This window comes from Diplotaxodon limnothrissa, linkage group LG16 (genome assembly GCF_057381915.1).
Source record: "Diplotaxodon limnothrissa isolate DT_005_m linkage group LG16, D_limnothrissa_male_GT1.1, whole genome shotgun sequence".
Classification (NCBI taxonomy): Eukaryota; Metazoa; Chordata; class Actinopteri; order Cichliformes; family Cichlidae; genus Diplotaxodon; species Diplotaxodon limnothrissa.
The window spans coordinates 39,904,409-40,046,970 of record NC_140611.1 but is presented as its reverse complement, the minus strand read 5'-3'; the positions used below and the strand labels follow the sequence as shown (position 1 = coordinate 40,046,970).

At 45.5% G+C, this 142,562-nt stretch overlaps 8 protein-coding genes, 1 long non-coding RNA gene and 2 pseudogenes across 11 annotated transcripts in view; 1 reads left to right on the top strand and 10 right to left on the bottom strand.

Moving 5' to 3' along the window:
- Positions 1-4,343: 4,343 nt before the first annotated feature.
- On the bottom strand, positions 4,344-5,752 carry LOC146616704 (uncharacterized). Its single transcript, XM_085375071.1, has 5 exons — positions 5,698-5,752; positions 5,439-5,480; positions 5,081-5,368; positions 4,726-4,983; positions 4,344-4,630 (listed from the first exon to the last, which is right to left on the bottom strand). Exons 1-5 carry the CDS (start codon positions 5,750-5,752, stop codon positions 4,344-4,346), a joined length of 930 nt encoding a protein of 309 aa, XP_085231197.1.
- Positions 5,753-6,239: 487 nt separating this feature from the next.
- On the top strand, positions 6,240-15,165 carry LOC146616703 (protein CFDP2-like; annotated as a pseudogene).
- Positions 15,166-19,420: 4,255 nt separating this feature from the next.
- LOC146616702 (uncharacterized) lies at positions 19,421-30,581 on the bottom strand (annotated as a pseudogene). Its single transcript, XR_014906949.1, has 8 exons — positions 30,542-30,581; positions 29,643-29,748; positions 22,682-22,866; positions 22,406-22,554; positions 21,662-21,803; positions 21,393-21,519; positions 20,005-20,148; positions 19,421-19,490 (listed from the first exon to the last, which is right to left on the bottom strand). The product of XR_014906949.1 is annotated as an uncharacterized LOC146616702 (transcript).
- A 10,231-nt stretch (positions 30,582-40,812) lies between these two features.
- LOC146616701 (interferon alpha/beta receptor 1b-like) lies at positions 40,813-57,347 on the bottom strand. The gene is made up of 8 exons (XM_085374697.1): positions 57,168-57,347; positions 47,157-47,295; positions 46,440-46,630; positions 44,096-44,256; positions 43,102-43,246; positions 42,200-42,357; positions 41,873-42,045; positions 40,813-41,790 (listed from the first exon to the last, which is right to left on the bottom strand). The coding sequence occupies exons 1-8, from the start codon at positions 57,232-57,234 to the stop codon at positions 41,547-41,549; spliced, it is 1,278 nt and encodes a 425-aa protein (XP_085230823.1). The 5' UTR covers positions 57,235-57,347; the 3' UTR covers positions 40,813-41,546.
- Positions 57,348-68,272: 10,925 nt separating this feature from the next.
- Positions 68,273-97,423, bottom strand: LOC146616698 (interferon alpha/beta receptor 1a-like). Its single transcript, XM_085374698.1, has 6 exons — positions 97,334-97,423; positions 83,588-83,726; positions 74,030-74,214; positions 72,296-72,450; positions 68,649-68,799; positions 68,273-68,565 (listed from the first exon to the last, which is right to left on the bottom strand). Exons 1-6 carry the CDS (start codon positions 97,392-97,394, stop codon positions 68,273-68,275), a joined length of 984 nt encoding a protein of 327 aa, XP_085230824.1. The 5' UTR covers positions 97,395-97,423.
- On the bottom strand, positions 78,318-79,383 carry LOC146616700 (uncharacterized). The gene is made up of 3 exons (XR_014906957.1): positions 79,302-79,383; positions 78,575-78,714; positions 78,318-78,366 (listed from the first exon to the last, which is right to left on the bottom strand). It is a non-coding gene; the product is annotated as an uncharacterized LOC146616700 (long non-coding RNA).
- LOC146616699 (uncharacterized) lies at positions 89,767-97,134 on the bottom strand. 2 transcript variants are annotated; one of them, XR_014906956.1, is made up of 2 exons: positions 90,366-97,007; positions 89,767-89,954 (listed from the first exon to the last, which is right to left on the bottom strand). XR_014906956.1 is itself a non-coding variant. In XM_085374696.1 (2 exons), the coding sequence occupies exon 2, from the start codon at positions 96,374-96,376 to the stop codon at positions 90,551-90,553; it is 5,826 nt and encodes a 1,941-aa protein (XP_085230822.1). In that variant the 5' UTR covers positions 96,377-96,612; positions 97,024-97,134; the 3' UTR covers positions 89,767-90,550. The 2 variants fall into 2 exon arrangements, 1 of the variants encoding a protein (XP_085230822.1); XM_085374696.1 differs by adding an exon at positions 97,024-97,134 and having other exon boundaries at positions 89,767-96,612.
- A 2,290-nt stretch (positions 97,424-99,713) lies between the features above and the next one.
- On the bottom strand, positions 99,714-107,286 carry LOC146616697 (interleukin-10 receptor subunit beta-like). The gene is made up of 7 exons (XM_085374699.1): positions 107,065-107,286; positions 106,689-106,812; positions 102,884-103,056; positions 101,699-101,853; positions 100,834-100,984; positions 100,605-100,750; positions 99,714-100,476 (listed from the first exon to the last, which is right to left on the bottom strand). The coding sequence occupies exons 1-7, from the start codon at positions 107,120-107,122 to the stop codon at positions 100,330-100,332; spliced, it is 954 nt and encodes a 317-aa protein (XP_085230825.1). The 5' UTR covers positions 107,123-107,286; the 3' UTR covers positions 99,714-100,329.
- Positions 107,287-111,705: 4,419 nt separating this feature from the next.
- Positions 111,706-125,121, bottom strand: LOC146616696 (interferon alpha/beta receptor 2-like). The gene is made up of 7 exons (XM_085374067.1): positions 125,061-125,121; positions 119,953-120,085; positions 118,228-118,403; positions 117,552-117,703; positions 113,130-113,286; positions 112,212-112,333; positions 111,706-111,979 (listed from the first exon to the last, which is right to left on the bottom strand). Exons 1-7 carry the CDS (start codon positions 125,119-125,121, stop codon positions 111,863-111,865), a joined length of 918 nt encoding a protein of 305 aa, XP_085230193.1. The 3' UTR covers positions 111,706-111,862.
- Positions 125,122-126,735: 1,614 nt separating this feature from the next.
- Positions 126,736-140,571, bottom strand: LOC146616695 (interferon alpha/beta receptor 2-like). The gene is made up of 8 exons (XM_085374066.1): positions 140,341-140,571; positions 140,030-140,147; positions 139,039-139,168; positions 138,684-138,859; positions 138,439-138,584; positions 137,591-137,747; positions 136,838-136,953; positions 126,736-127,450 (listed from the first exon to the last, which is right to left on the bottom strand). The coding sequence occupies exons 2-8, from the start codon at positions 140,076-140,078 to the stop codon at positions 126,902-126,904; spliced, it is 1,323 nt and encodes a 440-aa protein (XP_085230192.1). The 5' UTR covers positions 140,079-140,147; positions 140,341-140,571; the 3' UTR covers positions 126,736-126,901.
- Positions 140,572-142,344: 1,773 nt separating this feature from the next.
- Positions 142,345-142,562, bottom strand: part of LOC146616694 (uncharacterized) — an 11,467-nt gene continuing 11,249 nt past the window's right edge. Inside the window, exon 8 of the mRNA XM_085374768.1 lies at positions 142,345-142,562. This exon is cut by the window's right edge and continues 732 nt beyond it. The gene's annotated coding sequence lies outside the window, so the exon portion shown is untranslated.

Sequence of the window (142,562 nt, the reverse complement as noted above, 5' to 3'; positions counted from 1 at the left end):
ACCAGGTCAGTAACCCACGTCCGTCAGTACAGACCCTCCCCTAGCCCCACTGCACGCAGCCACGAGGAAACCGTCACCTAAGAGCCAACAGAGCCCTTAATAGGCCATGACCGCTACCCCGGGTTGAGCCCCCCAAGGAAGATGCTCCTGGGGAACCCCCTGACGCCCTAAGCCTGTCCCTACCCCCACACTAATCACAACAGTGAAGGCGGGACAAAACTATGACCACCCACCCCCACTAGGTGATGGAGGTAATCAAAGGAGCCCAGAGCAATTGATCTGATGTGGTGGCAGAGGCTGTATCAAGACTAATGTAATCTAATAGATAATTTCTATATTGGTTAGAATTAAGATTATTTTTCTTTTTCCAGTTCATGAGGACTGTTTTCTTGGCTATGCATAGGGCAGTGAAAACCATATGGGCTATATTCTTTTCTGAAGTGACATTATCTAAGCTACCCAACAAACACACTAAGGGGGAAGTTGGAATGTTACATTTCAGACACTTCGATAAGTCTTCACATATCTCGCGCCAAAACTTCTGCACTGGTGGACAGTACCAAAGAGCGTGGATATAATTGTCCGGTGAATTGGTTTGGCAGTGTGAGCAGTTGTTGGTAGACGTAAAGCCCATCTTGAACATCCGATGACCTGTATAGTGCACTCTATGTAATATTTTGTATTGAATTAATTGAAGACTGGGATTTCTAATTAGATGAAAGGTTTTTAAGCAAATCTGAGACCAGAAGTTTTGGTCTAAGTTAACTGATAAATCCGCTTCCCATTTTGCAATAGGAAGTGATATTGATTCATCTGTTTTAGAAAGCATTCTGTATATTTTGGATAGTAATTTGGGGGTTTTAAGAGTAAGAAATTGAACCACACTTGGTGGTGTTTGTAGTTCAACTTGACCCGGTTTAAATTTCTTTTTTACTTTTTACTTTTTTACTGTTGATATTCTAAAAATCTTTTCTTGTTGATCCCATATTGTGTAACTAGTCCGTCAAATGAAATAAATTCTGTTCCTTCTAGTATATGTTCTAAATATTTGATTCCTTTACCACTCCAATCTGGAAAGTTTATCATATTATTGTTTTGTAATATGTCAGGGTGTTCCAGATAGGTGTACGTTTGCATGGGATTAATGAAGACTCCGTCAATTTTAGAAACTCCCACCATGCTGTCAGAGAAGAGCTGATGCTGATGCGTTTGAGGCCTTAGTTTTCACCGGAGCTACAGTATCCAGAGTCGTACGTAGTGTGGAGGTGAAATTATTAACAAGATGATCGACCTCTGTTGGGGTAGCGTTCAGATAGCTGCTCTGCTCTGTGTTGGTACAGGGCATTGGAGATGATAACAGTGGGTGGATTATATTCTTAAACTTAGTTACAGCGCTTTCAGAAAGACATCTACTGTGATAAAGTCTACTCTCCACTGCTGTGTAATCAATTATTGTAAATGTAAATGTTATCAGGAAATGATCAGACAGGAGAGGGTTTTCAGGAAACACTGTTAAATGTTCAGTTTCTATGCCATATGTTAAAACAAGATCTAGAGTGTGATTAAAGTGGTGGGTGGGTTCTTTTACATTTTGAGAGAAGCCAATTGAGTCTAATAACAGACTAAATGCCATGTTGAGGCTGTCATTTTTAGCATCTACATGGATGTTAAAATCACCCACAATAATTATTTTATCTGAGCTCAGGACTAAACCAGATAAAAAGTCTGAGCAATCAGACAGAAACTCTGTGTAAGGCCCAGGTGGACGATAGATGATAACAAGTAAGACTGGTTTCTGAGTTTCACAGCTGGGGTGGACAATGTTAAGCATCAGGCTTTCAAATGAATTAAAAGTCTGTCTTGGTCTTTCATTAATTAATAGGCTGGTGTGAAAAATTGCTGCCACACCTCCCCCTTGGCCTGTGCTTCGAGATTTCTGGTAGTTAGAATGATTCGGGGGTGTTGATTCATTTAAACTAACATAATCATCCTGCTGCAACCAGGTTTCTGTAAGGCAGAGTAAATCAATTTGTTGATCAATTATTAAGTCATGTACTGACAGGGACTTGGAGGAGAGAGACCTAATATTTAATAATCCACATTTCACTGTTTTACTCTTTGGATCAGATGTGGATACTGTATTGTTCTTTCTTTGTGATTTTTTATGTTTAAAAAATGATGGTCTTTAGTTTTAGTTTGTGTTTTGTCTGTTTGGGAGCTGACACAGTCGCTAAGCAGGGCTCTAACTAACTTTTTGCCACGGTTTGCACTGGTGTGCCTAATGTTTTCTTCTTAGGTGCACCAGTTCAAAAGTTAGGTGAACCCAAATTTTTCAACCACATTGCTTAACACCGCAGCTTTACACGTTCACTTTTTTTATTGCTGTCCATACAGACAATATTGATTTGTAAATGATTAACTAACAATCTTGTCAACACAAAGTTCTTTATTTGGAGCACATTTCTACAAGAAAGATAAGTTACCGTAAGCAAAACCAAACAGTCAAATAAGTCAGACTTTACTCAACTCATTCTTCTTGCTTCCTCCACTTCCGTACCATTGATTCAGTAATGTTGAATTCTTTGGCAGCTGCTCCATTCCCATGTTCTACTGAGTGACTGATAAATGTGCTTCGTAAGCATGTCTCTTAACTGGAGCCATTTTCGGGTCCTTATACACACACAATACGTTAATATTACGTTGAAGCACGGTATGTATTACTCCGTGAGGCTCCTGACTACAGCAGCCGTAATGCTCCAACAATCCATCAAGCGGTGCAGCTTCATAGCTTAGCAAAGTCATACTAAAACATTTTTGACAGATTTTAGAGCGCCGTGTAGCACATAAAACCGGTTCGAGGTCAGTAAGCACAACCAGAATTCATACATAAGACACACTTTTGAGGAAATGAAAGGATTTTAAGTGCATCTTATAGGCCTAAAAATACGGTACTGAAAAAGTTCTTGTGCTTAAAGTGCTTCACTGAACTCAAATTTACATTTAAAATATCTCAAGATATATAAAATAAAAAGAAAGTGTAAATTAAAAATGGCTCAAAGGCTTCGAACTGAACATCTCAATATCTGAACATCTTACCTTGGGCGTCTCAGAGGTCCCGCCCTCTCTGCTGTTGGCCACACAGAGACTTTCAGAGTTGCTGAGACCTTTTTTTGTCTACTCGAATAGCTGGTCGCACCTATGCGGTATGTTTTTTAGTTGCACTATTGAGAAATTGGTCACACTCTAGAGCCCTGCTCTAAGCGGATGGGTTTTTGGGGGGTAGCAGGAGGAGAGAAGCTGCAGAGAGGCGTGTAAGACTGCAACTCTGCTTCCTGGTCCCAACTCTGGATAATCATATTTTGGGGGGTTTAATAAATTTGTCCATATTTCTAGAAATGAGAGCTGCTCCATCCAAAGTGGGATGGATGCCATCTCTCCTAACAAGACCAGGTTTCCTCCAGAAGGTTTGCCAATTATCTATGAAGCCCACATCGTTTCTGGGACACCACTCAGACAGCCAGCAATTTAAGGAGAACATGTGGCTAAACATGTTACTCCTGGTCTGATTGGGGAGGGGACCAGAGAAAACTACAGAGTCCGACATTGTTTTAGCAAAGTTGCACACCAATTCAATATTGATTTTAGTGACCTCCGATTGGCGTAACCGGGTGTCATTTCTGCCGACGTGAATTATGATCTTACTGAATTTACGTTTACCCTTAGCCAGCAGTTTTAAATTTCCTTCAATGTCGCCTGCTCTGGCCCCTGGAAGACAATTGACTATGGTTGCCGGTGTCTCTAGCTTCACATGTCTGAGAACAGAATCGCCAATTACCAGAGTTTGACCCCCGGCGGGTGTGTCGCCGAGTGGGGAAAAATGGTTAGACACATAAACGGGTTGGTGGTGTACCTGGGGCTTCTGTTTAGGACTATGCTTCCTCCTCACCGTCACCCAGCCATCCTGTTTCCGTGGCTGCTTGGGACCTACGCCTGAGTAGGAACGTGCAGGAGGGACAGGTGAAAAGGCCATGCTGCTAGCTAGTTGGCTACAATCTAAGCTAGCAAATCCCTAAAGACACAGTGAGTGAATACTGTGAATATAAATTAGCGAGTACACAGATACACAGAGCATGTGCTTTGGACAAAGAACATGAAGATTACATTATAAGTTGTTATGTAAAGTTTGTAATTAACTGGCTACACTGATAAGCTACACAAAACACCGCTATGCGTGTTACATTACTGCACTAAGATCCAACACCAAGTGAAAGCCCCACTTCTACAACCCTGAAGAACACATGAATCCATGAACACTCAGGATCATCCACTATTCAAACAAAAGCTCAGACATAACGCTCGGTGGTGACATCATCACTGATGACCTCCCACTCTTCATCCAGTTTGTCACCGCCTCCATTGTTCTGGGTCATCTCCATGGTGATGGCTGGCTTGTTTTCCAACTTCCTGCTGCAGCAGATGTACATCAGCAGACCAGCAGAGATACAGTATGGACAGAAGGCCAGTAGATAACACAAGAATTTGAACTGAGTATGACTGAGAGAAAGTGGAGGAGGAGGAGTGGAAGAGGCAGTCGGAGGAGGAGAAGGGAGAGCTGTACTGGGATCAGACTCTGCAGGAGAGAGAATTGTGGTTTAGTTAGTGATTAGTCTTTTATCAGGTCTGTAGTTCATGTCTTTAAATAGGAAGTGCTGTCAGTGTGCTGACCTCTGACCCTCAAAAAGCTCTGAGGAGATCTCCAATGTTGATCAACCAAACATGAGTAGAAACCTTCATCAGATTTCTGGACATTAGTGATGAGGAGCTCTGATTGATGTTCAGAAACAACACGACTTCCTTTAAAGTAGAATTCAGCTGAATATCTGTGATTATATTCACGACTCAGGAATTTATGTCTGCATCGAAGAGTGACATTACTTCCTGCCCTCACAGGAAGTGCAGGGATCTCCAGGATTGTACCAAACCCTGATCAACAGAGACACACACAGAGTGATGTAGAGACAAAGGTACACCAACAGATCAGAGTCATACAGACATATAGAGACAGGTGGGAGCAGCTTACAGCTTGTTACTGTTACATTGATGGAGACTTCATCGCTCTGCTGTCCAGATGAGTTTTCACAGAAGAAAATCCCATTAAAGGAATCAGACATGTCGAGAACACAGAAAGAATCAAGCTTCCTCCAAAAGGCTGAAGCATCTGCTCTGCAGTCCACAGTGTATCCTCTTCCAGTCCTCTTCACCAGCCATCCATCAGCTGTCTCTCCTTCATCATCAACACAACTCAGAGACACAGAAGAAGCGTAATTTTTGAAGATCTGCTGGAGGTTTGGACTGACCTGCAGAGAGACTGAGCACAGACACACAGTAAATGTATTTGTGATCTTTTGGAGTCTCTGATTGTTTTCACTTCAACTCACCTGCAGAAACAGCCAGTGCAGACAGCAGCAGCACACACACACCTGCAACAGGACACAGGTCAGTAAAGGTCAGAGGTCACTGAAGGTCAGGTGGATCAGCTGCTTCACGCTCATTTAAAGAAACCAAAAACTCCCAGCATTCATTCATCAACTGTCCTTCAACTGGACCTGGACTCACTCTGGTTCCTCAGTCAGTGGATGGATGGATGATGGGTGGATGATGATGGATGGGTGGATGTAGGAGCTGTGTTTGACTCACCGAGGAGCAGAGAGACAGCTGGAGTCTTCATGTCGTCCGGATGCTGACTGAACATCAGTTTGAGCAGTGAGACACCTTCAGCTTCACCACTTCCTGTTAGCAAGGAAGTAAAATACCATATGTGGCACAAGTCCTTGCATTCTGCATTTAAGTAGAATTACAGATACTTTTGTTAGAAAATACTCCTTAAAGTACTTATGATTCTTCTTTACTCAAGTACAGGGTCAGAAATGTACTCAAGGTATAGAATAGAATAGAATAGAATAGAATAGAATAGAATAAACCTTTATTATCCCACAGATGAGAAATTTCGGTGTTCCAGAGCTCTTACAGCACAGGAAAATAAAATATAAAAGGAAGACACAAGGTCCTATAAATATAGGCAGCCAAAGTTCATATATACAGGTACAGAATATGTATAGAAAAATTGAGAAAATCTACAGAGCTATCTATAAAATGTACAGTAAACAAACAGGCTGGTGAGTAAGATGACCAAAAGAATTTTTTAAACTGCATTATAGAGTCTGACAGCTGCTGTAAGAATGACCTGCGGTAGCACTCCTTCCTACACTGTGGGTGTAAAAGTCCACTGCTGAACGAGCTGCTCAGGACTCAGGACAAACAAGTTTGAGTCTGAAAAACTGAATATGAAACAAGCAAAGCTCAATACTAAACAATATATAACTTATATAAACGTATATATAACTTAATATTGCACATATGCAAATCGAAATTCCAATTAAAAAACACATCAGTGGAATTCATTTCTTAAATAAAAATTGTATTTGCAGCCTTCTGAATTAAATTTTATCATTTTATCATTTATCAAATTTTCATCATATTCTCCCACCTGTCCAGAAAGCTCCTGTTTTCTGCCTTTCTTTCTGCCATTTTGGGATAGGTAGCATGGCAATATTTGCATGGTTGCTATGACTATGGTCAACAGAGGAGAGGGTGCTAATGGGTCCTGTCGTGACTGACGTGCCAAAACACCAACAGAACATTCTGGGAATTGTAGTATTAGCAGTACATGAACTGTATAATACCAGCAGACCAGCTCTAATAGTAATTTTGTATGGCTTCGCGGGCCAAATGTAATTAGGCTACGGGCCAAATTTGGCCCGCGGGCCAGAGTTTGACACCTATGCACTAGCAGATCCATAACTATGAGAGCAAAACTAATCAGTGTGCACATTTCACACAGTTTGCATAATTTTTCTTGCACTCTTTCTCTTTGTGCAGAGTGAGACTATTTCTGGGCACATACACATTAGTAAATGAAGTGAATGAGCGAGTGAGTGTAGGAGCTCGGTTTGACTCAGAGACCGATGGAAACATCAGTCTGAGCCGCCGACAGGACTGCATAGTGAAGTAGTTCTGTCCCCCACCCCGAACACGACAGGGCAATAGATGCTGCAGCTCCTCCTGGTGGATGGTAGAGGAGCTGTCTGTCCCCAAAATTAAAGGTTTCATTTACTTTTAGTCTTTCACTCAGTTGTCATTTTTTACTACATGATTTATTTTCCAGCAGAAAAACAGCAGATCTTAGTTTCCTCAGGTTCAGTCACATCTATCATCACACTGATAAGCACTAAACTGTCTCTGTGTGACTCTGTCTGTCTCTGTTGGTCTCTTACCCTTCCTGTGAAGGTGGGAGTGCTGTCCTCAGCTGCAACTGATTTCTTCTGATTTCTTCATTAATAGAAGTCTTCTTCTATCTGCTTTTTTAATCCAAATCAGAGCTTATCATCACTAATGTGGTGAATGTCTGTACTCGCGTTCTTCAAATTTTCTTTGAAGTTTCGAGGGCCAGAGGCGAGGACACTGACATCACTTCCTGTTTACATCCATGAATTAACCTGTTGACCTGATAATAAACTGATCATTGACTGAGCTATCTTCCTCATCTCTCCTGCAGAGCTGCCTCATACCTCCTCTTCCTCCCCTCCTATCATCCCCGTGTCTGTCTATTCTGCCATCTAGTGGCCTTCTATGTGTACTGAACACAGACTGTTCTGCTAGTGCCCATCTGCTGCAGCAAGAAGACAGAAAACAATGGGCAACTTTAAACCCTTTTAGAGGATGCTTATCAGAGGATTTTTAAAAATTACTCTAGTAAGAGTAACAATAATCATGTATTTTAGTATTATTTTCCTAAGTTTTCTTCTAATGTGCACCTGCAGCAACTCTGAAAATGGATTAGAGGAAAAGGATGGATGATGGATAGATGGATGGATGGAGGGATGTGTAACGGAGTTACAAATACATCTGGAAAAACATGCACTTACCTGTTCTTAATTATTATTTTAAGTGTAAATTTTATCTTTTTTTAAATTGTATTTTATTTTGAAAACCAAGAAACCGGATCTCACCCTAGTGTTTAGAAGCTGCTAAGGCTTCCGCTCCTCACAGCGCGCGTTTGCACTGTGAGGGTAAGTTCTGTAATGAAAGGCTCTGGCATTTTATGGTTTCTGGTGTGAATGTTGGTACATAAGTTGTACATGTCGATGTATATAGGTTCATATTGATGTTAGAAAGTTTCTGTGTAACCGAAACAAAGGCTGGTTGCTGTTAAACAGTGTTTCTGCCGTATTTATGCTCTTTGGCAGTAAGCTTTTGTCAGCCCCCTAGTGGTTGCTGCGCATAGCAGGAAATGTGTTTGGATTTACTGTTTTTCTGTGCTTTTTGTGATGTTGTTTTACATTGTATGAGATACAATTGCTGGTACCATCAGAAGACACCTGTTGAGTGTGTTTTATGTCTTCTGCAGGTACGTGAGCTTATTAACAGTCATTTTGTCTGTAAAGCACAAGCAAGTGAAGATGTAATGCGCTATTGTTAATTTGTCCACTAGAGGGCAATGATTAGCCGGTGATACTGTTTACTGAGACTTCTGTAACCTGTTATTTTGTTTTATACGGTTGTGAAATGGATTTTTATTAGTCATAAGATTTTTTTTTGTATACAAGTTCAGTGTGACAGACTGTAAAATGGGAGAAATTATTATTTTCCAATTTTTCTTTATTAAAAAGTTAATTGTAAGTCTGTCAAGACAGCGCGCGTTTGCACTGTGAGGGAGATACAATTGCTGGTACCATCAGAAGACACCTGTTGAGTGGGGTCAGCGGGGGAGCTGGCCCCAGGGAGGGGTCACTTGCCCCTCCCTTCCTTCCCTCCCCATCTCCAGCTGCCTCCCTCTTCCCGCTCCACCACAACCACCCACACATGCAGGGCCTTGGAGTAGGGGTATGTCACCAGGGTGCAGAGGAGGCTACCCCCCCCCCCCCCCCCCTCTGTCCCCTTCTGGCTGCCTCTGCCTCAATTTTATCCCACAACTTAGACATTCACATTACTCACACTCTCATTACACATACATATAGGATCTTGGGGGTGGGCACGATACACGGAGTCCAAAGTACCATCAGGGTGTACACCCCACCCCTGGCATCGTTGCCCACCTCTCAATTTTAAATACACGTAGACATTGAGGGCTAGCAGGAGGGACCATGCGTTTACCTGCTGCTCTCTGGCAGGTAGCTCCATGCCCTCCTGGGTTTTAATTGCACCTTAGAACACACATGCATCAACACTACAATGAGCGGGTGGAGGGAGGTTTGGAGTCTTCTCTCACCCCCATTCTCTGCGACCTGCTGGAGCAGGGGGGCTAGGACTAGGAGGAGGAGTTGGCCGTCCGACTGCGGTCTGGAGTGTGGAGCCTTCCTGCTGCTGCGGAGTCGGGGCGGTCTGCCTCCCCCCACCGCAGGGAAAAGGGAAACACCACCTGGGTCTGGGTGCAGTTCCCCCCTCCAGGGGCGGGGGCACCTAGACCCGGTTTGTAGAGTACGCTTGGCGAGTGTGATCGTGTGTACAACGTCTCTTTATGTCTGTCTCCACGTTGGTTGAGTGTGGAGTAAGTGCATATGAGAGCATGAGGGTGGGAATGGATGTTTGTGTCTGTGTGTGCCTGTATGTCTGTGTCTATATGTCAGGTTGGGTGTCAGGCGCCACCTCTCTGGGGACATCTCAGGCCCTCCAAGGTTTGGAGGCCTATCTCCCACCACCACTTCCCCTGCCAGTGGCGGACTCCCTCAGACATCGGTGCGTTGGTGGTTCTTTGTGTCCGGGGATGGGCGTCCAGGTACACACCGGCTCACTCCTTGGTGGCCGCTTATCGGGGCCTGGAGCCTGGGGCTCGCTCGGGCCACTTCGGAGGTGGGGTGCCCCCGGCCTCTCGGCCTGGGGCTCGGTCACTCAGGCGCAGCTGGCTGCCGGCGGAGCTCACGGGCGCGTCACTGCAACTCCCCCTGGCTTCTGCTCCGCGGCTGCTGAGTGAGCCCTCATCTGGGACTCTCCTCAGCTCTTTCCGGGACAGTGGCGCAGCTGCCCCTCTGTTGGTCTTCCTTGGTCTCTTGTGTTCTGGGGGCCTCTGGATGTCTGGAGTTTTGATCTCCTCCACACCTGCTTCACGCCCTGGAGGACGGGGCTGTGGCCCCCCCACACCCTCTAGCAGATTATTACATGAAGGAACCTTTTAAAAAACAAAAAACAAGCGCGTCCATGCTCACAGGTAGGGCTGCTCGATTATGGCAAAAATGATAATCACGATTATTTTCACTGAAATTGAGATCTCGATTATTTGACGATATTTATTTAACCCTTTAAGACCTCTTTGCTTAGGCTGCTGCCCCCGCGACCCGGCACCGGACAAAGCGGATGAAGATGGATGGATGGATGGATGGACCTACTATAGAACCAAGTCCGCCAGAGCTTATATTAATTTTTTACATGTTGTAGTGCCATTTATGGGAGCATTTCAAGTTGCTATACAACTGTTATAGCCCATATTTTAATAATATGTATGCATTAAGTCCATAGTAACTACATTAATTGCAAAAAAGTGCAATAAACTACAAAAAACAAATTGAAAATCGTTTTTGGTTTTTTTACATATATTTCTACTTGGAGAAATTTAAGAGGTTTGTCCCTCAAAACTTTAAATACAAAAAAGTTGCAAAAAATAGTTTACAACAGGAAATTTATTTTGAGTGTCTTCATAGTTTTATTTTGGAGATACAGCAATTTTTATATACACTGCAGGAAAAACGAAAAAACAATCCTATGATGCAAATTTGCAAAGAAAACAGCAGGTGCATCAAAATAAACTATTTCCAGCAGTGCAATTCGAGTTCTAAGCATCCCAGCAACTATTCAGAAAAGTCAAACATGACCAGTATAGGCTTTTAAGGCCTACAAGTAAAAAACTACATTTCCGCGAAAATTACGTCACTTCCGGTTTCGGCCAGGAAATGGCGGACATGTGATAGTTCGCGCTGACGTCTGTTTCACGGTGGGAAGTGTTAAGAACAGCTGATCGGCGAAGCGTGTTTCTGGAATATTATGCTTTTGTTCCTGCAAGCGCTTTTTATGCAATTTTTGCAAAGCTTTTTGTGGAAGGAAACCGTGACCGAGGACAAGCTGATGGCATCAGATGTAAGTACAACTCCTCTGGTTTCTTATGGTAAATGGCCTGTATTTATATAGCGCTTTACTAGTCCCTAAGGACCCCAAAGCGCTTTACACATCCAGTCATCCACACATTCACACACTGGTGATGGCAGCTACATTGTAGCCACAGCCACCCTGGGGCGCACTGACAGAGGCGAGGCTGCCGGACACTGGCGCCACCGGGCCCTCTGACCACCACCAGTAGGCAACGGGTGAAGTGTCTTGCCCAAGGACACAACGACCGAGACTGTCCGAGCCGGGGCTCGAACCGGCAACCTTCCGATTACAAGGCGAACTCCCAACTCTTGAGCCACGATCGCCCATATGCAAAACAAATTATTGTGCTAGCTTACGCGGTTCCGGTTCTACAGGGATTTAAAAATAGTTACACAAAACGGAGCGTGCTGCTCTGACCGGCTTTAAAGGGTTAACAATGACTTTAAAAAATAATATAACATAGTGTGCAACACCACTGAAGTTTTTTTTTACCTGTCTTTTCAACCAACGGCAGTCACTCTCCTCTCCAAATAACTCCTGCTTAGCTTTCCGAGCTTCCCTCGGGTCCTCTTAATCAGCGGTCTCCAACCTTTTTTGCGCCACGACCGGTTTATGCCCGACAATATTTTTACGGACCGGCCTTTAAGGTGTCGCGGATAAACGAGGGAGGGGCTAATAATCGGCTCACTCATTTTTAATGATCGTTGAAAGCCCAGATCGTAATCGTGATTAAAATTCGATTAATTGAGCAGCCCTACTCACAGGTGTACACACGGGTGATCACACCCACAAACTACACCCTTTTTCGCTCCTACCTCAAAGCACACTGTGTTCTGTTGATCTTATGTGCTGCACAATAATGTTTAACATTTAGTATTTACTGTCATATTCCCATATATCATTGTGATGTTGTTTATTCTATTACTCTTGTTCTCTTCTGCTTGCTTTCTTTTTTCTTTCTCAGCAGGTGATCCAGGTGATTGATATATGCATTTTTTTTTCTCTGCCCGTTCTGTTGGTTTTTGTCTTTTGCCCTTCTCCCCCGTCCCTCTTCTCAGCTGTTTCTCTTTCCCTCTTTCTTTCTCCCCTTCTTTCCCCCAGTCAAGTCTGTCCCGTATTCAGTAAGTGAAAATAAAATAAACAATAAAAGGTGAATCAAATGGACCATTACGGCAAGGCTGGGATGGTCAGTTTGGTAAAGTAAATCCGTTGGGCATCTTTCTTTGCCTTTAGACAACAATTCTGATGGCAAAAGAGCCAAACGGGACAGGCCAAAAAAAAACCAAAAAAAAACCAAAAAAAAAAAACAGTCATTTTGTCTGTAAAGCACAAGCAAGTGAAGATGTAATGCGCTATTGTTAATTTGTCCACTAGAGGGCAATGATTAGCCGGTGATACTGTTTACTGAGACTTCTGTAACCTGTTATTTTGTTTTATACGGTTGTGAAATGGATTTTTATTAGTCATAAGATTTTTTTTTTGTATACAAGTTCAGTGTGACAGACTGTAAAATGGGAGAAATTATTATTTTCCAATTTTTCTTTATTAAAAAGTTAATTGTAAGTCTGTCAAGACAGCGCGCGTTTGCACTGTGAGGGAGATACAATTGCTGGTACCATCAGAAGACACCTGTTGAGTGTGTTTTATGTCTTCTGCAGGAATAAACTGTGAAAAGCCAACCTTTCTGAGCGTCTGTGATTTTTGAAGAGCTGGAAGTGTTACAGATGGACGATGGATAATGGATGGATGGATGATGGATGGATTTTGCCAACGCAGGTTTAAATGTCCAGTGTTGTTGATATCACGATGTTACGGTACAGAGCAATGTTGCTGCCTCACACACATGTTTGTCATTAATAATTAAGACGTGTGTTGCAGCAGATAAAGAGATGTTTCATGATGCTAATCATAACAGATTTAAACACTCTTTACCTGCAACACAGCAAGTTGGAAATTGTTCTGATAATGAGGGATAATTTCAGTGTCTGTTAATTTATATTTTATTCTCTAAAGCTTATCAAAGCCATTAGTTAGTGTAGTTTAATCACCAGAAATTATGAGCTGAAGTTAACTCTCTGAGTAAGTGAGAGAGAATTCCTAACAAACACAATGTGATGAAAGTGGAGCAGAGAAGAAGAAATAGAAAGGTTCGCCTTGTTTTCACTGTGGACAGTCTCGGTCGTTAGAGGAAGATTTGAGAAGTTTTGTTTCTCCTCAGAAAGGATTTCATCCAGCGTGGCTAAGGCCAGAACTCATTTACAGCTGAGGTGTTCTCTCTCTCCTGACTAAAAACTCATCAAAGCTGGCAGTAGATATTTAGCAACAGTTTAGATTACATTACTTTAATTTTTTAGTTTTACTTTTTTTATTTTAAATTGTAAAACGATCTGACTGATTTGTGATTATGATCGTCTCTTCTGATTCCATACAGGGCAGCTGTGGCTACAACTGTAGCCTTCACCAGTGTGTGAATGTGAGAGTGAATGAATAGTGGTATTGTAAAGCGCTTTGAGGGGTCCCGAAAAGCGCTATATAAATGCAATCTATTATTATTATTATTATTATTATTATTATTATTATTAACTGTTTGAGCTCTTTGCTTAAATAAAATATTGTATCTGCCATTAAAGTCAGTTTTGAGGAGGTTCTTATTGAACTCTGCTATTGCCGGTCCCAAGCCCGGATGAGAAAGGAGGAGGGTTGGGCGTGGGGCTAGCAACCCCACCCTGTAAAAACTCCAACTGCTACGGAAACAGCAAGTGAATTTCATTATCGACTATGGAATATGGAATGTACGGACTCTGTACCAAACAGGTAAATTGGCCCAGCTTCTATATGAATTTGACTCGTACCATATGGACATCTTGGGCATCTCAGAAATGCGATGGGCAGGAAGCGGGAAGATGGTTAGTGATGGAAAGATGGTGCTCTACTCTGGCCATGCCCAAGACCATGCACGTGGCGTGGGCTTCATCCTCTCGCAACGTGCAACAACATTATTGCTGGCCTGGAAGCCCATTTCAGACCGCCTAATCTTGGCTCGTTTCCAAGCTAGGCATGTGAAAGTCACAATTCTTCAAGTATACGCTCCAACAGAAGAGGCTGACGATACTGACAAGATGGGTTCTATGCGATGCTCCAGGATCCATGATTTGCTGATCGTGGGCGGAGATTTCAACGCGTAAATAAGCAGTAACCGGGACGGCCTGGAATCAGCTATCGGCCCGTTTGGAATTGCAGCAATGACAAATGAAAACGGTGGGCGGCTGATCTCGTTCTGTGTGGCAAACCGGCTGACCATCAAGAACACCTTCTTCGGCCACAATCGGATACACAAGGCGACGTGGAAGGCCCCCGGTGGCGGATATACAAGCGAGATCGACTACATCTGCATATCATCCCGCTGGGCATCCACCATTAGTGATGTTAGAGTGTGGCGTGGAGCCGACATTGACTCTGATCACTACCTGCTAATTGCCAAATGTAAACTTCACCTGAAGAGCCTCCAACCACGACTGCAGCGGCAAAGTCCTTTTAACGTTCAACGCCTAAAAGACGCAAATACGGCAGCGGAATTTCAACTCGAATTGAGAAACCGCTTCCAGCTCCTTGCTGCGGAAGGAAATAACAACAAAAATCCAGATACACTCTGGGATGAGCTAAAAGAGGCTGTGGTCGGTGCAGCAGAATTGAAGATTGGTCACCGACGGGGAGGCTTTAAGGAGCGCTGGATCTCCGACCGTTCATGGGAACTTACAGATCAACGTCGCTTGGCAAAGTCAGTTCGGGACCAGGTGGCCTTTGACTCACCAGCGTGAGAGGGCCATGGCCACCTACCAAGACCTTGCCCGACAGGTCAAACGCAGCTGCCGGCGTGAAAAGCGTGAATGGATCGAAGCTAAAGGCATCGAAGCCCAAGAAGCAGCCGATCGGAACGATACCCGAACCTTATATCGCATTGTATGAGATCTAACTGGGGCTCGTGGTGGCCGCGGTGTTCCAATCCAAGACAAAAATGGACATGTCCTCCTTACTGCAGCTGAACAAGACCAACGATGGGTCGAACACTTCCGCGATACTCTGAACCAACCTGAGCCACCCCAACGGTTCGAGGCCGAAGACCTGGCACCTTCCATGGATCTTCTTCCTGTCGATATTGGACAAATCACCATCACCATCACATCCGACTCCTCAAGAGTGGAAAGGCCGCAGGCCTGGACGAAATCCTCGCCGAAATGCTGAAGCATGATGGACCCCATCTTGAAGCCGCCCTTACAAGACTCCTAAACGCCTGCTGGTCAACATCACATGTACCCGATGATTGGACAAAAGGCACCATCATCAAACTTCCAAAAAAAGGTGATTTGGGTGACTGTAACAACTGGCGGGGCATCACGTTGCTGTCAGTACCCGGGAAAGTGTTTTGCCTCGCTCTTTTGAATCGGCTACGACACGCAGTGAACGAACGATTGCGAGAAGAGCAGGCTGGGTTTCAGAGTGGCCGGTCATGCGTCGAGCAAATCTTCACCCTCCGCATGATCATTGAACAAACATTGGAATACCAAAGGAAGATTTCTATTAATTTCATTGACTTCGAGAAGGCTTTTGACAGCGTCCACCGGCCGACTCTATGGGCAATCCTACGCCACTATGGAGTCCCTCAGCAGTTTGTAGATGCCTTTCGTTGTCTCTACTCCAACTCCCGTTGCTGCGTCCGGACAGATGACGGCTGCACATATTTCTTCAAGACAAGTCCGACAAGGATGCATGCTATCCCCTTTCCTCTTCCTGTTGGTAATTGACTTCATCATGCGACGATCAGTTGACCAAGCTGGCATCGGTGTGCCCTGGCACGAAGCACGTAATCTCACTGACTTGGACTTCGCAGATGACATCGCCCTGCTGGGCTCGACTCAGGAAGACCTCCAAAAGTTGACCGCGGCCCTGCAGAGGGAGGCGACGAAAGTTGGATTATGACTCACCGCCAAAAAAACCAAGGTACTCCGAGTTGGCTATGCACATGCCCGCATTCCTGTCATGATCAGCCAACAACGTGCTGAAGAGGTGGAGAATTTTACATATCTTGGCAGCATCATCTCGAATGACGGGGTCTCTGATCGGGATGTCGACGCCAGAGTAGGGAAGGCAGTTGGTGTCCTGCGACATCTCCAACCTATTTGGAACTCGACCTCCCTGAATGTAAGGGTCAAGATCAGACTACTAAACTCTATCGTCTTCCCTACTGCACTTTACGCTAGTGAAACCTGGCGCTCAACAAGTGCAATTATTCAACACCTGAACGTGCTTCAACAACGTGGCCTGTGGCGAATCCTGAGAATTTCCTACCAGGACCGAATAACAAATGAGGAGGTCCTACGAAGAGCAGGCACCCGCCCATTAGCCGATGTTGTTGCAGAAAGGCGCTTCCGCTTTGCGGGCCATATTTTACGCCTACCCCCTCATCGCCCAGCTAAGATTGCCATGACATGGCGTCCACGCACTGGCAAGCGAAAGCAAGGCCGACCAAAGACCACATGGCGTCGAACATTCATGGACGATCTGAGAACTGTCGACATTGCCTGGGACGAAGCTGAAGCAGTTGCTGCTGACCGACATCGATGGAGATCACTAGCTGCCCGATGCGCTGCCCGGCGTAGGAGGAACTAAGTCTAAGTCTTATTGAGTATTCTAGTCTTTAAAAATGAACAGATCCCTGGCGCCTACTTTTCAGGTCATCCATCCATCCGTGTTCTTCCACTTATCCTAGGCCGGGTCGCAGGGGCAGCAGCCTAAGCAGAGAAGCTCAGACCTCCCTGTCCATGGCCTTCTCTTCCAGCATGTGGGACATGCCCAGAAAGATCGACCGGTAAATTGAGAGCTTTGGTTTTAGACTCAGCTCTCTCTTCACCACGACAGACTGGTATCCACATCACTGCAGCTGCAGCACCAGTCGATCTCCTGCTCCCCTCTCGCCTCACTCCTGAAGGTCTGGAGACACTTAAACTCCTCCATTTAAGGCTGGAACTCTTCCCAACTCCCAAGGAGTTTTTTAACTGCCTCAGTGACTTCGCCCCCAGTGATGGACGAGTCCAGAGACTCTGCTTCCTCTACAGGAGACATGTCACTAAACTTAAGGCGGTCCTCGAAGAATTTCTTCCACCACCCAACAATATCCTCAGTTGAAACCAGCAGTGCTTCACCTGTACTACACACAGTGAGGGAAAGCACCCTCCTGAGTTCCCTGAAAGTTGGCCAGAAAGCTTCGAGGGAGTCTTTTTCCATGGCCTTCTCCGGCCACTGACGTGAATCCTAGCAAAGTTCCACGTGCCATAGATCATTAGAGGAGCGCTACCGTTAATAACTGTGGCTGTTGATTGAACTTTACTGAGGGTTGCTAGTGGGGTGCATCATCTAGCAGACAGCATGGGCATGAAGATGGAGGTAGTCAGTTCCTGCATGAATCCCCCCACCACCTGCTTAACTTAGTTTCTTTTGACCTATTACAGTAACGAGTCTGGCGAGCAGAGCCTTCACAGTAACATGTTCCAGCCTGAACAGTGAAAAAGCCAGATACTGTGGCACTGAGGTCCGGCCATGTCTCTGTGAAGCACAACACAGTGAACTTCCAATCCTCCCTCTGATGTCTGACCAGCGCCCACAGCTTGTCCATCTCATTAGCCAGAGACCCTCAAGTTCCCTGTGATGGCCGAAGGAAGGCAGGGTTTATATTTCCTGCTCCTCACTTTCCTCACACTGAGACACTCTGCTCAGTGTCCCCCCGCAGGGCTGGACTGGGACAAAAAATCAGCCTGGGCATTTTGACTAGAGACCGGCCCACCAGGTATTACAGGAAAAACCAAATAGCCTTTGAATGAAAACAAATGTCGTTGTCACAGTGATGTACACTGTCTTGTTGGTACATATGTATCAGTCTAATAAACTTAAACCTCCACCATCCCCCCTATTCTGGTATTCTAAACAGTACTTAGCCGAAACCCAAAGACTGCTTGGTCGAGTTAACCTCCTGAACTATCTACAACACATGGTGGAAACCTGAAATTAAGACAGAGAAGACTAGAGGTGAGACATGACCATTACTGAATATTAAAAATAATAAATGACAGTTTATAATTTTCATAAACTATTTATTTACCACATCAATAAACAGCATGCCAGGGCAAAATATTTTTTCTAACATGGCAACCTTTTATAAGTGAAAGGAGACAGAAAGACAGGTGATAAAGAATAAAACTTAACTGAGTTTTTGATGGCATTTTACACAAAGTACTTGTACAGTATCTGGAAAATGTGGGAAAATACTGGCATCATGTACAGTACTTTTTTCTGAAGAAATTATGTTGGGACCCTGAAAAAAACGTACTACGTACAATAATGGATTTCTATAAATTTGACATCAGATGAAAACTTTGGTTGTAAGATTCGGATAATTATTTGTTAAAAGCGAGACATTTTAAATGAGAATAAGAAAGAAAAGTATATCTTTGTGCCCCCCCTTCCCTGTTAATGCCCTGCCTGGGCCCCTGGCAACACTTTTCTAGATCCGCCCCTGCACAGTTACCAGCTGTCAGCTACTTAGAAAAGGATCCTGGTGTTATTAGTCTCTCAGAAACAGTTCAATCTGACAGCGTAAAGACAGAATAACTCCAGCTTTTTGTCTTTTTTTTTATTGTAGCTGAAGACAAATCACGTTTATTTTCAGCTCAATACGAAACGGTAATATTAATTCTGAATACCAGAGGATTCCGTTTTTTAGGGGACGGTTGGCAACTCTACTAAGTAACCATATGAATAAAATAAAGTTCACCAGTAACATCATAGCACCCACCCAACTGTATAGAAACTCCGTCATGCTAGCTAGTACACAGTACAAGTTACTGTAAGAGTCAGAATCCTCTAAACTGCTTCTCAGGAGACGTCCTCCTCCTGCAGTTGAGCAGACTCCAGTATCAGCTTTTTTAACCTATCCTATTACGTCACTTCAGAAATCTTGTTTTCCCCTCATCACGGTCCAAACGCATACATCCCAGCAGCCCACGAAAATAATCCGAAAACTCATTCATCTGATAGTCCAGTTTGTAGGAAACACACAAGCTCTGCCATAATAAAGTCCTCCATCAGACTCTGTTTTGAGAAGTTTGTGTGTTTAGGTTTAAGAAGTAAGACGTCGTCTTGGACAGCAGCACAGCTTCTTGAATGTCCTCTACCTGCTGCCTGCTGAAGGCTTCTGGATGTCACCATTAGCAGCCTGGGAAACACGACTCTCACTGCATCTGTAATCACACAAGCAGAAAACATCAGTTTATAGTGTTAATGTGACCAGCAGCCTTTAGTGTGTCTGGTGTACGCTGCTCAGAAAATGTTACAAAATAGAGGAGCAGTTCAACATCAAGTCAGTGAAACTTTGGGATATTGATCTGATTAGTTCAGTATCAGAGGTGTTAATCAGGTTCAGCTGCTTTGGTGTTAATGAAACTAACAACAGGTGCAACAAGGACACATCCCCCAAAACAGTTTCACAGGCGGAGGACGCTCACGTCTCCCGCCTCTTATGTCTTAGTCTTACAATATCAGAGCCTTGAGACGAGCGCTGTTGTCACAAATAACTGAACTGAACACTGTGTGTCTATCACAGCCATTTCCATAGAACAAGATTTAATGTGATGTTAATTTATTTTGTTTAGGTTTTTACCTTTTTTTACTCATTTTCACTTTTAGCTGTGATTGTTTTTTTGTTCAGTCATTTGTGTGTTTCTTGTCTTATTTCCCAGTGGTAAAGCACCTTACCTTCTTTCGGTTCCCAATTTTGAATTGTTCCATATCTGAGGCATGATCCCAGGTTTTCTGGTTTTCTTTTCCTCTTGACCATCTTCAGCGCTGACAAACTCATGGGCTTTAAAACCTTTAATGGTCAGCTTGTAAAAACTGCTCCTTCTTTAAGGAGGAACACATAAACTACTATGTGAAACACAATTTCTTGTGAATGTCAAACTGAGAAGCAGAGAACCAATCAGAGTGTTTTTAGCTGTGATGTTGGTGCTGCACTGCTGGTTAGCTCAGCTTGATAGTGCCTTTGAACCCAGAGGATGCTGAAAGGTTCCCGGTTCAGTATGCTCTCTGTTTTAGTTTCATGTTAGAATTTTAGCCTGTTATTAACTTTTCCACACTTTTAGAATTGACAGAGTTTGTGGCTCAGTGTTTTCCTTTCTTTGTTTTTCTTTGTTGTGGGGTTTTGTGGATTTGGGGGAAGGCATGTTAGCAGGCAGTGAGAGAGAAGGAAAGACAGAAGTGTGGACATGAGAGCAGGAAGTTAAAGCATGTAGGGACTATGAGTTGTACAGATAGAGGGGAAGTAAGAGCAGGATCATTGGAGGTGGATTCAAACTGTTGTGCCGCGGTGTCAACAGGAAGACCAGTGGAGGATGGGCAATCGTTTGTGTTTGTGAGCAGTGGAGGTGAAGAGAGGGTCAGACGGGATCATGAGTTTGAAATCAAATAGTTGATGCTGAATGTTGTCAGTGGCCCACAGGTTGGGTGTCAGTTAGAAGACAAAGAGGAAGTGATAGAGAGAGTTCCCAGGAGGCAAGAGTGATGACTGGAGCCGATTTACCAGAAGTTAACTAGTGTTGTAAATATGGTTCTGTTTGTGTGTTTCACTTCACTCTGTGTCAGTTTCAGTGTGAGTGAAACACCGATCTTATGTCTAAGTGTCACTCTGGGAGATTTCAGCCGCTCACGTTCTGTTGGTTAAATGTGAAATGTCACGTGTTTGTTGGTAAATACAAAGATGTGAGACTCGCTGTCTGATAGGAAGACAAACCAAAAGCCGAGCAAACTGGCGTGACGACCAGAGCTGGTTGTAACACTCCCACCAGTTATGTGGCAGGAAATTCAAGGTCAAACAAGTTTTTCTACCACAGAAAATGACTTTTCTTTCTCGAGTAAACTCTGGTACTCTCCAGTGTTTAACACCATTGGACATTTCATTGACTCACCAGTCACCAAGAAGAATCACATCAGTCTTACACACTGAGTAATCGTGAGTAGAAGGCTTTCAAACTGTCGAATCAGCTCTTTTACGTGCCCCGCTGACACGCTCGGAGTGGATACAGCACCCACTGGTGTCTGTGTGGTGAGTGTGTGCAGCAGTGTTGCTTCTTACCGGTGAGGCATACCATGGTTAGTGTAGGCAGCGTTTGATTTTCTCAGTTTGGAAAAACCCGAGGTATCCCAATGCAAGAATGGCGAGGACCACGATGCCGACGAGCAGCCCCACGATCATCGGCGTCCTGTTCACGTGTTCTGAGAAAACAGACGCAGTGAGTTTACTGCTGCAGCTTTAAAACCTTCAGCTGATTCAAAAGCAGCGGAGTCGTTTACATCTGTGTCTCTGGTTGGAGTCGGAGCGCGTTAAAGGAACGTTACACCAAGAAGAGCAGCTTACCTGATGCAGGGATGACCTCACACTGGATGCAGCTGCGTGGTTCCACGAGGTCCCCGTGGACCGTATAGGCCACCTGAACACAGTACCGCTGCCCCTCCTCCAGGTCTTCAATGGTCATGGAGGCTATGGTGTCTTCATACTCCTGACAATATGAAATTAGAAGATATTTACTTGATATTTACTTTGCTTGGGCTCCTGTTGTAATTTTAAAATGTTGACTCTCTGAGCGATTCCAGTTGTTAAACATGCAGGTTTAGTTTTTGCTGCTGATGTCTGAAATAATAATTTAACCAAAACAATTAAAAGTAAGTGGACAAACTAACTGAATTATATATATATATATATATATATATATATATATATAGTTTTTAATGTGGCTGAAAATCTCTTGCAGTCAGTAACAGCCTGAAGTGGCGGACACATGACTCTCTGGCTTCAGTTTAGTTCTAAAAATGAAGGCGCAGGATTCATCTGGACACGAAACTGCTTCTCAGTCACTTTGAGTCTCTGAAAATGGGAACTGTGTAAAAATAGCTGTAATTCTGAAACAGTTTGTGCAGACTGTCTGTTGGTGCAGAGGCAAACTGTCCAAATATGCTTGGACCTGCCTGCACACACTGACAGACACATGTGCACATCTTTCTTTAAAAAAATAATAAAAATATCAGATATATTCTGAGCAGTGACACGTGCTGTAACATCAGGTGAGCATAAACACCTGGAGGAATCACTCCGTGGTCTCACCTGCAGAGGACTCTCTCCCTCTCTGCCAAAGTAAATCATGTGCTTGGCATTGCTGTCGTGTTCCTTCGCCAGCTCGTGGTCATCGTTAAGGAATACGGTGAGTGATCCAGGCCGGGTCAAAATGCTTAACGGAGGCGTGCAGACGTCACCTGGAAGAGCAGAGCGAGCGTCAGCACAGCAGCAGCTCGTGGTTCACACTGTGGTCAGGATGGTTAACACCTCGAGTCTCACAGCTTCACCCACAGACAGCGCTGACACATATCTGAGGGTTCTCACCGTATCTGCTGCAGGCGTTAACACCCTCAGATCTCAGCCCCCGTCTCTCGGCCCGCACACGCAGCGTCACGCAGCTGTTCTCGGGCGAGTCGTTAGTGTCGCGCGGCCCAACCGCTGATATGTTGCAGGAATGGAAAGGCGTCTGGATGCAGGCTGGAAGAGCTTCCCATTTATCAGAGTTAAATCTGAGGATGAGGAACAGAAACGAGTCAGAGAAAACATCTGCTCAGCGTTCTCTCCATGAAATCCCTGCAGCGGGTGGAGAACTGCAGCACAGCAGACAACTGTCCATCAGCAACATATTTAATAATAAGAACAGTGCAGTAAAGTTGCTGCTGGTACATGTGCTAGTAATTTATCAATATATTAATTTGCTCTGTGTTACAGAAACATGGTTACAGCGGGATGAACACAATGCACCTCAAAGGTCTTGACAACACTTCACTTGTTCTACAATTTTTCATGTTACAGCTTTATTCCAAAATTCATTTTTCATCCTTGCGACAGGAATGACAGATCACATAGTTCGCTCACTCGGTCGCAGCTTTCCAGCTGCAGCCCCACACACAACCACAACCTCAGGTGCCGGCACGCTCTTATTCATGGGAGGCGTTATGAGCTAATGGAGGTCCGGTGTGTCTCAGCCTCCCCTGCAGCCGTGCCCAGGCCACACCCAACCTAGGTCGGGCAGCCATCCAGCCTAGCCCAATCGGCCATGGCCATGTGCATCCGTGGCCCATGGACTAGCGGCAGGGATGAGTTGTGTCCGGGGCCGACCGAGTGTGTCCAGCGACGGCGCAGCAGTCGAGGAGGTAAGCCGCGTCTCACATGCAGCTTGGCAGGCCGCCGGCAGGCTAGACCACAAACGCTGACCTCTGGTGTAAACAATCCAGGTTCAGACGGTGCTGGCCTCTGCCGAGGACGCCGCTTGGACCAGACAGCACGGTGACCTCTGACATGAATGTGGCAGGTTCAGATGGCGCGCAGACCTCCAACTCAGCCTGGGCAGGTCCCTGTTCTGGGCGACCTCTGGCTCGGCATGAGCTGGTCCAGATAGCACGCAGACCGCTGGCTTGCAAAACAGGTCCCTCTCGTGCATGGACATCTGCAACACCATGGGGGTCGTCTCCCTCCCCAATGCGGTCTAGGAACGCCGGTCAGGCTGGCGGCGGTGTCCGTCAGGAACCAACCAAGCTTCCAGACTCAATATCAGTTGCATCTGGAGCTCGGAACGGTCCTGCAGCCGTTCCAACTGGCGGCGAGACACCACCACCTGCTCCCTTCACGTAGCTGCAAGCTCAACCACCATTCGGGCCAGCGTGTCCATTGGCTGGCCCAGTCGAGGTTCCGCCATGCCACCTCCCGGGTTTCAGCACCACTGTGACGGACCCGACCATGTAGTTCGCTCTTTACACACTTTTCTTTATTCAGGTGCTCCTTCTTACACACAACCACAACCTCAGGTCCCAGCACACTCTTTTACTCACGGGAGGCGTGACGAGCTAATGGAGTTCCGGTGTGTCTTAGCCTCCCCTGCAGCCGCGCCCAAGCCACACCCCTCCACAATCCTACGACAACTTTGGATCTTTTACGGAAGAGTGACTTCTGTCTGATCACTCCACCATGCAGATTGGTGGGATGCTGCACAAATTGTAGTCCTTTCTCCACAAAGCAACACTGGAGCGATATCAGAGTGACCAACATTCTTGGTCATCTACCTAAATAAGGCTCTTCTACCCCAATTGCTCAGATTGACTGGGGACAGACCTACATGGAACTCCAGTCACCCCAGTGTGTGAAGAGGATTCCCCAGTAACGAATCGATTCAACTCAATTCAATTTTGTTTATATAGCAACAAATGACAACAACATTTGCCTCAAGGTGCTTTATATTGTAAAGTAAAGACCCTACAATAATACCCTGCGCTTTGGCATCAGTGGGAAGGAAAAACTCCCCTTTAACAGGAAGAAACCTCCAGCAGAGCCAGGGTCATTGTCAGGACTTCCTGATAATAATGACTTACAGTCGTCCAGCCTGGAAGTAATAAATGCATGAACTAGTTTTTCAGCGTCACTCTGAGACAGGATATTTCTAATTTTAGAGATCGTGAATGACCACGGCAGACCCGGTGACATTAACATGCTTTGCAGCATGCTTTATTAGTACACACACGATGCCGTTCACAATACACACAGAGATGCAGCTCTCCCGCTGCCAGCCCAACAACAACCCACCACAGGACCCAGTACAATATTTAAGTCAGCAGGGCGTGAAGTGCTTCGAGAAACTGGTCCGACATCACATCATGTCCTGCATGCCACCCACACTCAACCTGCTCCAGTTTGCACACAGAACTAACAGATCTACTGAAGATGCCATTGTTACAACGCTCCACACCACCATCTCTCACCTGGAACAACAGCGATGTGACACCAGGCTGCTCTTTGTTGACTTTGGCTCTGGTTTTAATACCATACTCCCGGTGAGACTAACAGTAAAACTGCTGGATATCGGACTTCCTTCTACCACCTCCTGCTAGATCAGAGACTTCCTGTCAGACCGTGTACAGAGTTAGAGTGGGGCCTCATCTTCCCTCAGCCCTCAGCCTTAACATCGGCTCTCCACAAGACTGTGTACTGAGCCCCCTACTGTAAACTCTGTACACACATGACTGTGTTAGTTCCCACCCAGACAACGCAGTCATCAAGTTTGCAGATGATACCACCGTGGTGGGGCTCATCTCTGGGGAGACAGCGTACAGAGCTGAGGTTCAGAGGCTGTCAGATTGGTGTGCCGACAACAACCTGGACCTCAAAACCACCAAGACAACAGAGCTGGTAGTCGACTTCAGAAGGAGGAAGTCTGAGCTGCAGCCTGTCAGCATCAATGGGGAGTGCGTGGAAAGGGTGTCCAGTTTCAAGTTCCTGGGTGTGCACATAGACACAGACCTCCAATGGTGCTCAAACACCTCGGCTGTTGTAAAGAAGACCCAACAGTGTCTCCACTTTCTGACAATCCTCAGAAAAATGGACCTGAAGAAGGAGCTTCTACTGCTGCTCCATTGAAAGTGTGCTGACATCCTGCATCTGTACAGTAGTGACACCTGAGAATGCTGTTTGTTTCAGCTCCGCCTTCAATACAGTCCAACCCCACAAACTGGTTAATAAACTAAGCAACTTAGGACTCAGCAGCTCACTGTGCAGCTGGATATTGGACTTCCTGAGCGTTAGACCCCATAACGTCAGGATGGGAGAGCACACCTCCTCCACCCTCATTCTGAACGTAGGCGTCCCACAGGGGTGTGTCCTCAGCCCCCTCTTATACACACTTTTCTATCTGTGTGTGGTTCTCCAGCTGCACCATAGCACACAGAAAGACAAAAAAAAATCACTGGACTTCCTCCCTGACCTGTACAGCACTCGCTGTCTCAAGAGGGCATGCAGCATCCTACGGGACTGCACACACCCAGGACACCGGGCGTTCAAGCTGCTGCCATCTGGCAGGAGAGTCAGGCTGCTGAGGGTCCAGACAAACTGACTCAAGGACAGCTTTTACAACAGGGCACCAGCTTTTTCGTCATCATCAGGTGACGTCTTCAGTCTCAGCTGACTGCAGGTTTCAATCTTATAAACAGGACATTTGCATAATGACTGAAACCAGCCCACTGAAGGAACAATGGGCTGGGAGGTCAGTTCCTTAATCTTAATTATGCAAATTCTCAAGATTATTGATCAACAAACACTGATCAATGGCCATGAGTCCCATTCACAGAGAGTTGGGGAATGGCTGCAATCACAGCATTGTAAGATGGTGACAGATGTACCCTTGTCCCCTTTTCGAGGTTGTGCTCAGCCGGGCCCCATGGACTAAGGTTCGGTCACCAGATGCTTGCCCTCGGGCACCCTCCCCTGGCCTGGCTCCAGGGCGGGGCCCCGGTAACCCTATCCTGGGCAGGGTAAACTGTTCCCTTGGTGATATTCTCATACGGGTCTTCTGAATCGCTCTTTGGCCCTTTCTCAACTCTCAAGTAAGCAAGTCCACGCTCCCGTGCGTTCCCGGCGAGTCTGGACTTGTCGAGAACGCACTGGAGAATGGACTCACGATTTGTACAATTGTACAATTTATTTTTTGAAGATGCAACACTCAGGAACAAATAAAACACTGAAATAAACCAAACATTAACATTTCGAAGTGATCTAAGTGACTTATATATCATGTTTAACCTCAATAGCGAAATCTCTATTTATAAAAATAAGGTACATGTATGCCTTAATAAAAACAAACAGGTGAGATTTTAGAACGCGTTTATTTTTGTTTTTGTTTTAGTGGACACTCAAAAGTTGCAATAGACAGCTGCTGGGGTTTGAAAGAGAACTGAACAAATATTTCTGGAGCTTCATCAGGTGATGGCCTCCAGCTCGCACTGCAACAGTTTGCAGCAGAGTGCGAAACGCTGGGAATGAGAATCAGCACCTTTAAATCTGAGGCCATGGTTCTCAGCCGGAAAAGGGTGGAGTGCTCACTCCGGGTCAGGGATAAGTTCCTGCCCCAAGCGGAGGAGTTTAAGTATCTCGGGGTCTTGTTCACGAGTGATGGGAGAAGGGAGCGGGAGATCGACAGACGGATTGGTGCTGTGGGAGAGCTGAGTGTAAAAGCGAAGTTCTCAATTTACCAGTCGATCTAGGCCCCTGCCCTTGCCTACGGCCACGAGCTGTGGGTAGTGACTGAAAGAACAAGATCGCTGATACAAGCGGCGGAAATGAGCTTCCTCCGAAGGGTGGCTGGCCTCTCCCTTAGAGATAGGGTGAGGAGTTCGGCCATTCGGGAGGGGCTCAGAGTAGAGCCGCTGCTGCTCCACATCGAAAGGAGCCAGTTGAGGTGGTTCGGGCAGCTGACAAGGATGCCCCCTGGGCGCCTCCTGGGTGAAGTGTTCTGGGCATGTCCCACCGGAGGAGGCCCCGGAGCAGACCCAGGACACGCTGGAGAGATTATATCTCTCGGCTGGACAGCATTGAATTCATACAGTAAACGTGCTTCCTGTAGGCCGGGGATTTCCAACTCAGTTTACACTTCGATCCTTGCAGGCCTGACAAGTGAAACAACCCTTTCAGTCAGTGTGAAGTGCAGTTTCAAAGTACATCTCAATTGTTCCACATGATAAAGAATTGCTGCTGTATCTAATGAAAGAAATCTATCAGCACGACTACACAGTGGAACCCCGAGTTACGAATACCCCGTTTCACGAAAAATTTAAGTTACGAAGGCACTGAACGGCAATATTTCTGCCCGTGTTACGGCAAAATGCCCAAGTAACAAAATGCCATCCGAATCATGTGACAACCCCTTGGCTTCCGTACTTGCGCTTCGCTGTTCCACTTGAATGACGTATTGTTGTTCTAGTTAGCAATTAGCCTGTAGCCTATATCGTTCAGCATCGCCTCACTCAAAACGCGCAATGGGTGCTTTGACTTACGAAAGCTTTCGACTTACGAAAGACCCTCGGGAACGGATTAATTTCCTAAGTCGGGGTTCCACTGTATTGGTTTAAATAGTAAGAAAGAAATGTGTCAGGCTAAAGTACAAGTTGTGGTAGCTGGTCTGCTAGATTAGATTAGATTAGATAGAACTTTATTAATCCCTCGGGTGGGTTCCTCTGGGAAATTCGATTTCCAAAAAAGCACAGCACCGACAGAAGTTACAGAGTTACAGAATATTATATATATATATACACACACACACACACACACACACATATATATAAATACAGAGACAATATAAATCAGAATCAGAATCAGAATCAGAAAGGGTTTTATTGCCAAATGTTGAGCAGGTTTACAACATTAGGAAATTGCTGCGGTGCTTCAGTGCAAACATACTGTCATAAAAATATAAAAATAAGAATAAGAATTAAAAGTGCTAAGTGGATAGATAAATAAAATATACGAAGGGGATAAATAGAATAAATAGGAATAAAAAATAAAAATACAAGTGAATTGCACATTTCAAGTATTGAGTCTATTGCTAGTAATCAGACCTGGTTACTGGCCTTGTTTGAACCTGAATCTGACTGAGATGCTGTGGCATCAAAGAGGCAGTTCATTCTCGAAAACCCTCGAATGTGGCTGAATGACATCAACTGTCCAAAGATGAGTGGGTCAGCGCTGCTTGATTGCAGCAGTTGCTGCAAAGGGTGGCCCAACCAGTTACTAGGTTTTAGCAACAATCCCTTTTTCACACAGGGCCATGTAGGGTTGGAGTTTTTCCCTTAATAATAAACACCTTCATTTAGAAACTGCATTTTGTCTTATCTTTGCCTGATATTTAAATTTGTTTAATGATCTGAAAAACACAGCTGTATGCCCTCCTTCACATTTCCAAAGCTGCCTGCTGGGCAGGATCGTACTTTTTCTGTTCTAATTTGAAGCTATATAAATAAAACCGCATTGAATAACAGCTGCAGACTCATTCTCAGTCAATGATCTGATTTATCGATAAACCGACGAACCTCTGAAACTGTTCAAAAACAGAAGTGGTTATGTGGCACAGTCGGCCTTCCACTTTCTGTTTGAATGGATTTTATTCTCAGTTTTACTTTTATTTCTTGTTATTAGCTTTCTTTTTCTTTTTCTTTTTTTAACCTATGTTTATCTTTACTGTAGTTTATTTAATTCAAATTATTATTCAAATGGTACGTTCTGGGCTCCTTTTATTTTAAAAATATTTCTATTTAATTTCTTTCTGTAGTTTTTAGCTTATTAAAATGTTTTATTTAACCCATCCAGTTTGTTTGTTTGTTTGTTGTTTTGTCTTCTGTAAAAGTGATGACCTAAATCCAGAAAATGATATCTTCAGTATAGTTTGGAGCATGAGATGAAATTCTTTCGTTCATTTTAATTATCACTAAAGGAAAAGGAAGCTCCACCTTAAAACAGAGCACCTTCCCTGGCTGTGAGGGCTCACCTGCGGTAATTCACAGTGTAGGTAACGTCCGGCTCCCCTGGAGTCCACGTCAGCTGACCCTTCTCCACCTGGACGTTCTGTGGAGGCGGCGGCGCCTGAGACGCGACTGCAAAGGTGAAGAAAGCAAACCAGAGAAATCCCTGCATAATCCAGATTATTGTTATTCATGTGATCACGGCCTCAGATGATTTATTAAAGAGACAGCAGGAACCATCGACGCCACGACGCCTGAGCTCAGAGGGACAAAGATTCAAAAACGAGGAATAACATCTGTCTGCTGCACACGGCACGTTTTTAAAAACTGAACAGATGTGAACCTGATGTTTGTGGTGACGTCATTTATTCACTTTCATGTCTGTTTTCTGATTGGACAGATCAGTTATTTATTGCCTGAGAGTGTCAGAGTCAAAAGTGTTTACAGTGAACAGATGAATGAACATTTATTGCATCAGTAATAATGAAGGTTAAACATGTTTACAGGCTGATTTAAACAAACACAGAAGTGATGATTATAACCTGAAATAAACTCTTTGAAAGCCTCACAGATCCTTTCCTGTCATGTCAGGAGCTTTGGACATTTATAGCCCACTTCCATGTTTCACAGGAACCTTTAACCCTCCAGCAGCTGCGACTGTTTCACCTTTTTAACCTGAAACAGTCGCAGCAAACAGAAAAAGGACATTTTCTCATGTTAGACGCGCTGAACTGACCTATCAGGAATAACCTACTGCTGACTCTGTTATACCATTAAATGAGTCACCGTCAGCTGAAGAAATGAAAGTAAGCTTTAAAGTGTGACTCAGGAGCAAAAATAATCGATTTACATAATTAAAGGACAAAATCACACACAGGATGTTGCTTCATCTGTGGTTAGTGTGCCGTTGGCGGCGGCTCCTTACCCCAGGTGAAGGTGTGGAAGCAGAGCAGGATCAGCAGCATGGTGACGGCGAGAATGAGAAGCTGAGCACTGTTTCAGCTGTGTGTGTGTGTGTGTGTGTGCGCGCTCAGGAAGCACAGACAGCTCAGATGTCATGTGACCCGACTGAGGTTTTGGGATGTTTGACCACAGTTTCCACAGGAGGTGGAGCTTGCTAAGCTAGAAATTACAAAAAGAAAGAACTTAAATTAAAAATTTTAAAATATTAAATGACAGAGCTTAAAAAGTACAGATCTAAGTTAAATAAAATAATTAGTTAAAGCATTTAAATAAACATTCCTAAGCATTCACAGACATTACTGCAGTTTAACTAATTAGTGTTTGTTATGAGGCTTCAGGGATCGAAAGACTGCATCTGCATGGCAATGAATATATCTAAGCTGCCTTCTGAACAGTCTCACAGATGTAATATTATCTACAGCTACTCTTAGTACCATTGATGTTAAGTTAGACTCTTTTTCTCCAATTGATCTTTCTGAGTTAACTTCAATAATTACTTCCTCCAAACCATCAACGTGTCTTTTAGACCCCATTCCTACAAAACTGCTCAAAGAAGTCCTGCCATTAATTAATTCTTCGATCTTAAATATGATCAACCTATCTCTAATGATCGGCTATGTACCACAGGCCTTCAAGCTGGCTGTAGTTAAACCTTTACTCAAAAAGCATCTCTAGACCCAGCAGTCTTAGCTAATTATAGGCCAATCTCCAACCTTCCTTTCATATCAAACATCCTTGAAAGAGTAGTTGTCAAACAGCTAACAGATCATCTGCAGAGGTTTATTTGAAGAGTTTCAGTCAGGTTTCAGAGCTCATCACAGCACAGAAACAGCTTTAGTGAAGGTTACAAATGATCTTCTTATGGCCTCTGACAGTGGACTCATCTCTGTGCTTGTCCTGCTAGACCTCAGTGCAGCATTCGATACTGTCGACCATAATATCCTATTAGAGCGATTAGAACATGCTGTAGGTATTACAGGTACTGCACTGCAGTGGTTTGTATCATATCTATCTAATAGACTCCAGTTTGTGCATGTAAATGGAGAGTCCTCTTCACACACTGAGGTTAATTATGGAGTTCCACAGGGTGAACATGATTTATTGATGTACAGAGTCATGTTTGACCCCCTGGAGTCTAGACTCTGCTGGTGGAGATAGAGACGGAGGCTTGAATGGAGCCTGAGTGAGCAGGGAGAGGCCATGATGGGAGGAGGTGGGTTGCACAAAGGAGTCTGTGAGACAGAGTGAACGTTGACTGGCCTGAATAAGGCCGGCAGATAATTGGACTAAAAAAAAAAAGCGCAAAGGCCACGAGATGAAGGATGTATTTGGTCATACATGATGAGCACAGCAGGAGACGGAGCTTTCTGGAGCATTTTGATAACAGAGCCGATCCATATCCCAGATCCAGAAGGCTGGGAATGAATCCTGGGAAAGCTCACTAACATTTGTGCTTCCTTCATCGTTGTGATCGCCTCACTCTTCCCAGGGTTAACCCAGGGCATTTGTGCTGTGTGCATCTATTTGAGCAGTGTATGGATCAGCATGTTACAGACCCCAGAGAGAAGCCTCCTTTACCATCAGCACCTTAAATGTTGACGGGACCTTAATTCCCACAGGAGCATCAGGACAATCACACTTAATCTGAGGCATCCCAGCACATCTGAGGGCCTTTTTGCATTTGCTTCTTTCACTGAGCAGCTCATCATGTAAAGCTCCATAACTGCGGTACCATTAGCTGGACAGGGAGGATCACGAAAGACATAAAGAAGAACCAATAATCAAACTGGAACAAGGCGGTGGATCCCGCTGACGTGATGGAAACCTTCTTCCTTGAGTTAAAGTCAGGATTCTCAGTGCCATGACTCATATTTAATCAAATCTCTGCTTAAAGTTTAACTCTGATACAGACTTTATAAATCAGGTTATTTTTTGCATCAATAAATCATTGGGCTGAAACATTTTCACTGCAAGATGGCACTAAGAGACAAACAGTCTGCCCAGCTCCCTCCATCAGAGGGCGCCATTGATCTGTACACTTCCCTCCGACTGGTAGTTGTTACATGCGCTGTGTTCAGAGCCATGGTGGCTTAAGTATTCTTCATAACAGCACCGAGCAGTTACACATCAATCAATCAACTAATCAAAGCTTTATTTGTCACAAGCAGGTTGCCCTGCCGTGAAATGGGACCACCCCCGACCTTACACACATAACACAGACATCACATGGGGTTACAAGTCGGAGATCGGTAGCGTTGCACTGAAAACACTGAAATGTACATAACAACGGGAAGGTACAAGAGGAAAAAAAGAGACCTCCACTCATGCTGTGCTTCCATGGTAGGACAGCACGAGAGCAGGAAACAAAAAAAGTCCTCTGCACAAAAAAGCACATGAATGTCCACAGCACAACATCGTGAAGACATGACAAGCCACAGGGTTGGGTGGGGGATGAGGAGTAATCCCAGGCAACACAGCAGCCATCCTGCAACGGCGCCGTCTCTAGCGCGGGCCCAGACCCGCCTCGTGTTCCCAGGAGGCAACAAGCATCGAAGGCGTTGGAAAGGGAGGGGGGATGAGTGAGTGCTTATCAGTGTAAGTGTATGTGTGTGCGTGTCCATAGTTCAGCTGAGACAGTGTCCTTCACCCTATCAGGCTAAGTAAACAGTCCTCCAGCCAACCCAGGTGGCCTTGCATGGGATGGGAAGAATAGTCATCACACAGTCGTTATCAGCGAGTGATTGTTCGGCTGGCGCCGTGGTGGTGTCTGCATTACGATGTTGATTTTGTTGATTTTTCATGCGAGCAGCCCAGGAGAACGTCAAGCTGCTCTTTAACACTCTGATGCTGGCCTCTCAATCTCCCGTCGGAGAGCCGCGAGCCTCCCCATGATGGTATCAAACTTCTGTTCCATGGTGTTGTCATTCTTTTGATTCTGAGACCTCACAACTGCAGTGATCCGTTCCGCGATGTTTTCCAACTGTCGCTCAAGGGTCTCATTCTGAGCAGGCCTCTCTCTGATGTATCCCCCCATACGCTCAATGTTGTTGTTTTGAGTCTTCACGGCAGCTGTAAGCATCTCCAAGGTGTTACCCATGCTGCGTTCGTTGTGAGAGGTCGCACCTCGTCCCATCACTTCGATTCCATCGGGCAGCCTTGGGGGGGTTTGAACAGCCGGTTCCGCTGTCTTAATTCTCCGATAAGCCAGGGCCAAGCCAGCTCCGATCAGCAAGAACCCTGTTATCATGGTTCCAAATAGGTAGATATCTTCAGCGTCCTCGATCGACAGTCCCGCCAGGCACACAACCCTCCATTCCTGCCACCTGTCCATCGTGTATCTGGCAGGGAAAGTCCCTCCAGGGCACTCAGGCTCTCCTGAGCCCAGACTTCTCATTGAGAAAAGGGTGTCAATAACATTCAGAGACCAGTTGATCAAATCCATAATTCTCTTTTAGGTTTTAGAGAACGACAGTGAGAGACTGTTCGAGGGAAAGTAACACACACAAGACAAGACAAGGACACAAGAGGCTAAGCAGGGAAGATAAGGGTGAGGAGGAGAGGAGAAAAAGTGCGACCGCCTTTGCTGAGAGCCAAAACGAGATGTCCAACATGACCAACGACCTGTGTGAACCTCTGAGCTGCTCACTCTGAAAGACCAGAGGAAGCTTAGACGTTCTGCTTCACAAACTCAAGGCTGAGAGAGAAGCTACCTCAACAAGACCCAACAAAGAGATGCATGAATCCCTGTAATAATTCACAGTCACATCCCTTAAACCACATGAGTCATACGCTAGAAACAAAATGGTATTCTAAGGTCTAAGACTTTCCAAAAAAGAAGCAAAGTTAGGACAACTTACTGTCCTCTGAGGAAAACAGGAACAAACCCAGGTTTCCTTTCAGCTCTGAAGCCAGACAGGCAAGCAGAGTCCTTACCACTGTCCTCCCAACCTGTCCATGAATAACAGTTTTCCACAATAACTGGGCATTGTGATGTGATCGTACAGTCACACATTCAGGTGGCTTAAACACATGGAGAGGAGATTCAAAAATCCCTCCTTCAGTCATATCTGAGTTTTTACTTCTATGTTCTAAAACCGTGCCAGCCTGTGCAGAAAGTATAATCCACAATGTAGATGCTTCCCTTTGGTACTATTACTAGAAAACCTGATACTGATTGCTACGCAGAGGATACTCAATTACAGTTATGTGTGAAATCACATGACACATAGATGGCTACCCCTCCCTGAGCAGGACAGAGTTTTCTTGTTGGAGGTCAGGTTTAGGGTTCCTGCCAATTATGTACCTGGTATTTAAGAAGCAAACTCAGTCTGATGGAGAAGTCTGGGTTCAATAGTCAACAGTACTTGTCTGACCGCACTGTGCCATGGTGTGGGGGTGTTTTGCAGTAGCTGGGCTCAGCCTCTCAGATCCAGTGAAAGGAACTCTCAATGCTTCAGCATAAGAAGACTTTATGGACAATTTCATGCTCCCAAATTTGTGGGAACAGTTTGGGGATGTCCTCTTCCTGTTCCAACATGACTGCACACCAGCACAGAGTCCTGACAGAACGGATGGATGGATGATGGGTATATGGGATGATGAATGGATGGATGGATGCCTAGGTTGATGGATGGACCTTTGGAATGAATTAGCCAGGCCTTCTCGTCCAACATCAGGGTGACCAATCCTGTACCTGTGGAAAGACTTCCTAGAAGATTTGCAGCTGTTATCGCTGCAAGAGGGGGGCTGACATCATATTAAACCTATGGATGGATTAAGAATGGGAATGCCACTCAAGCTGATATCCGTGTGAAGCCAGCTGAGCCAATCCTTTTGTCAATATACTGAACAAAAGCACAGAAGCTAAACTAGTGATATCAGGTAACGTTGCTAAGCAGGAGAGGACGGCAAAACAAACAGAGGCGTTGACTGACTCAAGCCCAGAAGCCCTAAACAAACACCAAAAGCATCAAAGCCTGAGACCATAAGCACGCAAACAAAGGAGCTAAATCCATACTTCAAAGAATGACCGGAGAACTACAGGCACAGGTTCATAATCAGAAAGACTGGAGGTGACAGCAAGGCACACAGGAAAACCAGAAAATGAAGAAAAACAGGATAAAACTACAAAAATCTGACAAAAAGTCAAAAACATCAAAGACAATTAAAACCTGAACCACATTTAAATCTGGTTCTTTCAATGACTACCGCCCAGTAGCACTCACCCCCATCATCACTAAGTGCTTAGAGCGACTGGTCCTAGCACACTTCAAATCCTGTCTCCCCCCCACCCTGGACCCCCACCAATTCGCATACCGCCAGAACAGGAGCACAGAGGATGCAGTCTCCATCGCACTGCACTCTGTCCTCTCACACCTGGACAACAACAACACCTACGTCAGAATGCTGTTTATAGACTTCAGTTCAGCATTCAATACAATCCACCCCTCACAACTCATCAGGAAACTGACAGACCTGGGCATCAGCTCCCTCATCTGCAAATGGTTACTGGACTTCCTGACCAACCGCCCCCAACATGTCCGGCTGGATAACCACTGCTCATCTACCATCACAATGAACACCGGTGTACCACAAGGCTGTGTGATGAGCCCTTTCCTCTACTCCCTCTTCACCCACGACTGCAGACCTGCTGATGGTTCCAACACCATCATTAAGTTTGCAGATGACACCACGGTGATTGGCCTCATCAGTGACAACGATGAGGCCGCCTACAGGGAGGAGGTGGATCGTCTGGCTGAGTGGTGCGACACAAACAACCTGCTGCTTAACACCGAGAAGACCAAGGAGCTCATCGTGGACTACAGGAGGAATGCTGACCCACATCCACCCATCCACATTAAGGGGACGGCTGTGGAGCGTGTGAGCAGCTTCAAGTTCCTGGGAGTCCACATCTCCGAGGATCTCACCTGGACGACCAACTGCTCCAAGCTGGTCAAGAAGGCTCATCAGCGCCTCTTCTTCTTGAGGACTCTGAGGAAGAACCACCTGTCCTCAGACATCCTGGTGAACCTCTATCGCTGCACCATCGAGAGCATCCTGACCAACTGTATAACAGTCTGGTACGGGAACTGCTCTGCCTCGGACCGGAAGGCGTTGCAGAGGGTCGTGAAAACTGCCCAGCGCATCGCCGGAGCACCACTTCCTGCCATAAAAGACATCTACAGGAAGCGGTGTCTGAAAAGGGCTGGGAAAATCATCAGAGACCCCAGTCACCCATCACATGGACTCTTCACCCTCCTGCCCTCTGGGAGGCGCCACAGGAGCCTCCGGACTAAGACCACCAGGTACCGGAACAGCTTCTTCCCCACAGCTGTCAGACTCCTGAACTCTGCCTCCTGACATCTGACCCACGTTAAACTCATGGACTGAACATACACACACCCACAATGGACAACTGTACCCTCAAACACAATAATAACATGGACTGAACCACCACTCACAACCACTAGCACTTTATATAGCCTCTGTAGAAACTATCTACACCCTCACTTATCTTAACTGCACTACTGTATAGCTCTGTGTAAATAATCATTCTGTACATTTGATAATTTTTAACCCTACAACTGTTTACAACTTGCATAGTTCCCATTTCTGTATAGCTGTATATCCCAGATTCTGTAAAGTTATTTATTTCATATTCTGTATAGTTTTTCATATTTATATCCTGTTCATATCCTGTACATAGCTTGTACTCACTACAGCCTGTACATACTTATAGAATATTCACAACATACTTCATACCGTGTACATTATAACATACCATAATAGACCTATTTCTGCAATATACTCACATATCTATATTATTGCTAATATATATTGTAATATATCTATATCACTAAAGCACTTCTGGATGGATGCAAACTGCATTTCGTTGCCCTGTACCTGTGCATGTGCAATGACAATAAAGTTGAATTCTATTCTATTCTATTCTAAAATCAGCAGGTTTTCAACCCAATCACTTCCTGTATGAGGAGTAACAGGACCCCAGGTCAAAAAGATATCTGGAATATTTGGAAATGAGAAACAGGGAGAAGAAAGCTTCAGGCGGGAGAACAGAGGACTGATTAAGAGAATAAACAGAAATCAAATATCAGCTGTTTATCAGCTCCCACCACATGTTTGGAACGGTTTTGGTTCTTGGCCCCGCTGCGACCCTTTGTTGGTCGTGCTCGGAGCGATTTCATTTTCTGTCTGACTCGGGGAAGTGACGGGGAATACCAGCTGAGAGCAGGGAGAGGGAGCAGCTGTGAATCACGAGGCTCGACCGCCGCTCTCCGCTGGGCGCCACGGAGCGCACTCACAGCACAGTGACTGTCTCACCTGTCTGTGCACGGCAACATCACAGAACATCTCTCAGCTTATATGGAAGTACGACAGATTATTGAAACCTCAGTCTCTCTCCACCACCATCACAAGTACATAAAAGATGGCCCTCGCTCCCGTCTCATCTCCCATTAGCTTGTTTTATTTGGATGAAAGCTCAGAGCTGAGGAGGCATCAGCCAATGCTAGTGCTGGTCACGGGCACGCCTCTAATATTTGGTAAACGTTCCTCAGAAAGGCACGCCTCAGCGTCGTCAGCAGGCTTCTGGCATAATTCTGGTTCAATTCACCTCAGGCTGCACGGACTACTTTTTCAGGTCTGTCCCATGTACTCCATACATTCCTGACAGAACAAGAGCAGTTCAAACACATATCACATCAAACACAGAGAAAGACTCAGCTCAGACTTGTTGGACGGTCTGTTAACCAAACGTATAGTGATGGGTCGTTCGCGAACGAAATGGCTCTTAGAGCCGGCTCTTTGACGTGAACGACGCGAGCCGGTTCCTTATCGCGAGCCGTCACGTGGGGTTTTTTTTTTTTTTTTTTCTTTCTCTCAGCCTCTCTCGCGCACTTTTTTTCCGCTTCACTCTGCACGCCAGCCTTGTGCTTTACGCTGGGCAGAGGGGGGAGGGGCGGTAGTTACACTCAGTAGCACAGGAACAGAGCCAGAGAGAGAGAAAGAGAGGCAGGGACAACAACATTAGAAAGGTATAGTAATCATCCACAACTATTTTCAGTTGCAGATGATAAAGGATTGAGAAAGTTTATTCATGCAGGTCCATATGACAGAGAATATGCATGTTCTTTTAGTTTTCATATTATAATTTATATTTAATTGTGTTGTGGTTTGCAGTGTTTTGTGTTCTTTTCACTTTAAATTTGTGAAAGGAAAAAGCTGAAAATTTAAATAGTTAAAACTTGAAATGTGAATAGTTGATTTTTGTATTATATGATTTATTTATTACATTTTATGTGGAGTGAATAAATAAAAGTATATTTACGGTGGCCCCTAGAGACAAAGCACGTACAAACTTCAAATCACGTACGAACTCTGAAGCATGTACAAACTCCAAAACACGTAAAAACACGTACAAACTCCAAAACACGTAAAAACTCCAAAACACGTAAAAACACGTACAAACTCCGAAGCACATAAAAACTCAGAAGCATATAAAAACTCAGAAGCATATAAAAACTCAGAAGCATATAAAAACTCAAAACACGTACAAAAGACAACAGAAGTGCTCCAGGATGCTGGGCGCAGTGTTGAGCCTTTGTTATCTTGTGGCTACACAAGCCAGCAAGTACCAACGACCGGATTTGGTGTGTGGTAATAACAGGTAAATGAACTTTTTTTTAAATTATTTGAATATATATATATGAGTGCCTGTGTATAAATACACAAACAATACACACATGCTTTCAATTGTGTAATTTAAGTGATCTAGTAGCTCTGCTTTGGAAGTTCAGTTCATGCTAGAAATGTGTTTTGGAGTTTGTACGTGTTTTGTCTCTAGGGGCCACCGCATATATTTATATATAAACATATATAAATAAAACCACTTGTTTTTATGTTAGTAATTCCTTTTGTGCATAATTTTATATTATTGTTAATAATAAATTAATTAAAGCAACAAAACAACCTGAAGAGCCGGTTCGGAGCCGAAAGAGCCGGCTCTTTTTAGTGAGCCGAACCGAAAGAGCCGGATCTCTAAAAAGAGCCGGAAATCCCATCACTACAAACGTAGAGTCTGTGGGGACTGACACACTGCTGGAGCCTCTGCTGGACGTCAGAGGAACTGCAGGTTGCAGCTCCATGTTCGCCGAAAGTGTCGTCCAGTCTCCTTCAGGCAACCTTTGGCACTGACTCAGGGAGAATAGGAAACTCAGGCGCACAGCAGCATTTGCCAGTAACTGAGAGAAAATTAGCCCAGATTATTCCCAGATATGTCTGCTGTCTGAAATCATCACAGTCAACTTTCAGCCGTTAAATCTGTAGAGCACGCCACCATTTCTGCAGATGTAGACCTCTCTGCATTGAATCATATCTGTTATTAACCTCTGTCTCTCTTCCACAGCATGTCTTTAGCCTGTCTTCCTTCTCTCAAACAATCACAGCAGATGGCCCCGTCCCTGCCTGGTCCTGCTGGAGGTTTCTTCCTGTTAAAAGGGAGTTTTTCTTTCCCACTGTCGCCAAAGTGCTCATAGGGGGTCATATGATTGTTGGGTTTTTGTCTGTATGTATTATTGTACGATCTACTGTATGATATAAAGCACCTTGAGACGACTGTTGTTGCAATTTGGCGCTGTATAAAACTAATTGAACTCCCCAAGGTCATTGTTGGGAAAGCTACAAGATCAACCATCCTTTTTCCATGTGACAGTGTGAGCAAATAAACACAGAATTAGAAGTGGTTCATCTTGGAGGGATTTAGTAGCTGAACTTTACATGAATCATGTTTCCTGTTCTCAGGTCATTTCACCCGAGGAAAGTGCAGCTTTGGTCGAGCTTTCACGTACCTGTCCAACATTTCTGCCACGGGAACAGAACTGGCTGCAGTTTATCAGCGACACTCAAGCTTTTCTTCATGACGTGGAAAAAACCAAAGAAAAGCTCTGCAGCAGAGCAAACGCCTGTCACGTGAAAAATCACTCGTTTCATGTTTTTGCACTGTTGGGCAACAGTGTACCATAGAAACGCAGGGGCGTGAGTTTGAGTCCGCACAGAGGCTCTTTGCTGCTGTAAACATGGGAGTTTATGGGGACTGACTCACTGCTGCCTCTGCTGGACGTCACAGGAACTGCGTCATCAAACATGTGAAACGAGGGTTTGGAACGAGAAGATGTTGCGCACAGTAACATGAAGCGAGTTTGGTTTTTTCAGGAGTTTATTTAGTTTCTGATTGTAAACACAGCTGCACAACAAGCTTATATACAAAGGTTAACAGAGGTCAGCAGATGGGCGGGGCGATTCAGAGCAGGAAGTCAAACCACACGACTGATGCTTCTTTGATTACAATTACTGTTTGATTTGTCCTGCTGATACATGCCACAGATTCGGTTTCTACATCACCATGTGGGCGGAGCATAAGCTGCAGATGGAGGTGAGACAGACCCATAAAGAAAGCAAGAGTTACCAGAACAGAGATTCTATAAGAACCATAAATGGAAGAATAAAACGTGCTGTTACGGTAAAACGGAGATTAAATGAAAGCGACACAGAGGCCGCCGCCCGCAGAGATGTCATGCTTGTAGCCAGGTGCGCTCACGTAATGAACTGCTTCCTCTTTGATTAATGCTAGCACCTGCAAGCTACCTGTGAAAGTTAAAGTGATGCATGATGGCGCGCAGAGTCGAGCTGTGTGGCGAGGGTTAAGACGACAGTAGCGGCTGAAGGAGGAATGTTTCTGTCAGCACCAGCAGGACTTCCTGTCTGCCTGAACCAGGATCAGCAGCTGCAAACGGCGACGCTCCAGCACGACTCATTCCTTCTGCGTGAGGGGCGTGGCTCAGCAGTTCAGTCTTTTTCAGTGTTTGTGTTTAAAAAGAGACGCTCGTTTCACAGTGACTGGCGGAAAAAAGGCACGCCACACATTTCCCACGGAGCCGTCTCCTCTTCGCTCAGACGCACACGTCCACGACGCCCTCGTCTGCGACCTCGGGCTGGCTCTTGAGGTGGGCCGTCATCTCCCGCAGGTTCACCCGCTCAGGGTCCAACAAACCCTTAAAGATGTCATCGCTCCCCATGTGGTTGTGGCGAACGGCGCTGAGATGCTTCAGGGCAGAGCTGCTTGAGGAGCCGCCGCCAGAGGAGTAGACGCCGGAGTCGCCGCTGCTGCTGCTGTCCTGCCGGCTGTGCCTGACACTGCAAACACAGAGACACGGTTTAGCTGGCGTTGCCGGATCTGCCATCATGAACGCTCTCTAATGAACACGCCAACACTAACCTGCTGTTCGGCTCCAGGCCCGAGGGGGGTGCTGCCAGCTCCTCGGCAGGAGGGATGTGGATTTCCAGGACGGTGGGCGGTGGACAGATGGTCACACCTTCACACAGCAGCTCAGACTCAGAGTCCGGGGTGAGGAGGCGAGGGATGTCGGAGCCCGGAGAGCTGCAGAGGTACTGCAGGAGGACAGAGGAGAGAAGAAGAGCTGCTGATGATGCGCACATCACAGAGAAACGCCCCGATCACACCTCATCATAAGTGTTCCAGTTCATGGTTTAAATAAAACAGATCAATCAGGTGAACACCACCCGCTCATCAACTGCAAGCTACCTTCTTCAGGTGGGAGGGCATCTGGTCGGACGGGTTCAGAACATCCTTCATGGTCTTGCAGCACCTGAATAAACCGTAAATGGTTCCCAGCACGATCAGGAAGAAGAACAGCAGCGAGCCCAGGAAGTACAGGAAGATGTTCCACCAGGGGATCGAACCTGGAAACAAACCGACGCCGTTAGATGGAGGCGCTCCGCCTTCAGAGTCACAGCTGTCACCATGAAGATGGTGGCAGACCATGTGACCACCCTCTCAGACCCTCAGAGAACTTCACTTATCTCCTCTGCAGGCTATGATTGGACGAGTTTACATTCTGACACCTGATTGGTTCTCCTCTGATGTGTCCCTGCGTGGAGGCTGTGCTGGTATCGGTTTTAATTTCTACAATCAATTCGATTCAATTTTGACTCAGAAAGAAGCTGGTCTCTGAGAGAGAGAGGGCGAGAGAGAGAGAGAGGGCGGGCGAGAGAGAGAGGGCGGGCGAGAGAGAGAGAGGGCGAGAGAGGGAGAGGGGGGGCGAGAGAGAGAGGGGGGGCGGGCGAGAGAGAGAGGGGGGGCGGGCGAGAGAGAGAGGGGGGGCGGGCGAGAGAGAGAGGGGGGGCGAGAGGGCGAGAGAGAGCGAGGGCGAGAGGGCGAGAGAGAGCGAGGGCGAGAGAGGGCGAGAGGGCGGGCGAGAGAGAGAGAGAGGGAGGGCGAGAGCGGGGGGGAGAGCGGGGGCGAGAGAGAGAGGGCGAGGGCGAGAGAGCGGGGGGCGAGAGAGAGAGAGGGGGGCGAGAGAGAGAGTGGGGCGAGAGAGAGAGAGAGGGGGCGAGAGAGAGAGAGAGGGGGCGAGAGAGAGAGAGGCTGTGCTGTCACAGCTGCAGGAAGCAGAGCGCCAAGCTTAGTGAGAGTGACGGCGTTACCTTCGGTCTGCATGCAGTGCGGCACCGTGAAGTCGCTGGTCTTCGAGTAGAAGTCGTCGCGAGACTGCACCCTCACACAGTACCAGGTCCACGCCTTCAAGCCCGGCAGCGTCACCATGGTGGTGTTGATCCTCAGCCGCTTTGCCTGAGGGGGAGGGGCAAAGGTCAGAGGGGTAACGGCAGAGAGCATCACTCTGAGCGGACCGCCACGCACCAGCATCAACATGCAGTCAGACATCATCATCATCAGTCCTGTAATAGTCAGCCTGACTGCAGCCAATCAGGACAGACTGCAAACAGGACTGTGTGCGTGTCTGTGTGTGATTGTGTGTCTGTGTGTGATTGTGTGTCTGTGTGTGATTGTGTGTCTCATCCTAACTTAAACTCCACCACGAGTGTAAACGTGACGTCTGTGTGGTTTCCTGTGCGTTTGGGGGTTTGGTGCTGAACACGTTTGTGCTCCCACCGTCACCGACATGATCACTGAGGCTGCACCTCTGCAGCTGGACCACGTCTTCATCATCACCTTTATCACACACACAGGCCTGAGACGCTCACGTGTCCCGTCTACTCACTCGACCACCTTTGTACAGTCTGAGTCAGTCAGCTGACCCGAGGGGGCGGGTCCTTCTGCAGATGTGGTGGGCTCTGATAGGTTCCCGTGTTTCTGTGTGAGGCTCTGAGCTGTCCGATTCCTCCGTGCATGTCGTGTTTGTGTGGCGTTAACCCTCATCATCGACTCGCTCGTCACGCGCTCGGCTTATTTTGGGACGTGCTGCAGTGACCTGTTTCTTCCTCATCAAACCAGTTTTCAGCTCGCTGCTCAACTGCAGCCAGCTGGCAGGAAGTACGGCAGGAAGTACGGCGAGATTCACACAGGAAATACATCTGTTCTCCACCGAAACGTCTTGGGGAGGCGAGAACAAACACACACACACACACACACACACACACGAGGAGAAAAGGTAATACTGAAGTGGGTGGGGCTTCCTACCTGCCCATCAGCCTGGCGCTCCCAGTACTGGACGTGGTAGTACAGGTTGGGGACGTGCTCCCTCATGGAGGTGTTGTTGCTGGTCAGCGGGTCGGTGACGACCACGTCCAGGTCGCTTCCAGCAGGAGCGAGGGTCACGTTGCTGGGAGGCCCCAGAGCCGCTAGACGGGACAGAGAGGAGATCACATTTATTCACCTGATGAGCAGGTGTTTCACCTGCTCTGACACCTGTGAGGCGGTCCTTAAACACCATGTGACCGTCTACTGAAGGAGCCCAGGCAGACTGCTGTCTCACTGCACAGGGCCTGAAACCTCTGCAGCTGGACTTTAGCTCAGGCCGCCAACGCTGAAATAACAAGCACAGAGGACGTGACAGCTGTCCTGGTTTCTCCCCGTCGGCTGCTTCCTTCCTCTTTCTTTCTGCTTGTCTGACGCCAGCAGCAGATTTAAGCAACACCTGACTGCAATCTTACAAAAACAACTGAAATCGTCTACAGAGATGAAGACACGAGGAAAAGAACAGAAAATATTAATAGTAACATTCAAAGGCTGAACAGAGAAGAACAAGAGCAGGAACATTTTCTACTATCACACACTCAGCAGGCGTTACATAAACCTCTCCTCCTCCTCCTGACCCGTCATCTTCATCAGCACAGGTACAAACCAGCAGGTGAGTCTGGAGACGCCCACACCGACCTGAGACCTGCGCCTCGCTCTGATCAGTGATATCAGGCTGCACTGAATAATAACTCACAGCGTGCTTCGATGTTATCACTGCACCAAACAACAAATAAACCGCTGCAGTGCAGACGTGTGTGAAAGCGGCGTGCCCACGCAGCCTGCAGTCTGATGTCATAGTTTAAGATAGAGTCTGTCGACAAAGAGGCGGAGCCTCTTCCACAGGTAGAAACAAAATGTGTTTGTAGCAGCGCCCGTTCCAGCTCTGCATCGCCCGGCGTTAACTTACAGCCACAGGCGTCAGAACAGACTCATCCTTACATGGCAGGGCTGCGTCTAAAGGGGGGCACGGGGTGGACTACCATACTTATTTTAAGGCTTTGCCATTTTATGCAGACAGCCTGGATTCAAACCCAGGACCTTGTTACTGTGAGGCGACAGACCACAATCGATGAAATACTCGATTACTCAAATCAATGCGACGCGTTCGCGGTGTCGGTCGTCTACATGCAGAGAGCTCCGCTGCTCGGGCTGCATATTTGCATGTTGGTATATGTGAGGCAGCACAGAGTGCAGGCTCAGCTAGGCAAATACAGCCAAGCCCATAATTATAACACACTGTCACGAGGCCACATCTCACGCTTTCCAAAGTTCCAGTGGCTGCAGTTTCCACGGATGCATCTCAAGGAGGACGCCACCTCTCCAGAGGAGGCGCACAAATACCCGCTTGGCCTTTGCAAATGCTCATCTGGACAAAGAAGAGGACGTCTGGTCTTCTGTGTTTTGGTCGGAGGAAGAAAAAATTTAGTTGTTTAGTAACGATGACGTTTCTTTAATTGATCCCAAAGAACACCATCCCCACTGTCGAACATGAACGCCACCATGAACGAAGATTCTCAACAACAACATCAGGCAGTCTGCAGAGAGACTTGGCCTCAGGCACCAGTGGACATTTCACAGCAAAACCAACAGTTAGCAGACAAAACCATTAACACTGTGCAGCGGCCCGGCCAGAGTCCTGACTCCAACCCAACTGAGACTCTGTGGACGAGCTAAAGACCAGGGCGAGGAGACCCTCCAACCTGAGCTCACTGCTAAAGACGGAGGAGCAGATCAGTGCGAAACACTGATCCGAGGTTGCCAATAAAGGCTTTTCTAAGAAGACTATGAATCATTTTGGATGTGACACTTTTTGCTGAAATGTAAATAAAAGCTGAGAAACCTCTTGGACATCGACTTAGAGAGACTCCCGCGTCACTTAGGGTAAAAACAAAACAAAATAAAAAAACTCGCTGGTTGGGTCAGAACTGTGGGCTTGAGGGCATCTACACTAATGGTTCAGACAACAGGTGAGCTCAGGTCCCAGGATGTGTAGTGAACACCTGCACAGACTTTCTGTGACTGCTTGGCTGATTCTGGTTCATTTACTGCAGCGATGAGAGCCTCACACATGGACGCACGATTCACAGTCACATATTTGAAGCTGGAGATCTTTATCTCTGCTGAGCGCAGCTCTCGGCTGTTGCACCGATACTGTGCGAAGGCTGTTCACCTCTGAGTCATAACACCTTGTTTTTCATGGTTTGTGGTGAGCTCACACGTGAGCTCACACGCTGCTGCAGCATGTGCACATCGCAGTTCCTGGAAAGCCGAGCACTCGTCTTACCCTCCTTATCGGGGCAGAACTCCGTCTGCGCCCACTCCGAGTGCTGCCCGTCCACGGTGGCTCGCACCTGGAGCACGAAGATGCCCAGGTAGTGCAGGTTGAACCGTGTGAGGTCACATGACCGGTGTGACGTCTGGTTGCACGCCGTGATCCAGTTTGTCTTCTTCTTCTTAAACTTCAGCTGGTACCTCCTGAGGATACGAGAACATGAAAACACATTAGTGGAGGGAGAGCTTTCATTGAATCAAATCTAATTACAACAGCAACACACCAGCCGTGTTTCAGTAAACGTGTCTGTTTCATAGGTCGGGGCTGGGAGGTTAACGCCTGTGGAAGCAGGATGATGGGGACGAGGGAGGAAAACTGCGAAGAGGAAGGCTGCTCCACGGCTCTCTGAGGCATGGAGCACACTCTGACTTACACTTAAACTCGTATTAAAATACCAGCGAGGAGTTAAAAGGTCTTTATGTGATCACATGATGGCAGGCCAGGTGGTTAATAAACGTCTCAAATGAATTCCAGTGAAACCAGAGAGGAGAAACACGAGCCGGGCTCAGGCTCTGCTTCAAGTATGAGGAAGAGATGGCTGAGCCTGAGCCCGTTTCCAGTAAGCCTCTCTGACAGCTTCCTGTCGCTGGTTTGGTGAGGTGGACCACGCCCCCTGTGTCCACCGTCTGACAGGTAAATAAGCCCCGCCCTCGTGATTCTCAGACTTACGGCACATATTGCGTGGTGAAGGTGACGGCGTGGGTCCCTGCAGCGCCCGGCGGCCAGTCCCAGCTCAGCGTGTAGTTGGTGTTCAAGGTCTTCGTGATGACGTTCTGAGGAGGCGGCACCTCGGATCCATCGGCTCCACCTGCAGGACAGAAACAGAGGATTGGCTGGAGTGGGGTTAACAGTTTGCATACTATGCGTTCTATATCGCTCTCTCTCGCACTCTGAGAAAATCAACATGTGTGTGCGAAGAGAAAAACAGAAATCTTTCCAGCTCAGTGTCGTCAGCGCGACCTCACAGGAAGTAGTCCCGAGACATCGGCCTTTCAGGCAGCAGCAAACAGGTCGTCAGAGGACGCCGACATGAGGTTTAACATTGCCTACGATATTCCCAAAGAAGATGTTCCGTTCAAAGTTCAAATGGCTTGAAAATAAACCCCACCTCCAGTAATGATGTCACGTGCACCCAGGTTACAGGTGTCATCGCAGACACATGGGGAAAAGGACAAGTTACAGAAGTAAACGTTAGTCTATAGCCCTGCTGTGTGTGTGTGTGTGTGTGTGTGTCTGAGGGTTTGTAACACGTGCACACGCAGCAGATCAGCTGCCGCCATCTTGCCTCTAGTCTCGGTCTTCAGGTGTCCACAGGTGGTCATTGTGACCTCAGTCTGGGACATGAACCCCGTGTTTGATTCCCTCCCCAATTATCCATCCCTAGGTCCTAGAACTAAGTGAGGCTTTTATTTTGAAAAATAGCCATCAACTTGTCACATGACCCTTATGTTGTTCCTTCGTCCTCAGCTGCTGGCCCCGCAGCTGTAAATCAGGTCCACGTGGCTGTGATCAGAATAGAGCTGTGCAATATGACCAAAATCTCACATCCCGATATCAGAATTCTATCGTCCTGACAACGATATAAATCACAAAAATGTAACAATTTCTGTAAATTCTGTGAATCTCGGGCAGCTCGACTTGCGTGAAGTGTTTCCAGCTGCGCGTCCTTTACCCGGAGTCGAGTGTTTTAACGATGCATGAAACGATACATTTTTTTCTTTGTGAGTATTTATCACACGGCGTGCTGCGGGGAAAAGCCTGTTCTGATGTTTGAGTCTAAGGTTGATTTTTTAGCACCTGGCGGCTCTTTTTTTTATTTATTTTTATAACTTTTTATTTTATTTATTTGAAGAACTCACCTGTCCATTACGCATACAGTTTCTTCAGAATAACAGAATACAAAGAGAGTCACAAACTCAAGACAGTGAAATTAGAAAGAAAAAGAAACAAACAAATATATATGTATAAAAATATAGATACATATAGAATAATAATTAGAAAAATAAGATAAAGTAAAACAAAAGAAAAAAAAAGGAAACATGCCTGTGGTGTCAAACATTTCCATCGTTCATTTCACTTTTTTTTCTTCTTCTTGTATGCTCATCTTCATTCAGTTCAGTCTTTTTTCCCCTTCCGTTGTACGTCAACCATTTTCCCCAGTCCTTCAAAAAGCGTTCTTCCTTTACTTTCAGTTTATATGTAAGGTTCTCCATCTCCAAAATGTCCTCCACAATTGCTACCCACTGCTGCTTTCCTGGTGTTTCTGTCTTAAGCCAGTTTTTGGTGATGGCCTTCTTTGCTGCCAAAAGGAGAATCTTAGCCAGGTATCGATCCTTTACATCTACAGTACCTTCCAAGTACCCTAGATACAAAACAAGGCAGGTTCTAGGAATAATATAACCTAATATATCACAGAGAGCTGAGTGAATTTTAACCCAGAAAGTGTGAATTTTTCTGCATTTCCAGAAAATGTGTGTATGGTCTGGTTCATCCCATCCACACAGCCTCCAACATTGTTGTTGTGTATTGGTTTGTTTATTGTTAATCTGAGGTGTAATAAAATAGCGAATTTGATTTTTCCAGATGAATTCTCTCCACCTCAATGAGTGAGTTGTATTCTTATGTTCTTTCCATGTTTCATACCACACCTCAGTGATTTCTTCACTCAGCTCTCTTTCCCATTTTACTTTAACATATACAGTTGAGTCCTGTCTTGATTCCATCAAACATTTGTAGACACTGTTTTTGGAATAACACTTTTATATGCCAGTATAATTATTTTTATAATAGGATGGATTTTGTCTTCCTCTATTTTTATGTTTTTATTAAAGTAATCTCTCACCTGTAAGTATCTGAAAAAATCCTTGTTTTTTAAGTTGTATTCCCGTTTTAATTCTTCAAAACTTTTAATTTCTCCTTTTTTGATTAATGAACAAATTGCTGTGATTCCCTTTTCATTCCAATTTTTAAAACCAAGATCCAATTTTCCTGGTCTAAATTCTTCATCGAAGGCTATCCATTTTAGCAAACCAAGCTCTTTGCCAATTCTCAACTCCTTTACTGTATCATACCATACATTTAATGTAAAGGATATTATCGGGTTCCTATCTTGGTCTTTAGTTACGTATTCAGGGGTCTTCTTCATACCCATGTTTGTTTGAATTGGGACATTGAGTGTGGAGAGCTCCACATCCTTCCAGCGAGCCCCGTCATCATCACTACACCAATATGTTATCTGGCGTATCTGTGCAGCACGAAAATATTCTTTTAAATTAGGAAGCGACATTCCTCCTTTCTCCTTAGTAAGCTGTAAAGTAGTGTATCGTACCCTTGGCCGCTTGCCTTCCCAGACAAATCTAGATATATACTTATCCCATTCTGAGAATTGGGTTTGAGGTATGCTTATCGGAAGAGAGAGGAATAAATATAACAATCGTGGTAAGCTATTTATCTTTATCACATTTATCCTGTCACTAAATCCTAACGGATATGTATTCCATCTTTCCATATCCTGCCTTATCCTGTTATTTATATGTCCATAGTTACTTTGATATAGTTTGGCATAGTTTTTGGTTATATTTATACCTAAATATTTAAGGGTTTTTGCCTCCCACTTTATTTCCCATTCCTTAAGATTTTGAGCTGGTATACAATTAAACATTAGAACTTGAGTTTTAAGTATATTTACTTTGTAGCCAGAAAGCGTACCAAATTTTCCCTAACATTTCTGTGAGCTGCATAAAAGAGTTTGTGGGGTTTTTGAGGGCTATCAACACGTCATCAGCAAACAGACTAATTACATGCTCGTGTCTATTGATTTCTATTCCTGTTATTAGGGCGTCTTGTCTAATCATTTGTGCCAATGGCTGAATATACAAGGCGAATAAGGTTGGACTTAAACAGCAACCCTGTCTAGTTCCTCTCTCTACTTGGAATGTCTTTGTCAATGAGCCGTTAACTTTTAGTCTTGCAGTCGGTTTGTCATAGAGAGATTTAATACATTGGATTGATTTCGTAGTGAACCCGAACTTTGCCATGGTTAGGTACAGGAAGTCCCAGCTGACTCGATCGAAGGCTTTTTCTGCGTCTAAACTTATCAATGCAGCCGGTATCTTGTCTTTATGTATTTGGTGTATGATGTGTAGGGTCCTTCTAATATTGTCTTGTGCCTGTCTATTTTTGACAAAACCTGCTTGGTCCTCATCTATCAGGTCTGGTATAAACGACTGGAGCCTATTTGATAGGATTGTAGTATAGATTTTATAATCAACATTCAACACCGATATAGGCCTGTAATTTTGGCAGTATTCTCTTTGTTTTTGTGGTTTTGGCAGCACCGTGATAATTGCCTCCCTCCAAGAGGAGAGAATCACATGTTTAGTGTGAGTCAAATTAAGAGTCTGGTGGAGTAAGGGTATCAATTCTTTTCCACATTTCTTGTACCATTCGGCAGGAAACCCATCACTGCCTGGTGCCTTGTTTGTACGTAATTTTCCAATCGCTTTCTGAATCTCCTCTATCGTTATTGGCGGCTCTTTTTTACTTCTCATCGTAAATAATCTGCTCTTTCACGTGATTCAGTTTATTTTGAAAAGTCTCAACAGGATCTTGAGCTTTATTGTGAAAGGTTTATGTGGAACATAAACAAGTGGACACGCGATGCTGTTACCGTCGTTGTTGCTAACGAGAACGCATAAAAACAGGCGCTTGTCCGTCCGTAGTGTGGTGATATTACATATAAGAGAAAGAGAACTTTAATAAATGAATACAGCCACTACAGTGACATCAGAACCATGAACAAATATTGCTGTAAACAGTTTATTTCCGACACCACGAAACAAACGATAGCGTGAAATGAAACGACGTTTTTATATCGTCATCCATATAAGATAAGATAAAACTTTATTAATCCCTCGGGTGGGTTGCTCTGGGAAATTCGGTTTCCAAAAGCACAGCACCGACAGAAGTTACAGTTACAGAATATTATATACACACACACACACACACACACACACACACACACACACACATATAAATAAAATATACGAAGGGGATAAATAGAATAAATAGGAATAAAAATAAAAATACAAGTGAAATTGCACATTTCAAGTATTGAGGTCTATTGCACCATTGACTATTTACAAAAGTATTGCACAGTGAGGTGAAGAGGCACTACAGCTTAGTTGTCCCCCCTCCTTTGTCCTCCTGTCAGGGAGGAGTTAAACAGTCTGATGGCGTGTGGGACAAAGGAGTTTTTAAGTCTGTTAGTTCTTGTCTTGGGGAGAAGCAACCTGTCACTGAACAGACTCTTCTGGTTGTTTATGGCCGTGTGCAGAGGATGCCCAGCATTGTTCATAATGTCCAGCAGCTTCTTTAGTGTCCTTTTCTCTGCCACTGTCACCAGAGTGTCCAGCTTCATGCCGACCACAGAGCCAGCCCTCCTGATCAGTTTCTCCAGCCTGCATGAGTCCTTCTTTGCTGCGCTGCTCCCCCAGCACACCACAGCATAGAAAAGTACTCCAGCAACCAATATATATGGTTATATCAAACAGCCCTAGATCAGAATAACAATAATCGTATCAGCCACGAAAACGAGCGTCTGCACATCGAGTAAAAACACCAGCACAGCGTCTGCCGAGGAACAGGAAGTGCTGCGACTAACCTGACCGCACTGGGAGTGAGAGTGATTATTTACCCAGCAGCCCCAGGGACAAAAATAAAGCACAGGTGTTTCCGAGCAGAATAAAAATATGAGCGAGAAAGCATTCGTGAGAGTGAAGGAGGAACTGTGGATAAAGACCGAGCTTCCCCCACACCTGGATCCAGATGTGCTGGCCACAGCAACAAAACAATAATCCCCCAGAATCACAGCCACTCTGAGATTATTCAGCGGTGAGGAGTATCTGCCTGACGACGCTCCGAGCAGACAAAGAGCCTCAAAGTTTACCCACAATGCACTTTGAGAAGGTACCAGCGCTGGGTTGTGCGCCTCTCTGAACACAGCGGCCCAGCCTGAGCGCTCCTGGGAAGTAGAGCTGGGCGATATGAGATTTTTTCATATCACGATATGTTTTTTTCATTTCAGGCGATAACGATATCTATCACGATATAAGCCAAATAACTATATTTGTAAGATTTAAATGTGCCGTTCCTCACAAGTAAAATGTGAAATAATCAGCAGCTTGTTTTTATTTAAATATTTATTTCCCATAATAAGTTCAACAGGGTAGATGTACTTAAGGAACATGAGACTTTTTCAGATAAATAAAGGCAAATATTGCAAACTACACAAAAGGCAGCCGCTAAAGCGTTTAAGTTTCAAAATAGAACAAACGAAACAGACTAAATTGTCAATTCCACTTAGAAACAAAATATGAATTCTAAAAATAAATCTTAGTTTGTTTTACAGAAGAACAGACAAAACTGACTAACTTTTGTCAATATCAAATAAACTGAGAACTAAAAGGAAATTCTCAATCTCTCCTTGTTGTATAGCTGAGCTTTTCAAACAGTTTTAACAGTTACTTTAGTCTGACAAAAGCCGAATGACGAATTAGCGCTTCCAGTCAGAGACTGAGGCTACGTCCACACGTACACGGGTATTTTTGAAAACGGAGATTTTCCGTTTTCGTTTTAAAAAATAATCCCGTCCACACATAAAGGCAGAAATGAAGGCAAACGCTGCTATGAACATGCCAAAGCAGCAGGTGGCGCTAGATTCCTAACTGTGCAGAAATGTTGGCCAATCAGAAGTCTAGAAGCCTCGGTGGGAAAAAGTAAACAAAGCTGGGGCATAGAAGCAGAACCGAGTCGTATGTGTGGAGGGACAGTAACTGTGTGTATATGTAAGCATTTAAACACTGCAGAGAGTAGAATTAACAGTATTGTAGAAATTCATTTCACCGAAACAATAACGTGGCGCACAGTGTGACGCATGCACCAGTTTATTGTATTTCCAGACTTGCTTTCGGCACAATTTACAGTGCAGCTACTCTGTTTTTAGTCAGACTTGAAATTGCCGAAATACCTTCACACTACGGAACTTCTATGGCTCTTCCGTTCGACAATCTCTCCGGCGTTGGAACCATCATCTGTTTTCTCTTCGGTCACGCTCGGTTGATTTTTCTAGTCGGCACACTCATTTCCTCCATTACCCGCTGGCTGCTTCCCAAACAAACACACGTGCGGCTTGGCACTTGTGCTGTACGTAACAAGTCACGCGACGTGACGCTGCGGCTGTGATTGGTTCGGCTCTGCGCTACTTAATTTGGATTGGCTGACCTTTTTTTTTTTTTTTTTTTTTAAGAGGACAAGAGCGGCGAAGTCTATCGCGATAGCTTAATTTCTCTATCGAGTAAAAGTTATATCGCGATACATATCGTTATCGTTCTATCGCCCAGCTCTACTGGGAAGTCACCAACATTCAGGAACGGCATTTATTTCATGTTTCAACGCGCTGCCGCTGTGAAATCACTGACTGTGTGGGACAGAACTGACTGATTTGATTTTCTCACCACTTTTACTCTTTTATACACAGCAGAGCTATTTGTACGCAGCAGAAGGAATCTAAAGGAAGCATCACACAGCTGCTCACAGCTGCTTTAACAAACACAGGCCGAGTCTTCAGACCGGGACTCCTGCAGTGGCTTTAAAGCTGACTCGATGTTTCCTCAGAGCTGACGTTTTTCAGCCCTGCAGGTGGAGATCTGCTGAACTTTTGAAGGACCAGAAACACGGGAAAATTCATTGCAAGCATCAAACGTACTCGAAGCGAGTGTAGCGTGGACATGTTGATGGTGTATATGAGTTAAATGCAGTGCAGTGACAGCGAGCTGAGTGGGGGGGTCTGTGTGCCAAACGTGTTACTGATGCGAATCCAAAGCAGAACAACTTCAAGGTGAAACTGTTGCTCAACAAAGGGTGTCGGCTCACCGCCCTGAGTAATGACGTGCCAGCCTTCACCACCGCAAGCACACAACTACAGGAAACGGTGTCTGTGCGATCTGTGCCTGAGGAGGGGAGGGGAAGTGTCCTTCAGCCTGCAGAGACACGCCACTGACACAGGCGTGGCCTCAGACTCACAGTGAAACTCAAGTCATGAATCAGAGAGAAACACAACGAGGCAAAGTGAAATGAAAGTGAATCCACACAACAATCAGCAGCTCACACAGCACCAGAGTCTGCACACAAATACTAGAGACACACTGACGGGGAGAGCTGTGCGTTACAGCAGCAGCCACCTGAAACAGATCAGTACTAAACCCATGTGACCACTGGGAACCTGTCATGACAGTCATGAGTCCTGCAGGTTCATCCAGGCTGACCGACTCTAAATGACTCCCTGTAAAACTATTATGGCCACCGTTAAACCATAAAGCACCACCAAGCCTCACACTGGCCGACTGTTAACCAGTTATCAACCAGTTATCAACCAGTTATCAACCAGTTATCAACCAGTTATCGACCAGTTATCGACCAGTTATCGACCAGTTATCGACCAGTTATCGACCAGTTATCGACCAGTTATCGACCAGTCACCCTACACTGCACGAGCCGACCCTCACACACCAGTAGAAGCTGTGATCACTAAAGGGAAACACACCAAATGAAGACTTTGTTGACATGATGTACTCACACATTTTGATACGACACACACACACACACACACACACACACAGGACAAAGGCTGAGGTGTGCACACTAAACTATGCCTCACACTGAGAGTGGGAGAACCTGTGGGGCTGGATGACGCCGGCATAAAAACAGAATTGTTTGAAGCTCGGATCCATTTTACTGATTCAGGTCAATTTATTGACCCCAATAAAAGGTGTGTGTCGCTCGCACACAGCAGTCACACAACAGATACATGACAACAAACAGAAAACAGACAAGACAGAAGAAGCTCTGTCAGAGTGGCGTGCTCTCACAGCGTCTGTGTGCTCTGCGCTCACAGCGAGATCAGGGCGGTTAATAAAGTTTTTTCCTTCTTTATCGCCTGATTTCTCAGAGTGGACACACATCGGACTCCTGTGGTTCTAGTTTCTGTCACATAAAGGGTGAAGGAAGAATAACTGCTGTGAAGAGGACTTTCCACTCGATCATTTCCCTCCTTTCTGACAGCTTCAGGTCAAACAAGCTCAGACGCCTGGCAGCTGAACGAGGACCTGCTGAACTCTGATTAAAATGGATTCAGTGTGAGCTGACGATCCACAGGGTTCCAGCTCCAGAGGTGTGAGCGGTGTGGAACAACTGCTTCATCTGAAGTTCCTGTTTGTGGCATGATGGTGGGCGTCCAGCAGATCATGGGGTTTGTCCACCATCGACACACCTGCGAAAGGTGAGCGCAATAACGCAGAGGAACGGCAGCCCTCCTGACCATCACCGTTTACACCAGAGCACGCTGACCCCGCTGCCTGTTTCAGAGCCGCTCTGATGCTTCAAACGTAGGAACAGGAACAGCCTTCGGTTTTTGCAAACACAGAGCTTTTTCCTCCATGTTTGGTTTCACAGTCATGCAGGTTTATTTTCATTCTGTGGGTGCTGTTCGACAATCTTTATCCTGAGTGTGAACACAGCCTCAGTCTTTCACAGAAAAGCAGAAGAGAGCGGCGAGAGAGGAAGTGGAACAAGACGTTTTTATGCTGTTTGTCAAATCGTTTTGTCCCTGAGTAAATCTCTGACCTCTTCCCATTTAGGTTTACCAGGAACAGATGATTTCTGCAGAAACTTTAACACCACGAGTTCATTCTCCTGTCAGCTATTTACATCATCCAGCAGCTATGAGGAACAGACAATCAGGAACTGCAGTGAGCTCAGATCAGTTTCCCGAAAACACAGACGCCATCAAAGCTCACGGACACGGCCGCGGGCAACAAACTGAAAACACCGCGCACACAAAGTACAACTTTAATGCAATACTTGGAGTATATTTACTGTAATACTGTATTTAGGAGCACAACTCTGAATAAAAACTCTTATTTTATCTCCGTTATCTCCCGTTTAAAGAATCCTGAAAGACAAAGTGAAAGGTGAGTCAGTCCAGCAGCCCGAGGCGCATCTTCGTGTCTCTGTGCACAATCATAACATGAGACGAAGCGCACATCCCAAACCTGCTCTGGGAAATATTATCATACATTTCGTCCGGTAAATACACTGTAAAAACCCCCCGTGGGACGCCTGTACAGAGGGAATCCCCCCCACTGTGAAACATGATCGACTTCATGTCCCGAACACCCAGGCTTCTCTGATCATGTGTCACCGCACAGAAATATTATAATTACAGCTTTCACTCCAATAACAGCCACCGCTGATTTATGACACACACACACACACACACACACACACACACACACACACTCATTTTATCCACTTTAACACACTCTGTCTGCTTCGTAGAGCCTTCAGCCCCACCAACCTGGCATTCCTGACTGTGACACCGAGCCAGTCCGTGCCAGTTTAACCCGTTTGCTTCCCGTTTGTGCGCACGCACACGCACACACACAAACAGCTGCGGACTAAAACGATCATTTAATCTCAAATATAAACCCCACCGCGGGCAGGTGAGAGACCCGCGCGGCACACAGGTGAGCCTCGCTCTGTAGTTTCGGAGAAAATTAAGTAAATAAGCAGCACGGACCGAGGCTAGCATGCTATGCTAACGCAGCCAGTTGTGGGACTTACCACAGAAGAAGAAGAGGAGGAGGAGGCCGTGAAGAAGAGCGAGGCCGTGGCGGGGGGCGGCGGACATCGCGCCGCTGACAGGACCCACGGACCGAGAAACTTCCACACTGACAGACTCACCGACTCACGGATCGGACTGACTCGGCACGTATCTCTCTCTCTGTAATTCACAGAGTTCTGTTCCGGCGTGGTTTTCGAAATAAAAGAATGGGCGGGGCCTCAATCAACGTCCGGTCTGAGACGCGTCTGCGCCGTTGTTGTTGTCTTGGTCTGGGACGGTGTCACTGTGGCATCACTGAGAGTTAAAAACTGTCTAAATTCTTTAATCTTTAATAAAATGATCAGTGTTGCTGCTTTACCAGGTGTAAAAATTAAGTTTAACATCCAGGCATCCATGAAAACAGGATTTATTACATAACATGAAGCTAGCAGGAAGTTAGCTCGCTAGTTTCCACCTAAACATGATATAGCATGTTCTGACTGAGAGATTTCTGAAAAATTCAAACGTACAGCTCTGCTATCACTTCCAACATAGATGAAGACAGAAAACTAAACAGCAGTGACGTTTGTAGGGTTACTGAAGTTGGGCTAGCTGCTATATAATGATGTGCTACGTCAGTGGTTCCCCAACTTTTTTGCTAGCCACCCCCCTCTCCAACCCCCCTTTGTTTTACAAGAAAAATGTTCGCGCCCCTCACCCCCGCGCGTGCACATGCACTAACACATCCTCCAACCACACACACATATTTTGCTCCATTGCAGTTTATTTCACACTTCAAACCTTTAGTAAACAATTAAGCAAATACAAGTAATCTGCAATAAATTACAGGTAGTAATAAAATAAACTACTAACTCGTTTACGCTGCGTCCGCACCTACACGGGTATTTTTGAACACGCAGCTGTTTCGTCCACGTAGACGGCGTTTCGAATCACCGAAAACTGAGATTTTTTAAACTCCTTTTATGCGTTTAGGTGTGGTTCATTGCAACATCAAAGGTATGCGCCTTTTTCACGTCACGCTGTGCGCCACGTTATTGTTTACATGAGATGAATTGCAGAATGGCAGATAGAGACGAAATACTGTTAATCTGACTGTCTGCAGGTTTTACACGCAGTTACTGTCCCTCCATTTACAAAGGCAGAGGCATCACGCTGTGATTATTTTACTGTAGTTGTTTTTTTTCCTGTGTAATAATATTCAACATTGCTATCAATACATTTTTTTAAAAATGCCTCTCTGTGCAAAATGTGTTCAAAAACATAAACAGCTGTGGGATTCTGTTTGTCTGTGATTTGAACCGGGGGAACAAATCGTGGCAGGATCAGCCTGATGTTATTTGTATCCCGCTGTAACTTTACTGTATAAAGAGCAAACATCTCCAACATGTCAGGAGTAGTTAGTCATTACAACAAGTGTTTGTGAACTAAAAATCAAGAATGTGGGATCCTGTTTGTCCGTGATTTGAACAGCCCAGCGCTGCTCCCAACGGAGGGGAAACTAATCCTGCAGGGAGACCTACCTCAGCACCTGTGCAGGTGAAGCCAAAGGGAAGATTTGCTTCACCATATTTTCTAGTCTTTGGCTTAGAATGAAGTTGGTTTGGAAACATATTCAGTGATGCTTCATGTCCTGCTTTGCGTTTCTATGGCCGCCCGTGCTAGCAGTGTCCAAGCGTTTTGTTTTTCCCCCCCCTTTTCATCCCCCCCCCACACACACACTTTGGGAAGGTCTGTACTACGTGATCGCTAGCGACACAGCTATGTTAACCTAGCATAAACACAGTGAAGCTGGAGGATGAACACTAACTTTTTTTCCACACGATAAGTTAACGTGAGGGTTCCTGATGGTTAGAGACAAATGCAATCGCATGGCAGGATGCTGTAAACGGACCAAACTTCAGTCAGGAGAACAACTGAGATAATCCATCCACAATACGAGGTTAGTCATTCATATACTGCTGCAGGGGCTGGAGTTACATCGTAAGGGTTTAAAAACTGAGCTTTAAAATGAACAGTGGTGGTAAAAAAAGAGAGAGGCCGACAGTGATCACTGACTGTTTTAGGGGCTTGTTCAGATTAAATAGAACAAAATACAAAACATGTTTAAAAACACGAGTACGTGATGACTTAACAACTGCATCTGTGCTTCTGACCTTTGACCTGCACTCTTAAAAAACACAAACTTTTAGATCTGTTGTCTAAAGAATTCAGAACTGAAAAGCAGCACATGCGCAGTTGGATTTAATATTTACCTGTCATAAAGGTGCACCGTTTGATGCTTCACAATAAGTTATCTGTGATTTCCATGCTGGACTAAAGGATTTCGTGGTCGGTCAGTCTGAGAGTGGTGCTTCAGAAATATGGAGCTTTATAAATGTGTCCTTCTTTTCTTACAAACCGCTGCTGCAGGATTTATGTAAATATTCCCACAAAATTAAACAGAGGACTAAAGAATTTCAGTGTCTTGTGCTATCAACAGGAAGCGTTTGAATTCATTATAATCAAATGAAGACAGATATCAGGTTTCATGATCCAGACTCATAGTTTAGATTGTGAAATAAATCTAAGTCCACATTTCTGCAGGCTGGTTACAGACCGAGGGTCTGATATAGAAACCCTTCAACTAAATACGGAGAACCTTCCAGAACTGTGTCTGTGAAGGTTCTGGATTATAAATGGCAGACAGTTGGTGTCATAAGCCACCGCCTCTGTTCTCCGACCCTCTTTGAACAGAGACACCGGTTTTCACACCTCGGCTCATGTGATTAGGTAGAGGAGCAACGGGGGTCCATGACCCTCTGGGGGGACACTTAGGGCTTAAATCTGGGACTCTCCACCATTTGACCTTAGAACTGAAGAAGCTTCTCGGATGAGAGGTGAAACGTCTTCAAGCAACAAGTCCAGACACATTTCTTTCCAAGTTGCTTAGCCTTCCAGAACTGTGTGTGCACTACGGCTGCCACAAACGATTATTTTGATAGTCGACTAATCAGATCATCATCCATTGGACGTAAGACGTACAGGTTATTGCACCAGCAGCATCTGCTCTTATATAACTATCATTAGCTTACAGCTTTAAGTGTTTAAGGTCTGTGCTAACTAAAAATAAAGACAAGATGATAGTTTATTAAATTTCAATGAAATCTGCAGATTGTTTCGGTGAAGTTTAATAAACTCCTTGCTATCTAAAATATAACAGGACACCGGAGTAAATTCTCCAGCATCTCACACTTCTGATAATCAGCTGTCTGCTTGACGTTTATTCAGCTGTGTAAAAACTTTAATCTCAGCCAAACCGATTTACTCAGGAACAAATAAAATACTGAAAAAAGCCAAACAATAACATTTTAAGTTATCTAAGTGACTCATATATCATGTTTAACCTGAGCAGTGAAAGACGGCGGTGGGTTTGAAAACGATTTGCAGGGAGTCCGGTGTTCTCACGGCTCTAGTGAACCCTGCCCCCGGCTAGCTATCGAGCTAGTGGGTAACAGACGTCTCCGAAAACGTCGGAGCGCTTTTGAAAATATGCGGTGTCCTGATAAACTGAGCAGATATTTGAGGTTTACACAGCTACATTCTCGCCTGAAAACATGTTAAACGTTTATTTTGTGACCCAGAAAGAATAATAAGAGTAATATTCAAACTAACTAGCTGCCGCCATTGTTGGAAACTGAGCTGGGCTGCGCTATGAATTCTGGGACACAGCTACTTCTTCTTCTTTTTCGGGGTTTAACGGCAGCCGGCATCCTTGTACATGCAGTGCTGCCATCTTCTGTTTCAGTCCGTTATTACACTCTTAAATCCTGCTACTTATTCCTGCGTCTTTCAGGATCTTACAAAGCTTCAAACGACGCGTCGACTATTAAATTAGTCGTCGACCATTTTGATAGTCGACTAATCGTGACTAGTCGACTAATCGTGACTAGTCGTGGCAGCCCTAGTATGCACACTGTCCTCAACAGCCATACTGAAACTGTCACAGTTCCAACGTCAGTAGGAAACACAGCCAGATAAACTTTTCAGGACAAACGAGACACAAAAGGAATTTTACTGGAAAGCAAAGATTGTTTCAGGACCTACAAGTTTAAAAGATTAAACCAGCAGCTCCAGGGAAGGTGACACAGATGCCTGTGAGAAGAACACCACTAAACCACTTCATACTGGGAGCTGAGGGATCAGGAGCTCATACCCAGGAAAATATGATTTTAACCCCATCCTGCAACAACACAAGTAACAGTGAAGAAAAGAAAACTTTGCATTTTCATCTCATGTTCCAATTACAACTTAGATGTGACAAAATAGGTTTTAAGATCAGGTGTAGAGGTCAGTTTGTTTTATAAATGATTTAGATCATTTCATTACAGATCATGAAACTAAAATAGACTTTGTTTAAGAGAGTGAAGAAGAAACACCCAGTGCATCATGGGAATCCCCGGCAGCCTACGTCTATTGCAGCATAACTAAGGGAGGATTCAGGGTCACCTGGTCCAGCCCTAACTATATGCTTTAGCAAAGAGGAAAGTTTGAAGCCTAATCTTGAAAGTAGAGATAGTGTCTGTCTCCTGGATCCAAACTGGAAGCTGGCTCCACAGAAGAGGGGCCTGAAAACTGAAGGCTCTGCCTCCATCTTAAAGGAACGAGAGAACAACTATTTTACTCAGTGTGATTGTTTTTAATGTCGCTCTTAAGGATCTGTTATTGTATATTTTTCAGATGTTTGTATGAAATATTGTATTTGTTTTAAATGTTATGTGTTTATGTGGTACGTGTATATTTGACGTGATGCCAGGTGTTGTAAAGACTCACCTTTCAGCACACTCACTTCATCACATGCACCTTGTTTCTTTTCCTCACCTTTGATTGGGTGTGGTGTTTGCCCTTGATTGCACTCACCTACAGCTCACTCTTCGCTCACACATGGGGCAGCAGCTGAGGTGAGTTTCTGTTGGAGTCTCCTGAGTTCATGTGTTATTTTGAGTTATTGAGTGACTTAAATCACACTTTATTTCCTTTCAGCGTTAGCACTCCATGTGTGTCTTTGTTTACTGATTCTGAGAATAAAAGGAGAACCCTATAAAGGATTGATGACTGCTTATTCTCATTCTAATCAGATGAGCCCGTGATGGCAACGACTTAAAACTCTGAGCCTTTCTTCCTTCATAACACCAGGGCCCTATTTCAGAAAGCCGGTTTAGAAAACTCAGAGTGAAAAACGATACTCAGGGTTGAGTAACCCCGAACTGTCCAACTCGGAATATTCGGTTTCAGAAAGGCTGATAACAATTAGTTCAGTCAACGCGGAGTTGCTTTAACCCCAAATTAAGCGCGCGCACGAGGATACATAAAGCCCTGATTAGTGGAGCACAGATTAAGCGAGTCACCATGGAGACGGAGGGAAAGAAGGCGCGGTCAATGTATTTTACAGCGCTTGAGGCCGAAATTCTGATGGCAGCATATGCCGATAACATGCAAATTTTGAGGAAAAAAAGTAACACAGCCTCAGCTGCAAAAGAAAGGGAGCATGCATGGCAAAACATAGCCGACAGAGTCAATGCGTGAGTGTTAATTTAAACACTGATCTAGGGATTTCCACCCATTTAACACGTTATTTTATTATATTTTATTTTTTATTTTATACATTTTATTTTGTGATGTGATGTGAGCGCAGGTGCAACCCAACAGGCCCCAAACGTTCCTGGCAGCAAGTAAAAATGAAATATAAAAATATAGTCCAAACAGGTAAGGTGTAATTGTATTGTGAGCCATAGTGCTTGGTCTGTTTGTCCCATGTAAATCAATTGCAGTTAGAGGCTACATTAATTTCCCCTCTGTAAGCACTTATTGAAATTATCTGAGCACATTACAAGTACATATTTGCTTACTCTGTATGCTCAAATGTGACCCGTTATAGCCAACAGAAAAAAAGCGGAGGCCCGAAAAACAGGTGGGGGTCCTCCACCACCACCACTCACAGAGGCTGAGCAGTTGGCTTCCACATTTGTGATAATGTTGGCAGCATCACATATGATCTTCACAGTGCAGAGAACACAAATTAGCATCCATTACTATAATGAAATAATTTGTTAGTTTGAAATGCTACAGGGAACTATGTACCTGTACATTAATGCTGTGGAAAGACTTCCTGTTCACATAGTCTCCTTCATTTACTGAAGGAGCAATGATTGGAATGTGAGTGCCATCTATACAGCCAATCACGCCTGGGAACCGTGAACATAAATGTAAAATTTAAGTAGTAGTTCAAGTATCACCACATCATGAATTAAGTTTCGTTCATCCTGATACCTGCAATTTTGTGGCATCCCTCTTTGATAAATCTTGTGGGTCTATGACCGGGGAACACCACAAACGAGTACAGGAGACGTTTCAGTGCAACTGTAACATTCCTGACTGCCCGACAGACGGTAGCCTTGGAAACGTGCTCAGCGTCACCAATATTATACAGAAAGCTCCCGTTTGCAAAAAACCGAAGTGCGATACAAATAATATGCAATGAACTGAGAGCATGTCCGCGATGTGTCACATGAGCAATATTAGGCCTGAGGATGTTATTCAAATAAATTATAGATTGTGCTGAAAAACGGTAACGTTCACACAGAAAATCATCAGGAAATGATAAAATGTCCAAACGCGCTCTGATCACTCTCTCCCGGCGGAGAGCTCTGCGGAGAATTTGGGCTTCAACATCTACTGGCTCTTCAAGGAAGGGACACGCCATGTCTGACACTTCCTACAGTCAGGTTTCCGACAAAGAGGCGGAGACAGTCAGGGTTAGTTGAAGTAAACCTGCTAGGGGGCAGGTTAGCTTCACGGAGTGTGTTGTCATAGTAACTCGCTCAGAATTAATCTAAACTCGCTTTGTGAAACCGAAAACCCAGAGTTTTCGTTAACTCAACGTATACTTACTCAGAGTTTGCACTAAACCGGCTTCCTGAAACAGGGCCCTGTGCTTCGTACGTCGCTTACTACATCCAAGATCAAATGAAACATCCAAGACCAAATCATCGCGCTAACTCTGAGCTCGCTATTCCGGTTCCCCGAACACACCTGTTGTTGACGATTAGTATAGCTGGATGAAGTAATGTGAGATCACTGGGTGGCCCAACAGGGGCTACGCATCGATAGTAGAAACATTGATCGGCAACCCTTTGATTGGTTGGCGAAAATGTCGAAGGAGAGCGCTCGGTATTTTTCGGCAGCAGAGCAAGAACTCTTGAGTGAGGGATTTCAGGAGTTTCAGAGTTTAATTAAAACGCAAGGGAACACTGCAAAGGCTGCAAAAGCAAGGAGAGAGGGCTGGCAGGAAGTTGCTGACAAATCAAACTCGTAAGTAATTTAATAATAACAATAATAATGGAGTGGATTTATATAGCGCTTTTCAAGGCACCCAAAGCGCTTTACAATGCCACTATTCAGTCACTCTCACATTCACACACTGGTGGAGGCAGCTACGGTTGTAGCCACAGCTGCCCTGGGGCAGACTGACAGAAGCGAGGCTGCCATATCGCGCCATCGGCCCCTCTGGCCAACACCAGTAGGCGGTAGGGTAGATTTATCATATCACACTATATTATCCAATATTATATTACATTATATTATATTATAATATGTTATATTATATCCCCTTTCACATTAGAGCCACAACAGGACCCACTAGAACATGGGAACAAGTAAAAGTGAAATATAAGAATATTCTACAGAATGGTAATATTTATCACTTATATTGCTTTTAGTCTCTTGGAAAGAGACCCTGGAATAATCTGTTTGTTTGTTTATAACAGCAACCAAGAAAAGGGCAGAGCAAAAAAAAAAGACAGGTGGTGGTCCTGCACCCCCTCGTCAACAAGTTGGTTAAGTAAATAATACCCTCACGGGAAAATCGATATCTCTCTATGAGCACACTGTCGCGCTGAGCTAAAGGATCCTGTCTGTCCCGCAATATACGCTGGATTCTGAGGACTCTCCTTATCAATCTTGCACCTTCCGCAATGGGTTGCTCGCGTATACGGACAGGACATGGCTGCGACAGGCTTCCCAAATCCACCTTCGCTTTTATAGCCGTGGTCTCTCATCTTGATTACACGAAGTAATTTACAATTACTACTCTGAAATATGGATTACATCTGTAATAATCACATACATGTAATAGAATGTTAATAGTACATTTCCCTTTTTTAGGGAATGACCTGTATGTATCTGTGTGACATCAATAAAAGGATCAGGTGCTGCATTATCTTTAGTTACATTGATGTTATTTATTTATGGTGAAACAGTGGTGGAATATCGCTGTTGCTTTCGTATGAATGACGCGGACATACCTGCGTGGCCGCGATCTAATCCTGTTTACATAAAGTAAACCTGCTCCCCAGCAGGTTTACGCTTACGGCTCTGTTGCTATGACAGCAAGTCCCGGATGGGCTTCGGGGAACCGAACGATCCAAGATCACGCGAAATCGTCAACAATCTCATCCAGCTAACTTACTTAGCGAGGTACGAAGAACAGGCCCCAGGACTCTGTTGGAAATGAGATTTTTTTACCTGGATAAATAAACGACTAAAAAAAACTTCCTGTGCTGCTGAAGTTCTGCATTTCTGTGTTTTCAGCGAGGATGTGGTTAAAAGTGTTTGTTTTTTTGTCAGTAGCCTGTAAAAAAACATGTATGTGACAGCTGACCTTTAGTCTGAGAGCCGGACCAAAAGAACAGCCCAGCAGAACAAAACATCATCGAGATGCACAAAATAAATAAAGGAGGGTTCAAATGATTCATAAATGCAGCTGAAGTGTGCGTCCACGCAGTGACTGATGGGAAAACAAGTTCAACTGGAGCGCCTCCTGCTGGCCTCAACGGCCCGTGTACAGGTAGCACTGGGGCCTCAGGGTGGCGCTACAGGGCTTTGAAATGAGGCCTGGCTGAGGAGTCGTCTTTGTATTCGAGCCATATGAACAGCTGAGCCCCCTCCTCATTACATATTATATCAGCGGTCCCCAACCCCCGGGCCTCGGACCGGTACCAGGCCGCGAGAGTTGAGGCTCAGGTGTGAAATGTCTGGTTTTCAGGGTTTTTATTGGTTCTCAGCGTTATTTTGTTATCGTTTTTATCGTTTACTCGGTTTTCCTGGGGCTTTTCACGTGTGTTATGAATAAATCTTCTTTTTTTCTGTACCGGTACTAGTTTTATTTGGTTGTATTTATCCGCGACACCTTAAAGGCCGGTCCATGAAAATATTGTCGGGCATAAACCGGTCCGTGGCGTAAAAAAGGTTGGAGACCGCTGTATTATATAATGCTTGATATTCTGCTGTGTCAGCTGTTGTTGGATGATCAGACTGTGGTTTGTTGTAGTTTCATGGAACTCTGCTGAGCGTAAAGATTAGATTAGATGAAAGTTTATTAATCCCTCAGGTGGGTGGAAATGTAGTTTCCAGCAGCACAGCACCGACAGAAGTTGCATGTTACAGATGCAATAAAGGGGAATGAGAGTAAGGATTTAAGCATAAATATACCATATATACATATAACACATATATAAATGCAGAATATATAATATGGATAAATGGGAATACCAGTGGATTCCACATTTGAGTGAGTCGCAGTGAAAAGGCACTACAGCTCAGTTGTTCCCGCCCTGTATCCCCTCGCTTTCCCCTCCAGAGAGGAGTTCAACAGTTTGATGATGTGGGACAAAGGAGTTTTTCAACCACCAACTGGTCAAACATCCTCAGGAGCTTCCTGCAGATGTTAAAAGACCTCAGCCTCTGTTGGAGGTTGAAGACTCGTAGCGGCTCTCCAAGTTCAGCAGCACACGCCTTTAGCATCCTAGGACACACCACGCGAAAAATAAAAACTCATATTCTGTTGAGTGAATACTATTAGTCAACATTTTAAACATGATTAGCAAGTAATGATACTAAGACTTATGTGTTTCTTTTGTTTTACCATTTCAATCATGCTGCGGTCAGCGTCAGCATCTAACATGGAGCAAACAGCGCAGTAGTCCTCAGCGTTCCCTGAAACACATTCATAGTTAGGTTTTAATCAAACATTATTTATTGAATAATTAAAAAATAACACTTCATGGAAAATTAGGCTCCTGAATTTTTTAGACTTTGAGAAGGGTCTTATCTGAAAGTGTTTGAAGAGCACTATTTAAATTGGAAGTGCGCACTCTAACGTGATAAGGACTTTACTGAACTTACCTCCATTTTCAAGTAGGGTGCACTGTTAAAAAAAACCTGTAATATTCCGGCAGCCGGGGCGCCAAAATACAACCGTAAAATAACAGAAAATAACTCCCGCATAAAAATACGGTTCGTGATGTTATTTTACCTTTGACATGTAAAATCAGTCTACTTATGTAAATTTAATGATATTTTAGAACGACAGTACAAAACTGTAAAATATACAATCAGAATACTTTACTCAGTGTGAACGCACTGTGTTTTCCCTCTAACAGCCTCCACATGTTCTCACTCTACTTTCCCCTCATGAATGAATTTATGCTGCACTACTTTGAATGTTCGGGGAAATCAAACGCATTTCACTCGCAGTACTCGAGCTGACTTACCTTTGTTTGAATGACGGCGTATTGACAACGTGGAGTCTAATAATTGCCAAATCTTGTACCCGATCCTTGGTGGATGTGCGCCTCCAGAGATTTATAATGGCAAAATTGGTTCGCCGTGTACGCGGTGACTCCACAGACAAGGAACGAGAATAGATCAGGCTAAGCTAAGTCAATAGCGGTTCAGGGTTTCAGCTGTGTTTCATACGGGTCCACACTTCCAATGCAATCTTCCTCCATAACGTCCTTTTTCTTTTGAGCTGCTTTGAAGTATGGTTCATAGCAATCTTCCTTCCAACACAGTGTGTTTGTTTTGATTCGCTACCTGCTAAAACGGTGGCGTGCTCCCACAATGCATTGCAGCGTGACCTGGGCCAGCTTCACCTGTTCTTGCTCGTCTTCATCACTTCACTGCTGCAGAGTTCACAGCTCTAAAACCTCACAGTCAGAGGCCGATTCTCAGAGTCTTTAAAGTGCATCCCACCTCCTCCTGCTCCTCCTAGCCCCCATCCTGTGAGGTATCAGGTTGTGCTGCACCCTCCTTCCTCCTCCTCCTCAGTCCTGTGGTCTGCTACGATGCTGACCTGGTCACAGTGCTCAGAGGGCAGCGAGACTGGGTAGATGAAGGGGTTGAAAGGCAGCAGAGACGGAGGGGGCAGGACACACACCTCTTCAAAGTGTGGCGGCAGCACGACTTCTGGGCACAGGAACTTGGAGATTTGTTTCCAGTAGACCACCAGAGTCACCACCAGAGCCACCACCGTGGCCATGACCACAAACGTCACCACGGCCACCACCCACGGAGCTGCATCCACTGTAAGAAAACCACACAGCAGCAGGTGAGCCCATCAGCGACACCTTCAGCGATTGTGACGGCTGTGTGACGGCGGTGCCTACCGTCACCGGTGCGCTCACAGACGACGTCGCTGTACTCGCCCGGTCTGGGGTTCATGTTATAGATGATCTGGACTTGGACGCAGTATTCGCTCATCGGGTCCAGGTCACTAAGAACCACTCGGTCCTGCCTCGTTTCAAGGATCTTTTTTACCTGTAGGAGGCAGCAGAGAGGAGGTCAGAGGTCTTCAGTATCTGTTTTTATTCTTTGACCCAATACAGATCAAAAGTTTAAAACCAGTTTAGAATGAGCAAAAATCATATTTTGCATGCTGGAGCTTAAGAAGGTTCCAAGTAGAGCTTCAACATGCAACAAGAAGAAATGTGACACAAAACAACGCTTAAACTGAAACAGGCTGTTTTACAGCTCATCAAAAGTTTAGGACCACACCTCAAAAAAGGTAAACCCAAATATGAAGTCAGTAATGAGGAGCTCCACTCTTATTGTTGATCACTTCAAAGACTCGTTGCAGCATGCTTTATGCCAGCGTTTCCATGAGGTGAGTGGGAACATTTCTCCAAGTGGTGAAGACGGCCGCATGAAGGACATCTACTGTCTGAAGCTGTTCTCCATTTCTGTAAACTTCCCTTGCCATCCATCCCCAAAGGTTTTCAGTTGGATTTAGATCAGGGAAACACGCAGAATGGTCCAGAAGAGTGATGTTTTTCTCCTGGAAGAAGTCCTTTGTCCTGCATTGTGTACTGAAACGTTATCCTACTGAAAAACCCAGTGGTTACCACACAGACGAGGGCTCTCAGCAATGAGGGATGTTCTCTGCAACATCTGCACACAGCCATCGGCCGTTTATCTCCTGAAGCTCCGTTGTTCCACTAAAGCAGGGGTGTCCAAACTTTTTTCACTGAGGGCCACATACATAAAAATATAGGAGGGGCGGGGCCACTTACTAGAAATTAGGAATATAACCTTAACTTTAGTGTATTAAAGTTAGAAAAATCACTTAGAAGTGGTCGAATATGTTATATTGTTGAATATAATTAAAGACAAAACTGCCTTCATCACAGCTTTCCATAAATGGATCTTTATTGATTTATTCAGACAAAGCTTTGGTAGCTCGTTCTCACAACAGCCTCGGATTTATTCTTAGAAGATTTACAGCACAGAGAAAAAACAAAGATGTGACGGGTACATTTCAAGCTTGTTATTTAAGTTATTAGGCTCAGCAACACAGCTGTTAACATCTGTTTGAAACCTTTATCAACATTAACAGACTGAACTGGGCTTAATAACAGGAGTGCATCATTTTAGTAAATTATTCTGGTGATGTCACTTGATCAAGGAGCAGATCTGCGTCAGATGAGATCAGCTGACTGCATGTGCGTGCGCCGTGCACAGCGGTGTGCTCTGTGTGTTAACAAGAAAAACGCACATAAGAAAGTGGTGCTCAAAAGCAGGGTAGTGACAGAAAGATGCGCATTATTGATATTTGAAGCATGTGCACATTAACACACGGGTACTGTGGGATATATTTTTAAAGCGCTCGTGCTCTCGTCCACTCCCCGCAAAAAAAATTAGATTAGCAGCTGTGCGGCGTCTGTGGCGTCGGTGCTCTCATCGCCTGCGATGGAGTCAAAATCAAAAGCACAGCTTTATCAGACAGGTGCAGTTTAATGTTGGCTGACGAGTCTTCAGTGCGTCGCATGACTGGATTTCTGGACACGCTGACGTTGTTGAAGTTCTGCACTTTTTCCACATTATTTCAGTGACTTTAACGAGGCCGTGTTTTATGAGGTCTCCATCTGAAAAAGGCTCGCCATGTCTCGTGATGAGTTGGGCGACCTCATAGCTGGCTATCGGAGCCTTTTCCTGGACCTTTTGAGCACGAAATAAACATAGTTGCTGACCCTGCAGGAGAGCTACCCTTTGCTTTACTTCCTGCTCTGGCTCAGCACCAGTGTCGGCTGCACAGGCCTGATGTTTGGTTTCATAATGACGTCGTACATTATCTTCTTTCATAACTGCCACAGTCTCAGTGCAGATCAAACAGACACTTCTCCTTGAATTCTTTGAAGAATTCACTCTCCCACCATGTCTGAAATTTTCTGCACTCACTTTTCTACTTTTCGCTTCTTTGGTTCTGCCATGTTTAATAACTTGGGGTAAATTTCTTCTGTGATTGTCCTTTTTGGTGGAGCAACTGCCTTGATCAACAGCAGCTCCCCCTGGTGTTAAAAATAAGAAGTGCAATACACTCAGGCAAAAGTTGAAGTGCGGCCATATTCTATTCTATTTATAAAATTACTTGCGGGCCAATTAAAAGTGGATCGCAGGCCGCAGTTGGCCTGCGGGCCAGAGTTTGGACACCCCTGCACTAAAGGAAAAAGACCCCAGAGCATTATGGTGCCCCCTCCACTGTGGGGCGTAGAAAACATCTCAGGTGGGATCTACTTGTCATGGCAGTAATGTTGGAAACCATCAAGGTTACATTTGTTCTCATCAGAGAATAAAACTTTCTTCCACTTTTCAACGTCCCATGTTTGGTCCAAACGGTCAGTTCTGTTGTGTCCAAGGCGACGAGGCCTTTGAAGACGTGTTTTGTTTTTGAAGCCCTTCAGTCTCAGATGTCGTCTGGTGGTTATGGGGCTGCAGTCGCCACCAGTAACAGCCTTAATTTGGGTCGAGGATCGTCCAGTGTGTTGATGGACAGCCAAGTGGATCCTGCAGCTCAGTGCTGGAGACGTTTCTTTGGGTCTTCCACTTGACTTTTTTGTTCCATAACCCTCAGGATCATTTAAGAATTTATTTAAGATTTAAGAAATTCCAAATGACTTTCTTACTGCGTCCCACCTCAGCAGCGATGGCGTGCTGCGAGAGACTCTGCCTATGCATTTCAACAACCCGACCACGTTCAACAAGGGAAAGTCTTTTTGCCTTTGCCATCAGAACATCATGGCAGTGACCACCTGACAGAAAATGAAATGAATCCACATTTTTGCACAGATTTGGCTTTTTAAAGGCATGTGGTCCTAAACTGGTGTAAAACAGCCTGTTTCAGTTCAAGTGTTGTTTTGTGTCACATTTCTTCTTGTTGCATGCTGAAGCTCTACTTGGAACCTTGTTAAGATACCCCTCACACTTTAAGTGCGTAGCTCTAACTACGGTGGCTGCTGTAGGACAAACATGCTTCTATGAGAGATCAAACACATGAAATTTGGACTGTACATCATAACGGTTGTGGCCGTATTCCTGCTACTGTTTGGACCGCGTCCACCTCCAAGCCTGTGGAAGGCTGTCAGTGCTGTTTACCTCAGCTGTCTCTGGCCACGAATGTAAAACATGATGTCTTTCCCAGCCATTGTATTCAAATATGGTGGGTAAACAGCTTCTACAAACCACAAAGCCGCTCCTGCCTATTTTTAACAGATTAATGATAAGTTTAAGAAAATTGTTCAAAGATGTAATTACACATGTAGTTATTACTGAGTGAATCTTCAGTGTTTAGTTTTTATGCTTTTTTATTGTTATCTTTGATTTGTTTTAATGTTGAGTTTTCATTTCACTGCTAACGTGGTTGAAATCATGAGTGAACTGCAGCTGCCTGGCTCTCAGTCCCGGCCCATAACATCACTAACTTCCTGTGTTTGACTGTTTCTACACGTTCAAGGTCCAAACTACAAACCGGCGTTCCCACCTCTTCCTTCGAGCTGCTCTTCCAGTAGGTGATGTTATAGGTGGCCGAGGTGTACGTCTCCCTCAGTTCTGAATGCTTGAACACTGGGTCTTTAATGCTGACTTCCAAAGATGTCCCAGTGACATGAAGAGTCACATCAGGTGGACCGATGAAGGCTGAGGGGGACAGATGTGGAGAGACGTTTTTATTGGACAAAATCAAAGCTGCAGCTTCTCTAACAGTCCACTCCATCTGCTACAGCTCTGTTATGCCAGTGTGCTTGGAGCTGGGGAGGTTCCCACCATGACGGCAGACGGTTTCACTGAGGACACAGACAGAAACACAGAAACCAGGATTTCACTCTGACTGGACTGAAGTCAGCGACGGCGAGAACTCTGACGAGCGAGACGCTGAAAAGCTCGCTCACGGTTTCATTTCTGATCGTCTTCAGCTCAGCGAGGCTCTTCAGACGTCCCCTGCTGAAGCAGTCATTGCATAACTGCAGACTCCCCACACAGCTGCTGCCACAGTCTGAACCGGAGCTGAAGGGGACCATCCTGATCTCAGGAAGCTTCTCTGAGAGCCACCAATCCTCAACATGCCGTCAGGCGTACGTTGTATTGGTCTACCTGCAGAGAGCTCTGCTGCACGGTTTGCATATTTGCAGATGTGAGGAAGAACAAACTGACGGCTCAGGTAAGCAAATACCTGCAGTAATGATTCAGACACAGGCGGTTCAGATAAGAGGTGAGCTCAGGTCCCAGGATGTGTAATGAACACTACTGATGGTGAGATGAAGCCTCGTGATGAACTGAAGCTTCCATCCAACTGGTCGACTCATGGTTCGAAGCATTGCGATGATTCATTTGCTCTACTGCGCCATCAAGTGGACAATTCAAGTGAAACAGGCTCTGTGATTATAATGATGTGATGTGTAAACCTCTAAATGGAATAAATAAATTGTTTTCATGGTTATTTATCCCGAATATTGTCTCAGGATGTCTGATACAAAAGAGAAAGTGGAAACTATGAGGACAGAGTTTTGGTATGATTGTGTAACTGTGTAATCATGCTTATGTACATCTGGACAATGACACAAACTAGTGTGTGGCGCTTCACTTTTTAATGAACTGAAAGACAGAAATCAGATTATAGGATCTGTAGTGTTGTTTACTTATATTATGGTGCTTATCATGATATTTATTACTGTGTGCATACTTTATCAGGAGAGATGAGATTTAAAAAAATCTCTTGCTGGTTCCATCGAAGAAGAAATGCTCAAGTAGCTATGTAGCACGTACGTAATCCAATTCCACAACACAGTGATGGTGGAAATCAGCTGTGTTTTGCTGCCCATTTTATTTCGAATCTGGCGCAAACCGGCGAGCCAGTTCCTGAATCAGTCACGTGGTACGGACTGCCCGCGAGGCCTCGAACGTCACTGCATACGTAATCAAAGCAAGCCTCGATACACGCTTACCAAAACTCCCCCGACATTACCGACACGCAGGACACATCACTAGTGAACACCTGCACAGACTTTCTGTGACTGCTTGGCTGACTCTGGTTCATTTACTGCAGCGATGAGAGCCTCACACATGGACGCACGATTCACAGTCACATATTTGAAGCTGGAGATCTTTATCTCTGCTGAGCGCAGCTCTCGGCTGTTGCACCGATACAGTGCGAAGGCTGTGAGCTCACACGCTGCTGCAGCATGTGCACGTCACACTTCCTGGAAAGCCGAGTACTTACCCTCCTCATAGGGGCAGAACGTCTTCTGCGCCCACTCCGAGTGCCGCCCGTCCACGGTGGCTCGCACCCGGAGCATGAAGTCGCCGATGAATAACAGCTTGAAGCGTGTGAGGTCACATGACCGGTGTGACGTCTGGTTGCACGCCGTGATCCAGTTTGGAGTCTTCCTCTTCAGCTGGTGCTTCCTGAGGAGACATGAACATGAAAACACATTAAACCCTTCTGCTCTTTCTTTGTGTTCTGTCTTCGCTCGCTCCTCCCCGAATACTCGGCGGGTCTGGAGGGAGAGCTTTCATTCAAATAAAATCAAATTACAACAGCAACACACCAGCCGTGTTTCAGTAAACGTGTCTAAACAGGCGTCATCTGTGTTTCATAGGTCGGGGCTGGGAGGTTAACGCCTGTGGAAGCAGGATGATGGGGACGAGGGAGGAAGACTATGAAGAGGAAGGCTGCTCCACGGCTCTCTGAGGCATGGAGCACACTCTGACTTACACTTAAACTTGTATTAAAATACCAGCGAGGAGTTAAAAGGTCTTTATGTGATCACATGATGGCAGGCCAGGTGGTTAATAAACGTCTCAAATGAATTCCAGTGAAACCAGAGAGGAGAAACACGAGCCGGGACACGAGCTGTAATAATAATAATACATTTTATTTAAAAGCGCCTTTCAAGACACACAAGAATACAATAAAATGACAAAATGAAGAGTGACTACCCCATAGACAAAAAGAGAAGAAGAAACAAAACACAAAGACAAAAACAGAAGGGAAGACTGACAGCGCACTTTGTTAGTGTAAGCAGCACAGTAGAAAGGTATGGAAAAGAAACAAGCAAAAAGAAACAAATAAAAATAGTAGCAAACACACCCCAGAAAAAAAGAAAGGAAGAAAAAAGGAGAAAAAGTCAGTCCCCCAAATATTGTTCTTTTAATACGTTGGCATTACTAAATTTGGCTCAGTGCTTACATATATGTGTAAAAAGCAAATGTAGGAGCTGTGATAACTGTGTCTGATAGAATGAAGAGCAGACTGATATATGAAATATTCCTTTATTGGGTGAGAAAATCAGACCATGTCATAACTGCTGTAAGTCACACAGAATAGATATCAGAGCCTTAAACAGGCTGTTAAGCTGACTCGATGTTTCCTCAGAGCTGACGTTTTTCAGCCCTGCAGGTGGAGATCTGCTGAACTTTTGAAGGACCAGAAACACGGGAAAATTCATTGCAAGCATCAAACGTACTCGAAGCGAGTGTAGCGTGGACATGTTGATGGTGTATATGAGTTAAATGCAGTGCAGTGACAGCGAGCTGAGTGGGGGGGTCTGTGTGCCAAACGTGTTACTGATGCGAATCCAAAGCAGAACAACTTCAAGGTGAAACTGTTGCTCAACAAAGGGTGTCGGCTCACCGCCCTGAGTAACGACGTGCCAGCCTTCACCACCGCAAGCACACAACTACAGGAAACGGTGTCTGTGCGATCTGTGCCTGAGGAGGGGAGGGGAAGTGTCCTTCAGCCTGCAGAGACACGCCACTGACACAGGCGCACAACTGTTTAACTCCTCTCTGGAGGGGAGAGGGAGGGGAAACGGGAGGACAAAGGAGGGGGGAACAACTAAGCTGTAGTGCCTCTTCACCTCACTGTACAATACCTTGTGCAATACTTTTTGTAAATAGTCAACAGTGCAATAGACTCAATACTTGAAATGTGCAATTCACTTGTATTTTTATTTTTTATTCCTATTTATTCTATTTATCCCCTTCGTATATTTTATTTATATTTGTCTCTGTATTTATATATGTGTGTGTGTGTGTGTGTGTGTGTGTGTGTGTGTGTGTGTGTGTGTGTGTGTGTATATATATATATATATATCTATATATATCAATTCTGTAACTGTAACTTCGGTCGTTGCTGTGCTTTTTGGAAGTCGAATTTCCCAGAGGAACCCACCCGAGGGATTAATAAAGTTCTATCTTATCTTATCTTATACTTTTATTCCACAATCAGAGAGAAAGAAACAGAGAGAGAGTGCAGGACAGACAGACAGGTGACAGTCTCAGGTGTACACACTGCTACACAACAGCAGGATTTAGTGTTTGTGTTATTACGAGTGTAAACAAGAAGAGTTCCAGATGGTGCAGTGGACACATGTGTGACTGCTGTGATTAAAGCATCTTTCTTTCAGCTTAACGAGTGAACCGTCAGCTCGTTCAAACACACGTTAAAGTCCGTTTGGCTCGACACCACCGAACACAGGCAGCAATGTAACACAGCTCACATTAACAGTGCAGTGAATCCTGCTTGTGCCGTGATGTTCAGGACTGCAAACCGAGCAGCATCACTGACTTTCAGCTTGTTGTGTTTGTGGATATATGACTGACTTTAATTATCCACAGAATCATCAGATTCTCTGTAAGATTAAGGTCGACTATCGAACGGCGTATAAAGTAAAGGCTTTAAAACAAAGTTAGTACAAACGTCACTAATGTCACATAACTTTGCCGACATGTGGCCAACAGCAATGTTTTAATGTTCTTCGTTATTAAACAACATAAATAAGTGACATAATATTCAGTACTTACTTTTAAAAGTTTACTCTTCGGCCGCTCCGCTTCAGCCGTCTGCCACTTTTTTCCGAAAAAAATATCCACACCCACCACCACGCTATGAATTGTGGGATAGATTGGGTCACGAAGGCTACACTGGACCCAGCCTTCAAATCTGGGGAATTGAAGGGCGCATTTGTCAACCGCATTTTGAGGACTCTTCGAATTGGGACACCCTTCGTCGCGTCGCTGTGACACAATCGGTCTACAAATGCCCACTCCGAAGCATGCGGTCCCTGAATTGGACACAGCTAAAGTGTCATAAGAAAGTGCGTTGCTAGGAGTGATTGGAGGCAGATTTCATTTCAAAAGACTACCAAGCAGAAGCCTTGATAAAAGCGTGGTTTTGTACAAACTGTGCAAAAAGGAGTTTGGATACCACCGAAGCACTTCCACCTTATGGTACCATCTAAATGCAAAACCTGTTGCAGCGGGCACAGAAACTGTGGGAGCTGTTAGCGCTACCAGTCGAGTACCAACAAAAGGTGTCGGCAGCCCAAACTTGATGAGATGACTGGCTTCAGGACCAAAACTAGTAAGTCAACATTGGACAAACTTACACAATGGATTGCTCTGGGCTGTAGACCACTATCAGTGGGAGAAGATAGGGGGTTAGAACATGTGCTACAGTTAGCGTCAGGTGGTCCAACTTTCCAACTGCCTGAAAGACTATTTCAAGTAAAATTCAACAGCTTTATGACACTGAAAAGCAAGATTACAGACAGCACCTGCTAATATGGAGGAACTACACCAGGAGCAAACAAGTCTGGGGCAACAGAAAGAGCCACTCACAGAGGATGTTTCCACACGGTGGAGTTCAACACTGGATGTGGTTTCTCTCTACTAAAGAATCAAGAGGCTGTTTTTGCTGCTGTAGACAAACAAAAGCACGAGCTGGTCATTTTAACTCCATCAGAGCTGGTAAACCTCCAAAAGCTGGCAGCTGTACTTGAGCCATGCAGGTAAAGAAAACTATTCAACTTATTGTTACGGTTTCTTCAAAAAGGTCTATAGTTGACAGTTACTGTGGAGATGAATAATGCCCGCTGCAGTGCTGGTCCAGTCGAGCAGGGACCCACCCACAGCTGTCTGTTCAAAGCGTTTGTTGTCATGTGTGCAAAGAAAAGCATTTTCTTTCTCTGCTGTCCACACACAGATGCTGGTTAATGTGTACAAATAGATAAAATACAAATAGCATGGATAAATGACCTGATGTGCAAAAATTATTATTACTGCTAAAATAGGTCAGCTGTTCAGGAGTCTGATAGCAGTGGAGAAGGAGTCTGTTAAGTCGAGATGTTCTGGATTTCACACTTGTGAACTTTCGTCTCGAGGGCAGAAGAGTGAACAGTCTGGGGGTGTGTGGGGTCTTTGAGGATGGAGGCAGCTCTGGACTCTGCGATGGTAGATGCTTATGGTAAATAACACACCACTGGCAAAAAACAGTGAAAGGATCCCAGACGACAAGTTTTTAGTTCAACATACAAGTGACGACCTTTGACCTTCATCGGGTTTTATTTAATTGTGTCAGAGAAAACATCATGTTCTCTTCATGCAGCTGAGTACAGTCAGTGTTTAACTTTATCAATAAACAGCTGCAGCTTTCACTGACAGCACATGTGGTGCTTTAACCTTGTTGTCATTAGTTTTGCAGTCAACATGTGAACATGATGGATGATCTGTCTGCTGTCACTGGGTGGTGTTGAGGTCTGAATCTGAGGACGGCTCCTGCAATCACAAAGAGAACAGAACCGCCACAAACTGAAATATAAGGTTTATCCCTCAGATCTGAAATACAGCTGAGCCTCTCTGTCCTCACACACTCAGGATCTGAAGCTCTTCTCTTACATTTATTCAGTTCTACAGTTCTGCTGACAGAGAGCTGTTTATTAAAATAAGCCTTATATACTAACAGATTTTCCAATATAATGTTCACCTTTGAGTTGTCGGTGCTGTATAAATGGAGATCTGCAAAGATGAGATGGAGCAGGTTTGAGTCCTGGTTCAGTCTGCTGCTGCATCCTGGTCACAACACACGGAGGTGTTATCAGCAGTGTGTGACCTGCTGCCTGAGAACTGAGAAACAAACATTAATGCTTTCAATTATTTCTCCTCAAGGATTTAAGCTGTACAGAATACTGCACGTGACTGTGAACATACCTCACTAACAATAATTCAGACTGTTTTTTTAACCTGAATATTTTAAACAAAAGTCATAAGTGGAAAAATTAAACATACATTTTAACTTAAGCTGTCAAGTGGCCGTAGTTGGTATCAGCACATAAATATTGGGCTTTGGTACAGTTATATGATTAATTAATAATTAATGGGGGTTACTGAAGTGCAAGCTTTTTTTATAAGTTGGTCTTTCTGTCCTTACAGATGTGACAGGAGACAGAAAACATGCTGCTGTTTGCACATATTTAATAATCAGCTCTGCACAGGAGCTGAAGCAGAGTCCTGTTGCTCTTACAGTCTAAAAGTACAGTAACGGTAGTTAGTTAGTAACTGAGCGGCCCGGGGCGTTTCTCTTCATTTCCTTAGTCAGGGTAAATTCATTCACCTGCTCGGATTAGCTAAACGCACTTTAAAAAACGAGTTTCTGCTAGCTAGCTAGCTAAGGACGTTAGTTACGGATTAGCTTACAAACACATTTAACTTACCTCTGTTCTGTCGGGTAGTCCAGTTTACTGAAGAACACGTCAGGCTGTCTGTTTGAAACAGTCAGGACGCTGGAGCTCCTCTCGGCATCCACGCTCTATCTGCTACTCCCAAACAGAGAGACGCAAGTTTATCCGTGACTGCGAGTCAGAAGTGTTGTGATGATTTTTAACAGCATTATAAGTTTAATTAGAATCAAACTTAATAGAAAGGAGACCAACTGAACACAAATCAGTGCGATGAGAACTACTGATAATGTAAGAAAGAATTTTTGGAAAAAATTATCTGAGGAGAACTGTTTTATATCAGCCTGACCCCAGTCCCATCCGCTAACATGGAGGAGGCGGGGTTTAGGACCTATACTCCAGCCAGACACCAGGGGGCGATAGAGACTTTGAAGCCGATCAAAGTTCACCCAGGCCCGAGTCCATGAAAGCGAGCCCGATACCATGGCTCACCATGGCAACGGTGGGATAAGGAGCAGAGCCTCCATTTGGAGGAAGGCTACGTTTAATGTTAAGAGCAGCAGAGTTACCACAGCGGCCCGTCGCCATGGTGAATCCCGGTGCCACAGCTCCATTGATGATGTCATTCTTTACTCAGGGCTGGTTTCCCTCTCAGCAGCGCTCTGTGTTACCATGGTAACTGACTTTAAAGCTGGCTCACAGTTAGTTTCTCTCAGCTCAAACCTGTTTGAACCTGAATCTTCTTTAAGATGGCGCCGGTGAGGTCGGCTGCCGTCACGACTGCTCCGACCACTTTTTCTTTGTCTTTGTTTTTTAAGTTAGTTTTCAGCGTTTCTAAATCGGCAAAATCATCACCATTGGGTACATTAGGTATGACAGTGACACTCTTGTTTCTATTGGTTTACAATGTACTCACAATTCGAAGTTTTTAACTCCGGATCCGAGCTGGCCGAGTGAGATCTCGAGGGAGAACAAAGGGAAGCGGCGGCGGCGGCCTAGAGGGAAGCGAGCCGGCGTCAGGAACAGGCTGAGAGCTCGTGCACACCGCACACCTCTGCCTAGCATCCTGCTCGCCAACGTCCAGTCACTGGAGAACAAGCTTGACGACCTCAGGGCCAGGATAAAGTTCCAGAGAGACATTCGGGACTGCAATCTCCTCTGCTTCACCGAGACATGGCTGAACCCAGCGGTGCCGGACCACGCCATCCAGCCGGCCGAGTTCTTCTCGGTTCACCGCATGGACAGGACACGGGACTCGGGGAAGTCAAGGGGAGGCGGCGTGTGTTTAATGGTGAACAACAACTGGTGCAACAGTGCGAACGTTGTTCCTCTCACACGCTCCTGCACACCAAATCTGGAACTACTGTCCATCATGCGTCGTCCTTTTTATCTACCTCGGGAATTTACATCGGTCATTGTAAGTGCCGTTTATATTCCACCACAAGCGGACACGGTCACCGCCTTATGCGAGCTGCATGAGGCACTCACGCAGCACCAGACACAACACCGGGACGCTGCGCTTATTGTGACGGGGGACTTTAATAGCGCCAACCTCAAACGCGCAGCGCCGAACTTTTATCAACACATCACCTGCCCCACCAGGGGTGAAAGGACACTGGACCACTGCTACACTACGGTCAAGGATGGCTACAAGGCACAATCCCGCCCCCCGTTTGGCAAATCTGATCACGCCGCCATCTTCCTCATGCCAAAATACAAACAAAGGCTGAAACAGGAAGTTCCGGTTCAGAGGAAGGTCGCGCGCTGGACGGATCAATCGGTGGCCGCGTTACAGGACGCACTCGATGACGCAGACTGGGGCATGTTCAGAAACAGCTCCGACGATGACGTCAACGTGTTTACGGAAGCGGTTGTGGGATTCATCGGGAAACTAGCGGATGATACCGTGGAGACAAAGACTATCACAACGTTTCCCAACCAGAAGCCGTGGGTGGATAAAACCATCCGCGACGCTCTGAGATCCCGCACCGCTGCCTACAACACGGGACTCATGACGGGGGACATGGACCCGTACAAAGCCGCGTCATATAACGTGCGGAGGGCGGTGAAAGAGGCGAAGCAGCGCTACGGGAGGAAACTAGAGTCACAACTCCAACAGAGTGACTCTAGGAGCCTGTGGCGGGGACTAAGGACAATAACGGACTATAAAGCACCAACAACCGGTATGACGAACGCGGCCGTGACTCTGGCAGACGAGCTGAACACTTTCTATGCTCGCTTCGAGGCTGCAGCTAAGGTCTCCAACAATGCTAGTGTTAGCGGCGCTAACGGCTGCAGACAGGAAGATACTGCCAGCACCGGAAACGTGCTCGTCATCTCCGAGCATGAAGTAAGGAGAGCCTTCAAGAGAGTGAACACCAGGAAAGCAGCAGGACCAGACGGCATCCCAGGTCGTATCCTCAGAGACTGCGCATACCAGCTAGCTCCTGTGTTCACTGAGATATTCAACATCTCTTTATCTCAGTCGGTGATCCCCACATGCTTCAAAGAGTCCATCATTGTTCCTGTCCCGAAGAAACCCCACCCTGCTTCTCTCAATGACTATCGCCCTGTAGCCCTCACCTCAGTAGTGATGAAGTGCTTTGAACGCCTGGTCAGAGACTTCATCATTTCTTCACTACCAGACACACTGGACCCACTACAGTTCGCTTACCGTCCAAATCGTTCCACAGACGATGCCATCTCTCATCTCCTCCACACATCACTCACTCACTTGGACACTAGAAGGGGGAATTATGTTAAAATGCTCTTCATAGACTACAGCTCTGCATTTAACACCATAATTCCCTCCACACTCACCACCAAGCTGGAGCATCTGGGACTCAGCTCATCTATGTGTCAGTGGATCTCCAACTTCCTAACTGGCAGACCACAGGCAGTAAGGATGGGCGGACATGTCTCAGCCTCCACCACTCTCAGCACTGGAGCCCCCCAGGGGTGTGTTCTGAGCCCCCTGCTGTACTCTTTGTACACATATGACTGTGTGGCCACTACCAGCTCCACCACCATCATCAAGTTTGCTGACGACACCGTCGTGGTGGGCCTGATCTCTGATAACAACGAGACGGCCTACCTGAAGGAGATTAGGAATCTGGAGAACTGGTGCCAGAGGAACAACCTCCTTCTAAACGTCAGTAAGACAAAGGAGCTGATAGTGGACTTCAGCACTAAGCAGGAGAGGAACTACCAGACCCCCGTCATCAACGAGTGCCCAGTGGAGAGAGTGGACAGCTTCAAATACCTCGGAGTTCACATCACGCAGGACCTGTCATGGTCCTGTCACATCAACACCGTGGTGAAAAAGGCCCGACAGCGTCTCTACCACCTCAGACGCTTGAGAGACTTCCAACTGCCCTCCAAGGTGCTCAGGAACTTTTACTCGTGCACCATAGAGAGCATCCTGGCGGGAAACATCTTAACCTGGTTCGGGAACAGCACCATGCAGGACAGACGAGCTCTACAGAGGCTTGTGCGGTCAGCTGAGCGCACCATCCGCTCCGAGCTCCCTGACCTGCACTCAATCTACAGCAGGCGGTGCTGGACCAAGGCCAGGAAGATCGTGAAGGACCTCAGCCATCCCAACAACAGACTGATCTCTCTGCTGAGGTCAGGAAAGCGATTCCGCTCCCTGAAGACCAACACAGAGAGACTGAGGAGGAGCTTCTTCCCGCAGGCGATACGGTCTCTCAATCACACCACCACACAGTACTGACCCACACATATGGTTCTTACACACACACTGGACTTTCTGGACTTTGGTTTTGCACAACACTGGTCACTATATTCTTCATTTCCGGTTAATACTTGTACAGCTGCTGTTATTGTGTATATATTTATTTAGATTTAGATTTCTTCATACATTCTTATATAGTTCTATATTGTGTATTTTGTTGTACAGTTATTTTATTTTCAACTTTAATTTATATATTTATCTTTATCTTATTCTTCCCAGTTAAATTTACCCTTCATTCTAATTTGTGTTGTACAGTTATTTCATTTTTAACCTTAATTTATATTTTATTCCTTCCTAGTTAAATTTACCCTTTTTAATTTTTCATATTTATTTCCTATCTTATTCATAGCCTTTTCCTTTTTTGTTCTCTTTAGGTCACGAGCAGTTGTCCAAGCATTTCACTACATATCGTACTGTGTATGACTGTGTACGTGACAAATAAAATTTGAATTTGAATTTGTATTTGATTTGAATTTGAATCAAGAAAACATGTTTCAGGTGGACCACGCCCCCTGTGTCCACCGTCTGACAGGTAAATAAGCCCCGCCCTCGTGATTCTCAGACTTACGGCACATATTGCGTGGTGAAGGTGATGGCGTGGGTCCCTGCAGCGCCCGGCGGCCAGTCCCAGCTCAGCGTGTAGTTGGTGTTCAAGGTCTTCGTGATGACGTTCTGAGGAGGCGGCACCTCGGATCCATCGGCTCCACCTGCAGGACAAAAACAGAGTGACACACATTCATCTTCTGTTTGTATAGAGATTGACAGACCACGTGATTTTCGCGCATTGCATGCCGGGAACTCGTGGCAAAACAATCCAAGTACTGCATCAAATGCAAGCATTTGCAGCACCGCAAAACGTTCATTCTTCGGTTCCAATAAATTCTTGCTTTTTCTTTGTCCCCTAAAAAAGTTCTGTACAAAACGAAGGAGAACAATGCCGGTCCGTACAAAGACAGACTTGATGAAAAGTCAAAGAAAAGATACGAGGAAAAAAAATCAAACCAGTGAAAGTGTTAGATCCTTACGAGCACACAGAGGGACAAAATACGTCAGCGTGCTGCCCAACTTTCACCACGCTCATATTTATAATCATACGGTTCTTGGAGTGAGTGCATACACTCATGAAGTTTAGTAACTTCAGGTCACTGCAACAAGCCCAGGTACAGTTTACCGACGGATGGGTGCAGGACCTTGAAATGAATCGTGTAGAACGAAAGACCATCGTACGAACAAAGGTAAGTTTACCAGTCTCACAAATCGTCGTCATAAATACACATTCGTTAACCGTTTATTAATATAACCTTTGAGCTCAACGGTAATTAATTAGCAGTGGAAATAATTTCTGGTTCATCACAGAAATGTAGCAGTGACAATAATACTGTATGCTGTAATCGTACTGGACAATTAGTGATACAAAACAACTGTTTTATCCTGTGAATAAAAGTATATGTTTTTGTCAGTGTACCATAATAACAGAAGCGAAACGCAATATTGTGTCAGGACAATTCACTATTTATGCACAATAAATAAAGGAGCATAGCGCGACAATTTCTGTTCAGCGCCAGACTTGCTTGTAACCTATGTCACCAATTATGTTATGAAAATGACGTATTAACTACTACAAAACTCTGACCTTTGTGTGAATGCTTGGAGCAGACTAACCTGTGAGCTGGAGGGTTCTGAGACGTTATATTTGCTCTTTGAATGGCTGCAATCCAGGCCACCCGTCGCGTCTTTGTTACTTCGGAAACATGGCTCGAACAATTTCTCTTCAACGACGTAATCCGATAAAAACACTCTCTTTACCCGTCGGCTTCCTGTGGCTGTCATGTGACCGGCTATTGCAGTTAATAATACAACAGCTTCTTGACATTTTTTGGGTTTCTTATTATCGCTGTGTAACTGAGTTCAATTGAAAGCCTGCGTGCGCTAGTACCTCTTGCCACAAGTTCCCAGAATTCTTTGCGGTTTTACCCCTGAGTGACGTCACATTTTCAATCTCTATTATAAGAGCCATCCAACCCCAGCTGTTAGAGGGCGGGGTCCAAATAAAAAGAGATATCAGACAGGACCGATCAATGAGGATTCCTCAGGCCTGATGCTAATTATTGGTAATCAATCAATCAGTAATCAAATCAGGCTGATGTTTCAGGACTGATTCCTGTGAGGCCGCGCTGACGACACACTGAGCTGAAAAGATTTCTGTTTCTGTCTTTGAGAAAGTAAACATGTGTGTGCAAGGCTCTAGACATGTGACCTACTTCCTCAAAGGTGCGACTGAAAAAAAATCGTAGGTCACAAGACCGCGACCAGCTGAAAGAAGAGAAAGTCTCTGTGTGGTCAACAACAGACACACGTTGTGCTCATATCGTGGTCTGAACCAATCAGAGATATTCACTCTGTTTGCCAGGTGTGCCTGCTGCTTGTTGCACAGGGAGGAGAGGGGTGGGGCAGGGAGGAGAGGGGCGGGGCAGGGAGGAGAGGGGCGGGGCAGTGGGGGATTGGCTGGAGTGGGGTTAACAGTTTGCATACTATGCGTTCTATATCGCTCTCTCTCGCACTCTGAGAAAGTCAACATGTGTGTGCGAAGAGAAAAACAGAAATCTTTCCAGCTCAGTGTCGTCAGCGCGACCTCACAGGAAGTAGTCCCGAGACATCGGCCTTTCAGGCAGCAGCAAACAGGTCGTCAGAGGACGCCGACATGAGGTTTAACATTGCCTACGATATTCCCAAAGAAGATGTTCCGTTCAAAGTTCAAATGGCTTGAAAATAAACCCCACCTCCAGTAATGATGTCACATGCACCCAGGTTACAGGTGTCATCGCAGACACATGGGGAAAAGGACAAGTTACAGAAGTAAACGTTAGTCTATAGCCCTGCTGTGTGTGTGTGTGTGTGTGTGTGTGTGTCTGAGGCTTTGTAACACGTGCACACGCAGCAGATCAGCTGCCGCCATCTTGCCTCTAGTCTCGGTCTTCAGGTGTCCACAGGTGGTCATTGTGACCTCAGTCTGGGACATGAACCCCGTGTTTGATTCCCTCCCCAATTATCCATCCCTAGGTCCTATAACTAACTGAGGCTTTTATTTTGAAAAATAGCCATCAACTTGTCACATGACCCTTATGTTGTTCCTTCGTCCTCAGCTGCTGGCCCCGCAGCTGTAAATCAGGTCCACGTGGCTGTGATCAGAATAGAGCTGTGCAATATGACCAGAATAGAGCTGTGCGATATGACCAAAATCTCACATCCCGATATCAGAATTCTATCGTCCTGACAACGATATAAATCACAAAAATGTAACAATTTCTGTAAATTCTGTGAATCTCGGGCAGCTCGACTTGCGTGAAGTGTTTCCAGCTGCGCGTCCTTTACCCGGAGTCGAGTGTTTTAACGATGCATGAAACGATACATTTTTTTCTTTGTGAGTATTTATCACAGCCTGTTCTGATGTTTGAGTCTAAGGTTGATTTTTTAGCACCTGACGGCTCTTTTTTACTTCTCATCGTAAATAATCTGCTCTTTCACGTGATTCAGTTTATTTTGAAAAGTCTCAACAGGATCTTGAGCTTTATTGTGAAAGGTTTATGTGGAACATAAACAAGCGGACACGCGATGCTGTTACTGTCGTTGTTGCTAACGACAACGCATAAAAACAGGCGCTTGTCCGTCCGTAGTGTGGTTATATTAAATATAAGAGAAAGAGAACTTTAATAAATGAATATAGCCACTACAGTGACATCAGAACCATGAACACATATTGCTGTAAACAGTTTATTTTGCGACACCACGAAACAAACGATAGCGTAAAATGAAACGATCGACGTTTTTATATCGCCATCCAATATTGATTGATTGATTGAATCTTTATTTTGAACATGTTGAAAAAGTATAAAAAAAAAATAGAATTAAAAGAGACAAATGAACAAAGCAAACAAAAGGAAAACGAGCAACCACAACTCCAAATAACGTCCATGTTCAAAAAGGAGCAGGAAGAAGCATAAGCTTATTTAATCCCACCCCTTTTCCACTATCTAGTATCAATAGACTACAGAAATACCTCCTTGTAATTACATTATATGTTATGTGTAATTTTTTTTTTTTTTAATATATACACATATATGTTTCTATCTATCCATACCTACGTATATACACACATACGCACATATACACATTTTCAATAACCCCATTAACACCTGAAGGATACACAACCTACAATTTTATATATATTTAATATATATATATATATATATATATATATATATATATATATATATATATATATATATATATATATATATGGTTATATCAAACAGCCCTAGATCAGAATAACAATAATCGTATCAGCCACGAAAACAAGCGTCTGCACATCGAGTAAAAACACCAGCACAGCGTCTGCCGAGGAACAGGAAGTGCTGCGACTAACCTGACCGCACTGGGAGTGAGAGTGATTATTTACCCAGCAGCCCCAGGGACAAAAATAAAGCACAGGTGTTTCTGAGCAGAATAAAAATATGAGCGAGAAAGCATTTGTGAGAGTGAAGGAGGAACTGTGGATAAAGACCGAGCTTCCTATGGGCTCAAAATGTGGTCATAAATATTTTGTACTTGTAAATCAGTTTCGTATGTGTAAAAAAGATTTGTGTGTGGACTTAGCCAAAAAAAACCCTGCACGTTACAAATACGAATTTTGACCCTATTTTTCTTCCTTTCATCTGATTTGTGATTGACATGACATTGACCAATGTAACTATCCAATCAGAGAACAGATGGGTTTGGCTGTCGGAGGGACACTTTTTTGAACTGCAGGTCCTTGAAGGGTGATACAGTTTGAAGCTGGAGGATCTCTATATAAAAATCCGATAGCAGCTAGGTCCCCTAACTTTCAGCAGCTGTTGAAAGGATAAAGTTGTGGTATATCAGTGGTTAGAAACACCATCATTACTTTAGGATTAGTTTAACACAAAGTCAGGGCTGACCCGGGACCATTGCTGTGAGTCACAGTGCGCAGCATAAAAGTCCTTTCACATCGGACGCAGGATGTGCTGCTAATGCTAACTGCTAACTAAAAGCCAAGGATCCAGAATTTGTTGCTGGCTGCTGGGCTCTGTGTGCAGCAGCTCTACCTGTACTAGATGCACCTGCTCCTTGTCTTTTCTATCTCTGACTTTATGTCCTCTACAAGAGTTTGGTTTTTTTGCTGGTTCTTCAAATGTTCAATAAAAACATGTATGCTAATTCATAACGAAGAAAGCTTTGTAATGAAGACTGTCATTTCCAAAACACTGCCCCCCCTCACCCCGCGGTCCGCAGTGCTGTTGAAGTCCCTGTATTAAACACGTAGTCCTGTGACACAAAAATCACCAAACTCAGACAACCAGACTGTTTTCCTTCGTGGTGATGAAGGAAAACGCTGGGTTGGCATGTAAAAGGGCATTTATTCCCTTCAAAGACCTGCAATTCAAAAAAGCGCCCCTCGACAGCCAAACCCATCTGTTCTCTGATTGGATTGTTACATTTGTGATTGACATGACATTGACCAATCAGATGAAAGGAAGAAAAATAGGGTCAAAAATCCGTACTTGTAACTTGCAGGGGTTTTTTTCTAAGTCCACACACAAATCTTTTTTACAAGTACAAAATATTTATGACCACATTTTGAGCCCATATTCATGTTTCAACGCGCTGCCGCTGTGAAATCACTGACTGTGTGGGACAGAACTGACTGATTTGATTTTCTCACCACTTTTACTCTTTTATACACAGCAGAGCTATTTGTACGCAGCAGAAGGAATCTAAAGGAAGCATCACACAGCTGCTCACAGCTGCTTTAACAAACACAGGCCGAGTCTTCAGACCGGGACTCCTGCAGTGGCTTTAAAGCTGACTCGATGTTTCCTCAGAGCTGACGTTTTTCAGCCCTGCAGGTGGAGATCTGCTGAACTTTTGAAGGACCAGAAACACGGGAAAATTCATTGCAAGCATCAAACGTACTCGAAGCGAGTGTAGCGTGGACATGTTGATGGTGTATATGAGTTAAATGCAGTGCAGTGACAGCGAGCTGAGTGGGGGGGTCTGTGTGCCAAACGTGTTACTGATGCGAATCCAAAGCAGAACAACTTCAAGGTGAAACTGTTGCTCAACAAAGGGTGTCGGCTCACCGCCCTGAGTAACGACGTGCCAGCCTTCACCACCGCAAGCACACAACTACAGGAACGGTGTCTGTGCGATCTGTGCCTGAGGAGGGGAGGGGAAGTGTCCTTCAGCCTGCAGAGACACGCCACTGACACAGGCGTGGCCTCAGACTCACAGTGAAACTCAAGTCATGAATCAGAGAGAAACACACCGAGGCAAAGTGAAATGAAAGTGAATCCACACAACAATCAGCAGCTCACACAGCACCAGAGTCTGCACACAAATACTAGAGACACACTGACGGGGAGAGCTGTGCGTTACAGCAGCAGCCACCTGAAACAGATCAGTACTAAACCCATGTGACCACTGGGAACCTGTCATGACAGTCATGAGTCCTGCAGGTTCATCCAGGCTGACCGACTCTAAATGACTCCCTGTAAAACTATTATGGCTACCGTTAAACCATAAAGCACCACCAAGCCTCACACTGGCCGACTGTCAACCAGTTATCAACCAGTTATCGACCAGTTATCGACCAGTCACCCTACACTGCACGAGCCGACCCTCACACACCAGTAGAAGCTGTGATCACTAAAGGGAAACACACCTGTTCAGAAGGGTTAAAGAAATCTGAGCTGGCAGCAATCACTTCAGAGTGTCGGGTCAGGACACTTGCAAATGTTCAGATGTGAGAGGAACAAACAGGCAGAGTCCAGGAATAAAGTTGTCATTCTTTGTATTTTCAATTGAGAATGTGCCCGCAGCTGGGCGAGATAGAGTGTGTGTGTGTGTATGTGTGGTTTCTGCAGACAAAGCATAATAATACAATCAATTAGGAATCAGATTACATAATAAACATAAAGATACAACTGAGGTGTACTCAAGTACAGTATATAGCTAAATAAGCTGACATTATACTTCAGCCTGGTTACATAAACTTAAAGTCAGACATTATGCATTAACACACCGCATACAACTATGCACTGAAGGCAACTGTACATTGGTTTATCATCTGTTACACGGAGCACAGAATCAACAACACGATAACAACGAATCTCTCTCCTAGAAGCTAATTAGTAAACAAATCTGTTATGCTAGCGAACTACCACTTGTACATAATGTCACATAAACAGAAGCAGAAACTGCTGGTAAGTCATCAAATACACTCATGGCTGAACACCAACACAACTGAGTGAAGTAAAACATTAACTTACGGTCTTATGAACGCACACACTGTCCGTTGTTTGGCTGCCGTTTGTCTCTGAACTAAAGTTGCGGACATGCACCCCGATGGTGCATTCAGGGGGCATAGGAAATCCCATACACAACCCTAACCCTTTTGTACAGCCGCCCCCAAATTTGGTGTACAAATTTGACCTTGATGGAATGTCCTCTGCACCTAAGCAGAATCCCGGGGTAGAACAGGCAACCTGATGAGCCGGGCCACCGGGCGAGTGTAAGTTCGGTCCTTTACTCGAACGACTGCAGCTCTGACACGATCATCGGCCCCCGGTAGGATAGTTTTCACAGTTCCTACTTGCCAGAGCGCTCGTGGGGTCTGCTGATCAACAATGAGAACCACAGATCCAACTGCAATGTTGTCTGTGTCCTTGTGCCATTTCTGCCGTGGTTGCAAGGTGGGCATAAAATGCCGTATGAAGTGCTTCCAGAATTGGTCAGCCAGGACTTGAGTGTGTCTCCATCTCTTACGACTGAGCAGCTCGGATTCTGGATAGAACACTTGGGGTAGAGAGCAATCTGGCCGCCCCATCAACAAAGAGTAGGGCGTGATGGGATCTGGGTCTGCGATGTCTGAAGAAACATAACCCAAAGGCCTGGAGTTGAGTATACTCTCCACCTCAAGCAGGACAGTCCTCAGCACTTCCTCTGACACTATCTGCGCTCCCAACGTGGTGCGCAGAGCGGTTTTCACAGATCGCACCTCTCTCTCCCAAGACCCTCCAAAGTGTGGAGCACTAGGGGGATTGAAACAGAATCGGATCTGTTCTGCTGCCAGTTGCTGTCTAAGATCTGGCGTTAGGGCGATGAATGCTTCTTGTAGTTCCTTACTTGCACCTCGAAAGTTAGTACCCTGGTCCGAACGGAGTTCAAACGGCTTCCCTCTACGGGCTATGAACCGTCTGAGTGACATCAAGAAGGAGTCAACATCCATGTTTACCAGCAGATCCAGGTGAACTGCTCGAGTAGTAAGACACTTGAAAAGGATGCCCCACCTCTTTTCTGTGCGCCGACCCACTTTAATGAGCATAGGGCCGAAGCAGTCCATTCCAGTCGAATAGAAAGCAGGTCGGAAGAGCCTCAAACTTGAGGGCGGCAAATCTGCCATTTTCGGGACCTCTGGTTGACCTCTCCACTTCTTGCATTCGGGACAGTAATGCTGATGTCTTCTGACTGCTTCTCTCCCCCTTAAGATCCAGTATTTCCGGCGCAACTCAGCGAAAACACGTTCAGCTCCCGGGTGGTTGAGCTTATTGTCACATCGCTGGATTAGAAGCTTCGTAACTGGGTGAGCAGGCTCTAGAAGTACAGGGTGTAGTACCTCAGGGCTCAGGCCTTCGCATCTGCGGAGTCGACCTCCAACTCTAATCAAGTCAGAAGCCTTGTCATACTCAGGAGTGAGGGTAATTAGCCTGCTACTGGATGGAATCAGCTTCTCTGATTTAAGTAATGTGAATTCTCTCGGGAAGCTCTCCATCTGAGAATGTCTAAGCAGGGCCAGCTCTGCCCTTTTAAAGTCATCAGCCGCCCCGTGCATCACTCGAGCAGTGGCTTTCAGGAGTTCCTCATATGTGCTGAACTGTTTGATGTCAGGTATCGCTGGACTAGCGGATCCAGTAAGCAGACCACAGAACACTGGCTTCTTCAGCTCCTCCACTTCCTCCTTAGCTTCTCCCACCGGTGCTTGTGGCCAAAGGCTGGGTGGCAGCTGAAGAAATGGTGGCCCCCGGCTCCAGCGATTCGCACCAGCAAGCTGAGCCACAGTTTTCCCTCTTGTGATATCGTCTGCTGGATTGGTTCCTGAGTCCACGTACCGCCAAGATGCTGCAGCGGAGAGTTCTTGTACCTCTGCAACTCTGGTTCCCACAAAGACTTTATATCTGCATGAATCTGAATGGAGCCAGTTAAGCACTGTAGTCGAGTCTGTCCAGAACACCACATCTTGGATGTCAAGGGTCAGTTCTTTCTTCAGAACAGAAGCCAGCTGTGCTCCTGTAAGGGCTCCACACAACTCTAGCCTTGGAATTGAGAGTTGCTTCTTGGGTGCAACTCTCGACCTCGCAGCCAAGAAAGCCACCTGGACCTTTTCTTCTCCTTGGTCGGTGCGTAGATATGCCACAGACCCATAGGCACGCTCAGAGGCATCACAGAACACATGAAGGCTCCGATGGCTGTGACTACAATCCGAGCGTGAGTCAGTGTAGCATCTCGGCAGCGTTATCTGTGAGAGCTGGCTGAGTTCACTTTCCCACAAACGCCAGGCGTGGAGCAGATTCTCAGGTAAGTGAGGATCATCCCATCCTCTTTTCTTGTCCCAGAGGTGTTGCACGATGACCTTTGCCCTGGTTGTATATGGAATAAGAAACCCGAGAGGATCATACTGCTGGGCGAGCAGCCGATAAATGTTGCGCATTGTTGGCTCTGAACTGACACTCTGCTGATGCTTGTACCGGAGTGCATCAGTCTTACAGTGCCATACGAGTCCTAGAGTGCGCTCTTGCGGATCGGCTGACTCCTGGGAGAGCCAGAGAACGCTACCCTCTGACTGGGATTCAACTGGTAGGTGGCTGATGACCGTGTGGACATTGCTAGCCCATTGTCGTAGTTCAAATCCACCCTCCAAGAGGAGAGACTGCAGGCGATCCACCAACTCCTTGGCTTGGCCTTCTGATGGGAGGCTCTGCAAACAGTTGTCAACATAGAAATTACGTTCTATGGACAGACGAGCATCCTCTCCTGGCTCAGTGTGTTTCTGGACATGATCTTGAAGTGCAAAGGTGGCGCAGCACGGACTGCATGTAGTCCCAAAGGGAAGCACCTGCCATTGGTAGATGGTGGGTTTTTCGTCTACCTTCATGTCTCGCCACAGGAAACAGAGAAAGGGTTTGTCCTCATCTAGCAGACGGACCTGATGGAACATCCCCTTTATGTCACTGCTGAAGGCGACTGGGTGTTCCCTGAACCTGAGAAGGACTCCCAACAGGCTAGCTCCCAGTGTAGGCCCTGGAAGAAGGCAGTCGTTCAGGCTCTGACCCTTGTAGGTGAAGGAACAGTTGAACACTATCCTGTCCTTCCCGTTGTGGTGCACCATGTGATGGGGGATAAACCACGAACAGTTACTCACTGCGGCCTCTTCCGGTGCAACAGCTGTGACGAAGCCAGCCTGCAGCAGTTTTTGGATTTCCCGAGAGTAGGCAGCTGCCTTCTGTGGTTCTCTGGCAAGTCGTTTCTCTGTACCACGAAGCTGGGCCAAAACTGCCTCTGGTGTAGCACGAAGAGGGGGAAGATTCTTCTTCCACAGTAGTGGGGTGGCGTAGCGATTTACTCCATCAATTGTTACTCGCATTGTCCTTTCCTCAAGTCTCTGAATGGCCTCAGCGTCTTGTCGGGACCTAGTAATGAGCCGCTCACTCCGGTATGGCAAGGTATCCATCTTCCAGAGTCTCTCCACATGGCTGAAGAGCTCAGCTTCTGGTGAGGCCCCAGAGGTGAAGAGACACTGCTGTGGGGTTAGCCGCTGACGTAGGAATCTCGATGGACCCTGTAAAGTCCATCCAAGTCGGGTGTGCACAGCTGCAGGTCCACCTGGAGGACCTAGACGTACTGGCTCCACAGGAGTGAGAAGATGTGGATTATCTGACCCAATAAGCAGAAGGGGCTGTACCTCCTTTATGTCTGGCAGTGGCAGGTGCTTAAGGTGACGGTACCGCTCCTGTAATGCTTTTATCGGGTAACTATGGCGTGCTAGGCCAAGTTCCTTTGCTGTGAAGGCTCGGTGGATCTGGAAGGACTTGTTCGGCTGTGAGGCAGGAGAAATGGAGAATGACACAGCAGCACCATGGATGGTACAGCTATCTTGACGGACAGTGCGGAGTGCTAGGTCCTCAGCTTCCCCGTGCAGCCCCAAGCAATCAGCCGCTTCGTGCAGAAGTATGGTACGCTCTGATCCATCATCCAGTATAGCATAGGTTTCAACCATCTTTGTACTGCTCCTAATGATGACACGACTTAGCTTGAGTAACACCTGACTGCTATTGGTTTGCCGGTCTACGTACAGTGTCTCAGAGGTGGAACTTGCTAAGCATGTGCTTTCCTCTGGTGCACTGGTTGAATCAGAGGCTGTAGCATCTGGGCTGGTATTGACATCATGAAGAACTTCAAGATGTCGGCGCCCACATGGTTTACACTTGGCTTTGAGGTTACACTTAGCTGCTTGATGATCACGGGCGCATCGCCAGCACCTCTTATTCACCTTGATCCACTCTGTCTTCTGCTCCTTCGACAAGAGTTTGAAGTTACTGCACTGATTCAGGTAATGCTGCACTGTATTACAGAATGGACAGTACTTCTTGGGCCTTTCTTGTGCCGCTGACATGTCACCTTCCATCTTTCTCCTGGGCTCACTACCATGGAGAATGGTGGCAACCTTCTGAAACTTATGCTCAGGACGTCTTTCCTTTCGTGAAACTTGCCTCTCCCTGTCAGAGTGGCCGCAATATTGGTCTCCAATTACCTGGACACGCACCTCATACTCAAGCCATTCAGCAAGATGAAGCAGTGTTGGTATAGGAGTGTTGATGGGATTGACAAATCTCTGGAAATTTGCTCTTAGGTCATAAGGTAGCTTAGCTAAGAGGCGAGATACGTGTGAGCCACACCTCAACTCTGTCCGACCTTGTTCTCCCAACTGGTGTAACATACCGACTAGCGCACGGACTTGTAGTGCAAAAGACTTGAAGGCTCTGATGTCACCACTCCTAATGTTGGGTCCATCCATCAGTTTGGTAATCCTTTTTAAGGCCAGATGTTGAGGTTGCCCATACATTTCTGTAAGTGCTCTCATGGTGTCAGCAAATGGGAATGGACTGTTACTGTATGAGTCAGCTACAAGTAGTGCATCTTCACACTTAAGGTGATCTGTCAAGATTTGGAACTTGAAGTGTTCAGGAGCATCAAGTGGAAGTATGTTATCTAGAGCTAGCTTTAATCTTGCAAACTCACGTGGGTCCTCGTGCACAAGGTCGGGGATCGTTGGTTGAGGTCCACGATAAGTCTCTATCGGTTGGGCTCTGCTGAGAGAGAGTGGTGTCTGAGGGCACCCACCTGGTTGCAGGCGATCGGTTGGACACTGTCGGCGGTCATCTGGATAGTTACCACAGCGCCTGTACGGATAACTCGAATCCTGATACCCATATCCATAAGGAGAACGATAGTGACTGTCAGGGCAGCTTGGGTGACCAGGGGTAGGATGCCTGTCATCTTGTCTGTAGTATGGATCATCTTCATAGCAGGCCCCTAGCCTTGGCAATCTAGGAGGAGTGGCAGGCTGACTGCAGTTCCTGTGGCGACGAGCATACACCTCGTCAACCCTTCTTTGGCCTGCATGATACGGTGATCGTCCCCTTGCTGCTGACGCTGGAAGTGGAGAGGGCCTCTCACCTGGTGTCATTGGTGAAAGAAAATCTTGAGATTCAGGGCATGAGTCGACTGAAGGTGATGGTGACTGTGCGCTGCGCTCCCTGTCAAGATCTGCGTCATTTAGACTGTGGGTGAGCTCCTCAATCAGGCCATGCTGGCTGTCCTTTGGATGTTGAGACTCATCCCCAAATGGCACCTGTGGAGCACTTTCAGGCTGATGTGGGCTCTTCTGACCTTTGATTGGCACCAGCTTACTAGTGTGGGCAGGTGTGGTTGACGTCCCATCCTCAGACCGTGATGTGGCATGCTGTGGAGCTAGTACAGGTGAGCTAGAGATCAATTCTGTCAGGCGTTGCACATCTAGTCGGAGTTGATTGTGTTCCTCTTTCATATGATGAATATATTGGAGAATTTCAGGATGAGTAGAATGCTTGCCCTGATCATCATGTGAGAGTCGGTTCTTAGTGAGGTCATCCACTTCATAGTTCTGGAGGTATGATGGCAGCTTGCTATGTCTGTGCGGACGGTCAGACTCTCTGTATGGGTATCGGCCTTCCATTCTGAACATATAAGGCTGAAGCAGTTGCTCACCTCCGGCTCGAAGGACCAAATGTTCAGAAGGGTTAAAGAAATCTGAGCTGGCAGCAATCACTTCAGAGTGTCGGGTCAGGACACTTGCAAATGTTCAGATGTGAGAGGAACAAACAGGCAGAGTCCAGGAATAAAGTTGTCATTCTTTGTATTTTCAATTGAGAATGTGCCCGCAGCTGGGCGAGATAGAGTGTGTGTGTGTATGTGTGGTTTCTGCAGACAAAGCATAATAATACAATCAATTAGGAATCAGATTACATAATAAACATAAAGATACAACTGAGGTGTACTCAAGTACAGTATATAGCTAAATAAGCTGACATTATACTTCAGCCTGGTTACATAAACTTAAAGTCAGACATTATGCATTAACACACCGCATACAACTATGCACTGAAGGCAACTGTACATTGGTTTATCATCTGTTACACGGAGCACAGAATCAACAACACGATAACAACGAATCTCTCTCCTAGAAGCTAATTAGTAAACAAATCTGTTATGCTAGCGAACTACCACTTGTACATAATGTCACATAAACAGAAGCAGAAACTGCTGGTAAGTCATCAAATACACTCATGGCTGAACACCAACACAACTGAGTGAAGTAAAACATTAACTTACGGTCTTGTGAACGCACACACTGTCCGTTGTTTGGCTGCCGTTTGTCTCTGAACTAAAGTTGCGGACATGCACCCCGATGGTGCATTCAGGGGGCATAGGAAATCCCATACACAACCCTAACCCTTTTGTACAACACCAAATGAAGACTTTGTTGACATGATGTACTCACACGTGTACGCGCGCGCACAGCTGCGGGCTGAGACGAAGCTCCTTTAATCTCAAATATATTTGATTTGATTTATATGAAGTAAAGCAGCAGCACGGACCGAGGCTAGGATGCTACGCAAACGCAACCAGGTGTGGGACTTACCGCAGAAGAAGAAGAGGAAGCCGTGAAGGAGAGCCACTCTGTGGCGGGGGGCGGCGGACATCGCGCTGTTGAGAGGACCCACGGACCGAGAAACTTCCACACCGGCAGACACGGGACGTCTGTAATTCGTGGAGCTCTGTTCCTGCGTTGTTTTCAAAATAAAAGCACGGGCGGGGCCTCCACCACTCGTTACCGTTCCCCTCGCACGTTTTATTTCTCCGGTTTCAGCGTTTTTGCTTCACAACTACAGCGGGCAGTTTACTTTGTGCACTAACATGGAGTCGAGTCAACCAGCGCCACCTCTGGCCGAGTGCCAGATCAACCTGTGACACACATCTGCAGCACGTTTGAATTCGTTTCATGCACATTTGTACCTTTCAATTGTGTCTGTCTGTGCGTCATGGGAATAAACCTTTGAAAAGAATGAAATGATGTCATATATTTATTATCAGCCCACATTTGTACAAAATGCCAAATTATATACACAAAGTCATAAGAATCACCACCCTTCTTCATCATGATATCAATACTTTTGCCCATAAGAAAAATGTCGTGAACAAATATATGACACACTAATATTTCACCAGTGTTGTAACATCACATCCTGCTACTTATTCCTGCGTCTTTTAGGATCTTACAAAGCTTCAAACGACGCGTCGACTATTAAATCAGTCGTCGACCATTTTGATAGTCGACTAATCGTGACTAGTCGACTAATCGTGACTAGTCGACTAATCGTGACTAGTCGTGGCAGCCCTAGTATGCACGCTGTCCTCAACAGCCATACTGAAACTGTCACAGTTCCAACGTCAGTAGGAAACACAGCCAGATAAACTTTTCAGGACAAACGAGACACAAAAGGAATTTTACTGGAAAGCAAAGATTGTTTCAGGACCTACAAGTTTAAAAGATTAAACCAGCAGCTCCAGGGAAGGTGACACAGATGCCTGTGAGAAGAACACCACTAAACCACTTCATACTGGGAGCTGAGGGATCAGGAGCTCATACCCAGGAAAATATGATTTTAACCCCATCCTGCAACAACACAAGTAACAGTGAAGAAAAGAAAACTTTGCATTTTCATCTCATGTTCCAATTACAACTTAGATGTGACAAAATAGGTTTTAAGATCAGGTGTAGAGGTCAGTTTGTTTTATAAATGATTTAGATCATTTCATTACAGATCATGAAACTAAAATAGACTTTGTTTAAGAGAGTGAAGAAGAAACACCCAGTGCATCATGGGAATCCCCGGCAGCCTACGTCTATTGCAGCATAACTAAGGGAGGATTCAGGGTCACCTGGTCCAGCCCTAACTAAATGCTTTAGCAAAGAGGAAAGTTTGAAGCCTAATCTTGAAAGTAGAGATAGTGTCTGTCTCCTGGATCCAAACTGGTTCCACAGAAGAGGGGCCTGAGAACTGAAGGCTCTGCCTCACGTCTCAAAATAAAGTTTTTCTGGTTCTGAGTAAAACCCTGAAACTTCCTGTGCTGCTGAAGTTCTGCATTTCTGTGTTTTCAGCGAGGATGTGGTTAAAAGTGTTTGTTTTTTTGTCAGTAGCCTGTAAAAAAACATGTGATGTGATGTGACAGCTGACCTTTAGTCTGAGAGCCGGACCAAAAGAACAGCCCAGCAGAACAAAACATCATCGAGATGCACAAAATAAATAAAGGAGGGTTCAAATGATTCATAAATGCAGCTGAAGTGTGCGTCCACGCAGTGACTGATGGGAAAACAAGTTCAACTGGAGCGCCTCCTGCTGGCCTCAACGGCCCGTGTACAGGTAGCACTGGGGCCTCAGGGTGGCGCTACAGGGCTTTGAAATGAGGCCTGGCTGAGGAGTCGTCTTTGTCAGAGGCAAAATCAACTTGGTTGGCAACAGTTGCTCGAACAGATGTGTGGTAGACTTGCTTTTCAGGAGCTGCTACCGACAAACCAGCAAATAAACATCAAATATTTCCTCCCTGACATTTGTGAGCTTCCCTCAAACACACTCCGTCAGTCTTGTTGCTGCTGAACAATAAAATATTCAAAAAGTTTACCTGGTGATGTTCTCTCGCACGATCGCAGAAACACCAAACGACTGACACCACGCCGATGCAGTTCACAGGACAGAGCAAACGATCTGGAGAATCTTGTCGTTGTTATCGTTCCCCTCGCACGTGTTATTACTGCGATTTCAGCGTTTTCGCTTCACAACTAAAGCGTGCAGTTTACTTTGTGAGCACTCAAATGGAGTCCTGAAAAGCAAGTCTACCACACATCTGTTTGACCAACGCCACTTGATCTGGAACACCAGCAGCCAAGTTTGAGTCTGATTTAAAACGATGTTTCACGTGTTTCTGTAGCGAAGAACAATCAGAAGCATTTCATCCGTCACAAAGACTTTTATTAGAAATAAATCAGAGTATTTACAGTGTTCACACTTCTTCATCATAAGTTCTGCTGGACGGCCCGAATCCTGCCTGATGGAGATCCAAGGTGAACCCGCTGGAAACAGCAGAGGACGGCGAGGTCTCACAGCAGCTGGTGGCAAACCCAAGCCAACCTCATCCCCACATCAGTTATTACTACACCCAAACACACAGCCTGCAGGGCTACACCTTCACATGTAGTTATGTTGTAATCCAGTTACTGAACACGTAATTAAACTGGGCTACGAAGACAGAGCAGTAAAAGACCCAGACTGTCTCAGTACAGCCCAGCATCGGGTCACCTGGTTCCTACGAGCAGGAGCAGCAGAGGCTTCGGTTAACCTCCGACCATTAAAACCATTAAAAAACCAGTAGAAAGCAAAACATTTACATTGACATGAATAAACTATTAAAGTATAAACAGCAGCCTGTGACAGTGGGAACAGCTTCACCTGGGCCAGCTTCACCTGTTCTTGCTCGTCTTCATCACTTCACTGCTGCAGAGTTCACAGCTCTAAAACCTCACAGTCAGAGGCCGATTCTCAGAGTCTTTAAAGTGCATCCCACCCCCTCCTGCGCCTCCTAGCCCCCATCCTGTGAGGTATCAGGCTGAGTGCTGCACCCTCCTTCCTCCTCAGTCCTGTGGTCTGCTACGATGCTGACGTGGTCGCAGTGCTCAGAGGGCAGCGAGACTGGGTAGATGGAGTTGGGATCATTCAGCAGCAGAGACTGAGGGGGCGGGGCAGAAAGGTCAGTGTTAGATTAAAGAACACACACACACACACACACACACACACACACACACACACACACACACACACACACACACACACACACACACACACACACACACACACCTCTTCAAAGTGTGGCGGCAGCACGACTTCTGGGCACAGGAACTTGGAGATTTGTTTCCAGTAGACCACCAGAGTCACCACCAGAGCCACCACCGTGGCCATGACCACAAACGCCACCACGGCCGCCACCCACGGAGCTGCATCCACTGTAAGAAAACCACACAGCAGCAGGTGAGCCCATCAGCGACACCTTGAGCGATTGTGACGGCTGTGTGACGGCGGTGCCTACCGTCACCGGTGCGCTCACAGACGACGTCGCTGTACTCGCTCGGTCTGGGGTTCATGTTGGTGATGATTTGGACCTGGACGCAGTATTCGCTCAGCGGGTCCAGGTCACTAAGAACCACTCGGTCCTGCATCATGTCACTCATTGTTTCTACCTGTAGGAGGCAGCAGAGGAGCTCAGCTGATTTCACTGTTTTCACTCTTTGAATTTTTAAAAGTTACAGTTAGGGATGCACCGATACTGGTATCGGTGCATCGATACTGGTATCGGTGCATCCCTAGTTACAGTGTGTAAAACATCATCACTAGCTGTCAGCAGTTTCTTACCCCTCACACTTTAAGTGCGTAGCTCTAACTACGGTGGCTGCTGTAGGACAAACATGCTTCTATGAGAGATCAAACACATGAAATTTGGACTGTACATCATAACGGTTGTGGCCGTATTCCTGCTACTGTTTGGACCGCGTCCACCTCCAAGCCTGTGGAAGGCTGTCAGTGCTGTTTACCTCAGCTGTCACTGGTGGGCGAGACGCCGCCACCTTTATTTAATCTGAAAGAGGCTGTGAAGCTCTGTGACAGGAGGCCAGTGCAAGTCAGGGAAGCTCAGCCATGAGTTGTTGAGCTTATGCTTAAGTGTCCTTAGCAATGCTGTTTCTGCTGCTTTTAGCTGGTTTAATGAAACTTTATTGTGCATCTAACATTGTTGCACCCAGACGCTTTGTGAACAAACTCTCGTGTGATATGAGAACGTAATCAAACTGTTTATCAGAGGGAAAGTGTGATTTTAGGACACTGGAGCCTGATATTAGCTGGCATAATGTTAGCTTCTAATAATATTAGAAGCTAAAACTACAAACCGGCGTTCCCACCTCTTCCTTCGAGCTGCTCTTCCAGTAGGTGATGTTATAGGTGGCCGAGGTGTACGTCTCCCTCAGTTCTGACTGCTTGAACACTGGGTCTTTAATGCTGACTTCCAAAGATGTCCCAGTGACATGAAGAGTCACATCAGGTGGACCGATGAAGGCTGAGGGGGACAGATGTGGAGAGACGTTTTTATTGGACAAAATCAAAGCTGCAGCTTCTCTAACAGTCCACTCCATCTGCTACAGCTCTGTTATGCCAGTGTGCTTGGAGCTGGGGAGGTTCCCACCATGACGGCAGACGGTTTCACTGAGGACACAGACAGAAACACAGAAACCAGGATTTCACTCTGACTGGACTGAAGTCAGCGACGGCGAGAGCTCTGACGAGCGAGACGCTGAAAAGCTCGCTCACGGTTTCATTTCTGATCGTCTTCAGCTCAGCGAGGCTCTTCAGACGTCCCCTGCTGAAGCAGTCATTGCATAACTGCAGACTCCCCACACAGCTGCTGCCACAGTCTGAACCGGAGCTGAAGGGGACCATCCTGATCTCAGGAAGCTTCTCTGAGAGCCACCAAATGGTCTCATTCACCAATCTTTCATTTTACCTCCCAAAACCTGTTCTGTTAGATCAATGATGACATTACGCGAGGGAAAATAACCTTAATCATCTACAAGTCAGCTGTGAGGGTTATTATCTGCTGCCTTATAATTGTCAGCTGGCTTTTTAGCCTCTTCCTTTGTAAATACCAGACGACAGAGGGGAAAGTCTTGGCCTGGAAATCCACTAACATGGAAGCTTGGAACAAAACTGAGCAGCCGATGGGAGTTAGAGCAACATTTCCCACTGTGGAGCACATGTGGCACAACTGGAAAAGCTTCAGCTCTGTCCAGTAGAAGTGGCCAACGAGAGGATACCAAAAGCTCCCAGAAGCAAAGGTCTTGCTTTGTGCCTGCAGATTTCATAGTTTCAAATGCAGATAACTGCAGGGGTTAGATCCCCTCTCCAATCACTATGGGCTGGTTTTTTAGCACAGAGCTAAAATTTCCACCCGAGTGCCAAACGGGCAAAAGTTTCAGTGGGATAAACGACACCCATCAGCTCGTCATCGGCTAATACTCGGTTTTCCTCTCTGTGTCACGCTACTGGATCAGAGACAAACGAGCTCGGCACATATGACGAGATTCACTTACTGTGTCTGTCCATGTCAATGACGTTACTCTCCACCCAGCTGGAGCTCTCGGCCCCCCGATGCGCCCGCACTCTGCCCGTGTAACTCCCGTGCACGGTGAAGGAGGAGGAGGTGAACTCACATTTGAGGGCTGATGTGTTTGTGCAGCCATTGTTGTATCCAGTTGCTAAGCTTCTGTAACAGAGAAACACAGCGATGGCGTCACAGGTGTGACTTCAGACAGATGTTCTCCTCTCGGGAACACGACCGCTGTTCAAGAAGATCTCACGACTTTATCCTGCAGGACGTGTGACGGCACGAAGCAAAGAAACTAACGCTCACACGAGCTGGCGGTGCTGGTTACATCAAAGCTGGAACGCCACGTTCACCGTTTGTGCATCGGGACAGAAAAGCGTGCGTTTGCTTTCTAACGAGTCAGTCGAGTGGAGGCGTTTCCCAGAACAGAGACGCTGCAGATAAGAGGACGTTTCTGTTGTGTGAACACCTGGACCGCAACAATAACAGCTTCGATTTCACCACGGTCCTCACAAACCACACCACACATATTAAAATGGCTTCAGTGGGCCGGAGAGCAGGAGAAAGGCAGGTGCTGTTCTTCCTGTAAGTGATCTGATTGCAGCTTTTCAGAAATGTGGAACAGCAGGACTGATGGTGCAGATATCACAGATTCATATGCAAAGCAGGACTAAACCGGTCTGCAGTCACTGCGCTGTCCTCACCGTTTCAGAGCACGTGCATACTGTTTTTAAATAATCATTAAGGATCATCTGAAAACGCACAAAGGGAGCACATCGAGTGCTGACACTGACACCGCTTTAGAATCGTTTTTCAGAAAAGTTGGACGAGCTGCAACAAAAGGCTGGAGAAGAGTGTAAACCTCGACGTCTGCCAACTAAAGAGGAGGCCGGGTGTTTCCAGAGCGCACACAGCTGGATGGACACATCTGCATGGGCTCAGGATCATCACTGCGTCCACGCAAAGAAGACCCGGGAACGCCGCCGGCTTGCCTGAGCCGGGCACAGATGGAAGGCTGTGCCCTGACCAATCAGATGCTGAGATTATGTTTGGACATGACGGCGGTTGTGTCGGTTCCACAAACGCACCGCAGTTTAATCTGTTCATCTGAACATGACTCCGCCTCCTGACTTCTGCCTGAACGCACGTCTTCATCAGATCGACCTCATAAAGCCGAGATCTGACAGCGCAGGGAGGAGGGGCTGAGGTCGGAGGTCAACACCCACAAAGAAGCGAAGATGTTCCTGTGACGGTTTTACTCGACATCTCAACAGGAGAGAAAAAACACGACTAATCCACGAGTCTGCAAACACACTGTTCATCAGCGCACGGCGTTCTACAGAATAACCGCCGCACCTCTGCATCCAGGTAAATCCAGGTGTGATGGAAGGTTTACTCAGCGCTGAGTTTTAAATGTTTGTTCCTACAGAAAGACATCAGGTTCAAATTTATACTGCCTGCAGGAAAAACTCCTGATGCTGGACACGAGGGCACATTTATACAGACTCATGAAATCCGTTCTTCTTAGAATGATCTCTCCCAGAACAACAGCTGGAACTCACCGTTCCCCCGCTCTTGGATGAGTAACTTTTGTGACTTTGTGATTCCATAACTGCGTTTGTACTTCTTCTTTGGACACGGCTGTTTCAGTCTCCTCATCGCGAGGCACCATCAGCGCTTCACCTGGAGGTACAGGTGCTTCCTCATGCAGGGATGGCGGCGCGTCAGTTTGCAGATAATGAGCTTTTTGCAGGAGCCCATCGGACACAGACATGGTGGGAAGAGCTGAATAGGGTGGCGTTTCATAATCTGACGGTAATGGGCTTGTCGTGGGGGTCAGGTTTGCTCGCACGCGTGAGTACATCAAGGTAGGCGGGTCTTCTCAGGGGCGGTCTGTGGATCTGCCACATCGGATTTCATTAGTTCACATTCTGCATGGATTATCTTACTGACAGTTTATCCAACTTCCTCTATGTGGCCTGAACAGAGTACATCCTGCGCTCACAGGCTTTATTGCAGTCACTGTTCCTTCAGTCCATGCAGACCCTGGGAAAAGGCTCGCGCCTTACTTGGGACAAATCCCAGCAGGACCTGAAGCTCTGCAGCATCGCTGAACCGAAGGGTTTCATAGGAGAAAGCATCAGCGGATGTTTTATTGCTGCAGCCTTTCATTTTTTATTTTGGCAGGAGTGAGCAAACGTGCACTCATTCTGTATGATGTCAGTAGTTTATAAAGATCTAGGAATATTTTAACTTTCCACGTATTCCCAAGCCAGTGTCCTGCAGGTAAAACTTCTTCATAATACTTTATGAACTGTCCAGAATGGAGCCTCTGGTGGGCCGGTGCTGGTCCCCAGGCCTCATGTTTGGCATCTCTGATTCAGAGAGCAACTAAAAATATGACAAAGCGAAGTGTGACCTGCTCCCAAACACTGAGGTGATCGGACTCTTCGGAGGAAGAATAACGTCCATTTCTGAGCCCAGCTGCTCTGGAATCTTTGATTTTCCACTGACAGCGACGAGTAAGACCCAAAGATTAAGTTTCCTTTTCTAGCTCGCAGTGTGATTAGGGCTGGGTTTTTATAATCGATTCATCGATTAAAATCGATTCTGGCTTGGATAACGTAAAATCGATTCATTAAAATCCTGAATCGATTTTTTTATATAAATTTATTTTGCCCGAAATGCCAGAATCTCAGGTGAAATCTCACAAAATTTCAAGAACCACCAAACAGCTAAGAGAGTAAATGAGAGCAGGAACACGGATTCTGCACAAAGACTTAAACACACAGCGCGAACCCACGGATCAGAATCAGTGAGATGTCGCCTTTCTCACGGTCGGGGCTGAAAGCCGACAGCTCGCTGATTCTGATTCGGCGGGTCCGTGTGTTCACGCCCTTTATGCGCTGATTCTAAAGCTGTTAGTTTGATGTCTCTCCAAACAATATTGACCGAACCAGCAGCAAAAGAAGATCCGAACTACGCTTCACATAAACATCGTCATGTATTCACTCTTTTACTGTTTTGCTTCGACCACGATGCACAGCTCTCTCTCTCTCTCCCTCTCTCTCTCAGTATACTTCAAGAACAGTTTCCCGTCTAAAAATCTGTTTTCTTCATTATTCGCTTACTTGTTACGCACAAGACTACCGTTGTTTACAGGCTGTCGGCCGACTTTCTTTTTGTTTCGTTTTATATACTTCCGAAAAGAAAACCTAATTTCTGCCGTTCAATACTGAACAAATTAAAACTTTTTGAAATTATGCAAAATGCAAAATGCTGTGTCTCTAATAAAACCGCTGTAACTTCAGATTACAATCATGTGTTGATTAATGGTTTTCTTTCGTTTTTGATGTACTGCAGAATATTTTTATAAAATCCCAGGCCAGGAAAATCACCTTCATGTTTTTTTGTGTTTTATCTTCAGCTACTTTGACACAAAGGCATCTGCTGTGATGCTCACACCTTTGATAAAGTCTTGCGTGTGTCAGCTTCCTTTTTATAGATACAAAAATATGTAAATGTACTGATCTGAATTATAATATTTCTGACTGTCAAAATTTCCCAGATTCAAATTGAATAGAATCGAATTAAATCGAATCGTGGATCGAATCGATTCGGGACCTTGTGAATCGGAATTGAATCGATTCTAGAAATCAGTGACGATACCCAGCCCTAAGTGTGATGATCGCACTCGCCCTCCTGAAGGTAAACATTCAAACTGAAAGTGACTCAGTTCTCTGACACTAAACTGCGATCACCTGAAGCTGTCACACCCGCCGGTGACTCACCTGTACTCGGCCGTGTAGGTCAGAACATCGGTCGTCCCTTCAGGTGGATCCCACCTGAGCACCAGGTCCATGTTGTAGGACGTCAGTCGGACGTGGGTGGGTGCGCTGAGCCCTCCTGAGCCGGCTGAGCACAAACACAAAGACATGAGCGCTGTTCGCTGACACTAAAACACACTGCTGTCTCTTGTGCTGGGGTCAAAGTTCACCTGTCTGACTGAGTAAACAGCAGACTGTGCTCTGGGTTTCAGCTCACAGCTTTAGTTTAAACACTCGTCACTAGCTGAGCTTTCTTTTTGAGCTCCAGACGCTCTGCGCTGCCTTTCCCTCCGTCAGACCGCCTCCTCCTCACCTGCCCTCAAAGTAAAGGTGTGCTTACCTGCGGAGCCGCACAGTGCGTAAAGCGCCAGGATGAAGGCGCACACAGAGGCTGCCATGTCCCCGGCAGGTTCGCCGCTGTCAGTGTGCTGTGATCCGGCTCCGAGTGTGTTTCCTGGTAGCTTTCACGGCAACAAGAGGCGGGGAAGTACGCGGAAGCGAAACTGGCGTGTGCGCAGAAACGAGTCCGGCTTCAAGGAATCAGAGCGCGCTGGAAAAAGTGTGGGTTCACCCAGAGCACGCGCACACGGGGTGTCACGTGCCTTTATTTATACGTGGGTTTATTTATGTGACAGCGCGCATGTCTGCTGCTTAGTCACAGGCAGACGAACCAACAGCACCGAGTTATTCCGAAACGGAACCGTAACACTTCTCAACGTTTTCACCGACACTTACTTTTTACAGTGTGCAGTCACGTGGGCAGGTGGCAGCTTTAGGGGGCAGGGGGGTTCGGACTCGCGGTGTGTTCAAGCTGAGGCTCGGGTCAGTCTGTGGTTGAAGTCATTATGACAGTGGGCCTCATAAGGAAGGAAGGCAGGAGTGTGTGTGTGATGCTGTGAGGACCTGTTCACACACTCGTGGTGACGGAAACACACTGAAGCACAAAACATGCAGTTCCTCTGACGTCCAGTAGGGGAAGCAGCGAGCCCGTCCCCGTAGACTCCCATGTTAAAGCTTCCCAGCAGATAAGCATGTTTGCAGCACTGTTTGGTCCCTGTATTTAACTGATAACACAGCGAGCGATGACGAGTGATGGCTAAGGCCTGCTTAGAGACGTAGAAGCTACGCGGGTGCATGAGGCTCACCCACAGTGCTTTGCAGCTCTGGCTGCATGTCTCTACAACGCTGCATGAGCGGGATGGTGTTTGACTCTTCAAGAAACAAGGCCTCCAATTCAGGAGGAACAAAGCAGTCTCCACTCGACACTGGACTCCATGACTCGTGTGTGTGTTCCTGTGTGCTTTCACTGCTCTCTCAGTGTGTTTGGGATCATCGGCGTGCTGAAAAATGAAGCTGCTGCCAGTCAGATGTTTCCAGATGTTCCTGCGTGGTGGATCAGACTCTGTAATTCATCAGTTTAAGATCTCCAACAGCACTGACTGACCTGAAACCATGACACAGCCTCCACCGTGCTTCACAGATGGCTGCAGACGCTCACTGCTGGACCTCCTCCTGACCTCCTCGTACACACTGACCATGATGTGGATCCATCTCTCCATCACACCTGTTCCTCTGACCTTCAGTCCAGTTCTGGTGTCATTTTCAGCCTCAGTCTGTCCTCCTGTTTCCCTTCATTAAGAATGTCTTCATGACAGCATTTCTGAGGAGGTTTCAGTGAACTGTGGACCGTCGCTCAGGTGCTGTGTCAGGTCTGTGATGGATTTGACCAGTAAGTGTTTAAAGTTACTGGTTTTAGAGCATGTGCAGCGCCATCTTGTGCCAGTGCATTGTGTGACGTCACCCTCTGCCTAGTTTGGATGTTGAACTGGACAGAGAGTCAGAGAGAGGCGGCCTCATGGAGGAAGCTCATGTTGAGCCTGACGAAGAGTTTTGGGAGAGTGGCGCTGAGAGCGATGATGCAGATGTAGAAGTAACTGTCTCTCAGGATCAAAACAGCATCGCGTCCGTTCAAGAGCTGGGGAAGCTGTTTCATGAGCGCTGCGAGGAAGGTTGTGGCAAATGTGTAGTCCAGCCATCGACCACTGAGACAGCTGAAGAAGGACTTGGCCGGGTCCAAATACATCGATGGCCATGACCTCACCTGGAACTCTCTGGTTCGGTCGCCATGGAGTGCAACACCTCCATCCACGCACGTCTCACCACTGCTACGAGTGCACTCCATTTTTGCATTTTTGGTACACCGCTGGTCTGGAACATCTGTTTACAAGAGTGGGGGAGTATTCAGAGAGCATATTCCATCCCTGATACACTCAGTCTCACACACACACACACACACACACACACACACACACACACACAGCATGAGCTGTAAGATAGGAGCCACGCTCAAGACCTGAATGAGGTCCTGCAGAGGAAGCACCACCAGGCTGAAGGAGACCGCCATCCTTCACCACATCACCACTCTGCACCTGTGGTGACCTGACGATGAGGTGTGAGCATCCTCCCCTGTAGAAGACCGCAGTCAGCCCCTGCTTCATTAAAACTCTGCTGTTTGAGCTCCTGTGAAATTCGACCTTGACAAAGTGCTCCTACAAAAGTGTGAAACCTCAAAAGTTAAACATACAGGACGACCAAGAGGGAAAAGTCCCTGTAGGTGAGCTTCATCAATTTATCGCAGCACCAGAAGCAGAGAGGAAACCAGAGGATGCTGAAAGTGGCACAAACAGCTGTGCTGGAAAGGAGGTCAGCAATCTGTCATCACACCATGATGTCAGACGAGGCTTCCGAGCTTTGGAGAGGACGTGTCTGCCACGCTCAAACACCGGCTCAGCATAAAGGTGAAACCTGACAGAGCTCTCTGCGACGGGACGGCCGTGCAGATGTTCAAATTCAGAAAACCCCAGAGAGCACAAACGAACAGAGCACAGCAGGTCTAACGGTGTTTGTACTGTTCATACTGCAGCACATTACTGAAGAGCTGCACTCTAAATGATTCCTACATTTGTATGGATGTGTGCATGTACATGTCTATACTGTTAGATAGCTATTACTTGCATATTTCCACAGCCCTTTATCCATAACACATACTGTGCATGCGTGTACATAGAACCTCAGCTACTGCTGTATAGAGCAGGGCTCTAGAGTGCAGCCAGTTTGGTTGCAAATGCGACCTAATTCCTCAATAATGTCACTAAAAAAATGGAGCAGCTGTTCGAGTAAAAAAAAGTCTCTGTGTGGCCGACAACAGACGACACTATGCTCATATCGTGGTCTAAGCCAATCAGAGACAGTCAAGGGCGGGACCTCTGAGACGCCCACGGTAGGATGTTCAGACACTGAGATGTTCAGTTCGAAGCCTTTGAGCCATTTTTAATTTAGACTTTCTGTTTATTTTATATATCTTGAGATATGTTAAGTTTAAATTTGAGCTCAGTGAAGCTCGTTAGGCACAAGAACTTTTTCAGTAACTGGGCTTTCTGGTAGAAATGTGCTCCAAATAAAGAACTTTGTGTCGAGAGGATTGATAGTTAATCATTTACAAATCAATACTGTCTGTATGGACAGCTATTATGGGTTAGTTTGTAAGGTTAGGCGCACAAAAAGTTAGTCTAGAGCCGGATATTGTGTATTATCTTATTTACTTTGTATTTCTTGACTTTCTATTCTTGGTATACTCTTTGTGTTCTTCTGCTATCTGTACCTGAGCTGTGGCAATGCACAAACTTCTCCTCCATGGGATCAATAAAGTCGTATCGTATTTCCTTTAAAATGCAAACCTACAAAAATACAAATACAACAATAAATACAAACAACATACACCTTAGAGATAGGGTGAGGAGTTCGGCCATCCGGGAGGGGCTCAGAGCAGAGCCGCTGCTCCTCCACATTGAAAGGAGTCAGCTGAGGTGGTTCGGGCATCTGACCAGGATGCCTCCTGGGTGAGGTTTTCTGGGCATGTCCCACCGGGCGGAGGCCCCGGGCCTTGGTGTTCCCCCGGATAAGCTGGAGGAGGTGGCTGGGGAGAGGGAGGTCTGGGCTTCTGTGCTTGGGCTGCTGCCCCCGAGACCCGGCCCCGGATAAAGCGGAAGAAGATGGATGATGGATGGATGGCAAACATACATTCAGGAAATATCTGTTCCTTTCGTCTAGTCTTTTTTCAGACTGTGCAAATGTCCAAAGAGGAGCTCCAGAAAGCTGAAGAACTGTTGCTCAAGAGCACTTTAAAAGATACAGGCAGCCTCCCATTAGATGCACCGGAGGTATAAATGTGATGATTCTAGGTTATGTTCACAAAGGTTGACCTGTGACCTCGAGGGATTTGATCTCAGTGTGTGGAAGCTCGTCCTCACCTGCTTTAAACAGGTGAGTCCAAAGTGTGATTAATACAGCATCATCCACAAACCTTCACATCAGACTCTCAGAGTTCAGTTTGCTTTATTTAAAAATGAAAGAAAGACAAGTCAAGAAAACAATCAAAGAAAAATCATCGCATTCAAAGTTCACTCCAAATATGGGTGGAGATGGCTGCACAGGCATCCACCCTTCACTCCCCTGCAAACCAGATAAACTTGACTTTAAATGAAAAGCATGGGTCTGCTTATTTAGCACAGAAAGCAGGAAATACAGGAACACTTCACAATAACGCTTCACATATAAACTCACAGTAACGACACCGAGATTTTATGAAAATTTCACTTCCTGTCTCGATTAATGGGATGAAGAAGAGCTCCAGGTTATAAAAATATAGACACAGACGTTATTCAGATTCACAGGAGACGCTATTGTCAGGATTACATCGTCACAGGTCCGACAAAGATGGGAACGACCTGTTGTGGGACGTGTCCCTGTGGGAAACCGTGTCAGCTCAGCGACGATGACCATCTGAACTCAATCAGTCCAGGTGAGACTGAAGGACTGCATCAGCTGTTCAGGAGTTTGACATTTTTATACACGCGCCCCATTTTCAGGCTCAGAGCAAACAGAGCAGGACTTTTATACAAATATTAAGAATAGGTGGCAGAGTTAAAATGATCTGAGCTTGTTCAGCCCACTGAACCAAAGTTTGTTTGATCCAGAATCCACTGCGGTGGTGTAACAGATGCCAACCGACATCATCCATAAAATACTTGTTACACATCATTACACCTGAAGCCCCACACCCGCTCCGCCGGCTCCACCTAAACAGACTTCTCCGAGTGGCTCCTCTTCAGGCGGTCAGACGAGCCGTCGTCATGTGAGCTCTGAGGCGAGAGTCCGGGTGGAGCGCTTCCTCGCCGGTAGAGGATGACGTACGACTGGAAGAGAGGGCGGGACCGTTTACTCTGACCTCTGCTCAGTCACAGCAGCTCTGACCACGAGTACATGCAGACACCAGCATTTAAATAAAAACACCGTTAACAACAGCAGCAGAGGCGAAACACTGATCCCACACTGTGTCATGTGACTTCCTGTGGACTGCATCAAACGTAGTTTGTGTCATCAGATGATTGATAAACTGGTTAAATCTGATCGATTAGTCGCTGTTACCAGAGATTTGGGAAGTCTCGTTTTCAGCACACTGAAGGTCAGCCGGCTGCCGTAGGCGACCAACGCCATGAGGAGGAACACCAGCGCGCAGAAGGCCCCCAGCAGCACCACCAGCATGTACACTGAGGAAGAGACCAGGGTGCAGGTGTTAGACTTCCACCTGCACATTTACATGCCTGAGAGGAAGTGCTCGCTCTGAAACCAGGTTCCTCTTTCAGTCTTCGAACACGGTCCATGTGCCTTCATCAGGGCGTGAGGTCTGTGAACACGCATGTGTCCATACACGGTGATAAAACCGAGCTCCCATTGGCTGTGCCGGACGCACGAATGTGACATCATGTGAAAAGAAGAGCTAGGCTAATCACAGAGGTGCGTCTTACATACTACATTCAATTCAAAACTGACACTCTGGAGTTTCCTCGTGTCTCTGAGCAGTGAGAACATTGACATTCAATAAATATTCTAACTTATCAAACATGATTTTGTGGCACAAACAGGATTTCTTTATCACCAGACTCCAAATAAGCTACAGCAGCGTGTGGACAGAGTCTTCCTGTCACACCGTGGACAATCAGGTCAGCTTTAGCGCCATCATAAACTTGTAATAAGCATCGGCTCGTGTCTGGACTTCTGGACTCCTCCTTCATCTTATACCAGACCCTGAAACTAGCTGTCCTAACTCCTCCCCTCTTTAATCCAACTTTCTTTCCAATTGGGTCTCATGCTCTGGTGGGCGGGGCTTTGACCCCCTCTGTGACGTACTACAGAAGCAAGAGAAGAAGAACTCTGTGATAAACAGTAAAGTGGGTTAATTCAGCTGTTTATACATCAAAACAAGATAAAATTAGAGCTGTCGTCTTTTAGCTCACTAAACTGAAATGACATTAAGCAGGAGAGCAAGTCTGCAGCCACACATACGTGAGTTTCTGGGTGGGGGGCTGGTGAAGGCACACTGAGCTTCACTCGGGATGGCTTTGGAGAAGTGCGGCTTGACGGAGGCGGTCACACAGTACTCCACACCTGTCTGCAGGTAGCTGATCACAGTCTCCTCAGAGTAGGGCATATGCAGCGTGAACTGAAACACACAAACAGACAAAGTTCATACTGACGGTCCGACAGGCGCAAACAAACGTTATCATGTGACAGGAAGAAGATGCTGAAAATGGACCACGCTTCAGCCAACCCTGAGATCCCCCATCAAAGGTCGGTCATGGATCTGCTGCTGTGTGGTGTGGATGATTCACTGTGAAAAGTCCTGATGCTCAGCTTCACGGCCACCAAAATCAGAGTGTTCTCCAACGTGTCCACAAACTGTTTGTGGACCTGAGCTTAAACACGTGCACATGAACACAGCTGGTGAAAAGCTGGACAAGGTGAAGACTGAATGTTCTGGTTTGTGGGCTTTTTAAAAACACATGCAGAGGCACGTTAGAAAAGGAGAGCCTGATCCAACACAGAAGGAGGAAACTGACAATACGGGAAAACCTGCAGGTCAGGAAGCTTTTAAACCTTCGACCAAACCTTCACAGATTTCTGATTCTCTGCAGGCAGGTTTATGTTATGTAGTTACCTGACCTGTAGCTTCTCCACTAGTTCCTCCAGGTGGCGCTCTTTCCTCCATTTCTTGTCATTCCAAACAAACTGGTGCAGATGCACTGTACTTTGTACTTTGTACAGTGCATCACTTCCTGTGTTACAACCGTGATTTTATTTTTCCAAAGACAGGAAGAGCTGCAGCTCAGCAGCTGATCAGAACAGGAAGTAAAGCAGAACGACGCACTGAGCCGCTAACATGAGGAGCTACAGAGCGCAGAAACATCTGGGCCAGAGGTGGCCCTGTGTGGACTCATATATGTCTGGGATCAGAGACAGAAAGCTGTGAGGAAGCCCACATCCACAGGTCTGTGCTTATATCTCTGAGGTGTTTGATCAACCTACCAGCTGAGAAACGGTGTGCAAGTGTGCCTAGAAGAAGGCAAAGGGGTCCCACCAAACACCGATGGGGTTTAGATTTCTCTTTTGTTCATTCACTGACTGATAAAAATAAATGATTAACTCTTTGATTTTTGAAAGCATTCTTTGTTTACAGCAGTTTCTCTCACCTGCCTAAAACCTTTGCACAGTACTGTATATGTGTGTGCGTCACATAAAAGTCCACACAGGTGAGACATGGATTTGCTGGACAAACTGTGTTCACACCTGAACATTTTAGAGAGTTCAGGGTCACTGAGGATGGACTCACTACTCATAATGTGAAAGTGTGACACGACTCCATCCTGGACTCATGATGTCGACTTCAGCAGAAAATGTTCATTTTGTGTACTCGGACATAAATGCGATGAAAGTCGTGTGGCTCGTGATCGATTCATAAAGTTCCATCACAGGGATATTTTCAGTAAGCTGCTGTTGCAGCTCGTTAAGTCGCTCGTATTCTGTGTTTGTGCAGTTATTGCCAGCTGTCAAAGCTGAGCATTAGTGAGTATCGAGGTTAAGGAGGTCGTGTCCCGCCTTCGCCCAGCCGCTGGTGGGCTGATCATCTCGGTGACGGCACCATCTCCTCCTGGTTTAATGAGCTTTAAACCTTTAAGTACCCATGAAGACAGCAACAACAAATCACTATAATTTTATAAACGTAACCACATACGACTTCTTGATTAAACATAACCAAGAAGTTTTTCCACAAAAGGGACACAGAGAACGAGAGGACTCACATCCAGCAGCAACAATCAGAAGATAATGAGCCGACTGAGACTGTGGTGGAAAAAGTTGTTTTTTCACCAAAACCCTCAAAATAACTGTTTTTCTTTAATGTTTGTTATGTATTTACTGTGTTTTTGCTACAACTGCTTTGAACTGCTTTTATTTTTCTTGTGAAGAAGACATTAAGTGTTGTTTTAGTGGATTTTAGCTCAATATGTGAATTATTTTCATCCTAGTTTTACAGGAAATACTGTGAAGTCGTACATTAAAGTTTTATTTGTAATAAGTATTTGATCAAAGCCAGAATAGTTGTTAGTTTGTTGCTCTGCTACAATCTGCAGGATACGACACATTTTCCAACATACTGAAGAGTTTATTGTTTTTCTCATAAACGTTTCACATTTGTACTGAAAATTTGCCATTTTTGTTGTAAATGTCTTATTTTCCCCATAAATATAAGATGGTTTGGAAAGCTATGTGTGAAAGCGGAGCTTTTGAAAGCTGCTTGTCGTGCCTCGTGCGCACCTTTACTTCCTTTTTTGACACCAGACCGTGCGCCATGTTTTTGATGTAGGCTTCTGATTGGCCAACACTTCTGCGTTTCCACGTGGACGAGGACAATTAGACAGTAAGTGGTTGCACTTAAAGCACCCAGAGTATTAATCACATGTGTGGGCGTGGCCACAGATGTGCTGTCCAGCTTGACTCTTATTGATTGTGCAGAAACATCACTATTACTGCTACAAATAGGAATATATTCATCTTCATAATAACGTTTTGTTTAGGTTTTTGTTTATTATGCTTATTTTGGTCACAGATGTATTTTGGGGCGTGTGAACGTGCTCTTTGTGTTAGTGCCTCCTGTGTAAATGTGATACAGGCTATAAATCAGCTCTACACCTGCAGCCCAAACCTCCAGACGCTGTCTCACCTGCTTAACTCCTGACCCCGATCAGGGGGTATCAGCTGACCTCCACAAAGTGAATGAATCCTGCCTACCAGGACATGTAAGCGGGGGATTTTTCTGTAACTTTCAATGGGACTTTCAGGTCCTGCTTATTGAGGAAGAATCTGTCAATCATGTGTGTTTAATCTCCTCCAGCCGACATGTTCCAGCTCGCAGAGATGACTGACCCTCTTCTCTTGAAGCTCAGCGTTTCCTCGAACACAGGCAGATGTGAGCTGGGGAGAGGAAGACGCTGCCAAAAACCACAGAGTGAAAAACGTCAGCGGCGCCTCTCCAAGCCGCGAGGTGCTTAATAATCGTAGCGAGCTTTCAGACGAGCTGCTGTGTGGGTTTGCCGTTGTGATTTCTTGGTATTCCACACGGCTCAGAGTTTCACAGCATGTAAACGGCCTCCGTTACAACACGCAGGTGTGCGTGACGCGGGAGGATCCGAGGCTCTGCGGCTGGTTCGTCTCAGCATCAAAAAGTTCAAATTTTCCACAAAACACAGAAGTGCTGCTAAAGGAGCGTGGATGAGGTCAGCTCCTGTTTAAGGTGGAAGAGTAAATGTTGAGCCTCACCGTTTATTAACAGCAGGGCTGAAATGTAGGAAAGTTTGCTCTCCATGGAAAACTGTGTCGTCTTACATGATGATGACCAAGAACAAAAACCTACATTTGAATGAACCATGAGAACTTCACAAGATCATAAAACATTTCCTTGTAATAAGTCAAAGCGAGAGAAGTACTAATAAAAATCTGGAAATGTAGTCCTTCACAGACGTGTGCAGGAACTTTGTACTGTCGAGTACACCAAAAACACAACCACATGCAAACCCCTGTGGGTGTAGCCACAGGAGGAAGACAGGAAGTACCGTTTAAACGCACGCATGTTTGCAGAACTCAGATTACCAGTGTGACGGCGCCGAGACAACCGAAGCGCTCCGAAAGTTTAGTCGTAAAATTATTGTGTTGGTAAAATATTTGTTGTATTTGCAGCGGCACAAGTAAAGACTGTAATCTGAATAAATGTTGCTTCAAAACTCAAATCCTGATGAAAAGACGTGTTTGACATGTTCATTCATTTGTTTTCATTTATCGTTGAACGAGTCACAAAATGATTTTAGATTTCAATTTGTGTTTTAAACACTTTTAGTTTCTGAACACTGCGATGATTTACAAAACTTAAATATCCCTGAATTCTCTTTAATCAGAAAAGTTATTTTATACCAACAAAAAAAACAAGATTTACTTATAAAATAAAAGCCAAGATTCACTCATTAAAGAAAAGCTTGTATAACTGGATCAACATGTAAGGAACTTTCTGAGGGACACCTTTGTGTCCACACACACAAAATCTACAAGATAATCTAAAACAACAGGCAGAGTTTGTAGGTTGTTTTAGAAAAGTCTCAGTCTTTGTGTGTTTGGCCTTTTGTCCACATGTAAATGGGGTCCTGGGTTACAGAAAAACTGAAAGAAGACAAACAAGTGTACATTTATCTGGTTTTATGATGGTGGGGCAGCTTCTGGTTTGTCTGCATTCTTGTACCGTTAGGTTTAAATATCCACCTGACTTTTCTCGTATTTTGTGTTTTCATGTTTAAAGCGGTTCTTGGGGGTAACGGGGGAAACCCCCTTTTCAAAAAACACCCGAGTGCTGGTGGGCGTAGCCTGAGTGTACGGCCGACATACCTCCGCTCCGTCGCGGGTTCGTCGTACGTGGAAGACTAAGTCTGTGTGGCTGTCCTTCAGGTGCTCGCTCGCCAAGACTTCAGGAAGTGTGAGGTGCAGGATTAAACAGTTCCCACATCCAGACACCGCAATGTCAGGAGGTCCAATCACAGCTACAGAAAAAAGAAGAAATTCAGTCAGCTGGAAGGAGACTGGACACAAATCAGTACAGCGACACAAACACAGGCGATGATTTTAGTTTCTGTCAGCAGAAAAACCCTGAAGAGATTTCTAACCAGGGAAACTGTTCTCAAAGGAAAACGTCATGGGACCGTGTAACATCTGTTTAACGAAGCTGTGAGCAGGATTAGAAGAAGATGAAGGTAAATCATTAGGAATGTACAGGTGATGGCACGAACAGTCACATGACGTGGATACGGCGACGTATCCTGGCTCAGGGCGAGCTTTGATAAAACAACCACAAAACCAGAAAAATATGATGTTTGTGGTGTTAAATGCAAGATGGTGGGTGGAGTTACTGATGTAACCTGTGTTAATAGGAGTTATCGTTTTACACTGCTGTAAGGTTACAACAAATATGACATAATAATAGGTACAAGTGTGCTGTGTTGGCTCTCCATCACACGCTCATGCTTTCATCATAAAACTGGTAATGAAACGTGTTAAAGTGCCTCACTGTCTGACAGCGGCAGGAAGCTGTCCGATACCGTCCAGCTGGACCTCTGGGTGGCCGTGAAGGCCTGGACACGAGCTACGTAGTGGTCGAACGGGTCCTTGAAGGCTCTGGTCAGGTCACATGTTTGTCCCGCCCTCAGTGCCACGCAAGCCGGCACCGGCTTCCACAACTGCTTTCTTCATGTCGAAGAAAACAAAACACAAAGACGGACAGATTACTGTGTCATCCTGTGAAATAAACCTTTCACAGATGAATGAAGCTGTGGGCGTGTGCGTCATCCACAATAAATAACCTCACATCTGCCTTCAAATAAATATGAAAGTTTACATTTACTCAGAAAGGAAAGTGCTGACTCTGTATTTAGAGGTGCCTCAGAAACAGAAATGAAACATGAAACTTACTGAACAAAGGAGCTAAATAAGCAACAAACACAGGAGATATCATTCAGGATCAAACGAGGCTGAAATTAACTTTACTGACATTATTGTGACCTGACGTTTTAGTAAGAAGCACCTTCAGCCCAGGAGGTGCCAAACCTCAGGGACTGAGAAACCAAGAGTACAGTGAAGAATTCATGTTATAACACAGAAACTGCTTCTGTTTCTGGGACATCATCACTAGAATATCGACTTGAGTCATTCCCAGGCGCCGTTTTTACATTTCTGACTACAAAGCTAACCACACAGTCTCTGATGTACTGTATTTTCCGCACCATAAGGCGCACTTAAAATCCTTTAATTTTCTCAAAAATCATCAGTGCTCCTTATGTATGAACTCTGGTTGTGCTTACTGACCTGGAACCGATTTCATGACGTACACGGCGCTCAAAAATCTGTTAAAAATGTTTTACAACAACTTTGGTACAAGATGAAGCCGCACCGCTTGATGAACTATCAGGGGGTTACGGCAACTGTAGTCAAGGGGCCTCACGGAGGAATCTGGGTCCTAAACTCCGCTTCAGGTCCCAAAGTCAAACGAACACTGCGGCATCACCGAGAGTTACAAACTGTCTAAAATCTTTCATCTTTAAATAAAATTATCAGTGTTGCTGCTTTACCAGGTGTAACAATTAAGTTTAACATCCATGAAAACAGGATTTATTACGTTTAACAGAGTTAGAAGTTAGCAGGAAGTTCGCTTGCTAGCTTCCACCTAAACATGATATAGCATGTTCTGACTGAGAGATTTCTGAAAAAATTCAAACGTACAGCTCTGCTATCACTTCCAACATAAATGAAGACAGAAAACTAAACAGCAGTGACGTTTGTAGGGTTACTGAAGTTGGGCTAGCTGCTATATAATGATGTGCTACGTGATCGCTAGCAACACAGCTATGTTAGCCTAGCATAAACACAGTGAAGCTGGAGGATGAACGCTAACTTTTTTCCACTCGATAAAAGTTAACGTGAGGGTTCCTGATGGTTAGAGACAAATGCAATCGCATGGCAGGATGCTGTAAACGAACCAAACTTCAGTCAGGAGAACAACTGAGATAATCCATCCACAATACGAGGTTAGTCAGGAGACACTGGCTGGTTTTAACCTTTGTGCTGTGATAGTACTAATCACTAATCACTGCTCTGCCGTGTCAAACAAGACCAAGCGATCTGTCCAAGCTGCTCTATTAAAAAGACCAGCGAAAGCCTTTAAATTTAGCCTGACACTCTGAATCTGAATCGGTTTTGTTTGAGACAGCTTAAATTTCTGATCAGATTTTCTGAATACCTGGAGCGGACGACTTCTACCATGAATTGGGCGTCAGAGGGGGTCTGAGGGCCCGGCTGGAAGCTGAGTGTGTGTTCCAAGTTGATGGAAGAGATGGAAACGCTGGAGGGTGCAGAAAGGGAAATGCCCGTCGCTACAGAAAGGAAGAGGATATAAAAAAGTTTTAAAATAATCCTCCTGTATGCTTAGACAGGAAGTGTTTGTACTCACACAGTTTCGGCTCTGCAGATTTAAAATGAACCTCTCAAAACGCATTTGAAGTACAAACTCTCAGCTTTACTTCACGGAGTGGAATAATCCACTATTTTATAACAGGATAATGTACTTAACACTGTTTCTTACACAGGAGTGGATATATCTTTGTTTCTTCAAAAACAAAACTCATCCATCCAATAGTGCGAGGGACCATTTGCTGAGGACTCATTAACAGTTTGGTCCACAGAGAGAACAAAGACAAGATCGTGGACATCCACAGGAGACAGAGGGGGATGATCCCAGGATCCTTTCCATGGTGAAGAAAACCCCCCTTACAACATCCAGTCAAGTGAGGAAGACTCAACGTGAGGAAGACTCCTGTTATCGTAGGCCTTTACACACAGACTGACTCAAAATTCAGAATTTTTCAGATGTGAACTTGTCTGTAATGTTAGCATGAAACGATGAGCTCGTCCTGATGTTCCTGAACACAAAAAGGAAGAAACAGAGATTCTGGTTTGTCCGATGCTCGGGAGCAGGCGGCAGCAGGGAGGATTTCCTATTCTGATCCCCGAGTCGAAGCCTTGGGACGGGTTTCAGGATTGAGCTCCTGTTTATTAGAGTTGTGACCACATCTGAGGAGGCAGAGTACTGATTCAGAGAGCCGACTGACCCGCAGCAGCAGCTAGCTGTGAATCTGAGGGATGCAGGATTATTTACTGTTTATAACTTTGTGTGACTTGAGCTACGAGAGCAAGTGTGGCCAAACGCAGTGACCTGAATGGTCAGATATTTATTCACATGTGAAAGCTGGAATAACCCAGCGTGATGGGAGAAATTAATGCTTTAAAGCTGTTCGCTATCACCATCCTGACACTTTGGAGCTGAAATCATAAATGTGGGTGAGAAATGTAGGGAAGCTGAATCTGCAGGAACTTTTCACAAAACTAGTTTAGAAGTCGGAAATAGAAAAGCTTAAAGCTCTAATGTCCAGCAGGGGCCGACTCCTCTGGCTGTGAAATGAAGTCTGATTGCATAGAGGTCTGTGAGACATAAGCCTCCAACTCAAAAAAGATGGTCTCATTGGAGTAAGAAGGGACCTGAAAACAGGGAGGGTTTAGGGCGGAGCTACATTTGATTGACAACTGCATCGTCCCTCTGTCCTCGCAGGTCTCACATCAAATCAAATCAAAATGTATTTCTATAGCACTTAATAATACAACTAAGTTGACCAAAGTGCTTCACAGTCGGTCAGAGCAATAGCATAAGACAGAATAAAAACAGTTAGAAGGAGGACAAGAAACAATAAGGTAAACAGCATAACTAGCCGTCTGTGAAGGTTCTCAGTCATCCAGGTCATCGTAGTCAAAGGAGCTTGCCAGACGCTTTTCTTTGCAAGCTCCTTTGACAGCATAACTAGCCACGAAACTAGTTTGAATCAAAAGCCAAACTACAATAACACGTTTTAAGACGCAATTTAAAGACTGGATGGACTCGGAGGAACGAATATAGGGAGGGATGTTATTCCAGAGGCTGGGAGCTACGACAGCAAAGGCCTGACCTCCTCTGGACTTCAGACGAGACCTTGGTTGGGTCAGGAGCATTTGATTGGAAGATCTACAAATGGAGGCGATCGGATAGATACCTGGGAGCCGATTGAAAATTTTAAAAGTAAGCAAGAGAATTTTGAAATTGATACGGTAGAGCAGATCTACCTGCTCGTTTGTCACATCTGGGTTCAAAGCATCAAGATGATGATGAGGAAACATCTTCATGATGGGAATACATCACAGTGTGTCTGTGAGGTGTCTGTATGATGTGCTTGGATCATGACAGTGTTCTTTAGTTCTTTAAAGACATCCACAGGAGACGACGGATGTTTCACTCAGAGCTGCTCTGACCTGCCTTTTGGCCTACTTTGGACAAGTGGACTCTGTCACTCACCTTCAGCCTTTATTCAAAATGATCACGATTAAACCTCCAGGTTTGGGAAGGGTGGGTTTACAAAAAGAGCTTCCAAATGGGAATGTGGACAGTTGGATCACCTCCAGACCTTTCACCCGCTTCATTTACAGAGAAACAGCAGCTCCATTTGATCTCCTGAAAATCAGAAACTGTGCAAAGAAATGTCTGTAGTCTCTCAACTAAGTGAGTAATATTCCTGTTCAATCCCGTGAAGTAAAGCTGAGATTCTGCACTTCAATCACAGAGTCACCGCTATAAAAGGCTGTGACTGTTCAGAGACCTACAGCAAAGAGCACTTCAGTACAGACTGAGAGGGAAACGAAACTTACCTGAGCCACAGACAAGTGGCTACTACATAAATGCAGTGCAGGCTGTTGGAAGAAAGACATACACATGACAGCAGAGTCAGCGTTTCGTCACAGGTAGTGACGTTCCAGGTGACTAATTCAGGGACCACTTACACCGAGCCAGACTAAAAGTAAGGAAAAGGACGAGTCTGCCGTTTATGTTCAGGAGTAAATCAGATGGGTGGCTCTTTGCGTGCTGATTAGCAGTGCGTAGCTAACCTCCTGCTGTTCAGAGACTGTTTGCTTTATCTGGATCATGGACCTTTTCTTTATGGTTTGCGGTTCTGTGACAGCGGTTAGCAGTAAGTTGACTGCTGTTACTGACCCAGTGGGCGTGTCCCAGAGATAAACTTTCCCCCTTGGACCAAAGAACAGTGACTAACATGAAGGTATGTTCAGTAGTTTAGATGGTTACCTAGGCAACCAGAGCTTGCAACGTCCGCTAGTGGCCAATCATCAGCTACAAAGTGCGATGACTTCCTGTGTGGCCAGTATCCGCTCTTTGAGTCTGACATCATTGGCTGTTTCCGGGTCCAAACTCCACTTCAGGTCCCAAAGTCAAACGAACACTGCAGCATCACTGAGAGTTACAAACTATCTAAATTCTTTCATCTTTAAATAAAATGATCAGCGTTGCTGCTTTACCAGGTGTAACAATTAAGTTTAACATCCATAAAAACAGGATTTATTATATTTAACAGAGTTAGAAGTTAGCAGGAAGTTAGCTCGCTAGCTTCCACCTAAACTGATCTACGTCCCTACCCTCACCTATGGCCACGAGCTGTGGGTAGTGACCGAAAGAACGAGATCGCGGATACAAGCGGCAGAAATGAGCTTCCTCCGAAGGGTGGCTGGCCTCTCCCTTAGAGATAGGGTGAGAAGTTCGGCCATCCGGGAGGGGCTCAGAGTAGAGCAGCTGCTGCTCCACATCGAAAGGAGCCAGCTGAGGTGGTTCGGGCATCTGACAAGGATGCCTCCTGGGCGCCTCCTGGGTGAGGTGTTCCAGGCATGTCCCACCGGGAGGAGGCCCCGGGGCAGACCCAGGACACGCTGGAGAGATTATATCTCTCGGCTGGCCTGGGAACGCCTTGGTATTTCCCCGGATAAGCTGGAGGAGGTGGCTGGGGAGAGGGAGGTCTGGGCCTCTTTGCTTAGGCTGCTGCCCCCGCGACCCGGCCCCGGACAAAGCGGATGAAAATGGATGGATGGATGGATGGATGGATGGCTTCCACCTAAACATGATATAGCATGTTCTGACTGAGAGATTTCTGAAAAATTCAAACGTACAGCTCTGCTATCACTTCCAACATAAATGAAGACAGAAAACTAAACAGCAGTGACGTTTGTAGGGTTACTGAAGTTGGGCTAGCTGCTATATAATGATGTGCTACGTGATCGCTAGCTACACAGCTATGTTAGCATAACATAAACACAGTGAAGCTGGAGGATGAACGCTAACTTTTTTCCACTCGATAAAAGTTAACATGAGGGTTCCTGATGGTTAGAGACAAATCGCAATCGCATGGCAGGATGCTGTAAACGGACCAAACTTCAGTCAGGAGAACAACTGAGATAATCCATCCACAATACGAGGTTAGTCATTAATATACTGCTGCATGGGCTGTAGCTACATCAGAAGGGTTTAAAAACTGAGTTTTAAAATGAACAGTGGTGATAAAAACCGAGAGAGGCCGACAGGGATCACTGACTGTTTTTAGGGGCTTGTTCAGATTAAATAGAACAAAATACAAAACATGTTAAAAACACAACAGCCTTAATAAACCTGGCTCAGGGTTCATACTCATCACTTAACAGCCAGATCCCTACACTGACTAGGGAGGGAGCTAAACCTGACATGTATTATAGCATGTAACACTGTAAGATATCTATGACAATATAAATAATCTGAAATTAGTTCAGAACTTTTACTTTAAGTGTCTAAATTCTTCCTTTAGCAGTGTCTGAACATTAACTCGACACAGGCTGCTTTAAAACCTAAGAACAGAAATGCACAAGGACCAAACCCAAGCCTCAAGATCCAGCTGAAAGTTTTACTTATCGCACCTTCATGGCACCATTATCAAGGTCCAGAGACTTTAGAACAATAATATTATAGAAAATCTGAGCAATAAATCACTTTACTGTCAGTAAACTTCATTATTAACTTTTATATTGTGATTTTGTGTCAGTCTTTTGGCAAATGAGCAAAAGTCATTCTACAAGTTTAAGGAAGTGAAGAGAAATGAAACCAGAAGTAACATTTTACAACAAATAATAATGATAATTAGTTATTTAAAATGTTATTAATATAATAGGTCATTTTTTAAACTGTCACAGTTTTTCCTTCACTACCAGTCTGATTTCCTGTGACCCCCTCCTCCTTTGAACTCCCCCAGAAACAGATTCAACACCCCTGTAAACCTGCTGAGAGCTCAAATCAGACATTTCCTGTAAGTCCATGAGTGCTTCAGTAGAAATAAGAATGATTATTAATTCTCCTGCTAACATCCACACTCACTCTTTTCCTCCAATACACACAAACTTCAATGCAAAGGTGTAAAAAACCAGAGAAAACAACAGAAAGCTTCAGTAACCCCCCACCTTCACCCCAGTGAGCATTACCAAGATGTAAATGCAGAAGCAGCAGCATCCACAGCCCCATCGTGTGTCCATGGACTGTGCCAAAGTTAGACTGCTTCAAGGCGGCTGATAAGCTGTTTGTGGGGCTGAGGACAACCTATAGAGGGAGGGGAGGGCAGCACAGGGGCATGTGTTATTGTACAGCTCTGAGTTTCTGTTTCCACAGAAGTCCCTCCCTGCTCACACTACAGCTCCAGCTCCTGATCACAGAGCACACAGGACGCCAGCAGCACCGTCTCAGACCTTTATTGGTTTGAAGCGCGACTCTGTACAAAAACATCTGAGGCTTCTTGTTGTTTTTGATCAATATAGAAATGAAATGGCTCAACGTTGGCTACTGTGAATACAAACATGCAAAAATGGCACAAACATGTTGTGATTACACTGTTTGAATAAGTTGTATGAGTGCATTACAGAGGTATGATGTGCTTTATGTAAATGGAAATAAGCGAATAAGCAGGCTGTGTGACGCTGATTCACTGCAGACACGTTCATGATCAGACACGATGAAGAGTTCAGACACAGACGTGCCCATAATAACAGTCGCTGCCTTTAGACACACATAAGAATCAAGTCATTTCATCTGCTGTCAGATTATTTCTTCCTGATTAAAACATTAAAAATCATAAAAAATGTCCAGCAGTGCCCACCAGAGACCAGAGGGACAAAAACCAACAGCAACAATCAATCAGATTGATTCAGAGATAATCAGCTCTACGTCACTGATTACAGAGGTCCTTACAGGAAAAAGAAACTAATCGTCACTGATATGAAACATACAGGAAATGACTTCAGTTTGTTACGATTCTGTTTTTCTGTTGTGCTTCAGTTTGTTTTACTGTCACCAACAAGAATAAAAACTAAAACTAACGGAGCTGGTTACGCAACCAGCTCTCAGAGCAGCAGCTCTGAGCACAGACACATCACAGTAACCAAACATTTTACAAACGTCAGAGTTTCAGTGCTGATGGACAAAGTCTGCAGATGAGAGACGTTATTGTCCAAAGGGGAAGAAGTCGATCCAGAAGACGCCCGGGTCATTACGCCTGCCATACTGAAGCAAGTCCACCAGGTGTCGCTGCAGGTCTTTCTCAGTGTAAAGCCAAGCCTCCCTGTTCCCCACCGTCCCCCCCACAGGTGAACAAAGAGGCTCTTTAACTGCCTTCTGCTTTAATCACATGATGCAAACATGAGTAATAATCCAAAGCACGGCTGAATACGAAACATTTTGTTCAGACTCGGTGTGGGTTAGAGTTCGACCCGGGCACTGGGATGCTTACGTGACGGAGTTTGGGAATGCCCAACAAACACAGCTGTGTGTTGACAAAACAAACAAACTGGTTTTTATTTAAAATAAGAGATAAAAATAAACCTGCTCAGAACTGGTCCACAGAAAACCTAAAGTCTAACAGGAACATGAGATTTAGATAGATCGCCTCCCTAACACGGGACGTCCTCTAGCTGCTCACCGCGGAGACCAGATGCTAACCTCACGTTAGCCATTAGAGGCGGCTGAGTCGCCATCTCCAGAGACGCAGCAGGGACGGACGTCCTGGACCTCCTGCATCAGCGGGTGTCTCACACTTATTAATAGAACCTGAAACAATGAGACGATCTCTGGACTTCAGCGGACGGACAGATTCAAATAAGTAATATCAGCAAAGAGGTGAGAACCTACACGTTAGAATAAAAATGGCCGACGTCTGCGCCGCTGCTGCTGGAGGGAAAATGAAAACATTTCAAACCCTGGCCCACATGAACCCAGACGTGGACCTGATAACCAGGCACCTTAAAGAGCTCTGTCAGATACCCGAGCGCCCCATGTATCCACAGACCTCCTCCTCTTCATCATGAACAGTTTCTGTGGCGCCCTCCTCGCCGAGCACTGAGTCAAACGCCACCTCCTCCACAATGAAGTCTGATTTTTTCTCCTCCTCTTCCTCCTGTTCCACCCTGCCGAAAGTTAATGTGAGGAGGTTCACATCCCTCTCCTCTTCCTCCTTAGGTCTTCCTCCACAGCTCCTCAGCTCTAGCCCAGCTCTGGAAGGACTTCCTGTTGAAATCAGGGCATTGCGCTGAGAGTACGGCTCCTGATTGGAGGAGACAACAGGCGGTGGTTTGGGCTGAGTCAAAGATGATGATGAAGAGGATGAAGAGGAGAGGAGGTTCGTGCCCGCCCGCTGTGTGTACGCCCCTCCTGTGCTCTCCGTCTCACTCTCCTCATCACTCTCGTCCGAGGAGGAGCAGCTGCTTCCCTTCTTGCCTGCAGAGGGCGCCGTCTGCTCAATGTTCAGTGGGGAGATGATGCAGGGATCGTTGAGCCCCGCCTCCTCCAGGTGATGGATGGTCGTCTGACAAAGAGAGAGCTGAACAGTCAATAACATGAACCAATCAGACGTGCTGACATTAAACACCGGGCCGAAGTACACTGAGATTTAAAGTACTCTGTGCTGCAGGGACACAAGTATAAATACTAATACTGCATTCCTGTTTTAATACTTTACACCTGTGATCAACACCTCTGCTGTTTTTTTAATAATGAAAGTATTTATTAGATGTTGCATTTTATAACATGCACTTCCAACCATACTGTTTTGAAAATTTCCAAATAGGGTTTTGCGTCTTACCCTCATTATTTACTTTTTGTGATAAAATATCAATTGGTGTGATTGGATATGCAAGCTCTTGTTCTATTAAAATCCAATCTATATTGTTTTTCCCTGCGCAATGTTTGCCTAATCTAGCCATTTCAAAAGAGATGCTATAATAGGGCCAGCCCCCCTTCTTTTTTGGGTTGGGACAGCCGATTCAGTAAAAAGACTAGGTGTTACAGTCTCTGATAATTTAGTTAAATAAATTTAGTTTACTCCATTTACCCAAGTTTTTATTGATCTTGTTTAATAATTTTCCCACACTGTTAGTCATAATATCTTCAACATTTGGGTTCAGTTCAATTCCAAGGTACTTCATTCCTTTGTCCACCCACTTAAAGTTAAAGCCCGATATTAAGTTATGACTACAAGCCTGGGAAACCGACATCGCCTCTGATTTATGCCAATTCATTTTGTACCCTGAAAACATTAAGTATGTATTAATCACCTCTTATAGTGTTGTGATAGAATTAGTTGGGTCTTGGTTTAATACCAGAACATCATCTGGTTATAGGAACAATCTGTGTTCTCTGCCTCCCCGAATACACCTTTAATCTCTGCATTTTCTCTGATGTGAATAGCTAATGGCTCTAAAAAGATAGCAATGGGCTTAAACTGCATCCTTGACGTGTTGATCTGGAAATGCTAAAAAAAAGGAGAAAGTACCCCATCTGCTTCTGGCCCCGAGTACATGGCTCTAATCCATCTGCAAAAATTGTCACCTATTCCAAACTTTTCCAGGGCTGTGAACAGGAAGTTCCACTCCACCCTATCACAAGCTTTCTGTGCATCTAAAGATATAGCAAACACAGGATTTGTGTTATTTCTATTCAGCCACAGCAGGTGTAGTAATCTCTTCATATTATCAGACGCAGCTCTATTCTTGATAAACCCTTCTTGATCTTGATGAATACTTTGTGCTAGTACAACCTCCAACCTCTTTGCTAAAACTTTGATAGAATTTTGTGATCCACATTGATTCAACTTATCGGTCTGTAATTACCTGGATCAGTTAAATCCTTGTCGCCTTTTGGAATTAGTGACATTACTGCCTGATTAAAACTTGCAGGGAGTCGTCCAAATTCAAAAGCTTCATGTAATACTTCAGTTATAGCACATCTATAAATTTATGATAAAATTCTGCCGGGAATCCATCCATCTATTCCTTTCCATGAATTCATGCCTTCAAAGCATCGCATACAATGGCCAGCCTGTCCGTAGATCCAACGTTCACCTCGTTCAAATATCTTATATCCTCTTTTAGGGTTGATACAACTTTCTGGTCTTAGTCTCCACCTACACGTTCTGTTCTTATCAACATTTAGATTTATGTGCAATTCTACCGGCGCGTGGTCTGCAGCTGAGGGAACACAAACTCAGACTGTCCGAACAGGTTTGCTCGTTTCTTGCGTGTACTCATTTGGTGATTTATTAAATGTGTAACTGTTATTCTGATCTGCTGCTGAGTCTCTTACGCTGGTGAAAACGCAGAAAACACAGATCACACCTGTTCAACCAATCACTTTCATTCCACTTTGATCTGCGACAAACTGACGGTTCATCTCTGTTACAGTGTTGTTAGACTGCTATATGTTTGTGTTCTTTATGCTGTAGATTTTCACGTCTCTGGAATAGTTGGCAGTAATACGGATGATTTTCTGTAAAATCATACTGATATGAGCCGTGACATATTCGTAGATGACCGTTAGATTAGTCAGCTGGGAAACTCTGTGTTAACTCAGAGCTGAGGATATCGTGGACATGCTGAGACTCGCTCCGTGGTGTACAGGGCCGTTTACCCTCATGATTAATATTCACAATAAAAATATTAGCCGAACATCATGAAGTCTGTATGTGTTTCATAGTGTGGAACAACCTTTGTACAGTTAAAGCCAGCAGTTACTACATGACGGAAACACCAACGTTATCTCTTTTATGCGTTTATACACAGGTCACGCTGATTACTGAACAAAAACCCAAAGATCAGATGTTAAACAGGTTTATTTGCTCTCTCTCCTCCTTAAACATGTTTTTAATGTTAGTTATAATTCAGAATTAGCGACTGAAACACGTAGGACACATAAGAACATCAGGAAATAAAACATCGATAAATATAACCTCAGTAAAAGAAGTCAGCGGGGGTTACTACAGCTGTGTACCGGGGCCTGCGCTTTGTCGGTGGTAATAACAGCTCGATTGCGAGGCGAGGCGAGCGGGTCTATCCCACGCTTTGCCGTGAGACTGGGCAGACATCTCCGACATCATCGAAGCACTTTTGCAAAGAGGCTGTATCTTGACAAACCGACCAGACACATGAAGATTAAACCACTACATTCTCGGCTAAAAAAATATTAAAACGGTATTTGGTGACACACAAACAGGGTTTTTCAAAGCTCAGTTCTGTTAGCTTCTACATGCCGGTTGTTGTGTGCTAGAAACAATGGCCACCAGGCCAAAGCAATGGTTTTGACTCGATCAGCGTTAGCCCCGCCCCCTGAGTTTGATGGGTGAGGCTGACAGATAAAATTATTTCATGGTGAGACCTGAAGGAGTCAACTGTGCCAAAATGAATTAATTAAATGTGTCCAAAATATTTATTTAATTAATCATTTCATGGTTTAATTAATTCATTATGGCAGTCCTGGCGTTTCATACAAAGCACCCACGCAGCTGTACAGAAACTCCGTCATGCTAGCTAGTAGCAGTACGAGTTATTGTAACTGACTGTATAAAGTCAGCATAACTAAAATAAACTCCACCTAAACTTGGTTTATATCTGACCCAGATGGACTGCAGGTCATAACTTCTTACCTGAAGTTCACCTGACACTCGGACCGGCCGCCTCGGGTCTCTCCTCCTCCCGCCTCCCCTTTCTCTCATCCACCTGCTGGCCTCTGTGGAAGCTCCGCCACAGCCAGTTATTGTTACACATCTGCCAGCATCTGGCCAATCCACCTTTCATTGTTTATACCGTTACAACCCCCCCCCCAAAAAAAAAACAAAAAAACCCCATCAGCCCATAAAAACGAATAATCACCAGTCCAGCTATGGTTGTGCCATCAGTTAACCCTTCGCGTGCCAGCTGTGCCACGCGTGCCCAGGGTTGCCGACCCCTGATCTAGTTCATCCCTGGAGTTAGACGCCTTTTTATTCATTGGTCAGAGTTAAATGTCAAATATATTTTAAAAACATTCCTTTACAGGGCTCTAGACTAACTTTTTGCCATGGGGGCGTGCTGGTGCGCCTAACTTTAAAAAGTTAGGCGCACACAAATTTTATAATAATTGATATAATGTGTTTTTCTGGATACACTGTGCTTTTTCAGCATGCAAAGATTGATGACACCGTGTCAGAGCACTGGCTATGAATTTCAGAAGCATCAGGCCTTAACAGAAAAGTTAGCAATAGTTCTTTTCCTATTACAGCTACATCCACTTCTGTCCTGCCTAGGCTGCTCACTAGGGCTGCGTATCATCACTGATTTCTATAATCCACTCGATTCCGGTTTTCAAAGTCCCGATTCGATTCAACTTAGCCTCAGACAGTCAGAAATATTATAATTCTGATCATTTATCAGTACTGACTTCATCAGAATTGTGAACATCACAGCAGATGCCTTTGTGTGAAAGTAACTGAGAATAAAACAGAAAAACATGAAGGAGATTTTCCTGGTCTGGCTTTTTATAGCAGAAAACCTTAAAAATATTCTGCAATGTTCTGCATATAAAGTTTAAATTTCTTCAGTATTGAACAACAGAAAAAACAGGCTTTCTTGTCCGAGGACATTTAAGTGAAAAAGAAAAAGACAGCAGCCACAGCGCTGTGAACAACGGTAGACTGGTGGGTAATAAGCGACTGAATAATACAGAAAACAGAGATTGGAGACGGAAACTGTTCTTGAAGTACAGAGAGAGAGAGAGAGAGCTAGCTGTGCATGAAGTGTGATTTTAATAGTCGTGGAAGCAAAACAGCAAAATTCATGACGACATTGATCAAATGTGAAGCGCAGTTTGCTGCTTCTTTTGCTGCTGGCTCGGTGGATTTTGGCTGGAGAGACAAAACCTGCAGCTCAGAATCAGCGCAAAAAGACGTAAACACAGCGCGGACCGGACGCATCAGGATCGCTGAGCTCCGACAGCGTGTCCGTCTACGTCGGGTGAGAAAGCCGAGAAAGACAAAGCTGATCCTGATGCGTCGGTCTGTGTTTACGTCTTTGTGTGGAGTCCGTGTACCTGCTCTCATCTGCTGTTTGGTTGTTGTTGAAATGGTTTTGTGAGCTTTAATCTGAGAACCTGCCGTTTCTGGCAAAACACAGTTATTTAAAAGTCGATTCAGGATTTAATGAATCGATATCCTTTATTCAAGCTACTCACCTCCCACTTCCACCTGCACTTTCAACTGGACCACGGCCAATCAGAGAGGTCCCGCCCCTGACTATCTCTGATTGGTTTAGTCCACGATAGGGGCAAAATGTGTGTCTGTTGTTGACCACAGGGAAGGTTGCAGATTTTTTTTTTTTGCTACCCGAACAGTTGGTCGCACAGGTGCAACCAAATATTTTTTTTAGTCGCACCACTGAAAAATTAGTCGCACTCTAGAGCCCTGGTTTAAACACGTCAGGTGCAAAGATCTGAGTGTGCGAAGGAGACCCCCAGAAATATTCCCATTAGTCACTGCCTCTGCCAGTGCGCCCCAGGGCAGCTGTGGCTACAATGTAGTTTCCAGCTAACAGCTGTTGGTGCCACTATTTCAGGTCAAACTGTGTTTTTTCATTTTTTTGTAGATTTAGCAAAAGAAGCAAATGACGTGTTTTGTGAGAGGCGAGCAAACACAACGAGCCTGAAGATCCGTTTTAAAATGAAAATTGAAATGTTGCGTGTTCATCTAGTTCATCCCTGGAGTTAGAGGCTCACCTTGGCTCATCTCGGCTTCACCTCGGCTTTACGAGCAAACTGAGCTCGGTGTTACGGTCGAAGCGCTGAACAGACCTTTGTGGGCTGTGAGCGCTTCATCTGCTCGCGTGGCCTTTGCGTGTTTCCTAGCAGTGGAAACGTAGCTGAATCACATTAAAAGAAGTGCGGTGTGACAGAGAGCTGGGCACGGCGCCGTGTTTTGGAAAAAACTGTTGGTGAGCACCCAAACCCTCCAAATTTCATGTTTGGTTTGTTGGTCACACAGCAGGGGAAAGCCCCCTCTGCATCTTGGTTAACTAAAGGCAGTTAATAATGGAACATGAAACTGCATCTATTTCATGAAAAGCGTCTGCTGATCCCCCCGTTCGCATGAGACACTACAAATATTAAAAAGGTTAACTGTAAGGACGCCCACAGCTGCTCCATCCCAGCACGCTGTCTGCACGAAGAAAATACTCAGATGAATTCAAGGTTTCACAAACTAAAGGTGACGACGAGTCACACAGCACTCACCGACACGTTAACAGGAGCTGATCTTTAAAATAAGCCCGGGCATGGAAATGCTATCAGAGTACGGCTCTTTTTCAGGATACAAGGTTAATGCAGGTATTAACTTTAAACTATGAACCACCAGTTGAAATTAAGAATCGCTATAAATGGAAGTGGGATGTAGATAGCATTAGGTACCTAGGGTGGTAATACATCGTGACGTCACCAAAATGTTCAATGCCAACTATGCCCCGCTAAATGAATCTATACAATCAGACAGACAAAGATGGAATACCAATCCGTCTCTGCACTCCAGGATCGAATCAGTTAGATTAAATATTCTTCCCTGTATTTGTTTCAGTCTTTATATTGAATATTGTAAGAATATTGTCAAAACACATCTGGAACGGGAAAAAAGCTCGAGTTAAATATAAACGCTCCAACTAAAGAAAGAAAAGGGAGGTCGTGGGCTTCCTTGTCTACGAGAATATTACTGCGCAGCTCAGCTAAGACCACTGATATGTCTCTGCTGTCCAGATTACACCGCCGGATGGAAAGATGTTGAAGGAAAACCAGTTACAGCTTTAATATCGGACATAAAGTTACAGAACAAAACAGACATGGCAGATGAACCCATACTACAAATAATCACATCTGCTCTGAAAGAAGTCATCAGAATTTGCCTCTAAGCTTTGATGGTGAGCATGTGATTCAGATTTTTCCCGAATCAGTACGATAATAGATTCAAGAACTGGATTTGAAAAGGTATAACTAATTATTATTAATTCGTCCACAAGGAGGCATTTCAAAGCTTTGAAAGGAGCAAACATGATTTAGGCTCAGACGACTTCTTTAGATTTCTACAGGCCAGAAATTATTTTAATCAAAACTTAAAAGTGAACCTAAACGAATTACAGCTTGTAGAAACATTTTTATCATTAACCAAATCTGGAGCGCAAAGAAAAATTACTTCCAAACGATATAAGAGCATCCTGCGGTGTAAAAACCACAGCTCTCTGTATATGAAAGCAATGTGGGGAAAAGAAGGTAACCTGTCGATTACAGAGGAGTGTTGCATGACACAGTGGGCTACCACCGGGTCCAGTGTTTGCCGTGAGTTCTGCTGTAAAATCATTACGAGAGTTTTCATCAGCCCTGCTCAGCAAAGATATCGGGGAACTGCGACACTTGTTGGAGATGTGGGCGAGATGGAGCTAACCGTTTCCAAATCTTTTGGGATTGCAAAGATAGTCGCCAGCACTAATCCACGAACATCTACAAAATGTGTTTTCATTTGTTTTTCCTTTAACCTTTGAGACCATATTTCTGTGTAACACACCAGTGGATGAATTGAACTCTAATGATAGAAGACTCTTGTATATCCTACTGGCCACGAGTAAAAAGCCTCGAGGAAATGGCTTACGCCTGAACCACCAACGATGGAAGATGGAAAACATTCTGTACCAGAGATCTATACGATGGAAAATTGTCATTTTCTCTTAAACTTCAGAGGGATACTTCCTACAGAATACGTTAAGCCTGTGAGGTGTGATTTTTATTTTTTATTTTATGAACCATGCTTTCTTATTTTTTTTTACATTGAAGCCCCGAGTTGACAATCATGTGATGCTAACTTGCCTGCTGCTACTCCCTTACCCAAGTCTTTTTTCCCTCTTTTTTCTTTTCAATTGTAAGTTTAAAAATGTGAAAGCAAAGACAGTGTAAAAGTGTTCAATTGCTTTCTCTCAATAAAAGAGACAATGCAAAAATAAATAAATAAGCCCGGGGTTCATTCATGCTCATAAACCACACGACCTTTAGATCCCAGCAAACAGGTGGTTACAGATAAATAATCACGTGAGAAGACGAGATAACGACTCACAGCAGGTAACAGAGAAGACTTCCTGATGCGAAGTGTTTCCCTGTGCAGGACAGCCTCTGCTCTGAGACTCACGTCACCAAGTCTCCATAGCAACTTCAGCCAAGACGCCAACACAGACATATATCAGCAAACACCGCAGAACGACAACACCAAGAATAAACCCAGATGAACATTTCTACACTGGGTTCAAAGCCAAACTGAACCAGCGGCTCCTCAGGCCACATTTTTAAATATTCACCAGTTTTTTATGTGATAACATTTCCTGTGCACAGAGGAAGCAGCCGCTGGCCGGCGTTCTGCTGCTTCGGGTTGTGATAAACTCAGAAGAACAATGAGCCGAGAACCCTACCCTGGGGTACACCGGAGTCCCGGATACACGGCGAAGACGTTCAACTTTCAGATAAACAACACTCACTCACAACACCACAGAAACGCTGCTCTGCTTTCACCTCAGAGGGGTGGCCAACGTTTGAGTGCAGGCTCGAGGTCAAAGCAGAAAATAAAGCCAAACTTAAAAGCAGCTTTTGAACACTGCACGGAGAGCGGGCCGGGGTCGGGGTCTTCCTGCGTTCCAGCTCTGAGCTCTCAGCCCTGATATGAAAACATTACTTTGATCATGAAGCGTCTGAAATGTGACCAGAGGGACGTGAGACACTGTGAAACTGAATCACTGTGAGATCTCTGTGGACAAACATTACACTTCAGTCTGGTGAGCGCTTTAAACATGGACGGCTCGTGCCGATGCAGGAGTATTAAAAGTTGTTTGCTGGCATCTCCACACCAGGAATAACACGGCACGTTATGAACGGAGCGATTAGCGGCTCGGTGACCGAGCAGCCGAGCGGGTCTCAGCGCTGCTGTGACTGGGAGCAAATGGGATTTCACTGCGGTACGAGCTGTCAAAACATGGCTGTGTTTCACCTCTCGAAGCACATCCTGCCTGCACGCTCTGACTGTGTGCGCGAGCTCTTTAGCAGCGTCCTGAGTCTGTGCAGCTGTCTCTCTTTGTTTGTACAACCGCAGCTCTGGCAGAGTTTCCACCTGCTGCTGTTTCTTCCTGTGTCTTTACTCAGAAAACGCTGAGCGCTCGCCGCTCGACCACAAACAGCAAACAGCACGTTAACTGTTTGGCCTGCGACTCCAGCTGTAGCAGAGAGCCCGACCCTGGGCGATTCCACCACATTAGAGTCCTGTTAAAGCATCTGATGGTGTAATCTGCACTCAGATTTATGCTTCACACGCATCAAAGGATGTGAGATGACAGAGATGTGAAACCACAGAAAGAAAGAACTCTTCACACGTTCCCACTCGTGTTCTCTGCAGATCAACGGGAATATTTCTGCTGAGATCGTTCTGGTGCTTTAGACACGCGGATCTGTTCGCGTGGAAAACACTTTGCTGTGATGAAGCAATGAGAAGTGACAGGAGTGAGACTGAAACTACGTGACTATCACAGCACGATCGTATCACGTTCTCATGAACCAGCGTCCTCGAGTTCGCTTCAAAGGCTCAAACTCAGGACCTCTGACCCGTTTGCTGCTGGATGCTGAAGGGTCAGGTCCAGTTAGCGGTGCGGGTACAGGATGGAAACTTTATTTTATAACTGAAAACAACTGAACTTTCAAAATAAGAGCCACTTGTCACACGCATCGCGATGGCGTTCTTTGAAACTGTGAAACAACAACAAAGGTCGAACATCAGACACGAGCGCTGACGACTGAAACCTGAAGGAATCAGATGCTAGAATAAATCGTCTTCCTTTGGTGACGTGTTCAGCGTGTGATGCTCTGACTCTGAACTTACCAGAACCGACGGCAGCAGCCTCCGTCTCGGACAGATGAACCCGGTCGAGATCAGCATGAAGATGCAGAACGTGACGATGATCACCAACGAGCACAACATGCCCGAGATCAGCGGGTCTGCACGCAGGAACACAACGAGTTTAGAGGTGAACATCAGTCTCATCAGCCTGAAAACAGCAACATTTAAACGTTCACATCGTGCTACAGTACATGTAGTACTACCTGTAGTAGTACTACATGTACTAGTACTACTACAGGTAGTACTAGCACTGCTGTTTCCAGCCGTGACTTGCTTATCAGTCAGATTTGCTGAGGTTAGCGTGGGAAGTGTGTTTCACGGGGAATTCCCTCCATTTCCAGTCACAACAGAAGCTCAGCATGAATGTTGTGGACTAAAAGCTTTTTATTGTCACCTCCATGTGTCCACTTGATTTTTCCAGTGAGTAAAACTAAATAAGCAAACACACAATCGCTGTATCTCACGGTTCAACCTGAGGGGGCTGAAACTTGGCACAGCTTTGAAAAACGTGGAGCTCCACAGAGTCCTGACGTAAAGTTATTAACACGCACGCCCTGAACGACACTGCAGGCTAACAGCAGTGTTTATGATGCTGCTCCTTTAGTGTCACCCATCTTCCACCTGACAGCGAGGTAACTGAAATCACTGTGTGTGTGTGTGTGTGTGTGTGTGTGTGTGTGTGTGTGTGTGTGTGTGTGTGTGTGTGTGTGTGTGTGTGTGTGTGTGTGTGTGTACCTGCAGAGAAGATGGCTGGTACTGTAGCACACTCAGGCGGGCTGAAGTTGGAGTACATGTCCTCGATTTCGTCGCAGAATCGCACGGCGACACAGTACCGCCTGCCGGGCTCCAAACGATCCCACTTATAGCTCTTCAGAGACTCAGTCTTGATGAACTGCACACACAGGCACAGATTATCAGCACAGGAGGCGTCCTGCTCACACAGACTCCGACTGACACAGCAGCAGGTCTCTCACGTGACGCCTGCTCTTAGCCTACAGACTTTTTACATTTAGCAAAATATTTAAACATTTATCATAAATCAGAGTGGACTCATGACTGACTTCAAACCGTTGAAAGCCGTGGGCCACACTTTCTGTCCCAGAGGTTCAGGAGTACGTCACTGCCATAAAGATCCACTCAGAGCTAACAGATGAAAGCAGGAAGTAAACTTGTTTCTAACGCTTCGAGCCAGCGCTCAGGTATCACCACGGTTACTGTGCGAGGTACGCTCTTATGCTCATCGGCAGCTGGTGAGGACGCTCGGCGAGCATCATTTCAGAGACATGTAATAACAGTGTGACAGAATTCCACAGCTGGATCACCATGGAAACATTAATGGAAGCGGCGGACACGGAGAGTAAGCGGAAAAATAACCACAGCGACACGAAGTGGGCGGGTCCAGAGTGGAGTTAGTGTTGTGTGATTTGAAAGGTAACTCGCAGTCCCGTGTCAGGCCTGTAGGCCAGGCTCCTCCCTCCTTATACTTTGCTTGAGTTGACATTTGACCCTCGCCGTCTTTGCCGTTTATTTGCGGAGGTGAAACTCAAACCGGGGGTTCTGATTGGTCTCCCTCTCTCATGTACCTCCATCTTATCCGGGTTGCTGCTGATCCGGAGCTCGTAATGGAGAATGTCGTAGCTCTGCCTGAGGCGCTCCAGCGGAGGGTGAAGATCCACGCTCAGGCTTCTGTCGCTGGGCGCCACGCTAAGCAGCGGCAGGCTCAGGTGTTCTGCAGAAATCAGAAACAACGCATGACGCACACACACGGCTCAGAGGGCTGAAAATAACAAACTCGTGGCGTCTCCGGAGCTGAAGACTCGACACTCACTGATGGGTTTGAATGGGACCTCGGTCTCGTTCGGGTCTCCAAAGACCTGGCCTCCCAGCTGAGCTCCAACCCTTGTTAAGTACGTCTCCGTTAGGACGGAGAACGCCGCCGTCAAGTCACAAAACAGAGGCTTCTGCACACGCTCACAGCCGGCCACCGGGTTCCAGCTATGTTTCCTTTCATGACCAGAGAGGAGAGAAACATCAGATCTCAGAGGAAGTGTTCGTGATCACCTGAGCCAATATGTGCCAGAAACATGTCAGAACTCCTCTGAAGACAACGCAGACTATCATCAGGGTACCAACCAGGTGACATCAGCACACCTGCAGCTGTCAGTGTGTGAAGGTAAACCCACCTCTCAGATTTGTATTCAACGTTATAGTAGACCCCTGGAGGTGTGCCTGGTCCCGCCTCCCATTTCAGTATATAACTGAAGTTGAGTGATGTCAGGGAGATGTTGACGGGCTTTGGGAGGGTACCTACAGCTGGAACACAGACAGGAAGAGGAAGGTCAAAGGTCAGCAGGAGACCAGCACCATGAGTTATCTGACCCGCAGCACAAAATGAAACATGTCAGCAGAAAAACAATAAAATTATTATTCTTCACGGACACTCTACATAATTATTAAACAGGCAGCAGCTCTTCTACGCCTGACAGAACTCCAGCTTTGTGCACGCTGTGGGAGGAGCTGAGATCTGTATGTGTGGGAACTGTGGGAGGAAAGAAAGACCCAGCAAACATCTCCCCACCCTCAGTCATTCCAGGGAAAGGAACTTCATGCTTCAGCAGACCATCTCATGGTCCCAACTTTGTGGGAACAGTTTGGGGATGGCTGTTCCAACATGGCTGCACACCGGTGTGCAGAAAGACATGGATGAGCTGTGGAAGAACCTGCCTGCACAGAGTCCTGACCTCAGCCCGACAGAACACCTTTGGGATGAGTTAGCGACTGTGAGCCGGGGCTTCTCGTCCAACATCCGAATGGTCCAAAATTCCCATAAACACTCCTAAACCTCTGGAAAGAAGAGCTGCAAACTGTTGCTAATATAGTGTCCTAAAGACGGCTGCAGCCTCTACGTCTGAAAAGCCTGATTGGACACAAGTCTGTGACAACATGAGCAGCCTACTCTGGGCTCAGCCAACTCCTTCCTGATGATTTCATGGTCTCAGGTCTGACTGAATAACACGCCTTTACAGTGGCAAAGGAACAGGAAGCAGGGGACGGTGAGTGGATGACCACAGCCGGGACACTCAGGTGGTTTCCAGAGGAAACGGCCTGAACTATGACACGGAGAGTCCAGAAATACGCAGAGGCAAGATCACGTGGTTCTGAGTGCGCGCTCACCTGGCAGGATCAGAGGCAGCCATGAGAGCATCCAGGTGAGAGCGGTCATGACAGCTGGAGCACATCTGCCGAGCTTCCATCAGCACCTCAACGGACAGACAGCAGCTGCTTTCCCTTTCTGAGCAGGGATGAAAGTGCAGTTACAGACCCACGCTTTTACTTTCTGTCTCATGTCTTACAGTTAAACACAGTTAATAAAGTTTTGACATTGAAATAAACCTTTATTGACACCCCCGTGGTTCTGTTAGCCTCTGATTTGGCCTCAGACTTCCCTGTAAGTACAGACTGTGAGATAAGTGTAACTTGCTGACCTGTTACGGAGAGATAAAGCCCCCATGAAGCGTCACTGGTCCGCAGATTCAAGTTTTCGTGTTTTTCTCAAACTGCCCACTCGCCGGAAATTCCTCCTCATCTCAGGCTAACGGGCTAACAGGCTAACGGGCTAGCACCCTCTGTGTTGGTAAAAGATCAAAGCTCCAGGCTGGTAGTAACCGATCAATGAGTCCGAGCGTGTTACCTGTCCCGGTGAGCGTCCCGATATGCTTCCGTTAGCGCTGTCACAGGACCGAAACACGCTGCTGCCGCCCCGCTGCCTTCACGGACCTCCGGTAATCGCGAAGTCTCTCCTGCTCATGTGCCGTTCCTTTGATCAAAGCGACATCACACCCAACAATGACACAGCAACAACACTTAGAAACATTTCCCACTCGGTCGGTTTGAGTTTGTTGTTGACCAGTCTGACAAATCATAAAGTGTAAACTTCGTTTGACACACAGCATTAAATACAACGGGACAGACGCCATAAAATATACCGTCACAGTTGATTTAACGGGACATCGTCCCTGAAATCGGGTGTAGCAAATATATATCTATAGATATTTTTTTCTTTACAGTTTATAACGCCGTCTCTTCACGAGATCTCATTAGACCGGCGGTCATGAATGCAGCACCGCGGGAAGTCGGTGATAGGAAATCACGTGATGTTGTTGAAGCACGGACGCTTACCTGACAGGCTCCCAGTAGTTTTGAGAAGTCATGTGATATAGTTTGTGGTTATTTTCCTTAGATTTGAGGTTTACATTTAGTTTTAAATATCCGTGTACGCGCTTCACGAGCAGGTCATCTTATAACCACAGCAACAAACCACGGTGGAATAAAATAACGATTTTATTTCTTATTTTCAAACCCTTAAGATTATGAAAACCAAAAATGCAGTGAAACCTTTTAACACAAAGAAGTTTAGTAAGTTCTCATTTTATTTATTTGATTGAAAGTGCATATCTTGTAGCCATGTTGTGTACATCAATCCTTGTTCTTGCTTCACTAAAAAACAAAAGGCTGATATATACCTGTGACTTTTCTCTAAATGAACCGTAACTCCAGAGGTCACATAAAAACCACACAAATAACATCAGCAGTCAAATGTGATTGAAAGGTTTGGAGGTTTGTCTCAAAATAAGCCTTTAAACTGATTTTGTACCCTCTGGAAGTTGTGCTAACCCCCATCTTTGCCCTTACAAAGTTCCCATTTACATTCTAATGTAGGAATAAACTGCCTTCATGTTACAACTCTGCTGCAACAAACCACTGCAGACCTTTGCTTAGTCCGATTACATTATTAAATGTCAACAGTCATACTGCTGAAGTAATCTGGAAATCCACTAGCATTATGATTTGGCTAGCAACAATATTAGTGTGGGGTAGAGTGGCTGTAGCTCAGGTGTTAGAGCAGTTCATCTGCTAATTGGAAGGTTGGTAGTTTGATCCCAAAATTGTGAGGTACGTAAGTCAAAATTTCAATTTACTAAATCAAAATTTTGAGTTAAGTCAAATTTTTAAACCCACGACACCAATGTAAGGTAGCATGGAAAAATCATTAAGGACTCATTTTTTTAAATATTAAAAAATAAAATGTAATAATTATCACATTATTCTTTTTCTGCTAATTTCTGTTCACGTATCTTCTGTTCCAGCCATGGATGTTTATATGAAACATTGCTCAATGTATGAACAAGTGAGTCAAAGGCTCTTCTGCAGACAGTTTTTTCTACACCTGAGACTCTATTATATCAGAGGGAGGGTATACCCTTATATGGTCATCTCAGAAGCTCCAGCCAGCTTCTGTTTACAAGGGGCAGCCAATCAGAAAGCAGCAGTTTTAAAGTCACTGCAGCAAAAACAGTTTGTCTGAGACAGAGGAGACCCAGCGTGAGATGACCCAAACTTAATTATGAAGTACAGAGAATGGAAACCAGGAGAAAAGCAAACATTAAAATCTATATTTAATGAAGAACATTAGAAAGAGAAATGTCACAGTTTCCTTTGATTTTCTTAAAATGCTTATGTTAATTTTCAAACAACATTAAAAAGTGTCTGGACCCCATTTGGCAGCATCAGTTTTACGTTCACAGTCAAACAAGTCAAAAAGTCGGACACAGAAAATCCGGCTGGTTCATTTGCAGATCTTCTGACCTGCAGCACCAAATAATAAGCTGGTCTACAAACACGAGGAGACCCTGCGAGTCATCGACGC

Bases quoted from the DNA above. Each gene is read 5' to 3' on its own strand.
- LOC146616704 (XM_085375071.1), bottom strand. From the start codon at position 5,752: ATGTTCAGTCAGCATCCGGACGACATGAAGACTCCAGCTGTCTCTCTG. The intron at 5,481-5,697 runs GTGAGTCAAACA...GTCCTGTTGCAG, and splicing joins AGCTGTCTCTCTGCTCCTCG to GTGTGTGTGTGCTGCTGCTG. The intron at 4,984-5,080 runs GTAAGCTGCTCC...TCTGTTGATCAG, and splicing joins CAATGTAACAGTAACAAGCT to GGTTTGGTACAATCCTGGAG.
- LOC146616701 (XM_085374697.1), bottom strand. From the start codon at position 57,234: ATGTCCGCCGCCCCCCGCCACGGCCTCGCTCTTCTTCACGGCCTCCTC. The intron at 44,257-46,439 runs GTAAGACGAGTG...TGTCCCGTCTAG, and splicing joins GTTCTGCCCCGATAAGGAGG to CGGCTCTGGGGCCTCCCAGC. The intron at 43,247-44,095 runs GTAGGAAGCCCC...CCTCCCCCTCAG, and splicing joins AGCGCCAGGCTGATGGGCAG to GCAAAGCGGCTGAGGATCAA.
- LOC146616699 (XM_085374696.1), bottom strand. From the start codon at position 96,376: ATGTTCAGAATGGAAGGCCGATACCCATACAGAGAGTCTGACCGTCCG.
- LOC146616698 (XM_085374698.1), bottom strand. From the start codon at position 97,394: ATGTCCGCCGCCCCCCGCCACAGAGTGGCTCTCCTTCACGGCTTCCTC. The intron at 83,727-97,333 runs GTAAGTCCCACA...TTTGTCCTGCAG, and splicing joins CTTCCTCTTCTTCTTCTGCG to GTGGAGCCGATGGATCCGAG. The intron at 72,451-74,029 runs GTAAGTACTCGG...TGTCCCCCTCAG, and splicing joins GTTCTGCCCCTATGAGGAGG to CCTTCATCGGTCCACCTGAT.
- LOC146616697 (XM_085374699.1), bottom strand. From the start codon at position 107,122: ATGGCAGCCTCTGTGTGCGCCTTCATCCTGGCGCTTTACGCACTGTGC. The intron at 103,057-106,688 runs GTGAGTCACCGG...TCTCTGTTACAG, and splicing joins ACCTACACGGCCGAGTACAG to AAGCTTAGCAACTGGATACA. The intron at 100,985-101,698 runs GTGGGAACGCCG...TGCCTCCTACAG, and splicing joins AGAGCAGCTCGAAGGAAGAG to GTAGAAACAATGAGTGACAT.
- LOC146616696 (XM_085374067.1), bottom strand. From the start codon at position 125,121: ATGGGGCTGTGGATGCTGCTGCTTCTGCATTTACATCTTGGTAATGCT. The intron at 113,287-117,551 runs GTATGTCGGCCG...TGTGTGTTTCAG, and splicing joins GAACCCGCGACGGAGCGGAG to TTCACGCTGCATATGCCCTA. The intron at 112,334-113,129 runs GTATGTGTGGCT...TCTCTTCCTCAG, and splicing joins CCCCCCACCCAGAAACTCAC to TGTACATGCTGGTGGTGCTG.
- LOC146616695 (XM_085374066.1), bottom strand. From the start codon at position 140,078: ATGACCGCTCTCACCTGGATGCTCTCATGGCTGCCTCTGATCCTGCCA. The intron at 139,169-140,029 runs GTGAGCGCGCAC...TCTGTGTTCCAG, and splicing joins GCTGCCTCTGATCCTGCCAG to CTGTAGGTACCCTCCCAAAG. The intron at 137,748-138,438 runs GTACATGAGAGA...CTGTGTGTGCAG, and splicing joins GCAACCCGGATAAGATGGAG to TTCATCAAGACTGAGTCTCT.